Genomic DNA, 121,896 nt, shown 5'->3' with positions numbered 1-121,896 from the left:
CCATAGATGTCTTAGAGTTCCTTTGTTCATCTATGTTGTGTTTCATGATTCTGTGGAAATCCCCTTGTAAGTTGGGTTAGCACTTTACAAGTTGTAATCAGATTGATTATAGTGAAATTCCATTATGTTTGTGATGGAGACTGGATGTAGGCTGCATTGCACTTAGCAGCTGAACCAGGATATATCTGGGTGTAATCTTCAACTCTTCTCTCCTACATTTCTGTTTCTACTGTACAGGAGCAAAAACTAATATTATCTTGTGCCAAGTGACGAGACAAAAAAAAAGTCTCGTGGCAAGGGACGAGACAAAACAAAGTTGCTCGTGTCCAGTGACGAGCAAAAACAGAAAAGTCTTCTCTGAAGGTCAGCAAGTGTTAGCATCGAAAAAAGGGGGCTAAGATTCAACCCCCCCTTCTCTTAGCCACTGAAACCATCAATTGGTATCAGAGCTTGGTCTCAAAGAGATCAAGCTTTGCAGCTTGGAGTAAAGATCCTTATGGCAGAAAACAGTGGCGCAAATGTGGTGTCCTACAATCTGACTGAAGGACAATCAAGCAACAGACCTCCTCTTTTCAATGGGAAAAATTATACCTATTGGAAGGAGAGGATGAAGATATTTGTACAAGCAGTAGACTACAGACTTTGGAAGATCATCCTTCAAGGGCCTCAATATCCAACTACTACAAGTGCCGAAGGAGTGGTTTCTCTCAAACCAGAAGCAACATGGACCGAGGAAGATAGAAAAAAGGTGGAGTTAAATGCCAAGGCAATAAATCTGCTCAACTGTGCTATCAGCTTCGAGGAGTACCGACGGGTATCACGATGCACAACAGCAAAGAAAATCTGGGACAAATTGCAAATCACCCATGAAGGAACCACCATTGTGAAGAAGACTCGGACAGATATGTTGAACAGAGAATATGAAATGTTTGCAATGAAGGAAGGAGAGTCCATTGATGAACTGTTCGAACGGTTCAACTCAATCATTGTTGGCTTAGATGCTCTGGGAATTACACATTCTGAATCTGTGCTAGTGAGCAGAGTGTTGAGATGTCTCACAAAAGAGTGGGAAACAAAGTCTTTAATTATTTCTGAGAGCAGTAACTTAGATTCCATGACACTTGATGATTTGAGAGGAAATCTTCTAGCTTTTGAAAACACATATTTGAAAAAAGACTCAAAAAAGAAAGGAATTGCTTTTTCTTCTATGACTAACCCTCTAGATGATGAATCCAGTGATAACTCTTCTGAAAATGAGTTTGTGTTGTTTGCAAAAAAATTCAGGAAAATGGTGAAGTTCAAAGGCAAAGGCAGCAGCTCAAGAAAGATGAAGAAAGACCTTAGCAAAGTAACCTGTTACAATTGCAAGGAAACGGGGCATTTCAGATCTGACTGTCCTAAGTTGAAGAAGGAAGAAAAGCAAAAAAGGGAAAAGAAAAAAGGACTAATGGCCTCATGGGAAGACTTGGAGAATGAATCAGATGATGATGATGAAGAAACCGAGACCAAGTCACAACCATGTCTCATGGCAGATCACATAGATCAGGTAGTCTTTCACAACCCTAACACTGAGGATCTTCATCTTATGATAAACCACCTTTCTGAAAAAATAAGATGTTTTCGGTTGGAAAATCAAGAACTTGAACAACAAATCACCATTCTTAAAGCTGAAAACAGTTTTCTTAAAGAGAAAGTAAGAGAGGCCGAAACTGCTTGTGATCTTGTTGAAGAAAATAAGCAGTTAAGAGCCCAAATTAAGAGCTGTAAAAGTGACCATTCTGTTTTTGCACATGTAGACTGTTTTAAAAGAAATGAAGAGTTGCTTAAAGAGGTTAAAAGGCTTGAGGAAGACTTAGCCAAGTTTACACAAAGTTCTGAAAATCTTAATCAAATTTTGGCTAGTCAAAAACCTCTTTATGATAAGGCTGGGTTGGGATTTTATAAATCTAAAAAATCTCATTTTGAAAACATTGCTTCATCTTCAAATGATACAAGGTATCAAGACCCAACTTACTTTAACAAAACAGCAACTCCAAGATTTTGTAGACTATGCAACCGAAATGGATACTTTCCCATTCAATGTTTTTTTGGTGAAAGAATGATTGGTGATAAGGTTTATAAAATTGTTTTTGATTACAATGGCTTAGGACATAGAAGATGGTTTAACGTAAAAGGATCCAAAAAGATTTGGATACCTAAGGTCACTTAAGCTTGTTTTGTAGGTGTGCCTAGCATCCAAGAGGAAGGAGAATATGTGGTATATGGACAGCGGATGCTCTAGGTATATGACCGGAAAGACAACCTTCTTCATAAAGCTTGATGAATATGATGGAGGACTTGTCACTTTCGGTGATGATGCAAAAGGAAAAATAGTGGCTGTTGGGAAAGTGGGTAAAAATTTCTCATCTTGTATAAATGATGTCCTTCTTGTAAATGGCTTGAAACATAATCTGCTTAGTGTTAGTCAATTATGTGATTTAGGTTTTGATGTTATTTTTAAGAAGTTTGTGTGTTTGGTTGTTTGTGAGAAAACTGGGAATATTTTATTTGAAGCCAAGAGATGCAACAATGTGTATGGATTAACTCTTGAGGATTTAAAGGAACAAAATGTAACATGCTTTACATCTTTTGAATCTGAAAAATGGCTTTGGCATAGAAAGTTGGGACATGCTAGTATGTACCAAAATTCTAAGCTAGTTAAAAGGAATTTGGTTAGAGGTATTCCAAACATCAAGTTTGATAAGGATCTTACTTGTGATGCATGTCAATTAGGCAAGCAAGTAAAATCCTCTTTTAAAACAAAAGATGGAATCTCAACCAAAAGGCCATTAGAAATGTTGCATATTGATCTTTTTGGTCCTACTAGAACTCAATGTTTAGGAGGTAAACACTATGGTCTTGTGGTGGTAGATGATTACTCTAGATTTGGTTGGGTACTTTTTCTTGCTCATAAGAATGATGCCTTTCATGTTTTTTCCACTCTTTGCAAGAAAATTCAAAATGAAAAGGATTTGAAAATTGCCCATTTAAGAAGTGATCATGGAAGAGAATTTGAAAATCAAGTTTTTGAAAAATTCTGTGATGACTTAGGAATTTCTCATGTCCTAGAACCCCTCAACAAAATGGGGTGGTTGAAAGAAGGAATAGATGCCTTCAAGAGATGACTAGGGCTATGCTATGTGAGAATGAAATTCCTAAATTTTTGTGGGCTGAAGCTGTGAACACAACATGTTATACTTTAAATAGAACAATCATTAGAAAAGGGTTAAAGAAAACCCCTTATGAGCTATGGAAAGGGACCCCTCCAAATCTTAAGTACTTTCATGTTTTTGGATGCAAATGTTTTGTGCTAAATAATAAAGAAAATCTTGGAAAGTTTGATCCAAAATCATATGAAGGAATGTTTGTTGGATATTCCACCACAAGCAAGGCTTATAAAGTTTATCTCAAGGAGCATAGGACAATAGAGGAATCCATACACGTTACTTTTTGTGACTCTAACTTAATTCCCAGTATTGTGAAGGATAATGATTCAGATTGTGAAGAGGCTGGAACAAGTAAAGAAAATCCCAAATCTATGCTAAATGAAGAATCTGTCAGCCCAGTTTTGTCTCGTCAGATTGAAGGAGAAACTTCCATTTTATCTCCTGAGCAGACACGAGAAACTGAAACAGTGAGACCACCAGAAGTTCATTAAAGCTCAACACCTGGCCGAAAGCCTAGAGAATGGAAGTCTATGAGGGCTTATCCTCATGACTTCATCATTGGTGATCCCTCTCATGGTGTAACCATAAGATCCTCCACCAAAAGGCAAACCGAACCTAGCAATCTTGCTCTCTTGTCACAAATAGAGCCCAACAATGTCAAACAAGCTCTTGAAGACTCTTCATGGGTTAAAGCAATGCAAGAAGAGCTTGCTCAATTTGACAAGAATGAGGTTTGGACACTAGTACCTCATCCGGATGGTAAGAAGGTAACCGGTACTAAGTGGGTATTTAAAAATAAACTTGGTGAGGATGGACAAGTTGTTCGTAACAAGGCTAGATTAGTGGCCCAAGGTTACGATCAAGAAGGGGGTATTGATTTTGATGAGTCTTTTGCTCCGGTAACTAGAATGGAAGCAATTCGGTTGCTTCTTGCCTATGCCGCCCATAAAGGTTTCAAAATGTTTCAAATGGATGTTAAATGTGCTTTCCTTAATGGCTTTATTAATAGGGAAGTGTATGTAGCTCAACCCCCCGGTTTTGAACATAAAGAGTTTCCAAATCATGTTTTTAAATTAACTAAGGCTCTTTATGGTCTTAGACAAGCTCCAAGAGCTTGGTATGAAAGGCTTAGTGCCTTCTTGTTGAAAAATCATTTTCAAAGGGGTACCACCGACACTACTTTATTTATTAAAGCATCTAATGATGATATCCTTCTTGTTCAAGTTTATGTTGATGACATTGTATTTGGTTCGGCCAATGTCACCTTGTGTGAAGAGTTTGGAAAACTCATGACTAGTGAGTTTGAGATGAGTTTAATGGGAGAGCTTACTTTCTTTCTTGGCCTCCAAATTAAACAAACTCCTAGTGGTACTTTTATTCACCAAGGAAAGTATGCAAAAGAACCTATCAAAAAGTTTGGCCTAAAAAATTCCAAAATCAATGGGCACTCCTATGCATCCCAATACTAAACTTAAAAAGGATGATGATGGCCAAGATGTGGATGAAACAAGGTATAGAGGAATGATAGATTCACTTATGTACCTTACCTCCTCTAGACCGGATATAGTCCAAAGTGTGGGTGTATGTTCAAGGTTTCAATCCCATCCAAAAGAATCCCACCTTACGGCTGTTAAGCGCATCATTAGATACATTAAGGGAACTTGCAATTATGGATTATGGTATCCTAAATCTGATGACTTTTGTGCAGTAGGTTTTTGTGATGCAGATTATGCGGGAGATCGAGTGGATAGGAGGAGCACCTCCGGCATGTGTTGCTTCCTGGGAAGCTCACTCAACATGTGGTCAAGCAAGAAACAAGCCACAGTGGCTCTATCCACGGCTGAAGTCGAATATGTTTCCGCATCTGCATGTTGCTCACAATTAATTTGGTTAAAAACACAATTGGAAGATTACAAATTAAAAATCAATAGTATTCCTTTATTTTGTGACAATATGAGTGCCATAAACATTTCAAAAAATCCTGTTCTGCACTCAAGAACAAAGCACATTGAGATAAAATATCATTTTATTAGGGAACATGTGCAAAAGGGTACTATTGATATTCAATTTATAAAATCTGAAGACCAAATTGCTGATATTTTTACAAAACCTCTCTGTGAAGACAGATTCTGCACCTTAAGAAAAAGTTTGGGAATGTTTGATTTGTGTTTCATTGATAATTTGTGAATATTTGATTCTGTTCAGTTTTGTCTCGTAGGTTTGGACGAGATAAAAATGCATGCTTGATGGAGAAGCTATGATTAAGGGGGAGGCAACGCAGAATTTAATTCCTATGGGCCCCACTAAATCTCTTTGACCCCACTCTGACCGTTTTGTTAGTTCATCATTTTTTCTGAAAATCAAAATCTTTTTGTGGTCTTATCACATCATATCTTAATAGGGGAGGATAGTAGAAATAGGGGGTGACTGATCTAATGTTACTCTGAATTTCCTGATCTTTATTGCCTGCCAATTTTATTTGATCTGATATCTTGGTTACCTGTTGCTGCTGCTGAATGCTCTGTTATTTTGCTCTATGTATATTTGACTCAGGGAAATTTTTTTTTTTCATTTGTCTTGGATGACTGTACCAAACTTAATTTGATGCTGTTTTGTTTTATGCTTGAATTATTATGGATTGCATTGCTTTTTCCTCATTTTTTGCAGGGTCCCTCCTTGATGACAGAAGGGGGAGGAGAAGAGAAAAAAGGCTGAATTGAAACTGTTATGTTTCATTGATTTGTTGCACTATTTTGCAGACCTGCTTTGCTCTGTTTTATGCTCTGATCTGGCTCTGTTTTGAGCACTTTGTGTTAGTGGATTAATTTTGAGTTGAACTTTAATTGTCATTTGCTCAAATGCATGTGTGCTGACTGGACCATTGTGTTTTGGTGAAAAATAAATATTCTGCCTTTTGTATGTTGTTTTCATTTATTTTGCAAGTGCCCCTTGATGCCAAAAGGGGGAGAAATGGTGTGCTGAAAATTGAAATTGAGAAAGTGCTAAAAATTGAAATCATGAAAACAGGGAACAGGGAATGAAATCCGTGTGAATTTATGATTATCCTTGTTATAAATTGTGCCTTGCTGATTGCTGTTTTGTTGATATAATGCCTGTGATGCATTTGTTTTAATAATATGGCTGCCTGGTGGTTAATATGTTTTTTATCTTGATGAATAAGTTTTGGATTGGAAACATACTTCTGATTCATCTTGGTAAACATGCTTGCTGAATATTTTGTTCTTGGCAGTTTCTTTAAGCAGTGGGTATGAAAAAAAATGTTGAGAATTGATGTGATCATGCCGTAATTAAAAATATTTTCTTACCATAAGTATGTTACTCTGATTTGATTGAAAAATATTTTTAAAACAGCAATTTATTCTCAAAAATATTTTTGGTTGATTATGTTGTGAGGTTGAGCAGTAAATCAGTTTATGATATCAAATGAGTTTTGACTATCAATTAAAACTGCTCATAAATCAAGCATTTAGCATCATAAAATATGCTAAATAACATTGTTACTTGAAGCTTGATTTAAATGTTACAGGTTAGTGCTTCCCTTGGTAAAATAAGCATACATCAAGGGGGAGCTATGTGACATTTAGAAAGGGGGAAAAATTCAAATTCAAAGGGAGTACTCTTTACTCTATCTCTAAATTTCTTTCCATTTCAATCTTAATAATGTTTGTCATCAAGGGGGAGATTGATGAGTTTGGAAAACTCTAAATTAATATTTGTGATGACTAAACATTATTAAAATGATTAATTACAAAATTATTAATTTGATTTTCATTTAACATATGTTAATTAATAATTTTGTGTTGCAGATTTTATATTTGGGCCGAAATGAAAAGAAGAGATCCCAAGCCCAATAAAATCAATATTCAGCCTTGATGTTAAAATTATTATGAGGATGGTGGTTGAAACAAGTGTTTTATTAAATGGGCTAGCAATTGTGATAAGAAGCCCAATTAAAGGTCTTGGTATGAGACCAAAAATGCTTGGTCCGAAATTAAAAGGAATTGGGGCACAATATTATTTTATTCACTTAACAAAAGAAATCCATTCCTTTGATTATGCACTGCATGCTCCAACGGAACTCCTTTACTCATCATGATGGATTTCAAAATTTATTAGAGTAAAGTTAATAAGTGCATGGGAAATATGAGAGAGAGTGTCATTGACATGATTGATGGCATTAACATTACACGCCACCCAGGAAAGTAAAAGCAAGCTATTTTCAATTAATGTGTTTAATCACTTTGAATTGCTTTTCTTCAGATTCTCTCTTCTCTCTCATCTCTTTCTTGCTTCCTCTTCGGTCACTTCAACAGAAATTATGGAAGCCATGGAAACTACTTTGAGCTATCAAAATGAAGAAAGAGCAAGCTACAAGACCATCACAATGATGGCAAAAAAATACAAAAAATATAGTGGCTGAGATTCTTATCACATATGGTAAGATATGGTGATGATATCTTAGCCTCTCCATACCAAAAATGGAGGAAGAAGATTCGGCCAGCAAGGAGGAGATTCTTGGAGGCGTGACTTGTCTTTGGTTCTGCTCAACCACCACAGGAAGTAGCTAGAGTGGCGAAGTGATGGTAGAGGCAGAGATTGAAGTAGATGAAGTCATCATCATCATGAAGCATCAAGGGCCAGAAATCCATCTTGGAGAACAAGCCAAGGATGGAGAGCTCAGATTGATGAAGAGTGATGACCAAGGAAGGACTAGAGGTAATTGCATGTTGGTTATTGCATGGTTATCTCTTCTCTCTCTGTGTGGCCGAACCGGTTATGTGTGAAGGAAAAGAAGCTAAGCTTGGGTTTTGGCTTCAAGTGTGGGGGCTTCCCTCTTCTATAAAAAGAGTGAACAACCACTGTTTGAAGCAAGGAGTTAGAAGTAAGCAGTGAGAGTGCAAGGCACAGGATTCTCAGAGCTACCTAAGCTTACAGATTTTCTTCTCCTTCAATGTATTCTGTTTAGTATTTTTCTGTTTAATTTTGTCATGTCTTGAGTCTCATGGAAAAAGGCAAACAGTGAGGTTTGTAATGAAAAAGCCATAGAGCGGAAAAAGGCAGAGAGTGCAAAATTAAAAGAAAAAGCCATAGATGTCTTAGAGTTCCTTTGTTCATCTATGTTGTGTTTCATGATTCTGTGGGAATCCCCTTGTAAGTTGGGTTAGCACTTTACAAGTTGTAATCAGATTGATTATAGTGAAATTCCATCATGTTTGTGATGGAGACTGGATGTAGGCTGCACTGCACTTAGCAGCTGAACCAGGATATATCTGGGTGTAATCTTCAACTCTTCTCTCCTACATTTCTATTTCTACTGTACAGGAGCAAAAACTAATATTATCTCGTGCCAAGTGACGAGACAAAAAGAAAAGTCTCGTGGCAAGGGACGAGACAAAACAAAGTTGCTCGTGTCCAGTGACGAGCAAAAACAGAAAAGTCTTCTCTGAAGGTCAGCAAGTGTTAGCATCGAAAAAAGGGGGCTAAGATTCAACCCCCTTCTCTTAGCCACTGAAACCATCAGTTTCAAATTTGGAAATCCATCCAGATTCAGTTCATAAAACGCATTTTTAACTCCATGCAAATCTCCTAACAGCAAATTCTCTACGCCTTTGAATAGCAATTTAACTCCTTTGAGAGAGTGAATATTCATGCCAGGTTCTAGTTGCAGTGCCAAAGATCTTGAAGATTCATATTTGTTGGGCATCTTGAAATCCCCAATTGAAAGTGTCTCAAAGTCTCCAATCACAATCTTGTAATCATTCAACTCATGAAAGAATAAGTCTCCTGGAAAAAATTCAGAATTGCGGATGTAGACATCTATAGTATTCAATTGATACAAATGTTTCAGCTCAGAAAGAACTAAAATTTGACTATGATTTATTTGTCCTTCCACCTCCATTTTAGTCAAGCTCTTTGATACATACATTTTTCTGGTGATGAGTCATCACCGAAGCGTTGACGTGGCCTCGATTTGCCACGCTGAAGGACTTTTTCACTTAATACAGGCAGATTTTGAAAGGCTAATGTATTATTAAAAAAAAAAAAAACAAAATCGACACCACAAGAACACATTTTTTTTCAATTCTGCATATATCGTTTACCATATCCCTGTTTTATTCGGGTAAAATACATGATGAGTTTGGAAAACTCTATTTCTAATTAAGTGATGATCAAACATCATTAATAAAATTAGTTGCAAAAATTATTGATATTGAATTAAATGATTAAATTAATTTTTGCAATGCAGGTTCAGTTTGGGCCAAAAATGAAAATCTGGTGCAAGTCCAATATGCTTATAAAAATTTAAGTTAGATGTTAAATTATTGTGGCTGAAACAAATTGTTGTTACATGGGCCAGATCAAGTTATTATTACTACAAGCCCAAATGAATGCTTTCCTATTTATTCTATGCATGATCCGAAAAATATACATCAGGAAAGCAAATGTTATTAATTGGGTCAGATTAAATGATTGTTGCAACTAAGCCCAACTTTATATGTGATGAGAGTTCCTCATGCAAGATCCGAAACCAATAGAAAAAGAAAGCAAAACTGCTTCCAACGGATCCAAGCATTTCACCATGTGATGGATTCCAAAATTCATTACATTACCAACTATGAGAGAGAATTTGACAAGTTGACATGATGGGGATTAGCATTGCTACACGCTACTCCACCTAAGGGAAGTAAAAGCAATTCACTTTAATTAATTTACTCAGATACACTCAATTGCTTTTCTTCATACTTTCTTCTCTCTCATTTCTTTCTCTCTTTCGGTCTTTAACCAGAAAACAATGGATGCCATGGAAGCAAAAATGAGCTACCGAAAGGAAGGGAAAACAAGCCTAAAGACCATCACAATGATGGCAAGAAAACATAACAAAATAAAAGTGAGATGTGGCTGAGATCTTCACCAAATGTGGTTAGATTTGGTGAGGTAATCTTGAGCTCTTCATGCTCGAAAAGGAAGAAGAAAATTCGGCCAGCAAGGAGGAGATTCTTGGAGGAGATGGCTTGTCTTTGATTCTACTCAACCACCACAGGAAGTAGCTAGAGTGACGAAGTGATGGAAGAGGCAGAGATTGAAGTAGATGAAGTCATCATCATCATGAAGCATCAAGGGCCAGAAATCCATCTTGGAGAGCAAGCCAAGGATGGAGAGCTCGGATTGATGAAGAATGGTGACCAAGAAAGGACTAGAGGTAATTGCATGGTTATCTCTTCTCTCTCTATGTGGCCGAACCGAATCTGTTTCTTGAAGGAAGAAGAAGTTGGCTTGAGTTTTGGCTTCATATGTGGAGGCTTCTCTCTTCTATAAAAAGGGAGAACAACCACTGTTTGGAGCAAGGAGTTAGAAGTAAGCAGTGAGAGTGCAAGGCACAGGATTCTCAGAGCTACCTAAGCCTACAGATTTTCTTCTCCTTCAATGTATTCTGTTTAGTATTTTTCTGTTTAATTTTGTCATGTCTTGAGTCTCATGGAAAAAAGGCAAACAGTGAGGTTTGTAATGAAAAAGCCATAGAGCGAAAAAAGGCAGAGAGTGCAAAATTAAAAGAAAAAGCCATAGATGTCTTAGAGTTCCTTTGTTCATCTATGTTGTGTTTCATGATTCTGTGGGAATCCCCTTGTAAGTTGGGTTAGCACTTTACAATTTGTAATCTGGAAGATTATAGTGAAATTTCATTATGTTTGTGATGGAGACTGGATGTAGGCTGCACTGCACTTAGCAGCTGAACCAGGATATATCTGGGTGTAATTTTCTTTCTCTCCTACTCCATTTCTGTTTCACTGCACAGGAGCAAAAAATCAAAAATGTCTCGTGCCAAGTGACGAGACAAAATAAAAAAGTCTCGTGGCTAGGGACGAGATAAAAACAGAAAAGTCTCCTCTGAGTTCAGCAAGTGTTAGCAAGCAAAAAGGGGGCTAAGATTCAACCCCACCTCTCTTAGCCACTGAAACCATCAATACAGTAACCCCATAAAATCCCAGCCAACCTTCAAACCCTAGACACTACAATAGCAACAACACTCCCAAACTTCAACCACACTAACAACTTCCACAACATCAACCAACACTGTATTGAAAATGCAAAGTAAAAAAAAGAAAAGTTACCTTGAGTCTGATCACAATGTCGGAACCTCGTGTTTCTAGTGAAGGAGGGGAAGAACGAAAAGAACTTTCGGTCGGATTACTTTTTCTCTCAACTTTTTCAACCCAACGAATAGAATCCTACGATAACGCCATTGATGAAGAGACGAATATGAAGTCATAGGATGGAAGAAGAAGAGACGAGTGAAGTATTTGTATTGGAGAGAAAACTGTTATTCATGCTAAGTAACATCTAAACGGCGTCGTTTTTGGCACTCAACGGTGTCAAAGCAAAACGACGACGTTTTGGAACCCTCCAACGTGGCAAACCGAGGTCACGTCAGCGTTCTGGTGATGAGTATCATCACTAGAAAAATGCCCAGGGACCACTATAAGTGCTTGAAGCTCTATCTGAAGGACTACAATAGAAAAATTGAAATCTTGAAGATCACATTAGATATTTCCGCGAATCTCACGAACGACTATGGTTATTTACTCAACTAATTACCAAAGAGAATCCAAGAAGCTACCCAGATTTCACGTGATCAAATTTGTTTGAATTTACTCAGAAGTCAGATGCATTACATTACATAAAAGTAGATGTAATTATTATATGAAGAAAAAGATTTTAATCATTTTATATACAATGAGATTTAATTATTATCCACGTTGGCAAAGACCTGATTTGACTTACGAAATTGGACTTTTTTTTAATGGATGGTTTTAAAAAAGATCATTTTTAATTTAATGGAGAATGGTATTACTCTATTTTTTCTAAGATATGCCTATATCGTTAAGGAATTACAGATGGCTTGGGATCTGGGCATAAAGAAAATCATAAGAGATTGATTCTGTCAAAAACATGAGAGGCATGAGGATCACCCCAATCAGCTGGCGAAAAAGATTTTCCAAATGTTACAGAGGAATTGGAGAGTGGTGTTCAGCCGCACCTAGAAAAAGCTTAAGCATGAGTTTGAGTTTCCATTTTGTTGATAAACCTTGTGCAGTAGTTAGGAGCATTATTCTTGATGATGAGAGAGGGATCTCCTTATCCTGTATTACTTTTATGAGGTAGTTTTTGAGAGTTTGTCTCGTTTCAATAAAACAAATGCCTTTATTATCAATGTTGTTAATACATTTATAATTTATGTTATTGTTATGGATAAGTTTCATACACTGTTTAAAGGAAAAAAAAACAAAGAAATTAAGTTTCATAGTTCTCATACTCCATGACAAAAAAATATGTATAATCTTAATGTATAAAATACCGTAAATAAAATAATAATTAGTTTAAATCTATCTTTTATGCTCCATCTAATAGAATTTACAAGAATTGCATGCACAGAAACTGTTGTGAAGAACAAAATTGTTAGAAAAGCACTTAATTTCTTTATTTGTCCAAATGCAAATAAAATGGTGACTCCTCTTTTAATTTTACTAGTCATGTTGTGAGGAAGAATTAAAAATATTTTCACTTTAAAAAAAAAAATCAAATTCCTAAAAACACAAATGTACCATATCGAAGTAAGAAAATGTTAAAAGCAAAAAATACAAACCCATAACATTGAACTGACAATTGAATAATACCAACCATCATCGTTTTTAAAGAGATTTAAAAAAAAAAAACTGTTCAAAGCAATAAACAAAGTAACATAAGTAATACTACAGTTCAACACACTGTTATAATCCACCATCCATTACAATCACACACCTAACACCTCATTAATGTACTTTTTTTTTGTTTTTTCATTTTTTATTTTTTTTCTTTTTTAACTTATAACTACACACTAGACACGCACTCTATTTTTTTTTTTTTTATAACTTACAATCACACCACACATGTTTTTTTTTTTTTTTTGCATTTTTAATTTTTTTGGATTTTTTTAAAACAACTATAATATAAAACAAATCAAATTGCAACTAACAACAAATCTTTTCTCTTTTCTCTTCATCAACTCCTTTGATATGGTTAGATGTCGCCTTTTTGTCTTTAACTCCATCTTTGCAATTGAACTCCTCTAATAAAACTGTTAATATAATTGTGTCAGTTTGAAAAAAGATAAATGAAAATAAAAAATTTAAACTTTATTAGTAGCAGTAAAATTAAAATTTAATGTAATGTGATACTATTAGGTACCAGACAAATGACACAGCAAGATATAAAGATGAAAAATTAAAAATTTGTATAAAATATGGAAATAATTGAATAATTTTCTTTAAGAATTATAACTTCTCTCTATCATAAGGAGACTACAATAACATTCTCTCTTGACAAAAGGAGAACACACTTCTCTCTCTATATATAGAAGAAAACTATTCAAAGAAATATTATGTTATTCTATCTGGATGACTTGATTGAAATGAATTAAAGACTCTTCAATATGAACCATCCGTTAATTAGAGATATATAATTCTTCTCTTTTTCAACCATTAAAATTCTAAGGTTATAAACTAAGATTGTTTATTACCTTTCATTTTATTTAGTTATTATTTATTTATATATTTTCTAAAATTAGCTTTACTATTTTTTCACAATCTCCCACTTAAAGCTAATTTTGATAAATTTTTGAAATTCATGTTGCTCATGTATTCCATAGCCCGTATGAGGATCTACACCATTCAAACTTTTCTGTGTTGATTGGTTTTGTCATGGCATCTGCTAGGTTATCTTTTGTGTGAATCTTCTGCATATCAACACTTCCTTCTTCTACTACTTCCCGAATAAAGTGATATTGTACTCCAATGTGTTTTGTTTTTGAACGAAAGGCAGGATTCCTTGCAATGTGCAAGGCACTCTGACTGTCACAATACACAGAAATCTTCTGTTGTTTGTGCCCGAGTTCTTCTATCAACCTTTGGATCCAAATAGCTTCCTTGCATGCTTGTGTAGCTGCCATATATTCAGCTTCTGTAGTAGATAAAGCTACAACAGTTTGTAATTTAGATAGCCAGCTCACAGCTCCTCCTGCAAGCATGAACACATATCCTGTAGTAGATTTTCGTTTATCAAGATCACCTGCAAAATCTGAGTCGACATATCCATTGACAATGAATTCCGATCCTCCAAAATATAATGCAACATTCGAGGTCCCTTTGATGTATCTCAAGATCCTCTTAACAACATTCCAATGCTCTTTACCCGGATCTGCCATAAATTGACTTACCACCGCAACCACTTGAGCAATATCTGGCCTTGTACAGATCATGGCATACATAAGGCTTCCCACTGCTGATGCATATAGTACTCGAGACATTTCCATCCTCTCTGCTTCACTACTAGGGCACATACTTGAGGATAATTTGAAATTCATAGAAAGTAGGATTGAAATTGGCTTACATTCTTGCATATTGAAGCGTTGCAAGATTTTCTTCAAATAATTCTTTTGCGATAGCCAAATCTTCCTATCTTTTTTGTCTCGGTGAATTTGCATCCCTAAAATCTTGTTTGTTGGTCTCAAGTCTTTCATATCAAACTCCCTAGCCAACTATGCCTTCAATTCTTGGATTTGATCTTTGTTGGGACCTACCACCAACATGTCTTCCACATACAACAGTAGAATGATGAAATCATTATCACCAGACCTCTTGTAATAAGTACAATGATCTGAACTAAGTCTGTTGTATCCAAGGCTAATAATGAAAGAATCAAATCTCTTATACCAACACCTTGGCGTCTGCTTTAGACCGTACAGAGATTTAGTTAACCTGCAAACCAAGTTTTCTTTTCCTTGTTCTTCAAAACCTTCTAGTTGGAGCATATATATCTCTTCTTCAAGTTCTCCATGAAGAAAAGCAGTCTTTACATCTAATTACTCTAGATGTAAATCAAATGCAGCACACATAGCCAAAACTACTCTAATAGTAGTTAGTCTCACCACTGGAGAAAATATTTCATTGAAGTCAACACCTTCTTTCTGAGCATATCCCTTGACAACCAATCTTGCACCATATCGTTCCACCTGATCATTACTATCTCGTTTGATCTTGTAAACCCATTTGTTACCAATGGCTTTCCGACCTGCTAGAAGTTCAACAAGTTTCCAGGTATGGTTTCTATGTAATGCCTCAATTTCTTCTTGCATTGCTGTCATCCACATAGAAGCGTCTGGATTGCGCATAGCCTCCATAAAAGTTGTTGGTTCTCCATCTTCTGTCAAAAGACAATATACATCATGGTTTGTCAAAACATAATTTGAGTGCCATGATGGTATTCTTCTTTGTCGAGTGGATCGACGAATTTCTATGTCATTGGCCTCTGCTTCTTATTCTTCGTGCTGTGGTTCTGCTTTAGAAAGATCACCTTCTCTGCATTTTTCATCTATTTGAACAGTGGTTATCTCTTTAATAGTGCTGTCATTTTCTTGTTCTTTTTGTAATTCATCTTCTGCAAATATCACATCTCTACTGACAACTACCTTGCGGGCAGTGGGATCCCACAGGCGATACCCCTTAACTCCGTCAGCATAACCCAAGAATATACATTTTCTAGACTTTGGGTCTAGCTTTTTTCTTTCTTGGAAATTGTACATCATGTACACAGGACAACCAAATATATGTAAAGAAGAATAATTAGGTGGCTTAACTTGCCACATCTCCATTGGTGTCTTTAACCCAATTGCAGTTGATGGTGACCGATTTATCACATAACAAGCGGTTTTAACAGCTTCTGCCCAAAAAGACTTGGCTAAACCTGTAGTTTGCAACATAGCTCGTGCTCTTTCTAGGAGAGTCCTATTCATTCGCTCTGCTACATCATTTTGCTGAGGCGTGTATGCAACTGTGAATTGCCGTTGAATACCTGATTGCTTGCAAAATGTTAGAAAATCACCATCGACATATTCTCCTCCATTATCTGTCTTTAAACACTTGATCTTCTTTCCAGATTCAAGTTCTAACTTTGCTTTGAACTCTTTGAACATCGCAAACACGTCTGACTTCTTCTTGATCGGGTACACTCATAGCCTCCTAGAGTAATCATCAATAAATGATACAAGATATTTTGCTCCTCCTAGGGACATCTCCGGCGATTCCCACACATCAGAATGAATCAACTCCAATATGTGCTTGCTCCGAGCAGTTGATCTACCAAACATCAATCTATGTTGTTTGCTTGTAACGCAGTGCTTACAAAACGGTAAGTTTACCGATTTGAGCCCGGGAATGAGATTACGTTCTACAAGAATCTTCAAGCCTCGTTCTGACATGTGGCCTAGTTTGCAATGCCATATCATCGTCATTTCTTCTTGGCTTGTTGAAGCAACTGATGCCTCTGCCTCTTGTAAAGTATCTCCCACAAGCATGTATAGATTTGCTGCAATCTTTTCTGCTTTTATTACCACAAGAGCTCCTTTAACAACTTTCAAGATCCCACCTTCAATATGGGTCTTGCAGCCAAGTTCATCCAATTGCCCAATCGACAACAAATTCTTCTTCAAGCCTTTCACGTGTCTTACCCCTTGAAGTGAACGAATAGAACCATCAAACATTTTTATTTTGACAGTACCCATTCCAACAATTTCTAAGGCATGATCGTTTTCCATAAACACCGATCCTTCCGAGACAGGTTCATATGTACAAAACCAATCACGATGAGGAGTCATGAGCCATGTTGCTCCTGAATCAACAATCCAAACATCAGTGAGCTATTTGCTACCTTTAGAACCAATTGTTGCTTCGCCATACAGGATTTCTCCATCATCAAAAGTGCTCGCAACACATCCTTGAGAACTTGATCCTTCTGGAACCTTCTCTATACTCTTCTTATTCCAACAATCTTTCTTGAAGTGCCCTCTCTTACCACAATTGTAGCATTTGACTTGCTTCTTACTTTGTGACTTTGGTCTACTTTGACTCCGACTGGAACCACGCTCCATTGATCTTCCTCTTGTCATCAATAAAGCCTCTGCTTGTTTTGAGCTCTCTAATCTATCTTCCTTATTCTTGCGCCTAGATTCTTCTTCAAGAACCGCAGCAACCATGTCATCAAAAGAAAGATAATCAGTCAAAACATTATTAGTTAAGTTAATGATAAGTTGATCATATGAGTCTGGTAGACTTTGAAGTAAGAGCTCTGCGCGTTCATTTTCCGCTATGGTATATTCCAACGATGAAAGTTGGGAAAATAGCGTATTTAGATTGTTGATGTGATCCGTTGCCGATGTGGACTCACTCATTCGAAGAGTATAAAGTCTTCTCTTCAAGAATATCTTGTTGTGAAGTGACTTGACTTCATATAATTTGGTGAGAGCATCCCAAATTTCCTTTGCTGTCTTTTTCTCTGCTACACTTGATAAAACTGAATCAGCTAGTGCCAAGTGTAAGTTTGCAACAGCATTGTTGTCCATCTCCTTCCATTTTTCATCTGTAATTCCAGCGGGTCTACCTTCAATTGCTGTCACGCAATTGTCTTTTCTCATAATGGCTTTTATCTTCAATTTTCATATGGAAAAATTACTCCCACTGAATTTTGGAATTTCATACTTTGCTGCCAGTTTTTTTAGACGGTAACTCGCAGCGAAAAAAAAAATATTAATCAGCAACCTTTGGCTCTGATACCACTGTTAGGTACCAGACAAATGACACAGCAAGATATAGAGATGAAAAATTAAAAATTTGTATAAAATATGGAAACAATTGAATAACTTTCTTTGAGAATTACAACTTCTCTCTATCATAAGGAGACTACAATAACACTCTCTCTTGACAAAAGGAGAACACACTTCTCTCTATATATATAGAAGAAAACTACTCAAAGAAATATTATGTTATTCTATCTGGATGACTTGATTGAAATGAATTAAAGAAAAACTCAATTTATAGGTGAGTCTCTTCAATATGAACCACCCGTTAATTAAAGGTATATAATTCTTCTCTTTTTCAACCATTAAAATTCTAAGGTTATAAACTAAGATTGTTTATTACCTTTCATTTTATTTAGTTATTATTTATTTATATATTTTCTAAAATTAGCTTTACTATTTTTTTACAGATACTTCATTTTAATTTGAAGTCTACTAGAAAGACAAAATTATTGATAAATAAAATACAGTTTATTTTAGACTTAAATAAAAACAAGCTTTAAATTTATGAATTCTCCTTCTACACTTCTAATAAAAGAAGAAAGAGGGAGAGGGAGAGGAAGAGAAAGATTGAACAACATTGCAAAGTTTAGTTGAAATGTTCACAGTTTTAAAATTTTCATTAAGTGCATGATTCACAAATTATATTATAAAATTATTGAAAAAATGAACCCATATTATCGTGAGTGAGGTGTGTAGTGTGTATGACAAAATAAAATAAATTATCAACCTACAAACTATTTAGTCATAACGTATAAATAAATAATTTTATATTCAAATAAAAATACATTAGACTTTCGAACTAACTAAAAGTCCTTAAGAATCTTTATCCTGGTAATGTTTTAGGGTACATATATAAAGATTAACTAATGATTTTAGGTCAAGAATCTTACATTTAGATCTAGATAAGATTTATAAATTAAAATATATATCTATAATTAAGTTAAAAGATTTGTAAAGTGAAATTAAAATACTATTTTAATTAATTAAAAGAGTTTTAAAACTAGCTAGTAAGCAAGTAAAATGTATGATGATTGATGAACAAGTAGTATACAATAATGGAAGAGAGAAGGAATATGATGCATGTCCCTTACATATCTCTGAAGTGGGTATGAGAATTATGAATAAGAGCAAAATGCAAAACATTTAACTTGGTAATCTTTTCCTTTTCTGGTCTTTCTGGTTTGTAGGTGAGTAGGAATCTTTGGTGTTTTTGTATAACAACTGGTCCCACAGGAATACATATAGGATGCATGCAGAAGAGACCTAATTAACAGGGGTTGATATTTAGGGTATTTGCATATTGTGTATAGATGATTTTACAGAATGAGTATCCCTTTCTGTTTGCTTCCTAGCTTATCAAATGAAGTTAATTCTTTTAATAAATTTCAGGAAGTAAACTTTATTTATTCTCATCAAAACATGGACTAAAAAGATAAAGGAATTAAAAACATACCCCTTCAAATACGTTCCGTACAGCACAATTGAGATCACCCTCAACCAACAATGCATGCTTTTCTTCCATATCATCAAACGGGTAGACTTCAGTATCTTCTTCGTCCTTGAATTGAACTTCCATCCACCTGTTCACAGATACTGTACCTGCACAAAAACTTTCCATCTTGCTGCAATCGATTAGCAACAAATGAACCAAGGATGGAAATTTTAACCCAATGTTGCCATTGTAAAACCTTCCAAGGTTTGGTAGAGAGCGAAGGGACAGAGTTTTCAGTTTATGAAATACTATTATCTCTTCTTCTACATGCCCTGATGACTCTTCTACTTCTTCTTCAGACACAATCTCTTTCAATGATTCACAGTTTTCTATGGACATGTTCTTCAGATGATGCAGAGTTCTGCTTGTTGAAGGTGTGAACAAATTCACAAGCCCATTGCATTCTGATATGTTCAACTCTATTAGGCTCGAGAACGATACCTTGCTTGGTACTATGCTCCTCAAACTATGACAGTTATCTATTTGCAATTTTTCAATATTTTCAGAAATGTGTTGCACCCAAGAATGCTCTAACCCAATGGAATTCAACTGAGACAAGGTACTCAACTGCAAACACTTCACTTGTGGAATAATTTCTTTGACACAATCCATGGTAGGTCTTTTAGTGCAGATTATCTCTTTGAAAGAGCTACAACATACAACGAGCTTTTCTACATTGGGCAACCGTTGAAGAAATTCATATGGTAAAGTATCTGAATCATCATGAAAACATTGCAATTGAAGAGCTTCTAATTTTGGAAGGTTGTTCAATTGAAACTGTCCATGCAACATCATCATGATATCCTCCTTGCTGACTGCTAGAAACTTCAAGTACGGGATTACCTACAAGGGAAAAAAGTATTATCAATTCAGCATACTACATAAATGATAGTCAAAATAATCAATAAGACATGGATGTATTAATGTCATAAAGATTAACAAGACATGAAACCTTTTCTGGCAAGAAAATGGCTTGATTCTCTGCTTGTGGATATTGAAATTTCTGAGACTCAAATTGGAATGTCTTCAACTTTTCACAGTGGAATAAGTGCACTTCCTCTAGCTTGGGGCATTCTAGCTTGTGCGGAGCAGGGTAAAAACATTTCAATTCTGGCAAAGACCACAATTTTATGGAGGTCATGCTTTGCAATGCAAACTCTTTAGGAGCTCCTTCAACAACTACTTCATCCTTTGCAACAATTTCCACCAATCTATCACACTCTGTTACTTCCAGTTTCTCAAGTTTATTTAGATCTTCAGCTACAGATGTTGGAAATAACCTTTGAAGGTTGTTGCATCCATGAACGTAGACTTCTTGAAAGCTCTGAAAGTAACTAATTTGTTGAGTAGGATCTGAATCCCAAACATGTTCAAGATTTGGTAGCTGCTCAATAGTCAATTTCTTTAGGCCAGACCTTAAAGAATTGATCTTTGTGTCTTCTTCATGTGTCACTTCAAATATTGCTTTCACAGAATCACATTGTCGCACTACCAACTCTTCCAATTTACATAGCAAACTGAGTATGTGAGAGGGTATTACAATACACGTGAATTCACATCTTTCCACAACCAAGATCTTCAATCTGATGAAGCACAAGGATGGAACTCGAAATGGACCATTCCATATTCCATGTATCCTTGGGTGTTCGCGGAGCTTCAATTCCTTTACTTCCCTCACAAATTTTGCAACCTGGGCATGAAACATAATAAAAATGTTAAATTAATCAGTACACATGTTAATTGGCTACACAAAATCTAGTATTTTGATCCAACTTTCATTCTCACTACGTACACGTTTTTAGTTACATATTTTTTAGAAATTAAACATCTTATATCTTTATAATTTTTCTGTTTTGCACTTAAAAAAGTCTTTATATCTTGAGTATTCATACATGATTTAACTACTCAAATATATTCTTCTCATTCCGGTATAATCTTATTATTCTAACAAGAAACCTTCCACACATTTATACATAAACAGAAAGAGATCAGAGAGGAAGAGGAATAATCCATCCAAAATTTTATACACTGCAATTCTTCTCAATTGTTAAATTATGAATACATATATAAATATTTGCACAAATTGTGTAAAGATTATATCATCTAATGTGAAATTCATGGACATTTTGCAACAATAATGATGCATATCATATCTGCTTTTAATCCAACATCGGATATAGGTTGGCATATTAAAAATGTGCTATATAGCTAAAAACTGCGTCGATCAATGCTAATTCAAGTTATTGTGATATGAATTCTGTCGGTCAAAGAATATAGGTTGGTAAAGTAAGTAAATTTTTCTCTTTACAAAATAATATTTGTTGTTATAAACACTTAAAATGTATTAAGAAAAGTTTTTGTCTCTTAAAGAAAAAATAAGAAACGAGAAAAATAAAAAAATACATACCTCTGTCCTGTAAGTGTTTCGTAAGGTAGAATTGAGATCAACTTCCAATGTGGTTTTATCTCCATAATTAAAAAAACCTGCTGACAACTTGTTTGTATTGATGGTACCTTCACAGAACTTGTTTGTATTGATGGTACCTTCACAGAAAATTTCCATCCTGTTGCACTCAAATACTTGCAATTCCTCCAATGATGGAAAGGTTAAGGTAAAACCCCCATTGTAAAATCTTCTAAGGTTTTTTAAACACTCAAGTCGTAACTCTTGCAGCTGCTCAAATACTATCTCATCATGAATTGCTACTTCTCCTTCATTAGACACAATCCATTGCATAGATTTACAATTAGATATTTCTATTTTTTTGAGTTGAGTCAAACTTTTAGCTGTTGCAGATGTGAACAAATATATCATGCTATCGCATTCAGATACAATCAAATGCGTCAGATTGGAGAAATATACAGGAGAAGAAACTAAGCTTGTTAAACCAGAGCAGCTTCTTACTTCTAAGGTTACCAGAGTTTTGAGAATTGATGATTCTCGTATCCAAGAGTGTTCAAATCCTATGGAAATTAGTTCAGAAAGAGAAGTCAACTTCAATTCCTTAAGACGTGGTAAAACTTGGACACAATCCACATTAGAGTTTTCAGAGTAGAATATCTCTTTGATGGAACTATTTTTCACTTCGAGATTTTCTATACAGGACACCTTTTGGAGAAATGTATATGGAAGTTCATCAGACTCAAGCTCAACATTAAAGCTGTGCATAGCAGGAACATTTATGTCGCAAAAGTGGCTTCCCTCACATTCTTCATGTCCAATCATCTTCGCTTCTCTTTTACCAAACAACATGTTGGTCAATTTCGGAGTAACCTGGACAGAGGAAATGAGGCCATCAATTCAAAGTTGTTAGAGAAATAACTAAATCAAATGGACTTAATCTTATATTATTAAAATTATAAGAATGAATACCATACAAGAGAAAAATATACATATACCACAACAAATACTTTATATATTTGATAATTTTGTTTTTGGAGGTGGGAACAAATACATAGACTCGTGATGCTGATCGCAAGACATGTCCACCAATATATTTTGAAGAAAGAAAAAAGAAAATATAAAGTACATTATTTTTACATATAAATCATACAGTAAGAAGAATTTATAGGCACTGTTATACAACACAATTCACTATTCATATTACAAGATTTTTTAACCTATTTATCGTTAGTAGTCTCATGTAGGAAATATAAAGCAATCGCATGATTAATAAGTACCTCTTTAAAAGAGACTTGGTCCTCAATTTGTGGATCATGATCATTGAGTGTCTTCAACAGGACACAATGCAATGAACAGTAGAAACAATTGAAGCTTGGTAAATCCAATAGTATCAATGAAGTCAAACGTGGGAACTTAATAAGGTTTGAAATTGCTCTTTCTGGTGTAGTTTCATTCCCTGCAATGATTTCCACCAAGCTTTTACAATGTTTCAACTCTAGATTTTCAAGATTGACAAGATCCTTGCCTACTGATTTTGGGAACAAGCTGGTAAGACTTTTACATGTATCAACATGCACTTGTTGTATAAGTTGAAAGTCGAGTATCCCATCAGGATCTTCATTCCAAATGCTATCCAAATTCGGCAACTTTTCTAAGACCAACTTCTTCAGTGAAAATTTAATTGGTAGGAGTGTCCTGTCTTTTGTTATGCATTTCACATCAAATATAGTTTTCACGGAACTACATTTTTGAACTTTCAATTTTCGCATGTTATTTAAAAAAGGAAGTAAATTAGCAGGTATTACTTCCGATAAAAAATCACATTGATGCACAACCAAGGACTGCAAATTACTGAAGCATGCTTCAGAGAGCGGCAATGAGGCACGCCACATCTCTTGAAAATATAGACTTTCTCTGAGTAAAATCTGCACATGGAAAATAAGAAATTTAATTACTCCTTATTTGGTTCTCTACATTAGGAGAGTTGTGTGAAATCACAAGGGATTGGGATATACTTGTAAGTTCGACTTTTTATTTGTAATTATTTACAATGTTTAATAAAGTTGGGTAAAAATTTAAGAGTTATTTCTTCTCATTTAAAAAATTTTGATACATGTACACTAAAATCAGTCACTAATACATTTACTTGATAAGATTATTACTTTTAATATATAAATAATATTTTTAAAATAAAAAATATTTAAAAAATAATAAAAATCAGCCTAAATTAATTAAATTATTTTATTTTACATTCATTAATTTACCTCTGAAATAAATACATAATATTATATAATATTATATGTAACAAATATATAATTTTAAAGGCTGTATACTACTAGGCTTTGTCTTGTTTAATGTCATTCATTTTTTAACGGCATCTTATTGAAATCCTCTAATATTACTTGAATGTTATGCGAGCCTATTATTATAACTAGCTAGTGTATTTAATCTACCCTCTTATTCATTAATTCTGTGTAATAATAGATACAATATTAGTTTAGATGGTACTTTTTTCATTTTTAACCAAGAGATTTTATATTTAAAATTTACAAATAACTATATATAATGAAGAATATTTAAAAAAAGAAAAATTTGTATATCAAACCTTTTTCAATCCTTATATAGTAGATAAGTATATTGCTAATAATAAAAATTCTTAAAATAAATAATCTTCTAATATATCATGATATATCTTTTGTTTTGATTTTATGTGACAAATTCCATTATATAATATCATATAGATTTGATTAGATGATAAATTTTTTAATTTAAAATGTTTATAGTTGAATTTTTAATTTATTCTACGCACTAAATATTAATATAAGAATTTAAAGAAGTTCTTTAAAAGAACATTTATTTTTTTACAGTGTCATAATTATTTACATGTAATACGTATTTTTAATAAAATTGTGAAAGAGTAGGAAAAGCAAAGAAAAGAACTTTTATTGATTGTTGATTGAATTGTACTGAAGTGACTAAATATATATAGAGTATTGTCCTATAAAAGATAAAAACAAATAAAGATAAGATAAGAATAACTAAAGATAAGATAAAGATAATAAAGACTAAAATTATAATTGAATTTATGTATTCTGTTGGGCTGAATTTGTGGGCTGTGAGACTTCTTTGTTGTTGTCATGGGCTAAGGTAGAAGAATGGTTTAATATGCCCCCGCAAGCTGGAGGATGAAAGATATCGAGAACTCCAAGCTTATTGAGATTAAGATGGAAGGGTTGAGGAGACAAAGGCTTTGTGAAGATGTCAGCTAATTGCCCAGAAGAAGGAATGGGGAGAAGTTTCATCACTCCAACTTGAGCTTTTTGTCGAACCAAGTGACAATCGACCTCTAAATGTTTGGTCCGTTCATGAAAAACTGGATTAGCAGCAATATGAAGAGCACTTTGATTATCACAATATAAAACTGGTGGGCGGATAGGAGAGATACGTAAAAATTGTAACAGATTTATTATCCATTGAAGTTCACAAGTTGTGTTGGCAAGTGCACGATATTCTGCTTCAGTAGATGAGCGGGCAACGGTGGTTTGTTTCTTGGTCTTCCAAGAGACTAAAGAGTTGCCTAAGAAAAAACAATAGCCTGTTAAAGATCGCCGAGTGTCAGGACATCCGGCCCAATCAGAGTCACTGAAGCCGAGAAGCTGAATTTCTGATTCTCTTGAAAAAAAAATTTCTTTGCCGAGGCTAGTTTTTAGATATCGTAACACATGCTTGGCAGCTTGAAGATGAGATTCAGTAGGAGTTGCCATAAATTGACTTAATTGTTGAGTGGCATACATGATGTCTGGTCGAGTAGTGGTAAAGTAGATAAGATGCCCAACCAAACGGCGATACACAGAAGGGTTAGATAGCAAGGGACTTTTATCTTGATATAATCTTGTGGAACTATCCATTGGAACAGAGGCAGGTTTAGCACCTAATAAACCATAATCCTCCAAAAGATCAAGACAATATTTTCTCTGAGATAAGCAAAATTCCTTTGCTGATTGAGCTACTTCAATACCCAAAAAATATTTTAAAGGGCCCAAATCTTTAATTCGAAAGTGCTGGTGCAAAATAGACTTAATGAAAGCAAGTTCAGAGATAGAATCGCCGGTGAGAACGATGTCATCAACATAGACTAGAAGTATACAAATTTGAGCACCAGTAAATTTAACAAATAGACTATAATCAGATAAAGTCTGCTGATATCCATGGGATAGTAAAAGATGAGAAAGTTTGTCATACCACATACGACTAGATTGTCGTAGACCATATAATGACTTTAGTAACTTGCAGCATTGATTTGGGCGAGGAGATGTGAACCCGGGTGGCAAAGTCATGTAAACATCTTCAGAAAGATCCCCATGTAAGAAAACATTATTGACATCTAACTGATGTATGGGCCAATGCTTCATAGAGGCCAATGCCAAAACTAATCTAATGGTGGCAGGCTTGACAACAGGAGAGAAGGTTTCCAAGAAATCAACACCTTCAGTCTGGGTGAATCCTTTGGCCACAAGGCGAGCCTTATATCGATCAACTGAACCATCAGGCTTGCGTTTGATGCGATAGACCCATTTACAGCTAACCGGCTTAACACCTGCAGGACAATCAACAAGACGCCAAGTTTTGTTCAACTCAAGAGCATCCAGCTCATCTTTCATAGCACTACACCAATTGGGATGTTGATTGACATCTTTAAAGAACTTTGGCTCAACGTCAGAATGTAGAGATAATAGAAACCTTTTATGTGAAGATGAAAGAGAAGAAAAAGACATGACTGAAGATAAAGGATACCTGCACTTTGAGGGAGATTGATTGGTAGAGGTGAGAGACGAATTGCACAAGTAATCAGAGAGATATGCTGGAGGTCGGTGAGGTCGATCAGAATGACGAGGATGGGGTTGCTCAGGTGGTGAGGAAGGTGACGGGGGATGAGGAGGTGATGGTGGACTAGTGTCTAGTGCAGAAGAAGAGGAGGGTGTGGGCCTCAAAAGAGATTCGGTTGTTATGGATTCAAGTTGGTTAGGACACGATAGTGAGGAAGAAGGATAGGTTGTTGGAGAGAATAAAGGATTAGATGGAGTTGGATCAATGGGTATGGGTGAGGTTTCAACTGGAAGGGTTGGTATTTTTGGGTTATGTGTGTTGATAGAAAAATTGTTTGGTTCAGAATTTGTTGTTGGGTTGGAGAGAGAAATTGGGTCATTTGTGTGAACCAAAGGAAAGACTAATTCATCAAATACAACATTTCGAGAAATTTCAATTCTTTTGTCATCCAAAAGATAAATGATATATCCTTTAAAACCATTTTGAAAACCAATGAAAACACCCCTTTTGGCTCTTGGATCAAATTTTGATCTATTTGTCATTAGGGTAGACACAAAACATAAACAACCAAAAACTCTAAGGTCATGATAATTTGGTGGATGATTAAATAAAATCTCAAATGGTGTTTGAAAATTAATTGCAGAGGATGGAACTCTATTAAGCAAATAAACGGCATGTTTAACAGCATAAGACCAAAAAGATAATGGTAAATTAGATTGAAACATAAGAGCACGAGCTATATTTAAAATATGTTGATGCTTGCGTTCTACCCGTCCATTTTGTTGAGGGGTTTCAACACAACTACATTGATGAATAATTCCCTTGGAAGCATAAAAATCATGTAAAATAAATTCTGGTCCATTATCGGAACGGACAGTTTTGACTTTAGAATTGAATTGTGTTTCAACTAAAGTAATAAAATTCTTTACATGATTTTGCACTTCTCCTTTTGATTTTAACAAAATAGCCCATGTAAAGCGACTAAAATCATCAACAACAGTTAAGAAATATTTATGATTATGAATAAAATTTTGTCGAAACAGGCCCCAAATGTCAAAATGTAATAAATCAAAAATTGCATTAGTTTTATTAAAGTTTTGAGAAAATAAAAGTTTCTTCTGTTTAGAAAAATGACAAATATCACAAGTTTTATCATAATGCATAGAAATAAAAGGAAATTGCTTATGTAAATAATTAAGTCGTTGTTCAGAAAGATGACCCAAACGAAAATGCCATAACTCGGATGGTGTAATGGTTGATTTTGTTTTGATAGTATGAATGGAATGTGAAGTTGATGGGGTGTGAGTGAGAGTATTTTCAACAACATACAAGCCTTCTCTCATTCTACCAAAGCCAATCGTCCTCAAAGTGTTGATCTATAAAGTGCAAGAAGAAGATGAAAAAGTGAGTTGACATTGAAGATTGGAAGTAATTTTGGATATGGAAATAATGTTAAAATTAAAGTAAGGCAGATAAAGAATATCATGAAGGATTAAAGATGAAGAAAATTGCACAATACCCTTATAGGAAGCAGTGACTTTAGTGTTATTTGGTAAGTGAATGATAATGGGAGAGATTTTGTAATATGAAATAAACCAAGATAAGTTTGATGCAATATGGTCTGTGGCACCAGAATCAATAATCCAAGAATTTAAAAAGGTATTTTTGTTGGAAAAATTATTTAAAATAGAAAATGTGTTTGAAGAACAAAGATAATGAGTACTCGGATTAGGCAAAAACCCATTTTGATTTGATGAACCATTATCTCTATATTCTGAAGAGGGAGACTCGGTCTTTTTGAGAAGTGCTATGAGAGCTTGTTGTTGGGCTAGTGAGAGGTCCAAAATTGGGTTTGGATTCGGCTGATGGGTATGCCCTTCAATATGACCTAGGGCTGCCCTCTCATCATACACTGGAGGGGCGATTGAAGGAGTGGTGGCGGTGATAGCAACAGAGTGATGTGGACTACCAGAGTGACGTGGATGCCCTGGTGGGAACCCGTGTTTCGAATAACAGACTTCAATCGTGTGGCCACTACGACCGCAATGCGTACAGAACTTAGAGGAACCACCACGTCCCGCGCTGGAGGGAAAACCACCGCGACCCTTGCCGGAGGAAAAGCAACCGCGACCGCGACCTTGTGAGGGGTGCCGCGAATCGATGGCGGCAGTGATGGAACGTGGATCGTCTAGAATCCCAGCGGTAACTTGTAGCTGTCGTTCATGTTGGATGACCAATGCAAAAACTCTGGTTGCTGGAGGTAATTGGTCTAGGAGAAGTATTTGAGATCGCACCACCGAAAACCGTTCATCCAATCCTTAAGAAAGCGAATTATAAAATCTTGTGATCTGTGAAATGTTGCTGGACATGAACAGACCGGGAGAGGGCGAGAACTGTCGAGTTCCTCCCAAAGAGACTTCAGTGATGTGTAGAACTCGGTGACAGACAGAGTGCCCTGCTTAAGTGCATAGATTTCTTCTTGCAACTCAGCAATTCGGAGAAGATCACTCTGAGCAAATCGTTCTTTCAAATCGGTCCAGACAGAGGAGGCAGTGGCAAAATAGAGGACACTTTGAGTTATAGAAGGGGACAAAGAATGGAATAACCAAGATAAGACCAAGTTGTTGCAACGTTCCCAAGTCGAGAAAAGAGGATCCCCAGGTAGAGGAGAGGAGATAGAACCAGTAAGAAATCCATATTTATTTTTGGAAATAATAGCCATAGTGAAGAATCTATTCCATGAATGGTAATTGTTTACTGTAAGAACAGGGGTAACCAAGACTGAGGTAGGATTTTCGCTTGGATGAATATAATAGGGATTGGTTGTATCTTGAGTTAAATTGGAAGGTTGATTATTCATGGTAGGCGGGGGAGTTGAAAGAGTTTTAGGATCTGAATCGGTTGGTTTATCCATGGATATCAGCAGAGCTCAAGAAGAGCTCTGATACCATAATAAAATTGTGAAAGAGTAGGAAAAGCAAAGAAAAGAACTTTTATTGATTGTTGATTGAATTATATTGAAGTGACTAAATATATATAGAGCATTGTCCTATAAAAAATAAAAGCAAATAAAGATAAGATAAGAACAACTAAAGATAAGATAAAGATAATAAAGACTAAAATTATAATTGAATTTATGTATTCTTTTGGGCTGAATTTGTGGGCTGTGAGACTTGTTTATTGTTGTTATGGGTTAAGGTAGAAGAATGGTTTAATATTTTTTTAAGATTTTGCAAGTTACAAAAAATATAGTGATAAAAAAATTATAAAGGCAGGAAGTCAAATGGTGACTGAATAAAGTCACGGAATTTAAAAAATTTCACCTAAACAAAAGATGAATATCAAGATATATAAAAGATTTTTTGTTTAAGTTTAAATAATATTAATAACAATATGATTAAATGATATGAAAGTAAGGTTGTTATGTAACGTTTCAATATATAAAAGAGCATTAAATGATATGAAAGAGCACTAGACCTGGAATTTGTTTATTTCTTTTATCTATTATTCCAATTATGTAGTTTATAATATCAGGGACCTTTTTAACAAAATAATTTTAACTTTGAAAGAATGAAAGACGTACTTTTTTGTTTATTTATTATATGAAAAATATTTTTTTTTAAAAAAAATCTTTTAAAAAAATATAAATTATAGTTTCTCAAAAAATATATATTTTTTTTATTTTTCTAATGCTTTTATTTTTACTATTAGAAATTTGTCAAACACGCTAAAAAATAAAAAAGATTTTTTTATTGAAAAAATATATTTTTTTTATCAAAATAATGATGCCTAAACAAGCACAATATCAAGACCTTTTTAACAGAATAATTTTAACTTTGAAAGAATGAAAGACGTACTTTTTTGTTATTCATTTTGCGAATGGTGGTATCAACATCAACTTCCCATTGGACTTCATATTCATTAATCCACCTTTGTCCTGAGCGCAACTTGACTGAATTTAGATTTATTATGTGAATGTGGGGACAGAATGTTGTCATACTCCAGAATCTGCCAAAGATGGATAAGTGTTGCAATGATGGAAAACACAAAGTACGTTTGCCTGAGTATAACCATCTCAGCATTGGCAGCTCTTCAAGATGCAAAAACTGAAGCTGCTCAAATATTATGTTCTCATTAGATTCATCATCCTCTTTGCATATTATCTCTCGCATTGAACTACAATAGCTTATCTCCATATGCTTGAGTTGACTCAAACTTTCTGCTGTTGAAGATGTGAACACATACAACAAATCAATGCAATGATATATATTCAATTTCGTCAGACTAGAGAAAGACACCTTGCTTGCTACTAAGTTCTTTATATCAAGACACCACTTCACTTCCAATGTTTGGATATTATCAAGGATGGGGTGTATCCAAGAGTGATCGAAACCAATGGACTTGAGTCTCAAAAGAGAAGACATGCTTAACCCTTTGAGAGGGAGATGCGATAGGAGTTGAACATAATCAGCCTTAGGTTTTTCCTCAAATAGCACCTCTTCAACCCTTTCTTCTGACTTCCCGAATCCAAGTATCCGAGACTTTAGTTCCCAAGTCAACTTGGCGCCTCTCATATCAAATGATAATTTCTTCAAGCTCTGAAATAGAAGATTAACCTAACAAGCAACACAATCAAAATAGACTCATTTTAAGAACAACATAAATTAGTTTGGATATCTACTAGTGAATAAATAATGTAATTCATATACAACTATGGCTGGATTTGTTGATTTCTCTAATTCTTAATCACTCACTAAACAATTCTAATAAACTTAGGTAATATTGATTAGATCCAAAGAAAAATATATGCCAACATTTTTTTCACGCAAATACTTTTTTTGAAAATCTTTTGGGATAGAAAAAAATTTCTGCAACTTATTTTTTCTATTCTATTAATTGCAACCAAAAATTATATAAAGAAAATTGTAGGCAACTAGCAACGAAAAAAATGAATAAATTCGTTTTAAAAACAAAAATTAAATAAGTTGAAATATATATTACTCTACGCCTAATAATGAACAAATTATTTGATTCATATAGAACTTAAATAAATTGACATGCAATGACAAATTATATGAAATAGCGGGTACAAAATTGAGTTATTTAATCATATTTCATATTTTATAATGTCAAATATAGCAACTTATGATATTTTTTTGTGAGAAAAGGATAAACCATTAAAATATATTGTTTTGCCACTTTTTTTTAAATAAATCACTTTAAAAAAAATAAAAATATGACAAATATAGAATGATGAACACTCACTTCACTATCATCATATTAATTCAATTATTTTGTTTTGATGTTAAAATGTATATTGCAATTCAAATAAAAGCTAGAATACTTTTTTTTAATAAAATGCAAAAATTATTATTTTTATAATTAAAAAATAAAGATATCATATATAATATATATTTTTTTAAAAAATTTAGTTATAATCTTTATTTTTTATCTGATTTTAATATTCAATAAAAAAATTCTCTAAAATAAAAGATACTTTACGTTTTTATAAACTCAAGCATATTTTTGAGGGGCTATAAATCTTTAATATTAGCTTTTAAGTTTATACATTAATATTTTATCTTGTCATCTTAAACTCTTTAATTTTTTTTTTTAAAAAAAAAGTTACAGAACTTTTGTTGTTCATCAATATTCACATTGAAGTTTCTGTTATATTTATGATATTGCACAATTTTTTTCTTAATTACGGTGTTATTTAATTTACTTATTTCTTATCAATGATTTTTGTTACGTTATATAAATTTTTATAATTGTTTGGTTAATATAAACTGATTTCAATAAAACTATAGAATCGTCATAAGAAGTACCTGCTCGATTGGAAGTAGAATTTGTTGATCTATAAATGCCTCTGCCTCTTGACAACTGAGTATCATCCATTTACAGACATGTATATATAGTTGTTTAAGCTTCGGAAATTGAAGCTTTTGTAGTCCCGGATAAAAGTGTTTGAGCATTGGCAGCTCTCTAAGCACCAGTGAAGTCAAAGAAGGAAGCTCAAATGTTTTGGTGTCTCCTAATTCTGAGGTTCTTTTATCTTCTGCAAAGATTTTTACCATTTTCTCACAGTCTTCTACCGAAAGATTATTCAGCATGGCAAGGTCTTCAGCAATGGATGTTGGAAACACATATTTCAAACTATCACATTTTTCAATGCTCAAATCTTGCAGAGCAGAAAAGTGAATAATTTCTATTGAATCTTTGTTCCATACATGTTCCAAATTTGGTAGATTCTTTAAAGATAATATTTTCATCAAACGAGACAACCCCATTGCTTTTGTCACCTGTTTATTGTTACTGTCATCCATGTTAAAGATGACTTGCACTCCATCGCAATCGGATACTTGCAGATCTTCCAAATTCTTAAAGCAATGAAGCAAATGAGATGGAATTACATGCACAAGATCATGACATCTCTTCACAACCAAAGATTTTACATTCTGAAACCTGTTCACTTGCACCAAGGTTTTGTCACACCATACTTGTTTTAACTCTGGATGATTCGAAAGCTCCAAATAAACCTATAAAATGATTGCGAGAAGAAAAAGGGATCATTTCTTAGCTTTTAAAATTACTGTCATTGAATTTTTTTTTTTCTAAAAATAGTTACAAAGGTTTAGTTATAAAAGATAAGTATATATTTAATATATATATATATATATATATATATATATATATATTCAAGCTTTTGTTAAGTTATATTTTAGCAAAGTATAAGAATATATATGAAGTAGTTCTTCGACAAAAAATTTAAAATAACTTAACTAAAATCAAAATTTAAAAAGATAGATGTGTTAATATAAATTATAATATGTATATAAGTAAAAAATTATACAATTCAATAAATGAAATTAAAAACATTGAGAATATGAATAAAACTTTTCAATTTAACATAGTGCATGTCGAAATATGACTACTATAAAAAATAATACAAACTTGTAATTTAGTTCAATATTTAGGAACGTACGAAATCCAAGTAGAAAGGGATTAAGAACAAAGATATGGAAAATGAGCATTAATTGTATAAATGAGGGAGCACGGAGTACCTTATCCGTAAACAGCATTTGAATGGTGGCATTCAGGTCTCCTTTCCAATACCCTTTCTCTTCCTCACCAAGTACGCTTTGTAGCTTGGGCGCTGTTATGTGCTTTGTAGTAAACGTTTTCATCTTGGGACATTCTGTCACAATTAATTTTTCCAACAATGGCACCGAAAACTCACAATTCGAGTTGCTACAGAAACTTGTGAGGTTGCTTAGTCCTTCAAGTTGTATAGTTATCAACTTGGCAAACACAATTTTAATCCCCTCCTCATTTTCCTGCTCATCCTTGGTAACTATTTCATTTAATTGAAGACAATACCGTACCTTCAAGGTGGTGAGTTGAACCAAGCTCTTTGCTGTTGAGCATGTCATTAGACTTTTCAATTCTTTACAATAAGATACTTCCAAGTATGTCAAGTGAGTGAAGGACACCGAGGAAGGTGCCAACCTCCTCAATCTGTGACAATCCATTAAGACCAAGCGGTGCAGTGATCTCTGAAGAGCAGGATCTCTTTCAAATCCAATATCCTCCATCTGTGGTGCCCACAAAAGTTTTAATTCCTTAAGTAGCAATACGGTTCCCAATCTTTGCTTCGGTGCAGTGTTTCCACTTGGCACGAACTCTCTAATGTTATTATCATAACCCAATTCAAAGATTTGTAGATTAGGAATGGTGTGGAGGAAGCAGTATAGAGTCTCGTCATGATGATGGCTCTGCCAATCCTTCAAGCAAAGGTGTTTCAAAGAGGTAAAGAGGTACTTGCGTGTGTTGCTCATTAACCACTCTACTCCTTTAGAGTCAATACTCAGATGCTCCAAGTTGGACAATACCTATATACATCAATTTATACAACTCATTATCAAATAAACTCCAATTACACCTATCCAAAACCCTTTATTCTTTGAAACGGGAAATTTATGTGTATACATAAAATTTTGTTTTCTATTATGTGTATATTTTTTATGTTAAAGCAAACCAAACCACATATAATATAACACGGGTTTCCATTGGCCCTCATTATTACAAAAACAATATTTTTATTACAACAAATTATCGGATATAATATTTTTGTAAACATAACAATTTTTCGAATATACATTTTAACTTTAAAATAAAATTATATTTTATAAAAAGATATTTGTATAAAAATAATTGAAAACCAATTATCATACTTCTTAAATATATAATAAACAATAATTCAGACACTTAAATCTTCTTATTTCCTATATATATTTTTCCACTTCTTCAATCTAACAAGTGACTCTCAAACACCAATCGTAGCTATGGAAGATTATTAACAGTTTAAAACAATGATACATCCTTAATAAAAACACACATAATATATAATTGAATGATAGTTTATCTAAAACTAGAACAAGAAAAAAATATGATTAATAGATACTTTATCTAAAACTAGAATAAGAAAAAAAATGTACTGATTGATAAATAGTTTAGATTAATTGCATAGTTAAGATTACTAAAATTTAAAAGGTTGACTTTTTTGAAAATGTATCTGTATTCTAATTTGGTGAAAAAAAATTTATTTCTCTGCACTAAAAAATAAGTATGTATTTTATTTTGAAATGACGGATATATTTCTATTAGAAATAATAAATAAGAATGTAAGTATCTATCATGGTTTCGATTTTGATACACACAGTATCTTTAGGTGGATATATTTCTATTAAAAATAATAAATAAGAATGTAAGTATCTATCATGGTTTCGATTTTGATACACATAGTATCTTTAGGTTTTTTTTTTATATACTAAAAATAGGAGACTTAAATCTACATCTCTTAATAGAGTATGGGAAGATTATGCTATTTAAGTTATAACTCATTGTCATCTTTGAATGTTTGAATACACACATGAATTTGTATTTTATAAATTTAGACTTGTGCCCCCTTAAAATCTTATTCAATAGTGTAATTCTTTTCTTTGTTCATTAACAATTTTACAAAAAAAAAAAAAGGGTAAAACTAAGAAGGAGTATGGCAGTGATGTATAGTGAAACAATGGAACTAAAGAAATTAGGCAAGCACCAGAGCCACTGAAAAAATGTTAGAAATTTATCATTTTTTATGGATACTTGACCAATCTTCTAAATCTTAATTATTAAATTCTAAATTTTAAATTTTAATATTATAAAAATAAAATGTATTATTAACTAATATTGATAAAAAAATATTTTGTCTTTATATACACATTTTAACATTGAAATTAATTTTCATCTTTATTATTTATGATTCTCTGTATTTCTACCTTAAAGATAATTTCCAAAACCATTCAAAGTATTAAAATGATGTTATTGAAATTTACAAGAAAAGAAAATGATTTAAGGATATATTGACTAATTAGAAAGAAAATTTCACCATTTTCTTTAAATTATATGAGATTTGTTAATAAATGTCTCCAAAATATTTGTTAAGAATACAAAGTAAAATAAAAAATTTTATTAATAAGATAAGTTTTGAAGATTTAATGATATAAATGCATAAAAATTTACTATCTTCTTATATTTATCAATATTAACTCTTGTTTTGTTTACAGGAATATTAATTTTTCTTAAGCAGCGTACTTAATAGTAGTAATTTTTCTTTCAATTTATGCTTAATGTCTATGAGGTCATGACCATTATGTGGTGGATATAGACTGCAGAAGACAATCACATCCTAGGTTTTGGTAAGCACTCTTACCTTTTCAGCCGATAAGAATGCTCTTTCTTCTTCATTGCCACTTTCTGTTTTGAATATTTTCAGATTTGGACACTCAATCATTGTCAGTTGCTTCAAGTTTGGACACTCTACAATATGTCTCCCTTTGTACAAACATCGGATGCTTGGTAACTTCCTAAGTGACATGGAGACTACTTCAGGAAACTTCAATGTTGTTTCTGATCCTCCATCACACGCAATGATTTCTTCCAAATTATCACAAGATTGTATCGAAAATCTTTCTAGTTTTCCCAGATCCTTGGCTATAGATGCTTGCAACACATTACTCAATGTGTTACAATCAGAAATCTCTATGCTCTGCAGATTTGTGAAGTTAACCACTCCTTTTGGATCTTCACTCCACACTTGCTTCAGATATGGGAGATCCCACAAATCAATAACCTCCAGTAATGCAGATTTGGTGTCATTTTGTTGCGAAGAACCTCTTATTTTAAAAATGAATTCCACTGACACGCAACAATAAACCTTTAAGCTTTTCAAATGCAAATACCAGCATTTCATATGATTAGGAAAAATGATTTCAAGCTTATCGCAATCGCTAATATCAACAGAAATGAGACTTGGAAATGAATCTGCACCGACTTCGTCTTCATGTGGCCATATGTCTTTTAAAATCTCCATTTGACTCAACTGGATTTCCTCTAACTCAGGAAGGATACGAACCTGTTTTGATGTAATAAAAAGTCATTATTCAATAAAAGTCACCTAAACAATGATCAACATTAGCAAATAAAATGCATGATTGGTGAGTAAATAATAAAATTATAATAATGTAACATGAACAAAAACATAAAAAATCTATTACAAACTTTATCATTATCTCACGCACCTTTGCATACACATTCTTTTTTCCTTCTGTGACAAATAACTTTTCCATCAATGGACACCCACTTATAGAAATGCTTTTTAATTTATTGAGATTGCAAGCCACAGACAATGAACATAAATATGTCAAGTTACAACAGTCTTTCATAGTTAACTTTATTAAGTTCTGAAACCAACTATTTGAAGGTGGATTGCTCCATATCTTGTGAATCTTGATTGAAAACAACTTCAAAGTTTCTAAGTTTGGAATTTCCACCTGCAGGACAGAACCAAATACAAATTCTGTTACTCTATTTGAAATCATAGGTCTTAAAATGATAAATATATATTACTTTAAGTTGGAAGAAAGGCATACATTTTCATTAAAGAGAGAAATGGAAGTTGTGGCACTCTGCTCATTCGTTACTGCTGGGACAATTTCCCTGTCATTGATATTGTAAAAACTGACAAATGATGGTAAATCTTGTAGTGCCAAAGAGCATAACTTGTGAAACTCAACCTTATTGTTGGATCCTTCTCCTTCCTCACCAACAATTGCCTCTAAAGAATCACATTTAGAGACATCAATTGTTTCTAGACTAGTAAGAAATTTAACAATGTAAAGAAAGAATATACTCTTCAATTGGGGGCACATTTTCACTTTGATTGTCTTTAGTCTAGAGAATGATGAATCTGTAACAGGACTACAACATATCTTCTTTATCTTAATTAGGTTGAAGAGACTAAGCAACTCTAAATTGGGAAACACATCTTGAGGTTGTGACAACTCCATTGAATTCACAATATATTCAATGTCTTTGTTATTTACTATCGACAAGTGTTTCAAATATGGAAATCCATCCAAATTTAGCTCATAAAATGCATTTCGAACTCCATGCAGATCTCCCAATAGCAAATTCTCCACTCCTTTGAATAACAATTTAACTCCTTTGAGAGAGTGAATATCCATGTCAGCTTCTAGCTGCAGTGCCAATGATCTTGAAGTTTCATATTTGTTGGGCATCTTGAAATCCCCAGTCGAAAGTGTCTCAAAGTCTCCAATCACAATCTTGTAATCATTCAACTCGTGAAAGAACAAGTCTGTTGGCAAAAACTCAGCATTGGGGATGCAAACATCTATAGTATTCAATTCATGCAAATGTTTCACCTCAGATAGAATTGAAATTTGACTATGATTTGTCAAGCTGTTTCTTATATGCAGTTCCTCCAAACTGGTGAAGCTTGATAAAGAAAGAGATCGAGTAAATCTGTTTATGAAACAGTCGCTAATGTCTAGCAACTGTAACTTGCATAAGCACTCTAACTCTGGTAGCCAATCTTCAATTCTAGATCCTGAAAGGCTAAGAATTCTTAAATTTTTTAGTTTATTTATAATTGACAAGTTACCAAGAGTGCATTTCTCCAAGCAAAGCATTCTGAGGTTTGCTAAGCATTCAATTGAAGACGGAAGATTTGATAGATGGATTCCTGATAATACTAATACTCTGAGATCTTCCATTCTTTCAAAAAATCTGTCTGGTATTTGCAAACTTGGATCATCATTGTCGATATGGAAGAATTTGAGTTGAGGACAGTTCAAAACTTTTGGGAGTTCAACCATGATACGACTCTTGTGTAGATGAATTCCAGAAAGCTTCTGAAGTTGCTTCTTGTCAGGCCAAAAATCTAGTTTGTCATTTCTCAAGATAAATACCTTGCGCTCCTTGCATGCTATGGATAGAGCAGCATCTCGAACTATATCATGCATCTCGAAATGATCAATAGAATTACAATCCAACATCAACCCTGAATCTTTTAACTTGTTGATTGATGATTTGGATATTCTGTCGTGAGCTTCCCTCAGTGTGTGGACACCTTTAAGTATGCCCAAGCCATAACAATACTTCACCAAGTCTGCAATTAGTGATTGATGACTTATTTGAGCTGAAACTAGCAAAATAGACTTGAGCTCCTCACTTGCTAGATGATCATAATTCTTCTTCACGTAATTCTCCATGTCCTCTCTTGCTTCATTTGGTTCTTGGTTTCCGAGTTTTTGTAGTTCATCTTTTAACTCGGACTCGCTCTTATTTCTTAACGACTTTCCGAGTATAAGAACAAGCATGGGTAACCCTGCACAATACTTGTCAAGCATATCGGATAACTCCGGATTTTCATTTGGTATTCCAGCCACCCTCGTAAACAATGCTGAAGCTTCGCCAGGCTTTAATTTTGGCACAAGGAAAGTTGACTTAACATTCATCTTAACACGCAAAACTTCTTCAAATCTTGAAGTGACCAAAATCTTGCATCCCTTGGTGTTGCCAGGAGAATTTTCAATTTTTGCTCTTTGCTCTTTTGCCTCATTTCTTTGATTGTGCATGACATCACTTGAAACATTGTCATCATCAAATGGAATCCCTATCTTGTTCAAATCCAGTTCATCCCAAAGGTCATCAAGGATCACAAGGGTATTCTTCTGCGTCAACACATCTCTCAAACGAGCTGCTCTCCTATCGTCACCTTCATTTGCAAAAGTCAATCCTAAATGGTCGGCGATATCTTGCTGAACTTTTCGAAGGTCTGGATCTTTCTTTACGGTTGCCCAGGCCACCTTATCAAACAGTATTGTATTGCAAGTAGCTTGCTCTGCAATTTTGTAGAGCAAAGAAGTCTTGCCCACACCACTAGGCCCATGCAGCCCAACCATCCTCACCCTCGAATCTTTTAATTTCTCCATGATCTTGTCGATTATACCCTTTCTTGATTCAAACTCATGATAGCGATTGCTATCCGCAATCTTTAGAACTTTTGGACCACCAGAAATTGCTTTTGTAACTTGGGAAAATTCCTTATTTAGATTGTCAATACTGGGTGCCAATATCTTCTTTGCTTTCCTGCCAAGTTGACGCCTGTGCCACAAGAAAGGCAGAGCCCCGCTAGAGCAGCCCCCGCTAAAGCAACTTGTCTTGGATTCAAGCATTTTGTCATCGTGAAACTCCTTACTTTCTTCCCTCTTTTCCGCCACCTTCTTAAGCCAACCTTCAGCAGTTGGTGTGATTTCTTCTGCATTATTTTTTGCAGCGTCAACAAGGTGCTTCACTGTTAGCTCATTCTTCTCAAGCTTATCATCGAGTTCTTTTATATTCTTGACATGATCTTCATAATTGATAATATAATCAAGCTGGCGAATACTCGCTTCCAGGAGTAAGTCAATCGCTTTTTCTAGTGGTTTACACGCAAGGTTCCCCATTCTTCTAGATGTTCTACTGATATACCTCCATCCTGTAATGCAACGAATCCACGTGTTCTTAGTACCTTGGTTTATATATACTAGAATGAGTCACTGAGGATAAATTAATGATAGTATATAATAAATATTAAAAATAATTATGGTTTGTAGAATTAAATTAAATATACGTGAATTAAAGTTAAATTTAAAAAGTGTTATTGTTTAGAGTTGTTGTTTTTTTTGTGTCGTAGATTCTTGTTAAGGCATGTTTTTTATAAATTGTTGAGTTGTATTTACTATTTATTGTGTTGTTTGTTCCATCTTTGTATGTATATTCTTCTTTCGAAGATGTATCTTAAATTTGTATGTTTTTTTTCTTTATTCTCTTGATTGATGTGCATCCAGTTTTCTAATGACATCTACAATAAAAAGAATAAAAATGTGTAGAATTTTTTTTAAATAAGTTATTTTTAATAAGAATAATTGAAATACCCGTTAATATTTTTCTTTGATCCACTTTGTGACAATGTCTCAAGTGATACAAATTTAAAATGGAGTTGAAAAATGTTCAATTTAAAAATATAATTTAAAAATATAATAAATATGTTTGTTTTGTATCTTTTCATCTAATATAATCATTTTTAAGCAAAAAAATTTTTCTTTATTTGTGGGTGTTAATGTTTTGCATAGACGAACCACACAAACTTTGATAAACTAATTGCCTGTTTATTTGGTGATATGATATTGTCTAAAGAATGATATTTTATTGAGTAAGTTTGAGATGTTGTGTAGTGCGAAAATAAATTTCTTGTGATAAGAGAGTTATATAAGTAGGTCAAATAGTATGTAATTTAAATATTTATAACGTAAAATTTATTATGATTAATAGATTATTATGATATTTGTAATATGGATGTTTATTATATTTAATGAGTTATTTATAAAAATTAATAAATTAATTATTGGGGTTATAAATTTATTGTATTATTTATAACGGTAAAATATAATAAATATAGAGATATAAATTCTTGTAGGTTACAAATTTGGTTAGATATTATTAATTTTTAATTATTGTCATTGGTAATTATGCAGCCTAATTTGCAAATATTTTTATTACTTGTATTTTTTTATATATTTTATCTTTTTTGTTGATTTGAAAATAATAGTTGATTTGGCAAAAAATTAGTGGTTGATTCTAAAATTTTGCCAAGTAAACGATGTTGCTGACATGTCATTAATAGGAAGAAAAAAGTGTCTTAAAAGTAACATGGGTAAACTTATGTATCTACTTTATCGAAAATGTTTGGTAACCAAAAAATATTAGCCAAAAACAGCCAGAATTTGCCTTATTTAGCATTTATTAATTGTTACGACAATTAATGAATACTAAATAAGGCAAGTTCTAACTTTTTTTTTTGTCTACCTAGCATATTAAGAATAGATTGGTTCATTTTTATTTATAAAAAAACAACAACTAAGAATAATAAAATAAAAAAGTGGTAACAATAGATCCAAATATTCTTGAATTTTATTCTTTAATTATTTCACAGAATTTAGATTCTCTAAATTTTGAATTTTATTTTAGAAGATAAAGTATGATCTTTTATCATTTATTTTATAAGTAAAATAAAAAAATATAAGAAAAAAATATTTAATAATAAAAAATAATATTTTATTCTCTAAAATGAAAATTTAAAATTTAGAGAATCTAAATTTATTTGAGAGTAATGGTCTCAAAATAAAAGTGTTTTAAACAAGAATAAACACTCATAATTAAATGAGAATCCGACAGCTAATAAAGTTGCCATCTCATAAAACTGACAAATCATAAGCATTAAACAGCATATAATGAAGGTAATAAAAGCCTCAAAAGCGGTTACTCTCAAACAAAGGAATAAAAGGTGGGAGAATTCAACACGTTAGGATATCCACTGCAACAAAAATATTGAGTACCATCAGATTTAGTGTCATAGAGTAGCGACAGATTTATCGTCGGATTCATTGGCAGTAATGATATCAAAGTCGTAAGGTTAAGTAATTATTGATAGATTCTGTTTTTCGATGATAAATCCAATGATAATATTTAAAAGAAAAATAAATTAAATTGGTGTGTCTATTAACATTGGATTTACTGTCAGAAAAATTCGACAGTAACTCCAATTAGTGAAACGTTATATTTTGGTGACTCGCAAAGGTTTATTGTCAAAATTTTTTGAGAATAATTCTGACGGTAAAAGAAGCATAAATTCAAATCACGAACCCTCTTCCCCCTCATTCGGACCCTAACTACTATCACCATTCTTTGTTACCACCATCTGCCACCACTGTAACGTTGACGACCACTGCTGCAACATCCACCTCTTCCCTTATTTCTTGTTATGTTCTTTATTATAGGTTCTTGAACAACTCTTTTTCAATTCCTTTAATTTTAGTTTAATTTAGTTTATGTTTGAGTAGAATTTTAATTTTAATTTTGAATCAATTTTAAAATTAGTTTAGTTTAGTTTTCTAATCTTAGTGGATTTAAGTTGATTAAGTTAGGTTAGATTCAATACATTAGGTTTTGAATTGTTGAAGTGTTTAGAATTGTCTAATTGTGTTAATTGTTGTGTCGAGGACTATTTTACTGAGAAAATGTTGTTGAGATTGTTTGATAATTATTTCATTTTAGTTTAATTTAGTTTAGGTTTGGTTGGAATTTCAATTTTAATTTTGAATCAGTTTTAAAGTTAATTCAATTTAGCCTTCTAATCTTAGTGAATTTAGATTGATTAAGTTAGGTTAGATTCAATACATTAGGTTTTGAATTATTGAAGTGTTTAAAATTGTCTAATTGTGTTAATTGATGCGTTGATGACTATTTTGCTGAGATTGTTTGATAATTTGATATTTGCAGACATGATGATAGGTAGAGGTGCTGCGAATCAGGTAGGGGTGGCAACGGGGCGGGTAGGGGTGGGTTTTTGCTCTACCCGACCCCGCTCCGCCGTACAACTACCCGCATAGAACCCGCCCCGCTACTACCCGCGGGTAGTAAAACGTTGAACCCTAACCAGCCCCTGCGGGTACCCGCCCCTATAATTAATAAAATCTAATGAATAAAATTAAATTTCAAAATTTATATAACTATCATCATATACACAACATAAATTAAAATAAAAATTTAAATATGATACAACATTATTAATCATTTACTAATTATTTTACATATATTATACATATTATATATTAAAATTATATATATTGCGGGGCGGGTAGGGGCGGGTATTACCTAAACCCGACCCCGCCCCGCCCCTCCCAAGAACCCGCCCTGCTAAAAACCCGCCTCGGTGCGGGGCAGGTAATTACCCGCCCCGAGCGGGTAGGGGCGAGGTGGGTACCCGCGGGTTCTGATGGTATTGTCATCCCTAGAATCAGGCTGCTGGTCGTGATCGTAGCCGTGGTCGGGGTAGAGAGAGGGTTTCTTCTAGTACTCCCGGAACTTCTGGATCCTCTCCCTTTACACCGACCACCCCGGTGACGCTACCTTGGCACTCATTGAATCTTCCTATTATTGGTCTCAAAAGAGCGATGAAGTGGAGAGTTATGTGAAGACTTATCTTGTGTGCCAACAAGATAAGATTGAAAATAAGACACCAAGTGAGTTGTTGGAACCTTTGCCTCCGTCAGAGTGACCGTGAAAAAGTGTGTCTTTGGATTACATCTCTGTCTTATCAAAGTCTGAGGAATTTGGATCTATTCTCATAGTAGTAGATTGATTTTCTAAGTATGCTACATTTATACCTGCCCCCTATCGATTGCACTGCAGAGGAAGCAGCACAATTATTCTTTAAGAATGTGGTGAAGTATTAGGGATTACCCAAGAGCATCATTAGTGATCGAGACCCAAGTTTCACAGGACGATTATGGACAGAGCTGTTCAAAATACATGGATCGGAGCTTCATTTCTCAATAAGTTTTCATCCTCAATCTGATAGACAAACTGAGAAAGTGAATGCCTTACTCAAGTGTTACTTGAGACATTTTATAAGCGTCATTCAGAAGGATTCGACAAAATTCCTACACATCATTCAATTCTCATATAATCTGCAAAAGGGTAAGTCTACAGAAAAGAGCCCGTTCGAGATTGTAATTGAACAACAGCCGCTTATACCATACTCTCTTTCTTCCTCTTACTCAGAGAAGAGCCCTTAAACTTGTCATATGATTAAGTCATGGGAAGAACAAGCAAATGTCACTCGTTCTTACCTCGACAAAGCTGCAAAGAGGATGAAAAATGGGCAAATAAGAAGAGGAGGCATGCAAGCTATCAAGTGGAAAACAAGGTAATGATTAAACTTCTTCCACAACAATTCAAAGTCTTTCACAAGGTTCATAAGGGCTTAATCTACAAATACGAAGAGCTATTTGAGATCATTGGGCGTGTTGGGAAGGTTGCTTATAAAGTACAACTCCCTCCCCTATAAAGATTCATCCAGTCTTCCATGTGAGTATGCTTAAACTATATCATGAAGACCAAGATAAACCGAGCAAAGGTGACTCGAAGCGAGCTCCACCTGTGATAATTAGATCATTTGACAAAGAGATCAAGGAGATCCTAGCTAATTAGGTTGTGCGATAAAGAGGAGTACCACCAAGTGTCTAATACTTGATCAAGTGAAAATGACATCCAATAATAAAGGCTAATTGGGAAGCTCGTAAAGATCTGCGGCAATTCCAAGAATACCAAAAGCGCTATCATAAAGAAAACACGACGAGAACATCTGCGTAATATGTGGGGGAGAATGTCACGGTAAATTTTAGAAGGTTAGATTTAATGGTGTTTGTATAGTTTTTTAGAGTGTTTGAGAATGCTCTAGATAGTTCCAGAACGTTCTAGAATGTTCTAGAAAGTCCCGAAATACTCTAAAAGGCTCTAGAAGACTTTGGAAGGTCATAGAGTATTCTAAAAGAGTGTAGATGCATATAAAAGTATAAAGAGCAATATGAAATAATCTAAAAGTATTTAGAAAAATGTGGTAAGATAAATATTCGTAGTGAAAATTATGGATGATCAATCTGGACCGTTGATTAGATTTAATCATAACAATTCAAAGTGAATAACCATAAATAGGAGTGAAAATTAGAGTTTGGATGTAGAAAGCATTTGTAACAACTAACAAACACTTAAGTAATAAAGTGTTCTTTTCACTAAAGCTTCATTTCTCTTGTGTTATCTTCTGTTCTTAGCTTTTTTGTTAAATATTGAGGGTTAGACTGATTTTATCTTAATTTAAAAAGTTGAATAAATCCGAATATCGGTACGATAATGTTAAAGTGTGTCCAAAATCGTAACAAAAATACTCTACTAATTTAAATTCTTTCTAAAATAACATTTTTTTTTATTAATGTAAGAATGTCACTTGATACTCAAAGAACATCTAATTATCCATGTTCTTTTAGTATCCTTGTTTAAATAGAGGTTTACATGGACAAGTTTTATGATTTTTATGTCTTTGTAAAATGTAAATTATATTTTTTTTTTATTTTTTATATTTATAAGATTATTATATCTTTAAATTATTTATTAATTTGAGCGTTGAAATATTTTTTGCTTAAAGATAAAGTATCACAAAGTACCCTAATTCCAATAAGCTCTTCGGATTTGACGACGTTTTCAAGTCACTGGAGTTGTAGTTGGAGGGTCGACACCAAAAAATTCCTGAGCCGCATAGGCCGGCCGAAGAAGGATTCGACGAGCTCCCATTAGATTAGCAAAAGAGTTGAAGCAGAGGGTTAGATTTTTCAAAAAGTCCAAAAAACTGAAGAGAGAAATGAAAAGGCGTAAGGACGGCGAATAAGAAGCAAAAATTTATAAGGCTGCCTGCAATTGAAGATGGTAAGAAGTTATTGATTGTGTAGAATAATTACTGTGAAATAGAAGTTCAGGACATCAAGGGCAACAGAGTTCAAAGATGGAATTTTGGAGATCCTTGTTGTGTGTGTTCAGTCTCTTTTAGATTTGTGGCGTATTCTTTAACTTTATTAGCCTTTTAATTTAAAAGAAGTCTAAAAAGTCAATTATAACATACGCAAACTCAAGCCAATTCTTTGTAGTTATAGTTTTGAAATTTAAAAAATTAGAATAGTGGGAGTTATTTATTTTATACGATTCTACTAGAGAACCAATTAAAAGTATATAGTCGATTAGAACTAACTAATTTTAAAATAAGAGGTTTGCTACAAAAAAAAAATAATCCTCTACTATTTCTAATTTTTTGAATTTTAAAAAATAATCTTTTTCCTAGAATCTCACAAATAGTATATGGATTACCCAGTAGGTATATAATGTGTTCAATTTTCGTTACCGATAACGTAAAAAGAAAATCAAGTCCAATAAAGACAACAAAACTATATACAGACGTGATATAAATCATGACCAAAAAAAAGATGTGATATAAATATGCAATGGACCTTACCTTAGTCCTTAAATATCATCAGCAATCAACTGCAGTTCTACATTTTTCCTTCTCCAGATGCGTCACCTGTTCATATATGTTCTTGAATTTCTCCTCTTGGAATGTTGACCAATCACCACAATCCGAAGTTTCTGCACTGCAAAACCTCATTCGTATACGAAATGGGTTAAACAAACTTTTGTTAAAGAACTTGAATTTCCTTCGACACCTTTATCTATATGTGTGCGCGCGTGCGTGGTTAGTGATGTTTTATAATTTTGATTATTTATTTTTCGTATATTTGATTGATAAGAAAAAGAAGATAAGAAACATAAGCCATAAACGTTTAAAAACAGCTAACTTCAATCAAATTGAAGCTCGAACAAATCTTGATAAGGCTGAAAATTAAAGAAACAAACCTAATTTTGTCTAAAGTTCGATTGGGATGACCACGAATTAAGCAACTGGCGCGAGAAGAGATGAATGAAGAAGTTTGTTCCCTTAACAAGAGATTGCAAAAGAAGCTGAAAAATGTTTAGTATTCATAAGCTGCTACTATGTGATATTGTGATCAGTTATGGATGGAAAATGAGCGCGTGTAACAAATAAATGGCGAAACACCACTAGCCATCTGTCCCTTGGCATCTTTTCAAAGAAAAAGAAAAAGAAAAAGATTATATTCTATATACATTGAAAAAAGTTACCAGGAATCAACATATTTTATTAATATTAATTAACAATATTTTATTTTTATATTATTATAATTTAAAATTTAAAATTTAGTATTTAATAATATTGATTAAAAATAATAAAATTTTGTTAGTTATGTAGTATATTACACATAAAAAATGCTTTTAAATTTGATGAGAATAAATTTTATTGTATTGTCATTAAATTAGTTAATATTATATGAGTTAATATATTTAAAACGAGAATGTTTAAATGGTTGAGAATCTTATTGAGGACTGAGGAGTGATTAACGAATATGATTTAATTTAAGTTTGTTCCATTTTGTTCTATCTTAATTCGTTTCACATTTTAGTTATATTAGACTTATGAATTTAAAAAAAAATTAAAAACTTAAATGTTGTAGTTTATAAGTAAACTTTTTAATTAATAATATTAATATCTGTTCTTAATATCAATATTAGCTAAATATTCAATATTATATACTATTATACTACTGTTTATATTTTTTAAAACTGTTTTATAAATATTAAAAATTAATTACCATATATTTGTACATAATTTTATAATTAAATAATTAAATTTATTAAAATCAAAAAATTAAATATTGTTACAACAGTATAATTTTTTTTAAACACTAAATACGTACATATAATATGGTATGGTATCGCACTTTTTAGTTGCTTTATGGCAATACATAATTCTCGGAACACAAATGCTTGTTGGATACTTGGATGGACAACATTTCGTTAGACGACAAATGAAATTAAAAGTTTCAAGTGTATGTCCGTCAAGCATTATTATTGGACTGCATATCAAATTTTCTTCTTTTATATACTTAAAAAAGTAACTAATAAATAAATAGAGTTCATCAGTTCCAAAAATATATAATCTTGGACAGCAACGCTCCTGTTATTTTTTAGAATAAAATAAGATATTAAAAACAAAATATAAGTGTATTTTTTATAAGTGTTTTTGTATCTTTTTTATCATAATAGACACAAAATATACTAATTCAGTGTTTATAAATATAATATTTTTATTCATATATCTCATATATTAAATATAATTTTATATTTTTGTATTTCTATTTCAGTGTTTTGTCTCTATAAACAAATATAGTCCAACAGATAGCTGCAAACGTACGTACAATACAAACATATAAAACAGCAAGAACAACATTGTAAAATGTAATTTTATATTATAGAAGAATTTCTTTTCACATGTTTTTTTTTTTTTGTCTCATTCAATTTTATGTCATACGAAATCATATTTTACAAAATTAATTCCATATACCGTGGCAAACGCAGCTTCATAAATTAAAGTTTCTATTTTCTTATTTACCGAGTAACTAGACACTCACAAATTATAAAATTAACATCTTGCTTCTAGCTAGGGTTTCATTGAAACATAACTTTTTCTGATTGAATATTGATGTGTCATTCCTTGTATTCCACGGCTGAATAAAGAAAGCTATATTCCGTTTTCTTTTCTCAATAAATAGTTAAATACTACAAAAGTATGAAGGTGTTCAACAATAAAGCTAAGTACATTCAACTTTTTTAACTGTTCTTATAGATTTACCTTACCCTTGTTTCTTTAGGCTAATTTTTTTCCATATGAGACCAAATTTGGTGTAATGTTGGGTTATGGAACTTGGGGGAGTTTTACACTGTTGTGACGGCGTTCAGGTGAAGGGAAGAAATCGGACGGTCCGATTTATTGCAGTTGAAAGGGGATACAAATCGGACCGTTCAATTTGTGGTTTATAAAAGGCAGTGCATGAAAATTGGACCCACCGATTTCATGCTTTACATTCAAATTTTTTTAGATTAAAAAAAATCGGACCCACCAATTTTTTTGCTGAATGAAAAAAAATTTTACAAAGTTATGAAATCGGACCAGTGATTTTCAAACCATCACACTTGCGTAAAGCACCATATACTCTCATACTCATGTGATACTCCATCTTCTTTCCAATATGAAAAATAAAAAAGTGGTTTCTTTATCCTATACCTATAAATAAAATGTAAGATAGCTTATTCCACACAACTTGACCACTAGATAATGATTAATGAGTTTAAACTTTAAATAAAGTTGAATTACATGGGGAAATGAAAAAAGATGTCGGGTACCACTATAGTAATTAGCAAGCGAAGATGGAGAAAGAAATAGTATATATAGTACCATCTAATAATTTTCTTCTTTTAATAATTAACTATATTCACATACAAAAGATATTGGAGGATAATGAGGGCAGAAACTAATTAAAGTGTATTCTATATGGCTTTAGGAACGTATTCGGGAATTGAATAAAGAAAAATAAAAGGCATAAGAGGGAAAGAATACGAAATATAATTACAGTTTAACGTCTTTAATTAACTAATTTGTTTGTTTATTTGTTTATCTATCTATCTCCTATTATTATTAATAGTACAAAAATTTTACATGCATAGAATAAAATTAATCACTAAATCAATTATCAAGTATTTATGCACATTTATGTATATGAATTTATATATTTTTTTAATTAAATAACTAATTATCAGACATGTTATAGTAGAATAATTAAACTTTTTTATAGAAGAATAAATTCTTTATTTTACAAAAAACACATACGTATTTTTATATGATAACTAATTGATAATAGATTTTGTTTATACATGTAAAACAGTTGTAGTCAGTGATGGATCCAGAAAATTTATATTGAGGGAATAAAAATAATATATATTATTATCAAAAGATATATTAATTTAAATTTAATAAAATAAAAGTGCACATTAATTAATCGGATACAAAAAAAATAAAAAATTATATTAGCCGCTAACTTTTTTTTTTCTTTCAAATCTCGAAGGTACTTCTCTTTTTGTTTTCATATTTTAAAAGTGTTAAATAATTATTTCATTATCAACTTATGTAACCAAACAATCATTACTATTTTAAAATATTTTTTATTACTATTTTTAAAAACAAAAAATATATATATTCTAAAATAATAAATTGATCAATTGACTTTAGAAATTTATATGCAATATAATTACATATAATAAAATAGAACGAAAGATAAACAAATAAATAATAAGGATCACTAAATTGAGAATAAAATAAAATATATAAATTCATAAAGAGAATAAAAAATTAGATTAATACTTAAAATATAATTGCTTGAATTAAAATTTGCAATTGAAAATATCAAAAAGAAAAACAATAAAATTGAAAGATATATAGAGTCATAAAAAGGTATATAAAAATTAAAGGATTTAAAATTTACATTTTGATGAAGAAAATATAACCACTAAACAAAGAATAAAAAAAAAGGTTGAAAATATAAAACAGAAAAAATGGTTTAAGAGAATAAAGAAGTGGTGACGGCTGAAATTTGAGAATGAGAGAAGATTAAATTTAATTAGATTAATTAATAATCAAAATGATAAAAAGATAAAGTGAGTTTGGGACTTTAAATAATTGGACTTAATTTATTTGTAGTGGGATCATTTAAAATTTAAAATAAAAAAAAAAATATATATATATATATATATTTAAATTAAAATGAGAGTGGGGCAAGTGCCCCCCACCTGACCTATGTAGGTCCGTCCCTGGTTGTAATTGTTGTTATTGTTATATAAATAGCCACCACTCACATAAACATCACCAAAATGACTTTATGGTAAAGATGCTTACGTGGCAAAATCTAAACCATATATTCTAAAGCCACACTTTCACTTAAAACCGTAACTCTTCACAAAGAAAAGTGTCACCTAATGGAAAAAAGTAAATTAGAAGATTTAAGAGAAGAAATAATTAAATTATCAAAATTAATAGATCAAAAATTAACTAATGTTAATTGTAATGACACCGAATTCTTAAAATCAATACAAAATGATTTTTCTCAAAATCTTTATTTTACTATAAGTTTTATTGAAGGACTTCAAAAACCTGAAAAAACTTATTTTTCACACGGAATTTCAAAAAAATGTTACCATGGAAATGATTCCCCACATCTTTATCATACTTTTAACCCACAATTAAATTCTATAGTAGATATGCTTGAAGAAATATTAGTATCTATAAAATTTCAAAGAAATAAGGAAAAAGAGAATCCCAAAGAAAAAAAGTTTCAAAATATAATCAACATAACAGATTTAAAAGTAAAACCACCATTGAAATTATGAATATTGAAGAAAAATTAGAAGAAGTTACAATACTTTTTAAACAATTAAAAATGGCTCAAGAAAATAATATTATGGAACAGGGATTTCAAATAGAATAAGAATTAATAAATTCTGAAAATAGAGAAAATGAAGAACATATCCTAGATTATTCAAGTGACGAAGAACCAGCAATTCCAATACAAGTAAAAAATGAAGTTGGAACATCTAAGGATAATCAATCTCAATTTAAATGGGAAACATGTTTTGATAATTATGCTTTTAAAAAAGGATTTATAAATAAAGATTCAAAATATACAAAAATACCATCAAAATACGTTCCTAAAATCCAGGAAATGGAAGGAGAAAGAATGCTTGACTTAGACTGTAAAAAGAATGAAAAAGAAATTTTCGAAAATTGGTTAAATTCCTTCTTATTAGAAGCCTTTACTAATCCAAAACTTAGTGAATTATCTGGAAGAGATATTTGGAATTACATAGGATTTCATACTAAAGGAACTATAAGAGACTATATGACATCAATAGAAAACCAAATAATAGAAGAATTAGCAACAAAAACAACAGCTTATGATAAGATATTATATATCATGATGATTCTATATAAAGAATTTTTTGGAAAAAATATTATAGATCATAGACAAGAAGTCTATAATAAAGAATATCAAGAAGTAAAAAATCATTTAGCCAATATTCAGATATATGATCTATGTAATGTGGAGTCTTATATATGTGAATATAGAATACATTATTACAAATTAAAAGAAGAAGATAAAAATCATTATCTTAGTATGTATATAACAAAACTTCCATATCCTGCTAATGAATTTATAATGGGAAGATTTATAAGAGAAATAAATAGAGGGACAATTGAAAATAATTTTGGTGGAGCAACCTCTGCAATAAGAGAGGAAATAAAAGAACGTTGTATGCAAGAAGCGACTCAAAAAAGATTTGCAAATATAATTAAAATTTGCTGTCAGGATAATGAAGAGATACCTCAAAAATATGGTCTTAATAAAAGTTTTCAAAGAAAAAGAAAATATCAATTTAGAAAAAGAAAATACTATCCAAACTGGAAAAAAAGAGGTATTTTAGAAAAAGAAATAACAATAAAAACAAAAGACAAAAAAGTGACTATTGCCCAAATAAAAAAGAAAATTTTAAGTGTTGGTATTGCCAAGAAGAAGGACACTACGCAAATGAATGTCCAAAAATGAAAGATAAAAAGGATCTTACCAAACAAATAGAAATTGCTAAGTCTTGTTTCATGGAACCATTAGAAGAATCTGATGATAACCTAGACTATATTTTTGAATATGTCTTAGAAACAGACTCAGAGACTGAGTAATAATGCCACATTTATTACTATAAAAATAACAGAAAAGTTTATAAATGCTTTTATAGATACTGGAGCAACACAATGCTTTGCTAGTACAAATATAAAACTTCATTGGAAAAAATTAAAGAAACCATTAAGAGTTAGAATAGCTGACAAATCAATACATAAAATTGACCAAAAAGCAGAGATGGCTGAAATTTTTATTCAAAATTATAGGTTCATTTTTCCATCTATATATATGTTAGATTCTGGAATGGATTTTATCATAGGAAATAACTTTTTAAAACTATATCATCCATTCATTCAAGAATTAACATATATAGTTTTAAAAGCTCCACACGATTCTTCAATAAATCAAAAATCAAAACGTATAAAAATACCAACTACTACTATAGATAAGATCTTAAAATTTAAAATATTTTCTATATTAGAGACATGTTATTTAAATTTATACTTTCAGATAAATATTCCAAAAAATAATCTTGAAATAAGGATAGAAGAACTTTTGGATGAAATTTGTGCTGAAAATCCTTTAGATATTAAAAATACAAATAACGAATTAGTAAGCATTAAATTAAAAGATTCTACAAAAGAAATAAATGTTCCAAATAAAATTCCTTATTCCGCAAGAGATAGGGAAGAGTTCTCATTAGAATGTAAAGATCTTTTGGAAAAAGGAATTATAAGATTAAGTAAAAGTCCTCATGCGGCTCCGGCCTTTTATGTCGAAAATAATAATGAAATTAAAAGGGGAAAACGAAGAATGGTAATTAATTATAAGAAGATGAATGAAGCAACTGTTGGTGATGCTCATAAACTTCCAAGAAAAGATTCTATTTTAGAAAAAATCAAAGGAGCAACTTGGTTTTCATCTCTTGATGCAAAATCAGGATATTGGCAACTTCGTTTAGACGAAGAAACAAAGAAATTAACTGCTTTTACTTGCCCAACAAAAGAATCAACAAGTGTGTTGCTTTATGAATGGAATGTATTACCATTCGGATTAAAACAAGCCCCAGGTATTTACCAAAGATTTATGGAAAAAAAATCTAAAAGAGTTAAATGAATTTGTTTTAGTTTACATTGATGATATATTAATCTTTACAAAACAGGATAAAGAAGATCATCTTCAAAAATTATTAATAGTTTTAGAAAGATGTAAAGAAAAAGGATTAGTTCTTAGCAAAAAGAAAGTAAGAATAGCAATACAAGAAATAGAGTTTCTTGGATTAATTCTATCCACCCAAGGAAAGCTAAAACTTCAACCAAATATTTTAGAAAAGGTAAATTTATTTCCTAATAAAATAGAAGATAGAAAACAATTACAAAGATTTTTAGGATGTATAAATTATATTTCTGATAAAGGATTTTTAAAGAATATAACAGAATATACTAAAAACTTATTTCCAAAAATAAGTACTAAAAAAGAATGGAAATGGGAAGAAAAAGATAGTATGCAAATTCAAAGAGTCAAGGAATTATGTAAAAAACTTCCAAAACTTTATATTCCAGAAGAAAACGACTACTTAATAGTAAAAATAGATGCTTCAGACATAACCTGGTCGGGATGTCTAAAAGCTAAGAAAGCTATAAAAAGTTTGGAACAAGAAAAAGAATCACTAGATTCTAAATATTCCCCATAGGAATTACTTTGCAGGTATATTTCAGGGACTTTTACCCCAACAGAACAGAGATATACTACTCATGAAAAGGAAACTCTAGCAGCAATTAAATCTCTTAAAAAATGGAAAATTGATCTACTACCCAGAGAATTTACATTAAGGACAGATTCAAGTTAATAATTTAAAGGTTGATTATAATCATGGACGATTGGTAAGATGACAATTATTTTTGTTACAATATCCAATAAAAATTGAGTATATTAAGGGTGACAAAAATATTATTGCAGATACATTAACAAGAGAATGGAGTTCGTTTACAACGCATTAGATCAAGAAATTCAAAAATATGAACAAGAGCTCGAAAAATGCAAGCATTGTCAGCAAATTAGAACACAAATCCAATCTCTCAAGAAGGTCATTGAAGCAATGAAATCAACACAACAAGCGAAATCATCAGAGTTCAGCCAGCTAAGCGTGGTGGACAAATCAGGTGAAGAAAAAATTTCAGAAAATAAAACAATTCCTGAAATTATTAAAAAATCCACCCAAGATAAAAAATATTATGTGATTTATAATGGCCCCATGAAAGGAGTATATGATGCCTGGAAAAAAGCAGCACCATTCACACATTAATTCATAAAGGAGGATTTTTAACACTAGAAGAGGCAAAGGAATCCTTCAGGGAATATGAAGCCCTTCATCCAGAGCAAATCCTAAAAAGAGCAGATAAAGCTCCAATTCAAGCCCAGAGAACAGGAATAATAAGAAACATTCCTACAAGGGCAGAAATCAAGGAAAAGAAAAGAGTCTGTAGATCAAATCTCAGAGAAACCCTTAATATAGTCCTGAATTGGACTGAAGAGAAAAGGGCAATCTTGGGATATTATCATGTTGCCAAAGAACAGCTAACAAAGCTGGTTATCTTTCCAGATGCTTCCCCATCTGACACTTATCAGTTTTTTCAGTATGGATTAATTGATACAATTTTAATTTTTAATGATCTAAAAATTATTAGTGAGTTTCCTGCAGGATTCGTTGATGCAGTAAAGAGATTTAAAAATATGATTGACAATGTAAATCCAAGGGATATATCCCTAAAATTTACAAACAGTCAACCTATTTTTAATGAAGAAGAAGAATGCTTGGTTCCAGCACACCAAGTAATATTCATGTCCGTCTTCCCAGGAAATTTTCAGCCAATTGATCAGATTCAAGATTTAACAATCTACAGTCATGAAGGAAGGCTAGCCAGCACATTAGCAAGGGTCTTTGAAAGAACTCAAAAAATAACGAAGGAATCTCACACAAGGATTAATTATAAAAGTAGAAATACTCTGCTTGTGTCCAGTAAAAGAAATGAAATTGAAGAAAGAGAGATAAGACTCTTGGTGGAATTTGAATCAGCATTCTACAACTTATCTGGACTTTTAGAAAAGCTCCTTGAAGTGATAAAGATGAATCTCTGCTATTTGATAAAAGACAGAGAAGACCACAAGTACCAGTTATGTGCCTCAGAAATATCTAAAGAAAACAATAATGAAACGGAATCAACCCACATGATAAAGGAAGAAGACAATGCATCTGAAGGTCACATGATAAAAGAGGAGGATAGTGCATCTGAAGCATCTCTCAACATTATTGCATAGTGACGTAAGCACTTAGGTCATAAAGCACCAACAATGTAGCTGGTGCAAGATAACAAACAATGACGTAAGCAATGACGTCATAAGAAGGGTAAGGATGGGAATTGTCCATCAAACCCAACTATTATAAATAGGTTGCTTAGGCAATTGTAGAAGCATCAGACAATAGAAAGCAGGAGGCTTAAAGTACTCATATGCTAGGAGAGCAAGAAGGAAGCTGCCGAGGCGATTCTATAGTCTGAGGAAGAATTCCCTTAGGGAAAAATAGTTCTAAACTCTCCTCTGGAGTTAGTATCTACAATCTCCCATCTGGAGATAAAAACACCTTATGTAAAATATACTAAATAAAGGAAGTTTTTCTCCAGAAAGGTACATCTTCATCCTAGTCTTTTAATTATGAATTATTTAGAAAGTTTAGAATTAACAGAAGAATCTGATTATTATAGATTAACTGCTTTATTAGATAATGAAAAATAGGCTGTTCTAAAAACAGAATTAAATCTCAAATCAAATGAAAATTTTAATAAACAAAATCCTTTAAAAGAAGTTTTTAATAGAAAAAACATAATATACTATGAAAAAATTCAACTTGAAGCCCCTATAAAGATAAAATCCGCTAATGGAGAACTTGAAATAGCTTTGATAAATGATGAAGAATTGAGTAAACAGATTGAGAAAATTAAAGATCAACAAAAAAGATCTAAAATTGGATGGATTCATATTAGTACTATACAAGTCTTAATCAAATCTACATATATGAAAGGAATTAATTCTCCAATAAGCCTAACAATCTGTGACAAAAGAATTACTGATGACCCAATAGATCAAATAATTGGAATTGTTCATGGAAATTTGGCAAACGTAAATGTTAAATTCAATGCCCATCTTGGATACGCTATACCTTTATCAACTGAAAATCTTGGAAGATCTATAAGTTTGGCTTATAAATTTCACAGAAAGAATCTAATAGAACAAGATGATGAACCATTTTCAATTACATATGCTATAAATTATGCTTTAACAAATAGCCATCATAGTATAATATTTAAAAACAGAGAAAGAATTTATGTCGATGAATTATTTCAAAAAATTGTAAAAACAGAAATACCAAAATATAAAGCTATTGAAAACCCAGTTCTATTATTAAAAGAACCATCAGAAAAATTAGTTTCATCGAATTTTCAAGTAAGAGAATCTAAAATTAATAGCCCTTTAAGTTTATCTAAGTTAAAAATTAAAGAAGAAAATTCTGAAATAAAAGAATTAACAAAAAAGGTCGAAAAACTAAATGAAACCCTAAACACTAAATTATGACAATAAATAAAGAAGAAATATATGTAACTTATCAAGACAAGAAACAAGAGCTCTTTGAAAGAGAAAATTGTTTAAATTATTTACAATTTTCTGGAATAAATCAAAGGGCATTTGAAGCTCTAAAAATAATTTATGACAAGTTGAAAAGAGAAGTTGAAGAGCTAGAAAAATTAATAGAATCTCTAGAAAATAGTGATGAATCGATGATAGAGTTTGCAGAAATTCTAAAATAAATAATGAAGCATAAAAAGATTGAAAAACCAGAAAATAAAATAAAAAGAAAAAAGGGCGGAAAAATTAAAAAGTAAAATAAAGGAGTATAAAAGGGAATTAAATAATCTTCAGATCGAAATTGATGACCTTATAATAAAAAGGATAGAAATAAGAATACATATAAACAAGTTGGAATTAAACTTAAAAAATTTATAAATGCCTGGAAAACCATATTATGACTTAAAAGAATTAAAACTGTTGAAAGAAAAAATGGAGAATGAAGTTGAAAAATTAAAAAGATATTTAGAAACAACAGAAAGTGTAGAAATAAAAGAAGTTTTTGAGGATTTGAGAAATTATATTAAAGAAAAAGACAAACAGATAAAAGATTTTATATACAATAATTCATGCAAAAAAGAATATTATAAACTAAAATAAGATTGAAAAACTATAAAAATCAGAATTATAAATCAAGGACTAGTAATAAATAATCATACAAGAAAAATAATGGTCAATACTTTAGATTATAAATTTGCAAATTATTTAAATAAAGCACCACCAATTGAATCTATACAAATTATAAACTTATTTGAAGTAAAATATGAAGAGTTAATAGAAATTTTGAAAAAGAAATTAAAAGAAAAGTGGACTTTAAAAAATTGGTATCAGAGTCAAGTTAACGATTAAGGGTAACACTTTCTCTTTAAAGCAACACTTTTAGTGACACACTTTTAAATTAATATCAACCACAAAATGAAAAACATCTTTACAAAAAGTTGAAATTGCCAACTTTATCAGAATGGCCACCTATATAAATTGCGTTTTCTATATGGCAATGTTAGAAGAATTTTGTAAAGTGGTCATCAAAAGATATATTAGCTAGGTATAAAATCAATTTTAAAAAGGATAAAAGACAAATAAAAAAAAATTCAGATAAACCAAACTAAAAATTACAATTTTTGGGTAGGATTAGAGTTGCGTCTAAAGTCTATCCTATCTTACCTATTACCATTCCTAATAATCATAATGTTCAGTAATGTTGTGATAGAGTTAAAGAAGTTCAAAAAGTTCAAGATTTTGTTAGTAAAACAGAATCAGTTGGGTAGCAGTTTCACCTAACTATCTTAAGTATATTAGTTAAGTAGAGGAATAACCAATCAGTTATATATAGGTCTATGCTTGTGATGTAAACACACTGCACAACACATTCTGTTTTGATTACTCAACAAGTCAATAATCAATTCTCTTCAATTCTTCACTCAATCTTCTTCTTCTCAAAATTGATATATATCATGGTATCTAGAGCTCAGCAAGATCCATAGCAGAAATTGTTGTTGTTCCCACCACCATTAGCAATAACAAAAATTTTCTTTCTTTTCCTATTCTTGAAAGATAGGAGAACTAAGTTGCCGAAGGAGACAGTTTCTTTTCATTAATATATATGCTGATCAATCTTACAAAACTCTAGAAGATTATTTTATTGGTGTTTTTGGGGAAGATTCGGGAAATTTGGATAAAATAGAATATAATACAAAGTTTTTTTTTTTTAAATAGACTCTTATCTGAAAATAATATACCTGCCAAGTATTTTCTCTTTCTTTTAGAAAAAATAATCACTATTCTTTTTTATTAGAGAAATTGTGATTGTTTTAAACGTACTTTTCATAATTATAAGTTGTTGTGTCACCTAAAGCAATGATATATAAAAGATATTAATTAAGTAAAAAGTTTCATTTAGTTTTTTATGAAGCTTGGTTCAAATTATCGGCCTTGAGTCATTAAAATTTAAAATTCAACCATTAGAGGACATAATAAGCACCAAGTGTAATTAATTGATGTAATTTTGCTTCAATATTCACCAAGGTATAGCAAGAAATTATTGGCTAAAGTAAAATAAAATGGTCCTAACCAAGCATCTTTGTAATATAAAATATTTGTCTCATATTCATTTGGTAGGACTTTGTCTCAAAATTAATGCGAAGTGATGAGCAAGATCATGGAGCTTTATTTTGGGAGTGAATTTAGGAGTTGACAGCAAATATTTCAGATGTAGAAAATTAAAAAAATAATTCTATTATGCTAGTCTTGGATCTTTTTGAACTGTGTGACTAACAGAATTTGAAGTACTACTCTCTATATCTCCCCTTAAGCTGGATTTCTATAGCAGATATTGGGATAGGTGTAGGGGGTTGTTGTGTTGAAGTACTTGAAGAAGCAGGTAAAAAGCAAAGGGGTTGATGTGTTGGTAGAGGTACATTGTTGAGAATGGTCTTGTGTAGGAGCAGAATTAGATATAGTTGTTTCTGAGATAGGAGGTGAAGGAATGGGTGGTATAGTCATACGTGATAATGCTGCATCACATGAGTTGTTTGTTTCATGTAAATAGAGTTAAGAAGGGAAAGTCTGTTGAAATAAATTAATTTAAATAACTCAGATCATCTATATTGAATCACAAAAAATATAACATAATGCAGAAGCGTACCTTTACTCATAAGAGTTAGAAATTGATGGAAGAATTTGGATACTGTGGTTCTTTCGATCTTCCTCAACCAAAGCCTTCTGTATTCCTAGGAGGCTGAACTGCAACTCTTTTGAGTTTTGATGGGGAAAAAGTAACAAAGGCGGCTTTGGTATATTGGGGACCGAAACCCTGAAGGTCTATTTATATTTGAGTATGGCACCCATTAAACCCTTAAGCCCAAATAAAATAGTATCTAAAGCTCAAAAGATAATATATCTAAAATCAAAAAAAATAATTATCTAAGGAACAAAAGATAATATCCGGTTTTATTCTCATTTAATTCCAAATCAAAAGTAATAATGACTTATTCAATTAGCATTTAAAATAATAAATGAGATCATCATTATATAAGTCATTTAATTTGAAATAGTATAATTTGTGATTATAATTAATATATGTATTGTCCACAAATAAGTTAGGAAATCAAATAATTTCCTAACAATCTCCCACTTGGGTTATACATATATTATTTCTTGACATAATCACATCTTTATAAACTTTATGCGCGCATCTGAATACTATTTCTCTCATTACTTTAACAATCTGGTCCGTCTCATACATTATATATGGAACTACCGCAGCTTTTATCACATTAAATACCGTGACTAAACCACGCCAATCACCATCCTAATATACTCAACGACATAGATCAAATTTGGATGAGTAATATGAAAATTACATGCCAAGTGATCTCATGCATGTCTATTTCCAGCTGGTCCAACTTTATTGAGATCAAACACAATACAAATATTGCAAAATGAACAATTCACATAACATGAAATAAACCATCAACTTAATTTTGCAAAAAAATAACTCAATATTTGTCATAGGACATATAGCATAAACTCCCACTAAACCAAGGCATCACAAATATTGACACCCATCCGAGCAGTGTGCTCATGAAAAACTTTAGGGGTCAATCCCTTGGTAATGGATCTGCTAGCATATACTCTGTTCGTATATGTCCTATGGAAATCTGTTTTTCTTTCTCCTTGACAACTAATAACTTGATGTCTGTATGCTTCGATTTTGTCAAGCTCTTGTTGTTATTGGAGTATAGTACTGCTGACTTATTGTCACAAAATATCTTTAATGACCTTTCAATATCATCTACTATATGAAGCTTAGTGACAAAGTTTCGCAACTATATGCCATGAAATCGGAATCAGAGTACCTAATGATCTCCAAATTTTCTGATCTCCGATAAATAAGCATGTAATCCTTTGTTCTCTTTAAACAACGCATTACGCGTTTAACAGCTATCCAATGATCCATATCCGGATTGCTCAAGTATCTACCCAACACTCCCACTATAAATGATATATCGGGATGTATGTAGACTTGAGCATACATTAAATTCCCTAGTGCTGATGCATAAGGTTTATCATGCATTGTTGTTTTCTTAAGATCATTTTGGGACATTGCTTGAGACTAAACTTGTCTCCTTTAACTACGGGTGTGTCAATTGGTCTATAACTTTCTATGACATATCTACTTAAAATCTTTTCGATATAGTTCTTTTGTGACAATCCAAGAATACCTTGAGAGTAATCTCTTAGTATCTCGATTCCTAATACAAAAAAGGCATCACCAAGATCTTTCATTTCGAATTTGTTCGATAGAAATTTCTTAGTTTCATGCAACAAGTCTATATCGCTACTGGCAAGTAGAATGTCATCAACATGTAAGACCAAAAGGATGTGTTTACTCCCACTGAACTTGCGGTATACACACTCATCTATGATATTTACCTCAAAACCATGAGGTAATGACTTGATGAACTTGTGATACCATTGACGGAAAGCTTGTTTGAGACCACAGATGGATTTTCTCCTTTCTCTATTGGATCTCCTTAATGACACTTCTTGAGGTTGTTGAGCTTGCTGTATGGGTTGGGGTTGAGGAGGATTCTCATAATTTTCCTGTACTATAGTAGTATCTTGAGCAACAATAACATTCTCATTGTTCTCTTGTACTGTAACTGGATCTACAGTAGGATTCTCATTGTGCTCTTGTACTGTAACTGTATCTTGAACAGTAATAGGCGCAAGGTCTTGATCATTGTCAGTTATAGAATCCTCATCAAAAGCAACATTCCTAATATTTCCTTCCCTCCAAACTCAACATCCTCAAGAAATCTCGCATTTCCCGTCTCAAAAATAGACCTTAATGCAGGATTGTAAAACTTGTACACCCGTGAACGCTCAGCGTAACCAACAAAGTAGCAACTAATTGTCCTTGAGTCCAATTTTCTTTCATGCGGCCTATAAGGTCGCGCCTTAGCTGGACATCCCCAAATATGCAAATGCTTTATACTGGCCTTTTTCCAGTCCAAATTTCATATGGGATTTTGTTAACTGCTTTGCTTGGCACCCTATTAAGGATGTACACTGCGGTCTTTAAGACTTCTCCCTAGAGTGATTCAGGTAAGAAAGAATGACTAATCATACTTCTCACCATGTCTTTAAGAGTTCGGTTCCTTCGCTCTGCAACACCATTCATGCTAGGTTTGTCTGGCATGGTGTATTGCGGAACAATACCACACTCCTCTAGGAAAAGAGCAAAAGGCTCAGAACGTTGCTCACCTGAACCATCATATCTTCCGTAGTATTCACCACCACGATCAGATTTGACAGCTTTAATTTTCTTTCCAAGTTGAAGTTCAACTTCAGCTTTGAAAGACTTGAAAACATCCAAAGTTTGGGACTTTTCATGAATTAAATATAGATACCCGTAACGAGAGTAATCATCTATGAACATAATAAAGTACCGTTGTCCATTCCAAGAGACAGTAGGGAATGGGCCATATATATCGGTATGTATCAGTTCTAAGACATCTTTAGCTCTCTCGACACCTAATTTCCTTTCGTTTGTCCTTTTCCCCTTTATGCACTCAATGCAGACTTCAAAGTCTGCCAAATTTAGGGGTCCAAGAATTCCATCCGACACGAGCCTCTGAATTCTCTGTTTAGAGATGTGACCTAGGCGTTTGTGCCATAATGATGCCGAATTCTCATTTAGTTTTCGTTTTGTACCCGTTTGCAGTATTTCATTATTATAGGAATTTAAGTCAAGCCTATATAGATTATCCACCAAATGACCACAGCAAATATTATTCGAATTATAAAAGAGACTGACTTTATTGTCTCCGAACGAACAAAATAACCTGATTTGTCCAAACGAGAGACAGAAACCAAATTCCGTCTAAATGACGGTACATAAAATGTCTCTAATAAATCCAAGTAAAATCCACTCGTGGAACATAATCTAAAGGTTCCTATAGTTTCAACTGCAACTATATTATCGTCTGCCACATAGATGTATTTTTCAGCATCACTTGGCGGTCGGCTCCACAGGCAACCCCTTCTTTACACGCCATGTGGCATATTTGGTACAATCATTCTTCATGTGTCCCACCTTCTTACAGAAGAAACAGGTTGAAACTTGATCCTGTTTCTTAGCCTTTTTCTGTTGAGAAGGCACATCCGCAGTAGTATCACGCTTTCTTTTATACTGAGAAGATGAAGCCATGTGAGTACTTTTAGTCTTATCTTGCTTTAACCTTTCTTCTTCTTGCACATAGTGAGATATAAGCTTATTTAAGGACTAAGTGTCCTTCAGAGTGTTATAACTCACTTTGAATTGCCCAAAGTGTGCAGGAAGAAAAATCAAAATGAAATGCACGAGTAAGTTTTCAGACAACTCTAACTTTAGTGCTTTCAATTTTGAAGCAAGATGAGACATTTCCACAATGTACTCTCTTATGTTCCCTTTACCTTTATACCTCATGGAGACAAGTTTGCTCAAAAGACTACTTGCCTCCGCCTTTTCATTCTTAGTAAAGAATTTTTTTCAGCATCCTTTAGGAACTGTTTGGCATCTTTATCCTCAGTAATTGAGCCCCGAAACGCCTTAGGAATTGAGCGTTTCATGATCATAATGCTCATTCGATTGGAACTCTCCCACTTCTCTATTTTAACCTCATTGAGGTTTTCCGGAGTGGAAGTAGGTTTCTCCTCTCGAAGAGCTATATCTAGATCCATACAACCGAGGACAATCTCCATGGTATCCTTTCAAACTTTAAAGTTTGAACCATTCAACATAGGAATACTGCTAATTTGCGCAGAAACATTGGTAGCTAAAGCCATAGTTTATGGATTAGAACAAAAGAACATGCAGTAAATATTAGTTAATTAATGGGTAAAAATCCATATTGAGATATCCAGCACAACATTAATTTTCAATCTTTGGATAGAAAAATTAACTGTAAGTGATACTCTCATTGCAGTAATCAAATATTGTCAAAATTCCTATCACACATTAAGCCTTTCTTTGGACCAACTTAATGCGTACATGGAAACTTAAACTTTGCAACCTATTTATTACCGCATATATTTTCTATTAATTGGCCAAACAATAACCTTCCTTTGGGCCGATTATTGACCGCATAATTAATAGAAAATAAACAAAAGTGTGCAATGCTTATTATTTGGCCAAACAATAAACTTCCTTTGGGCCGATTATTGTTCGCATAAATAATAAGCATTACTTTATTTTTAATTTGTTACCCAAACATGTATTTATTTTCAATTTGTGTATGTAATTCGGCCAAATATAGACCTTCATTTGGACCGACCAATATTCGCATGAATTACATAACACCATATTCCTAATGTTTTAAATAAATCAATTTTCACAAAAGAGGCTACTTTGGCAGCATAATGTTCAATCAATTTATTTTAAAACCAAATCTTTATAAAATTAGTGGGTACAATAATCCAAATTATTACTAGTTTCTTTATGTAATAGTTAATTTTTTTTATTGTTATTATTAATATATACACATAATATGGCCAAATATAAATCTCTTTTTGGATTAATTAATATTCGCATAAATGACATATACATATTAATCTTTATATTCTAAAAGGATAATCAATTAACTTTATACCAAATTAATGGTACACATAATTAAAAAAGGAGACAATTATAATAACACTTTGTGTTAATGTTTCAGAATAAATCAATTACTATATCAAAAAAAAAAAAAAAAAAATCGATACGGTGAAATATATATAAATAAAGCAATCCAAATGGCAGTAATAACATGTAATCTGAAACAATACTAAAATCGTGTATATATATAGGCACAATCGTATATACATAATACGCGCATATATTGATTAAGGAACACAAAAATATATATTCTTTTATATTCATTTATATGCATCGTCATAACGTAAAGAACACAGGAGGGCATATCGATGGTATATATATATATATATATATATACATACGTATCAATTTATATATACATTGACGCACACATACAAACTCAAACAAGTTCATATATATGCGTGCAACAATTTATATCGTAAACAACATATATATATATATATATATATATATATATATATATATTAATTCGATAATAGAAAAATAAAAACTGAATATTTTCGATGACTAAATAATGGATGGCTCTGATACCACTTGTTGAAATAAATTAATTTAAATAACTCAGATCATCCATATTGAATCACCAAAAATATAACATAATGTGGAAGCGTACCTTTACTCATAAGAGTTAGAAATTGATGAAAGAATTTGGATCTTGTGGTTCTTTCGATCTTCCTCAACCAAAGCCTTCTGTATTTCTATGAGGCTGAACTGCAACTCTTTTGATGGGGAAAGAGTAACAAAGGCGGTTTTGGTATATTAGGGACCGAAACCCTGAAGGTCTATTTATATTTGAGCATGACACCCATTAAACCCTTAAGCCCAAATAAAATAGTATCTAAAGCCCAAAAGATAATATATCTAAAATCCAAAAAGATAATTATCTAAGGAACAAAAGATAATATCCGGTTTTATTCTCATTTAATTCCAAATCAAAAGTAATAATGACTTATTCAATTAGCATTTAAAATAATAAATGAGATCATCATTATATAAGTCATTTAATTTGAAATAGCATAATTTGTGATTATAATTAATATATGTATTGTCCAGAAGTAAGTTAGGAAATCAAATAATTTCCTAACAAAGTCTTGATCATAAAAAATGATGTTTCTAACGATGTATATTTTTCATTTGAACTAAGGCATTTAAAACCCTTTGACTGAGGAGCATAACCAAGGTAAAAAGATTTTTGTGACTTGTAATCAAGAATTATATGGCCTAAGATGAGGGTAGCATGCACAACCAAATACTCTAAATGTGGTGTAATCTAGTTTCTTGTTGTGTAGCATTTCAAAAGGGGATTTAATATTTAAAACGTTGGATGGTAATCTATTGATGATGAAGGCAGATTGTAAAAATGCATCCTCCAAAAAAATAAAAGGCATATGAGCCGTGGCTAGAAGAGAAAGTTCCATTTCGGTTAAATGTCTATGTTTTCTCTCAACAACACTTTGTTGTTGACGAGTATAAGAACAAGACAATCTATGAACAATGTCATTATTAGTAAGAAAATTCTTGAAAGATGAAGAAAGACATTCCTTTGCATTATCTATTTATATAGCCTTTAAGATAGTACCAGTCTGTTTTTCCTTTCCATAGTTGTTTTATATTGCTGAAAAATTTGATAAACTTGAGATTTGGCTTAAAGCAAGTATAGACATGTATATCTTGTATATAGAGAGTAGTACAAAGATAGAATCAAATGCTGTTAGTCACAATTCAAAAAACTCCAAGACTAGCATAACAGAAATAAGACTCAGCATTACTTGAGTCACAAGGCAACTAACACGTCAGTGTACAAAATCATTCTCTATATAAAAGAATGCCTTCAATCGGTAGCATGAATGATCAATAACAATTGTATTCAATATATTGATGCTTTCTCAAGTCATTCTCTAATGCAAGAACTCTTGATGCTTTCTCAAGGTGGCTAACAAAGAACAAAAGTATATATATAACATTCAGTACTTTAGGATGTGTGTTAGGGGATAAAGTGATATTCATAGGTTTGATACTTTGGCTTGCTCAGTCGAATAGATGAGGGCCTAGGGCTTCTTTTCTAAAAGAATAAGTAATGTTTTCACTTTAGAAGATTATATTCAATTTAAAAGAATAAAATATACCATAACAAAATAAGAAAATATTGAAAACTTAATCACTCGTGTGTGTTCACACATAAAATGTCCTGACATAATATTAAATTGACAACGGAATACAAAATAAGTAATACAGTTTAAGTCACTGTTATGCCTAAGGATTCGATGGTCCCAGAACGTTTGGATCATTAAATGGTTCCATAACAAAACATGTTTTTAAAATTTTTTTAACAACTGCTACATAGTCCTTTAACTAATTTTAATTACAAATTGACCCCATATATTTTATTTAATTATAAAAATAGTTTTTTATTTTATAAATTATTATTTTATCAATCATCTATTATGTTTGTTAATAATCAAAAACAAAAATAATAACGAATTAGATCTTCCATTGATCATAATAAAGCTTTTGGGCATTCGAATGGATTAAAAGTTTATATTCGATCCGTGACGTTGCTGATGAATCATAAAATCGTGTTTCCTTGAAAACCAATCGATTGGATTATCAAAACAATCGATTGAATTATAACTCAATCGATTGGATTACAGTTTATCACAAAATAATCGATTGAAAATTGCCAAAAGCATGATTTTCGAATAAATCAATCGATTGGTCATATGACCCAATCGATTGAACGATGAATAAAAAGTGAATTTTTGTAATTCAATCGATTGTTTACACTCTCCAATCGATTGAATGCTTGAAAACAACTTGGGGTCTCACCAAAACAATATGGATTTGCCAATTTCAATCTATTGGCATGAGAATTCAATCGATTGGAACGCGATGTTAATGATTTTTTTTCTGAATTCAATCGATTGATAATATAATCCAAAATGCGCTATCTATTAAACCAGAAAACCATGCGTATTCACACTCAGTCTCTCCCCATTTTGAAACGTAAGAACACCGTTTCGGTTCCTCTCTCCTCTCTCTAAAATCCAGAAAGCTTCTCACTTCTTCTTCTCCAATCTCACCAACATCCACTCCATACATAATATAAACCCTCATCCAAATCCTTACCAAACCCACCAAGCCAATATTCTCATAATGGCCAGAACTAAGAATGCCAAAAGAGCTAGAGTTGAGGGAGAAAGCTCTGCCTCCGCCAGACTAATTGCTTCATCCCATTACATGGCAAGGTGGCTGCCGTCCCCGAGGGCATTGAACAACTATGTGGAGAAGTTCGAATCAAGGGCAATTGTTCCTCCCAGGTATATAACAGTCGAGTTCATTCATAATAGACATTATAATTTGGTGTGGAATGCTTTGCAAACACAGCACTTAACTGATTTTGTACAAACTAAGGATGATTATTACCCGCATTTGGTTAGGGCTGTTTATAGTACTTTAAATTATATTGTTCCTGAACCTAATGAAGAGGGTGAGGTAATGCCGCTGATTGAGTTTGATTTAGGGTCACAGCATTATAGAGTTACTTTGGAAGAATTAGCTGAACAATGGAATTTAGTTTATCACGGGAAAAAATTTACTGGAGGTATTGCGGCAGATGAGGAATGGGGTGAATATAATAGATCGGTTGATTTGGAGAGTCTACAGTATGAGAATCCACATATGGATGCTAGAGGTAATATAAGTTGCAGTGGGTTGGGTAATGAGCAGCGTATATTGATGTATTTGTTTTCATACATGTTGATTCCAAGAAAACATAACCATGGAATCTTGTTTAACGAAGATATTCTAGTGCTTTGGGCTATGGTGACTGGAAAGGAGATAAACTGGCCTTATTTTATGGTTCATCATATGCTTGAAATGAAGAAAAGAAAATCAAGTGTTGGTTTAGGATATGCTTGCCATTGGACCAAGATTTTCACCTGGCTTGGAATTGACTTGGGTGAAGAGAAAAGTGTCTCCTTGACTAATGTAGCCAAGATTGATGACAGCACTCTAAGACAGATGGGAAGAGATCTGGATGCCCAAGAACCTCAGATCCAAGGACAACCACAAGACCATGAGGTGCAAGCACAAGCACTGGAACCCCCATCACCACCCCTCCTTCTCCATCAATGCGAGATTTGATGGATGAATTGCGAAGCATGAGAGTATATATATGGAGGAGCAATTTGCTGATATGAGGCAGCATCAAGATAGGCAAACTGAAGCTATCGATCATCAAGGAGAAGCAATTGATCTTCTATACACTAATCTAGACATTACAAACCCAAGGGGCATCATCCCAAGGCCTGGAACATGAAGAAATTTTGTTGAAGAATGAAGAAATTCTTTTATCAGTTATGAATGTGTCATTGTGTGTATGATATTGGGGTTTCTTGTGTTTGAGACTTATGTTTGAAAATTTGATGAATTTGGCTTATTAGAATCATTGAATGAAGGATCTAAATTTACTGTATTTTTTTTGTTGACATTCCAAATTGGGCAATAGAAGAGTTGTTTGGTATATCATTTATTTACTATCAGTTGGCAGGTTTTGTGTTTTGAAATTGACGTTTTGATTGTTTAATTATTTTCTGTCTCAAAATCGTAAAATCTCATCTCAGCATGATTTTTAGTTTGCAGGGGTGTTTACTACTACTTGACTTTTTCTCTCTTGGCTCTGTTGTTTTCTAGAATTTTTTTAACCCTTTATCATGAATTTTTTTAGTAACTAGTATTTATTCTGTTAATAATAGTAATTAATAAATAATAAAAAATGGAGTGTGATTGGTTACTTTAGAACATTTGGAAGTTCTGCTTTCATCTGTTCCATATTTTCATGACTATACATATGGATTCATTGGAGACTTAAAGATCTATGCAGACTTTTTTTTTACATATGAGAGTTAACTTGAATGCTTGTATGATGTAAACAATTTATTTATATATATCTATTTCTGTTTGTATAATCCACTTTGAGGTTTTTACTATGTACATGATGAGATGAAACATGTAAGGGAGCTACTTAAATGATAGAGGAGTTGGTTTGTTAAGTGAATGGATTATGCATAAAAGTGCATTTCAGATCTGTGTATTCTATTTTGAGGCACTTAATCATTGTCTTAAATGATTCAACCTTCCTTTTTTTTTCTATATTTTCAACTCACTTTATATTCTATTATGTTGGATTCGCTTCAAGGGCCATCGCCTTTGCCCTGTTATATGAAGATATTTTGGTTGAATAATAGTCTGTTATCATTAATGGAACTACAGGAGTGGATTTTCAAGCTCTTTGCAAGGGATTAAATATATTTGTCTACACCTTATGCCTTTAATTTTTCACAAAACCAAAATGGGATATTATCCTTAGAGTAACTTGCACATTGTTATCAAATGCTTCAGTAAGTTTACAATGTTTGCACCTGTCTTTAGTAATAAGACTCAGGAAGTGGAATTCGGCTGTGTTTTTGCAGGGGAGGCTCACTCGTTGAAGGTGGAAAAGATTTTGTTTCAAGAGAAGTCTGACTACCAGAATGTCATGGTCTTCCAGGTACATATACATCAAGTATATTTAAAGTTTTATTTTTTCCCCTATTCATGGTCCTAGTTTTATTTAACTTGTATGTGGGTGATATCTTTTTGCAGTCTTCGACATATGGCAAGGTACTTGTTCTAGATGGAGTCATTCAGCTGACAGAAAGGGATGAATGTGCTTATCAAGAGATGATCACTTATCTTCCTCTTTGCTCGATTCCAGATCAAAAAAAGCTCTTTTGATAATTTGAATCTCACCACGAATTTTGTACATGTCTATTATGCCTTATTTGTTGCCAAATATGTGTGATAACAAAATCATATATATATATATATATATATATATATATATATATATATATATATATATATATATATATATATATATATATATATATATATATATATATATATATATAAGGTGACTTCTGGTGGACGTTAGGTTTATAATTGCAAGAAAATTTATTTGTGGTTTATTCTCCTTTTTCTGACCCGAGACCTAAGAGATTAAACATTGTTCCAATCGATTGGTTTGTTATTGTAATCGATTGGAGTACACTTAATTATTGTATCAATCGATTGGTTTTTAATTCAATCGATTGAATTATCCTCAATTTCATTTTCAATCGATTGTATTGTTATTGTAATCGATTGAAGTACACTTAATTACTGATTCAATCGATTGTTTTTTAAATTCAATCGATTGAATTATCCTCAATTTCATTTTCAATTGATTGTATTGTTATTTTAATCAATTGAAGTACACTTATTACTGGTTCAATAGATTGTTTTTGAAGTGCAATCGATTGAAGTATCCACAATTATTATTTCAATCGATTGGTGGGGGCTTGATTACGTATAGTGCCTATCAAACGAGTTTTGAAACTGTTTTTATTTAATTATTAATCTGATGCGTCTAATCTTATTATTATTATTATTTGAGTTTTTATCAACTTAAAAATAATTATAGATAAGATATAATCATATGAATGAATTAAAATTACTTTGTTAAATTGTAAATAAAAATCAAGACAAAATTTGATTTGTATTTGATTTTAACCAAAAGATAAGATATCTTAATCAGTTTTAAGATTATTCACTTAATTTAAAAATTTTATAAAAGATAGAATTAAAATTTGGTTATCTTTCTTGGGTGTATATATATGTGCTCAATCCGACTAATTTTTTTATACGTTGACAAATTCTTTTAAGTATTACTCATACAATATTCTTCAGTTGTCTATAATCATGGATATTCCTCCTAAAGAAGATTTAGTCCTCAATGATGCATGTAATACACAGAATATGTCACTGGCTACAGACTGTGATCTTATCACAGTTGATCTTGGTGATCAAATTAGAACTACAATTCCTAGTGCTAAGGTAAGACGTAATCGATTTTTAAATTTTAGTAGAATGTATTATGAGTAATTTAATCTTTTATGTTTTCTTTCTACAGAATGACCTAGTTATCAATGAAGGTGTTATTCAAAGCAAGGATCTAAATAAAAGTGAAGAATTGTCTAGTAAAGTGGAAGAGGTCCTCCGTAGCATGGAGGTAATTTAATTTAACAACCAGTAATGCAATTGATATTATGCCATACAATCTATATAATATAAATATTTTTTCTCACTCTTTTTGTATTTTCACATTTATATGACATTATTTTACCTAAAATCTTTACGGTTAATGAGAGTTGTAAACATGGTTCGGGACGAACAAATTGATAAAATTCTTGAATCTGTAAGCCGCATTGAGAGAATGATTTCACAACTCAGTTTGAACAATGATTTCGAGACTCCGACCAAGCTTTCTGTACAAAAGACACGTCCATTCTTAAATAGATTGAAGGCTAAGAGTTCGCCTATTGATATTCATACTGCTATATCAGACGATGAGGATGATCTTATCGAACTGGACAAGAGGTCTTTTATTCACGATGATGCGTTCAAAATTGATATCAATATTGACAACCCAATATCCCCAACTATAAGAGCCGCAACAAAAAAGAAAAATATATCAAAGGTAATGCATGTGTATTAATGGACAACTCCTCATATTTTTTACTATTATATTCTTAAAATGATAATAAGAATTTACTGAATCTATTTTTTTCTTAGGGTAAGACCACTATGGGGACACAGAAAAAATTACCGTTTAATCTCCCAGGCGGAATTAGAAAGCCAAAGATTAAGTCCAAATCATCCAATAAATCCAAGGCGTCTTATGCACTGAGCCAATCCACAAGTGGCTATAGAAGACCTGTTTATTTCTTTTCCATTACGGACGTAATTACGACTTAGACACCAATCTTTAATTATCTAGTCTCTTATGAGTACTGCTAATTAACCATATAGTTGTGTATGCTAATACTTTTGTGTCAAACATTCGTAGTCAATGCATTGTAAATTTATGCCAACTCCAACCATGCGTCTTTTGGAAGATCAGATAAAGGCCTATGCATACGCATTTTCAGCCTCGCTAGATCCATTGTAAGTTAATATGATATTATATTTGTTGTCGATGAATGAGGACCAATCTAATGTGTTTTTGGTTTTTAACTGATACAGGGAAGAACTTGTATAAGGTACACAAATAATCTATTCATTAATTTACATTTGATTTTTCGCACAAACGAGTACTATATTTGGATTATGGTTCAGATTCTTGAATTAGCGGCATTGAGATGCACTGATGACCAATCTGATGTAAGTTTCAAGACAACGTGGCAACTTTCACCGAGATTTGTGGTATGTTATATAACCCCTAACAAGATAATTTTACTGATTATAAGTTATAAATGTAATGCTGATATAGAACCATGCTTTATCATGTACTAACAGTTATATTGGTTTGCATTAATGAATTAGGTGGATGTCTTCAGCAAGAAAAATTTAAAGAACAAGATGGAACACTATATTTATAAATTTATGCAACCTACTCCTGATTTAAAATTTGTAAGATTTTTTTTGGATATTCATGGTTGGATGTAGTTTTTCATCATTAACAAACATAATTCATGGGCAAATTTTATGGTCTAGATATATGTTCATATTCAAGAGGATGACCACTGGTATCTAATGGTAATCTCGGTTTACTATTGCACAATCTATCACTTGGACACCCATTTTAATGATGACAGAATTCACTTTCGTGAACGTGTTATCAACGCACTAGTAAGGATTTGAAAATTTTTTACTAAGTTTATTTGCTGATATTTTGTTTTTATTATCTAACTAGTTAAATGAAATTAGGCAAACGTACTTAGGGATGGCAAAATTCCCCGAGACGCGGGGAACCCTGCGGGGACTCCCCCGAATGGGGATCCGATTGTGGGAAATTTTCCCCGTGGGGATGGGGATGGGGGACAAAATTCCCCCGAAGTAGGCACGGGGACCCGAGCGGGGATCCCCGCCCCGTCCCCGCTATTCTCCGAAATTTAAGAATTCCTTGAATTATCCTTAATAGTTTATTTCTCATATATGTTTTTTAGTCATTTCTCACGCACACATATATATAGAAACCCAAAATTCCTAATGTTTATTTGCATAACCCTTCTTCAATTCAGAGATCCCTAAGGCTGTCCATACTCCATCCAACCTCTCTGCAGCCACCCCCTCATCACCCTTCTCACCGCATCGTCACACCTCACCGTGCCATCACCCTTATCGCGTCGTAATTTCTATTTGTGGCGTTCCTTTTTGTAACTCTGTCGTCGTGTCCATTCTCCTCTCTGTTGCCGCGTCTCCCACCTCGTCCACCGCTTTTTCCTTTGGCTCGTCATTGTGTCCCCCCATTGCGTTATTTCGAAAGAAGTCACCATCGTGTCATTTAGACTTTTTGTAGAAAATCTTGCAGTTTTGTATAAGATAGATACTTGCAGCTCTATTCATATAGAAATTGATAATTAGTTAGAACTATTATGTAGATGGGGAATGGGGTCCCCGCGGGGAATGGGGCCCCGTGGAGAATGGGGATGGGGAGCAATATTCCCCCACGGTGGGAAATAGGAGCGGGGACGGGGAGCAAATCTGAGGGCGGGGATGGGGAGCAGGGAGGCATCCCCCGCCCCCGCCCTGCTCCATTGACATCCCTAAACGTACTGGAGCAAATCATCAAGTCGAACTTTTACAAAGATGATGGCATTCAAGAGTATACTAAACAATTTAATGACTACAAAATTACAAGGCCAGAAGATATACCTCAATGTAGTTCAAGCTCGAACTCTGCAACTTGGGTGATAAAGTGGATGGATATGACTTTTGAGTTTAAACGAAATGGTAACAATAAGGTGCGCATTTATAAAACAACTCTCTAATATTTACTCACCATTTTTTGTACTAATTTATAGTGAATAAATTGCAGCTTGAGGATCACGATATTCGCATGATATCCGCTGTGCATTTACTCCGGAGTCGGGTCAACCATAAGAAGTCACAAATTATAGCGTCGGCCAATGAGTTTTGGAATTTGCACACAAACCATGAGATGTAAAGATTATAGTAGTAATCTAGATGAAACTTAATACTTTGGTTATTGCCTATTTATTTGTTATGTTTGGTGGATGTACTTCTTTAGTTATTGTTCAATGACTTCTTAAATAGATATTTATCGTTTTGTGACTTTTACAATTTTTCTCTATTTCTATGCAATATATAGATATTTTAGTTTAAAAAACTCATATATTTTGATGAAGTAATGTTATTTTTATTTATTATTTCAACAACAATGGCATACAAATATTATGTCTTGTGAATTATATTTTATTTTATGTAATTAATTTAGGTAAAAAAAATTCCAGATCTTTTTATTTGTTTGCATTCTATTTTGTAGTTTTCATTTGATCAAGATTTGACCTCTCTATTTTAATTAAATTTATATATATTGCTAATAGAAAAAAAAATCTAGATAACAGTAACCATAAAAATAATAAATCATGATTACTATATATTGCATTTGGAAAGAGATATTTTTTTAAAAGTCAGAGTATCCATTTTTAGGTAATTTATTTTGAATCATCAAAGTCTTCGTTTTTATACCATTTCCCACTCAACAATGCTACCAATTGACCAGGAGTGGGAATAGATTGCAATTGTAATATATTTATATTTTGTATGTGAACACTTCGTGGCTCATGAATTATCTTCAATCAAAAGATACAAACATGATTAATAAAATATATTTTAAATAAGCATGTTTATAGAAGGTCAAAATTCAAAACCCAATTAATAAGCTTTTAATTTGCAATAATGATAATGAATACGTACACGCCACAGAAAATCAGTTTAGTTCGGTTCGGTTCGGTTTTTTTAATCATTTGGAAAATGTAAAATTCTATCCATTCTTACCTAATAAAATTAAGCCATAATACGAACATATGAATCATAGTATGAAAAATTAAGCTGTAAAGAAATTGACTAAATCATGGCAATAAGAATAATGGTGGTGGAAAGCAACAACAATTATCAATCAATCACTATTTCTATACGATGTATATATATCAGGTGATTTAAAACTCTGTCTTCCAAAAATTAAAACAACATAAATTAGAACACCAAACCAGACATTCAAATTACATAATGAACCTGACTCAGAAAAATCAAGAAGCAATAAGAAAAGCAAAAAAGGACTGAATCAGAAATAGAACCAAAATGAATAAAAAATACAAACAAACTAATTTAAAAAATTTTCATGTGGTGCACCAATTCCACAAATTCTTCCTCTTTCACCTTCTCCTTCCTTGTATTATCATTGAGTAAACAAAAAGTACAGAATCAACTCTAAGTCAAAATTACCCTAAATCAAAACAGAACAAAAAGTCCTGAATTAAAAAATAAAATCAGAATCAACAACTCAACCATAGAATCAAGAACAAGCTAACCAAGTGTTACTACAAATTAGAATCAATAAGACTGAACCAAAACTAAATAAAATAGAATCAGAACAAAAAAAAAAACAAAACAAAACAAAACCTGAGGCTTAAGGAAGAACTTTCTATGTTAGGGACTTCCTTTGAGCTTGAACACTGAACATTGAATAATGAATAGTTAACAACAGAACAACAATCAGAGCAAGTTCAATAAATCAACAACAAATATCTAAACCATAATCAGAAGCAATTTCAGTACATCAACAAGAATTAAATTAAACAATAAAGAACAATCAGCAACAAATACACATTGTTAAACTAGAGGCAGAGGGTTGCATATTCAGCTTGACAAAAATGTCAGAGCTTCCATTTCCACTAACCTCAGAAAAAGCACTGAATGAGCTAATGAGCACAAAATCAAGAAACTTAACAACAGACAAAAAAGCCAAGAACAAGCCAGTAACAGTTTATCAGTACCAATTTAGCATCAATCAATAAGCCAGTAACAGAGTTAATTAATCAAGAATAGGCTAGAACAAGCCAGAGTAGTGAGCAAACCCAATCAACCAAGAACAAGCACTAAGCACTGACAGAGCATCCAATTAACTCAAGCACAAAGTAAAAAAACAAAACAGCAACACATCACTTAATCAATAATCATCAATCAATGAAAAAAAAAACACCAATAGTGAGTATTAAAAAATGACGATCACTGACCATGGAAGAACAAGCATGAAGAACAAGCACAAGCATTGAGCATTGACCTTCGATGGATGACGGAGAGCGATTGAGCACAATGGACAATGGCGAACAGGCGACTGATGAGAGCGAAAAGGGGATGGAGAGCGAACAAGTGACTGATGAGAGTGAACAGGGGATGGTGAGAGCGAAGTAACGAACGCCGATAGCACGAAGATGGAAGTTCTTGAGTCCGACGGAGGCAGCAGCAGTAGTCTCTCACTCCGACAGACTGCGACAAGATTGGTGGAGGCTAGGGTTTGATTTCTTTGGTGGAGGCTAGGGCATTTTGTTGATGAGTAAGGAGTAAGGAAGGAGTTGGAGAAGGGATCCAAACGCATGCAATCCCTTTTTTTTCCTTTCAACAAAGGAAATGGCGTCGTTTCTAGTAAACCGGCCGGGTTCTGGTCCGGTTTGACCGGGCGATTTTTAGCCGGTTCAACGGTTTGTATCCAGTTTTTAGAACAACGGTTTCTGCTAGTAAACCGAACCGCCTAAGCTTCCGGTTTACGATCAGACCGGTTCGACCGACCGGTCCGGTCCAATTTTCCGACCAAGCTTTCTAATAGTTTTTTTGGGTTTTCTATTTGACCGGTTCGGTTCGGTTCAGGTTTTTAGTGGCAAAACCAAAAACCGAACCGAATCGTAAAAAAACAGTAAAACATAATTTTTCCGGTTTTTTTGGTTTTCGGTTTATTCGATTTTCGGTTTTTCGGTTCGATTAGTCGGTTTTGTTCGGTCTGGATCGGTTTTGAGCACCCCTAGTCAATGAGAGACATGGTGAAAAAAAAGTCTAAGTGATAACACTTTTTTTCGTATTTTAATTACTTTTAGTCAGAAAGAAGGAAGAGGTCGCGGAGGCACCAACAACAACGGACGTTACCGGTAGAACCCTAATATACAGACTTTGAAGATTTGCTTTTCTGATTCTGATTCTGAATGAAGAATGAAGGGGGGAGGGAGTTAGGGGAAGGGGGGTTGACGCGTTACGCGTTTGGTGTTGTTTTTAATCAAACCGGCGTCCTTTTTAAGAACCGGTCGGATAGCACGGTCCGGTCAAACTGGCCGGTTCAACGGTTTTCAATTTGACGGTTTTAAATGTTAGACCAGATCATTTACATTGCCGGTTTGACCGATTTTTTTACCCTTTTTCGCAAACCGATATTTAGTTGACAATTATTTCATCTAAAAAGCATACGCACAACTATTGGAAGAATATATATATAATTTCATTAATATAGTGCAAAAAATAAATAAATACAAATATGGAACTGATTCATTCCGCAAAAATATTAAGTATATGGAGGTGGCTAATTATCACTATCTAACTCAGCCGTCAGTTCTGGATATACGTCGCCATCATCCGAACCATTAGCTTCATCTTCAATAACGTTGTTGTCAATGTCCTTTTGCCAAGGACATGTTGTCTTCTTATGTCCTTCCATTTGACAAACACTACAACGTTGCCGCTTCTTCCTAGATGGTTGTCCTGAGCCTACACCGCTTTGATGCACATACGGATTGCTACTTTTAGCTACACCTGACTGTGGTTGATTAGTGCCTTCGTCTGCAGCCTTGTAAGATGAGTACAATCCCATAATTAGGTCATGTGTCTCTTCATATATCTCTGGTACTTTAGCAGCAACAGCAGCCAATTGTTTAGAAAATTCCATCAAGGCACTTTGACGACTAATAACAACAGCATCCCTGGTGAACCGACTTGGATCATTGAGTGCTGATTTAATCTTTTTTGTCCATCTATCCAATACCAATGACCGGGGAATCTCACAAATGTCTTTGTCAACCAGAACTTTCACAATATGTTCGCAGGAAATTCCAAATGACTCCATTCTTAAACAGGTACACATGAAGATCATTTCTTCTTGACGAAAATCAACGGTCTACATAAAATCGGGCCTCCCATGCTTACACATAATGTACTTTATGCAATCATCATTATTCTCTATGTTTAGCACCCGCATTGATCCAGCTATAGAGAGAAATGCCCGAAAGAAAAGAAATATCTCATGAGTGTATAACTCAGCAGCATATCTCTCTAGCAGCTCTATACAAGTCTGCATGACGGGCACCCCACGTGTAGATTCATAATCAGCATTAAATTTTTTAAAAGCGCAAGTGTGCAACACACCTTTGAAAATGCTCTACAAAACTTGTCAAATCATACCGCGACCCCACATACCTTGCCACAACTGAGTGTAAACCTTCACATCTTGAGGTAGTTCTAAAGCCAGCAAAGAATTTTTCTCTTATATATGCAGTAGCCCACATATGCTTCTCTTCGTACATGTTGATCACCCACGGCTTATCCTCAAGGCCAAATTCTTCAATAAGCTGAACCCACTTACGCTTAAACACGGGAATCTCATAGTCTCCCAACATGATTTTTCTGAATTTAGATGTAAACGATGGATTTCCAACATTGCTAGTTGCATTTCGAATAAGGTGCCAAGCGCATAATCTATGTCTGACTTCGGGAAATACATCTCTCACTGCATTCCTAATCGCCATGGCCCCATTAGTTATTATTGAGGTCGGGGTCTTGCCATTCATTGCAAACATGAGCTGACGCAGGAGCCAAATATATGTATCAGTAGTTTCGTCCACAACTAACGCAGTAGCAAAAATAATTGTTTGGTTGTGGTGGTTAACCCCGCTGAATATGACTAATGGACAATTATACTCGTTCTTCTTGTACGTAGCATCAAAAGCAATAACATCCCCAAAGAGTCGGTAGTCTAGTTGGCTAATCCCATCAGACCAGAACAAGTTACGTAACAAACCTCTTGAATCATGATATGCCTTGAAATATAATTGTGGATCCTTCAATCACATTGTACATATCTCTGGGACCATAGCCAACAAATTCATACCCGCCTGCTTGACTAGCTAGAAGACCAAATATCTGTGAAGTGCTAATCCCTGACTTTAGCATGTTCACCATTTGCATAATATCTTCCTCTGACATTTTTCTGTGGGCATGCAACATAGCACTGAATTGTGTATCCAATAGATCATGGTTGTGTTTGTCAGAGAAATAAAAGATATGCCACCTTCCAGTTTCTGGTACAAATTTAACATCCATTCGAGCTTCACATCCAGTTCTTGTTTCCAATCTAGGCTCCTTCTTCCTTTTTTCCATCGTGTAATATTTCTCCTCCCTAAATCCTTGCCTATGACATACAAACTTTTGTTTGTAAATCTTGCCAATACTATTCTTGAAGGTCTTGCTCTTCCTTGCACTAAAGCCCTTCGACTTTGAGTACTTCAGATAAAAATCAAATGCAAGTTGCAAAGTAGAAAAGTGATATTTGCCAATTTCCTCCGCAAAATTTTCACTAAATTTCAAAGTTGTAATGTTTTGCATGGAGTCAACCGCATAAGCAGCTTCAAGGATATCTTCTGACTGATTAGATTCAGAAAAATACGCTCCCTCAGTAAATTCATCTCCGAAATCTTGTTCGAATTCATTCTGTTCATCCATCATATCTTGGTCACTTACTAGCTCTTCTTGTTGGTTAAAGTCATCGTCCTCCTGGTATTGCTCATTCATCTCAGTGTCCGTAAATATACCTGATATCTTAAAAATGTCGAATGAAAAAAAAAACAGTACACTCCATCTTATAACATTACATAAAATAGATAGATTCTAATATTGCTAGCAGGGACGGATCCAGAGATTTTAATATGGAGGTGCCAATTTTTATATAATTTTTTTTAATCTATAAAAATAATTAACATATAGTTATTGGAGTTAGTTTTTTAACAGATTTATTAAGATACATATAATTATAATTTTTTCCAATAATTTTATTTTTAATATGATAATTACATAAATAAAATATAACAATATCAATTGTACATTATAAATTTATAAAATACCATATAATTTATAACGAGATTTGCTAAAAATTATCCCATATCTTATTAATTAAAATTCATTATTTCAAAAGTTTTAAAATATTTGAAAATAAATTATAAATTATTAATTATTTAAAAGACACGGTATATCCTTATAGAATACAAGATATACGATATCTTTATAAAATTTTTCTTTTACCAATGTGAATTTAGAAGAAGAGTTAATATTTTTTACAAGAAAATAATATCTACAGTACATAATGTGATTACCAAAACATAACTACTTAAGTTATTATTAATATAAAAATATGAATGTTAAATATATTAATATAAAAAAACAAATGATTTTTTAAAAAAATAAATATAGAAATTATTATATAAAAACTAATTTGAAAGGTACAAAGACTTGAGGGTATGATATTAAATTAGTTAGGTAAAAATATTAGTGAATTAAATAATTAAGACATAGATCTATTACATAGTAAAAATAACACATATAAAACTATTAAATTACATAATATTTTTTTATTTTTTAAACACAAATCTTATATATAAGTATAGTTTCTTAAAATTTTGGGGGGTCCAGGCCCCTACTCGCCCCCTCTAGGTCTGTAACACCCTAACTATCAAAATGTCACGCTTCCGGCTGCGCCACTCTGATAGCTCGAGTATTACCACGACTTTTATAATATTTAAGACTAAAATATGAGTCTGTTTAAAACTTAAAACTGCATAACCTTTCAATAACTCTTTTTCGTGAAAATATAAACATACATGTACATACAAATCAGATACATACATACATATATATATATATATATATATATATATATATATATATATATATATATATATATATATATATATATATATACATAACACTAGTTTACAAATATACATATCATAATTTCCTATCCCTCTTACAAACTTAATAAAGATAAAGGCGAGGGAAAGCAATAGCTACGGTAATACAAAAAGACCGAACAGAAAATAACATAACCCTCCTGAAGCTTCGTCTTCCATATCCTGAAAAGGAATAACCTGTAGGGGAGTGAGAACGTCGTCCTCGCTTGTTCTCACTATAGGATTACAGAAATTGCTATAACAAGATACGTAAAGATAAAATCATTCTTAGAGTTCAGTGATCATTGCTCGTCTTATGAGTCTTTCCCAAAAACCATAGGTTCACATTCGAAATCCAGAAAATTCCTCTTTCAAGACTTGCTAAATTTCTCAAATATTCTAAAACAAAACATTTTTCCTTTCTTAAAGAAAATGTCTGAAAAGTTTTTCCTAGACCGTAACCATGAAAGCAGTTACCTACACGGTATAAATGATCATCCCGTTCCAAGCATAGGTTCATTAAGTCTATGCTGAACCGGTTAGATACTTTATACAGAACTAAGACTCAATATACCAATCGCGGCCTCAAGCCCATCCAATCCAACACGGCCCCCGGCCCAAACAGCTCAATCAGCAACCAACTCATCACAAACCAATCAATTCAAACACAATCAATATTAATGTGGTTCAAGCACAATCAAGAACAATTACAACAAGTATAACAGTTAGCAGTTAACATAAGTATTCACATAGGCAAACCAAATACAATATGCACACCCAAACAATATCACATAAATGCAAATGATGAATGCCTGTCCTACTGGCTGTGATATCACATTGTCGGTTCAATTGCCAACCCGTCACTTTCCCATGGGAATGTTGCCCTTCGGTCACGTATAAATGGGAACCCTCTGGGATAACGTGCCCGCCACACGGTCCAGGATGTCAGTGCCTGCACACTCCTGTGATCCGAAAGGATGTGAGCGGGATACTTTGCCTCCAACCTCACATCTACACGTAAGCGGGATTAACCACCGTCCTTACGCAGGCGCTGCAACCTCGACAAGCGGGATTAACCACCGTCCTTGCCAGGCGCAAGTGACTTATCAACAATCTCGTCAATTATCAAATCTCTCAGCATAAGCGGGACGAACCCGGCCCTTACGCCTACCAAACAATAACTCATCAATCTTGATTATATCCACAATCAATTATGCTCAATATCTTATTTCAAAATCATTCTTGGCCCATTTACTTTTAAATAACAAACATAGTCAAATCACAGCTAGCCAAGAATCACCTTTCAAAACGGAGCCACTTTCCACATCTTTCCAACACTTCCAAAAATCTCAAAACCATGCCAAGTTAAAAATCTCTTTGAAAGACTCAAAATCATTCATTTCTAAATCAAGATTTGGTCGTAAGATTCCTCAGCAGAGTCTCAAGACTTCAGGGGAGAATAACCTAACTCATTTCTTAAATTCCTTGAAAACCTCTGAAACTTTAACTTCTTGAGTTGAATAAATAGAATAGGGTTTAAACCCAAAACCAAATCGTGTTTTCAATTATTCCGAACCAATTTCAAAACCAACCAAACTTAAGCCAAAACCAAATCATTTTTAAACCGAAAACCAATTTCAGTTTTATTCTTAAATCTGTTCCCAAGGGCTCGGGAAGTGTTTCAATTTTAATAAATCAAAGTTCCAAAAAATACTTCAAGCTCTTCCTAAATGTCGTAAAGTGAAATAGATTAATTGAAAACCAGGTTTATTTTAAATCCATTAAAACCCCTCCAAAATCTGTTTACGTAAATCAAATTCCAAAACAAAAAAAATCCATATTTAAATTGATTTTTAAGGCATAATTCCTTTCATAATAATTACATTAAAAATATAGAGATTTTCCTAATAAGGCAAGTTCAAACATAATTTATTTCTCAACCGTTTAAGTCAAAGCATAATTCATTCTTTTCCAAAATAATAATTCCAATCAAAATCTCAGATTTTCTAGAAATTTCGGCAGCATCTCCCCTAAAACTTGGACTTTGCCACCCTTTCCGAGTCCCAACAAAACCAATCATCAACTCTTTCTGCCAGGTTCAAGACCAAATCAGTTTCTAATAAAACAAAACTCAACTTTCAAATTATCAAAAATCATTCAAATCAACCAATCCAGAAATCTCCAATTTATCATAATCAGACATTGTTACTATCAAACAGGCAACCATATTCATTCAAGATAAAACCAGACAATTCATAAGACTCACATAACTACCAGAAATACATTTTGTACAGCATATCTATTTATAACAATTTCCACTTTAAAATAAATCAGTTTGTATAAAAAGCCCCTACCTTGGCTCGTCGAATACATGAACCACACGCGTCACAGGAAAGCCTTTCGTCTCGGCCCGAAACCAACAACCAACATCCCAGCTTCGCTTATTTTTCTCAACAGCAGAAACAGCCTCAACGCCACGTATATAAGCTCGGATACTAATTCCTAACACATCAATATCGCGAAAAATCTCAAAACTCATAACTAAAAGCTAAAGGCGAAGGTTCCGAGATAGAGACACTTACAGAAAGAAAAGGAACGGCACAACAGTCACAGCAACACTTATGCGACACGCAATCATCAGGACCCAACCTACGTTACCAAACCTCAAGGTCTTTAACCAAACATAACCAAACACTAAAGCGGGGATTTTCGAAACACAATTACTTACCAAACTAAGAAAATGAAATAGCGATGATAGCTGAACCGTTTTGCCGGCAGCCCCGGCAACCACCTCGAGTGGCGGCGGCGACCAGATCTCCGGCGACGGTAACTGAAACCAATCATACAACGGCAATAAAGCTTCTGGAATTCCAAAGGAAACGAAGACCAACTTAAATCCTTACCGGCAGAATTTTCTGGCGGCCAGGCACGGCGGCGAGATTGGTTTCTCCTCCGGCAGCGGCCTCTTCCCAGGTTCTCTCTCTCTCTTCGTGGATCTGCTCAACGGTGACAGACCAGAGGTGGCGGCAGTGGCACACGCAGTAGTGACGGCACACGACGGCGACTGGCGCAACGACGGCGGCTGAAGGCAGCTCCTTCAGCTTGCGTCTTCGGCAGCAACAACTCCCCCTCCTTACACTGTCCTCTCCCTCAGCTCCGATCCCTGTTAGCGACTCGCGGCGGCGACAGGGGCAAGGGTCGATGGCAATGACTCCAAGGGAAACAACGAGCAAGGACGGCGGTGAAGAAGACCCTGACGGCAACGTTGGCGCGGCCACACGGAATGGCGACGCCTTCCTCTCCTCGCGACTCTCGATGGTGCGGCGGCAATGGCATTTCGCGAGGATGGCGCGGGCTCCTCTCTTCACCGGCGCTCTCCTTCCCTCTCGGATCTCCTCCATCCCTTGCCAACAGCGGCGGCGGCGGTGGCAGTGACACCCACCGCGCCGCCTTCCTCTTCTTCTCCCTTCCCCTTTCCTGCGGCTCCCTTCCCCTATGTCCCCTTTCTTTCTTCCTTCCTTTCTTTCACAGGAAACTATGTTGTTTAATGAGAGTGAGGGTGTGGGGCAGCAGCTGCTGCTCCTTGGGTTTTAGGGTGGCTGGGGTTTGGTGAGTGTGTGGGGGTGTTAGGTTAGATTTAGGGTTAGGGGTAGTTCTGTAATTTCAAATAATAATAGGGATAATATGGTAATTGGAAATAAATTCTAATCCAATAATAATAATATATAGAAATACTATTCGATCATCAATTTTACAAATTATTTTCAATAAAATGTTCAAATCCAAAAATTAGAAATAATATAGTTAATTTCTTTATTTTCCAAAATAGTAGTATCAATATTTTAAAATATTAATTATTTAGTCCAAATCATATAAAAATCCTTATTATTTCACAACTACCAACTCTATAATTTAAATATAGAAAATAATTCAATAATCATAAATTAGATGAAATTCTGATTTAAATAGCCAAACCTCATTATTTTCGAATTTCTAAAACTTTAAATTGTAAATAGTAAAATAATCCATAATTATAGAGTTGGGATAAAAATCTTAATTTATCTCAAATCCAATTAATCAAAACTACCTTTAATTATTTTCAATAAAACAATTTCTTGAAAATAAAACTGTAAATAATGTATGGTTTAAGATTAGTTTAAAATAGGACTTTTCAAAAGTCTTGGGTCTTACAAGGTCCGTCCCTGATTGCTAGCTAATTAGTAATAAAAAATAATAACATCTATTTACTTTTTAGTATTTCTCGTTGTCTGTGAATTAATAAAAGATAAAAAAATATTTTTTTATTACACAATCAATTTTCCGAATAAAGTATCGAAACGAATAATTGGAAAATTAGAGATTCTATTCACTACCTCGATTTTGTAATCAAAACGATGGATTATTTTCTGAACACTACAATGAAAAAATTGATTGGACCTTTGCTGATTGTTGCAACGGTGATTGTCAATTAACGATGAACAAAAAGTGGATATTAAATAGATGGATAAAAAATGAAAAAAAAAATTGGATATTGAGTAGATGAATGTTTGAAAGAAAACAATGAAATTTTTTATAATCAAAGAGAATGATACACGATTTCAATAGTGGGACTGAATAATTGGTGATGGATTATTCACTAATTTATAATGTTAATATTAAAGAAAATATAAGATTAGAGCATCTAAATCAAAATAAAACCTTAAAAAAGGAAGATAAAATTTTAAAGATAAGATAGATGAATAACAAGATAATTTCTAAAAACGATAACAAGATTGAAATAGGCGTAATACATCGTGTTCCAATCGATTGAATTCTCATGCCAATCGATTGAAATTGGCAAATCCATATTGTTTAGGTGAATTCAATCGATTGAGTCACAAAAGCAATCGATTGTTTTGGTGAGACCCCAGGTTGTTTTCAAGCATTCAATCAATTGGAGAGTGTAAACAATCGATTGAATTACAAAAATCTACTTTTTATTCATCGTTCAATCGATTGGGTCATATGACCAATCGATTGATTTATGCGAAAACCATGCTTTTGGCAATTTTCAATCGATTGTTTTGTGATAAACTGTAATCCAATCGATTGGTTTTCAAGAAAACACGATTTTATGATTTATCAGCAACGTCACGGATCGAATATAAACTTTTAATCCATTCAAATGGCCAAAAGCTTTATTACGATCAATGGAAGATCTAATTCGTTATTATTTTTGTTTTTGATTATTAACAAACATAATAGATAATTGATAAAATAATAATTTATAAAATAAAAAACTGTTTTTATAATTAAATAAAATATATGGGGTCAATTTATAATTAAAAAAATATATTTTATTATGAGACTATTTAATAATCCAAACGTTCTGGGACCATTGAATCCGGTGCCAACTGTTATCATCCATTATCTATGAGTTACAATGCAATCGCGCTTCCCACACATGTAACGCCACACTAACATAGATCATCCTCGACCCTTTTTATTTTTACTCTTTTGATTATTTTTTTAAAATTATAAGTTTATAACCACACCACATACACATGCACACTCTTTTTTTTTTTTTCTCTTTTTAAAATTTAGAGAAAAGGATAAATAGGTCCTTGACCTTTTGTCTCGCGGACATTTTTGTTCCTAATCATTGAAAAATACTTTTAAGTCCCTGACCTTCACAAAATTTGGACGGATCAGTCCCTCCGTCCAAATGCCTCTGTCAGGGACTGATGCGTCCAAATGTCTTCGTTAAGGATTGATCCGTCCAAATTTTGTGAAGGTCAGGGACTTAAAAGTATTTTTCAATGGTCAGGGACGAAAATATCCGCGGAACAAAAGGTCAGGAACCTATTTGTCATTTTCTCTAAAATTTATGACCACGCCACACACATGCCCTCTTTTTTTTTTTTTAACTTAAAACCGCACCACACTTGCACTCTTTTTTTTCTCACTTTTCTTTTTTGGATAATTTATAACCACATTGCACATGCTTTTTTCAATTTTAAATTTTTTTAGTGGTTTTTTTTTTGGAAAAAAAAACATAAAAGGAAGTCAACTTGACAGTATTCCTTCCTCTTTATCAATGTCTTGGCCATGTGGGTATTCTCATTTTGTCTCTAACTTCATTACTGGAATTAAATTTCGCCTAATAAAGCTGTTAATATGACAGTGTTAGTTTTAAAAAAAATCAAATAAAAATGAAAATTGAAACTTAAGTAATATATGCAGTTAAAAAAAATTGATGGTAATATAACTCTCAACCTTAATTTTAGATCTACTAGAAAGGCAAGTAGACAAACATACAGGATTTTGTTTTGGACAATAACAATAAAATAACAATAACAACAACAATAATAATAGTAGAAATCAAATTTTTGCTTTTGAACCTTTCCCAATCATTGCCTCCAATCAGAACATAGTTAAAAAATAAAATTAATAAAAGAAGAATAAAGAACAAATTAAATAGCACTTCAAGGCTTAGTTACTCTCATTTAAGTGCATCCAGGTTCCAAGATTCAATAATGCAGTGGATTATTTCGGTATATACTATTTAGTCATAGACAGTAAATTAATGAAGTATCTTTTGTAAAATTTAAATAATAGAATATAAACTATGTAAATAATTTTATATTCGAACAAAGATATTTAAGACTTAACCTAAAGTGAATATTCATCCTGGTAATGTTTTAAACTTAATTAAGAATAAATAAAGATTAACTGATGATTGAGTCAAGATCAGGCAAATATATACGTTTAGGCTTTTTTGAAGCGATTTTAATATTGGTATACAATAAGTAAAATGTAGGATCAACAAAATAAATAAATAAGAGGAAGTATAGGGAGCTAATGGAAATTTTGTACAATGTGTACAATGGAGGTTTAGGGATATCCGATTCAGTATTAGAGATATAACCATCAGTGTTATATTTTTCTATTAGGTTAAGTTTTTGGGATGAGTGGTTTCATGACATGATATCAGAGCTCTAGATCCGAAAGGTCAAGAGTTCGATCTTTGGTAAACTCCAAAATCAGCTTAAGCTTTTGGGATGAGTGATTTCATGACATGAGATGTTTATTATCCTAGTACCCGGATGGTTATTCTGATAGTATGGGTGATGTTCATTTCCGGATGGTTATTCTGGATAGTATGGGTGATGTTCATTTTATTCATATTGGGCCAAAGATTTAGCCCATTGTACACATTGTACATTTACACCATTGACTCCTTAGCAGTACTCAATAAATAACTCAGTATTGAGGTTGGAAGTGATTACTGAATCCAAAAGCATTTGTGTAATAATGGAAAGTATAAGATAGAATGATGCATGCCATTCCAACCAAATCTCTAACTAATTAATTAATCATTTCTCTTTCACAGAATCTAGTGGCTAAGACTTCAATTGAATAGAAGTCATAAAACTTTGGGCAGAAACATAATTCTATTGATCCTATGCAACATCCTACGTACCATCTTTCCTCTTGGTAGCTGAGCTCTGACAATCACTAACATAACTAGGGAATTTGTTGAATTTTTGAAACACTCATAATGGGGTGTGGTGTTAAATTAGCAACTTAATTTGATTTACACAAAAAATAATTATAGTATTTTACTAATCAAACTATGTATGTGCCACCTTAACTAATTTTTCTTGTTGACCAAACAGACACAAAACATTCTTGACTTAGTGGCAACTCTCTTTTCTGTATGCTTACATATCTGAATTGGCTATGACCAATATGAATAAGGAAAAATGCATGACATATCAACTTAGTCTCTTAGCATGAATGTGCAAACAAAAACTGTACTCTAAATTGTTTTAACAAATTTAATGATTATGCACAATGCACAAAAGAGAAAGGATACTTTAGGTGGATCAAAACTTCAACTAAAGAGAAAGAAATATAATACATACCATTCCTTCAAATGCTTTCCGTACAGCAAAGTTGAGATCAACTTCCAATAAAACTGGATCTTTATCCTCCTCAAATTCAACTTCTGTCCACCTGTTAACACTGAGAGCACCTGCACAAAAGCTCTCCATCTTTTGGCAATCGATTAGTGAGAATTTGTCCGATAATGGGAATTTTAAGGCAATGTTTCCATTGTAAAAGCTTCCAAGGTTTGGTAGGGAGCAAAGGGACAGAGTTTTCAATTTAGGAAACACTATTATCTCTTCTTCAACAACCTCCGATGACTCCTCTGTCTCTTTTGACACTATCTCTTCTAATGATTCACAATCTTTTACTGACATGTTCTTCAGTTGATGCAAAGTTCTGCTTGTTGAAGGTGTGAACAAACTCAAAAGACCATTGCATTCTGATATGTTCAATTCTATTAGGCTGGAGAACGATACCTTGCTTGGTACTATGCTCCTCAAACAATTACACTGGTCTATTAGCAACTTTTCAAGATTTTTTAGAAATGAGATCCATCCATGCATGTTCTAATCCAATGGACTTCAGTTTAGACAGCTTAATCAACTGCAAACATTTTAAATGAGGAAGAATTCCTTTGCCGTCGTCCATGTTGGGACTCTCAGAGCAGAATATCTCTTTGAAAGAGCTACAACTCACAGCAAGATTTTCTATGTTTGGAAGCTGGGAGTCCTTCATATGGAAAAGTATCTGAATCGTCATGAAAACATTGCAACTGAAGAGCTTCTAATTTTGAAAGGCCATTCACATGAAACTGCTCATGCCACATCATCATGATCTCCTCCTTGCTCAGTGCTAGAAACTTTAAGTTTGGAATTACCTACAAGGGAAAGAAAATATGGCCAATTTAGCATACTACATACATGATGGTCAAAATAATTAATATGACATGGATGGATATATGTCATAAAATTTAACAAGACATGAAACCTTTTCTGACAAGAAAATGGCTTGATTCTTTGCTTGTGGATGTTGATATCTCTGAGACTCACATTCGAATGTCTTCATCTTGTCACAGTGGAATAAGTGCACTTCCTCTAGCTTGGGGCATTCTAACTTGTGGGGTGCAGAGTAGAAACATTTTAATTCTGGTAAAGACCACAGTTTTATGGAGGTCATGCAATGCAAACTCTTTAGGAGCATTCAACATCTGCTTCATCCTTTGCAACAATTTCCACCAATCTATCACACTCTGTTATTTCCACTTTCTCAAGTTTATTCAAAATTTCGGCTACAGATATTGGAAACAACCTTTGAAGGTTGTTGCATCCATGCACATACACTTTTTCAAAGCTCTGAAAGTAACTAATTTATTGAGTAGGATCTGAATCCCAAACATGTTCAGGATTTGGTAGCTCCTCAATAGTCATTTTCTTTAAGTCAGACCTTAAAGGATTGATCTTTGTGTCTTTTGCTTCATGTGTCACTTCAAATATTGTTTTTGATTAAATATATTTAACTAACCATTTAAGAATTCACAATGTATGTCACCATGTCTATATATATGTTTTTTAGGGTGCTTCTATGGTGGCCAACAAGTTAAGGTGGCTAAAGTGACCATGTGATGTGTACTGTATTTCTTGATGACACATGCAGTAGAAATTTGTGATTGACTGTACTATGACCAAATGAATTTTTTAATTACAGTAAAAATAATAATAGTTGATAACATTAATGAAAGGCAAAATCATAAAATTGAAATTTATTTTTGGGAAAAAAATTATTAGAAAAAATAAAAGAAATTTAAAAGCTACCGTTAGGGTTCCAAATTGAAACAGGGGACTTAGTGAATGGATGGTGTAGTGAGTCAGTGATTATTGTTGAAGGTTGTTGGCCTCTCTTTGTGGCCAGTGGTGGTCTGCGGAGGTGAAATTCGTTGTGGGTCGTTGTCGCGGCACCTGTTAAACATTGATCGGAGAAGGTGATTTGCGTGGATGATTCTATGAAGGTGTCCGAGGCGGGGGTATGTAATGGGCGGCGTTGAATGGCACTAGTCGGAGGTGAAAGTTGTAAACTCTGTTAAATTAGTAGATAATTAGTCAATAAATTAGTTTTTAATAAAGAAGATTAGAAACGCGAATATTATATCAAATTAGGATAGAACTCATCAAAACGAGAATTTTGACACTAATTTTGAAGAAAACGGCCCAAGATTGGATCGAACCGGGCCCAAACCGGGCCAACCCTTGAATAAACCCAATCTCCTTCATTACCCCATTATAGCTGAAGTAGCGTTGCAGCAACAAGGGAGAGGAGCGAAGGAAAATTCCCCGTAACCTTACGTTGATTTTAAATCACCGTAACTCCTCCGTTCGAGCTCCAATCGCCGCACCATTTGTAGCCACGCGATCACTGCGTCGAGCTCTACATTTCTACCGGAACAATTTCATAGGATCCAATTAGCTTGAGAAAAACGTTCACTCTTACTTATGTGAAGCTTGGGTAAGGTTGTGAATAAATAATTGGAGTTTGAAATTGTGGATATTGGAACTTGGAGGAAGCTAAACACTAGAGTTTTGTTGAGGTTTTGGGGCTGTGTTAGTTTTAATAAATTGCCTTGATCATTACGAGGAATCGGCCAAGGTATGGTTTTGGTTTCTCATAGATAATATATAATGTTTTGATGAAAACATAGGCTAGATGACCATAGGATAGGTTGGAAATGTGGGAATGTGTTAATGCTAGTAACCTTGATGGAAATGTTGAATTATAGCGAATGAGTTGATGAATAATATGATTTTGTTGAGTTGGTTGTAGGAATTGTATTAATTAATGTTGTTGATGGGAATTGATGAATGATTATTGATGATGAAAGATTGAGGATTGGTTGAGTTATCTATATATGTGTGTTTGTTGAGTAATAAATGAATTGAGAATTGGAAATGATTTTGATATTGGAATTGGTTTGTTTTATTGGAAATAATTTGAAAAAGGTTTGAAAGGTGGTTTGGTTTATTTTGTGGGGATCATGATTATTTACCACCCACCAGATTTTAAAGAAAATTATTTTGTGGGGATCGTGGTTATTTACCACCCACGTGTGTGTTGTTTTCCAATTGAAAATGTCTGTGGGGATCGAGGTGGTTTACCGCCCGCAGATGGTGGGGATGGAGGTGGTTTACCGCCCACCAGGTGGGATCGTGGTACTGTACCGCTCACCAGTTGATGTCCGGGTTAGCTACTGGACATGTCGGGTTGGCTATATAACCGACGGATGAGACTCATCAACCATAGGATAGACATACATCATTTGCATATGTGTGTTTTGTTTGATTGTGCATTAATTGAGCTTGCCTACGTGATTATTATGCTTACCTGTTATATTTGCTATTTGCTGTATCTGTATCCTACTTGTGTTTACTTTGTCTGTATTGCTTATCTGTGCACCGGAGTTTTGGAAGATTGGAGGAAGGTAGAAATTAGGGCTTAAGTTAGAAAGGAATTAGAAATAAGAACCTCAGATAACCTACCCTGTTTATGGTTTCCATTTATAAACTTTAAGATTTAAATCTGAGTGGCGGAGTTCTAGGATCGCCTCTGGCTTTCCCGGGACCTTATATATTATGTATGTGGGAACCATTACCATGCTGAGAACCTCCAGTTCTCATTCCATACTATGTTGTTGTTTTTCAAATGCAGGTCGAGAGGCATCTTGTTAGGCGTCTGGACTCTTGAAGCGGAGGGGTTACTGGGTTATTTTGTTATATATATATATATATATATACTTGGCTTTCTCTCCGTATAACTTGTTCCTTTTGATCCCCTTAGAGGTTTATGGAGATGCAGGATTGTGTATATGAACTTTTGGATTTTGGATATGTATTAAATATTCACCGGCCAGTCTTGACTTCGCGGCCTGAGTTAAGAGCTTGTTATTTTGTATCTTTGGCACTCCATTCATACTTCTGTTATCTTATGTTTAACAATTATGGTTTTCTTAGCACGCAAGTTAACTCGTTTCTTGAGCGTTGCGCTTTTATTTCGCGATTTTTATTTCCTCTATTCTTCAAAGCTCCTAGCATATTATAATTCTTCTGCTATTATATGTACTCATTTTGTTTTAGAGGTCGTAATACCACACCACCTCTGTTTTACGACTTAAGCGTAAAGCTTAGAGTGGTAGGGTGTTACAAAAGTGGGGAATAAGCGTCGTGGGTCATTGGCATCGTATCTGGTAGGCACAGATTGGAGAAGGCTATGTGGGTGAAATTGAACATCAAGGTGGTGGAAGCAGCTTGGTGCAACGGGTATATCGTCTGTGTGGGTGTAATTATAAGATTTATTCTTTATATTTCGATAAAACCAATTTAACAACTATACATTATTTCTAAATTGCTTTTATGTAATGAAAAAAGTTCTAAAATAGAAGTTAAAAGATTTGTCTACAATTCGATTCTTCCGTATTCAAAATTTTAGCTCCGTCCCTGATAATATAAATACAAAACTATTTTATAAACTATTATAATTAAAATATCGTTTATCGTAATTTTATATGAATATCTTAAAAAAATACGACTGACTCTTTTTATTTTATATTTACGTTTTGTATTTGTCAATTCCCATTTTTTCTTTAGTTTTAAAACTTATATCATGGAATCAACAAATAATATGTATAATTATGGATATACAAATTAGAAAACAAAGAATTTTTTGTTAAATAAAAAATAACAAATTAATATCTTAAAAAAGTTTAAACGTTGATAAAACTAACAAATTTACTTCACAAGTCGTGGTGGTTTTGCAATTTTTATATTTGTTTTTTTTTTTTAATTTTATACAACAACCACGCTTTATATAAATATTGAGAGGACAAAAAAAAATTAACATTGAATTCAATTTTAAGATAATCTGATATGAGTGATTTTCAACTAGTTTATTTAAGTAAATTATTAATAGATATGACATTAAAAAAGTAAATCTTATTAATAAAACTATGAAGATTTTTAATAAGAACAATGTTACATGACTAATAAGTATTATCATTTTTTGTCGGTACTTAGTCGGTAATAATTTGTGCACATATTTATAAAGATTTTGTACACAATGAACATATATATAGTTTACACCTATATTTATCAAAATTTTACATATATGGATCATTACCATTTACACTCAAAATTTTCAAAGTTTGAACACATAAATTAATAAAATTTATCTGTTAAAAATAATTTAGTATTTATATTCAATAAAAGATGAGCAAAACTACTAAAAATTACTAATATCCAAAAAATTATCTTTTAATAATAATAATAATAATAACAAGAACAAAATTAATAATAACTATGATAATATCAACAATACTGTTTAATAGCTATTTTTATTCAAAATAATAATATTTTCTTATAAAATTTTAACATTTTATAAATTTATACTCTCATATAATTCATGCTACAAATACATTAATATTAGGAGCTCACATAAATATCACATGATTTAATTTTTGTTTTTTTTTTTTTTTGGGATTATACTCATCATTAATAATTCGTTATCTCTTATTGATTAAACATTATAATGGATTTTCACACTAAGGCCCAACTATTGAAGTTTTAAAATTATCCACTCAAACAACACTAACAGATTTTTTTTCTTCAAATGAAAGGGCCACATGATATACATATTATTTTGGTCAGTTTATTTATTTTTTAGTCCTGTAATAATTATTAACAACAAGCCCCTATCACTCTAAGTAATAACTTGTACCCAATTCTTTACTTATTATGTATTCATTGGTCAGTCAAAACTTAGTCACTCTTAACCACTATAACCTTGGTCATCAAAGACTTTTTTTTTTTTTTATTCATATCATGGAGCTTTTGGGAGTAAGTTTAGGGGATTGGCAGCAAATATATGAAGAAAAATAATTCTATAATAAAAAATGATTTATCATTATTTATATTATATTAAATATTTTATTTGACTTTAAGAATTGAGTCATATTATAAACTAAACTTTTTTTTTAACCGTGTAATTCATGAAGATCAAGTTACAACAGGCTTTATTTTCTGGGTTTAACCCAAACAGTGAAATATAGGAATTCATAACGTGATTGTGACTAAGTCTTTGTTAATATTAGTGTAAGACCAAAACATGGTTATACATTTGTATTGTTATGAATGTTGGTGAGACGTTAATGGTATCGATAAAGATAATATCAAATTGTTGTTAAAATATGAATCTTTTAGATATGTTATTTATATTTATTTTTGTTTCGTATTATTTGATGGACATGGGAGTTTTGGAAAAAAAATTAAATTTTATATCCAATTAATTATAAATCGAAAAGTTAACTTAATGCATGAAATATAAATGAATAAACAGAATATTTCGTATATGTTCTCATATGTATAAGAATAGCTTATTTATTTTATAAGGCTATAGTATGGCAATGTTAAAAGGAGAAGAGATTCTTTAACTGGATAAGCATTTTGACCTTGACTATGTGTTTAATTTGGAGAATGAGAGATCTGTAATAAGGATGCAACATATTTTCTGAGGAGATTCTGATTTGTCCATTGAATCAACAATGTATTCAATCTCTTTATCGATTATTATGATATATTAGTGCTTTATTAGCTCGCTCTGAGAATATACTCCGGCATCAAAATTCATCTCCATTTAATAACTCACATTGCTTGTTGCATAGGCAGAGATCTTGATGAAGCTTCATACTTCAAATCTCAGCTTGAAAGCATCTGTAAATATTGAGGAGGACTCAACAACATCTGGAAGCTTCGGTTAGGGGAATCAAAGAGTTGGTGAACAGGAATTGGAATATCAGAATCGTTTAATATTATTTATTACAAAAATAATTTTTTGTTATGTTTTCAATACATAAAAACAATAAATAGTATTAAAATGTTTCATTTTATAGTATACTTAACCTATATCCTTAAAACACACGATAACAAAATTCAAAAAAAAAAAAAAAAACAAAAATTAAAAAAAGCATCTCTAAATAACATATTTATTAAGACAATGAGGAGTCTTTTTTCTTGAGATCATGGAGCTTCCTGCTTCTAGGAATGAGATTAGGAGCTATAAATGTTTTTGGAGATTTCTACGAAAAAAACGACTTTATAATAAGAGTGAATAACCACATGATCATACTGATCAAAATAAAAATGTGACTTTTTTTTATCTATTTGTCACTGCTTCTAGAATTAATTACCAAATTACTTGAGGAATGAGGAGCAATTTAGTTATTATTACTAGGCCAAATTATTTCTTGTTATATATTATATTTTTTTCAAATATATTACGTAATTATATATTATTGATGAGTTTGGAAAACTCTAATTTAAATTGACGATGATCAAACATTATTAACAGCAAAATTATTAATTTATTTTTGATTAAAGTATGTTAATTATAATAATTTTTGCTGTGCAGATTCCTTTATGGGCCGAACAAAAAAAATATTAAAGCAAGCTCATTGGAATAATTTTCTCTCAGCCTTGTTGAATGTTTCCCATACTATGTAGCTGAATTATTTGTTGTGTTTATTTGGGCCGAAAATAAAATATAATTGCTACAAGCCCAAGTGTGATTTTATTTCTAATTCAGCTTTGATTCAAAAATGTTCAAAGAAGTATGGCTGAATTGTTGTGATATTATTTGGGCCAAATTGAAGCTATTATTGCTACAAGCCCAAATTAATATTGATGCTACAAGACCCAATGCATGATCCGAATCCACTAAGCATAGAAAGCAAAGTTCCATTGCTTCCAACGGAACTCCTTTGCTCATCATGATGGATTTCAAAATTTATTAGAGTGAAGTTAATAAATGCATGGGAAATATGAGAGAGAGTGTCATTGACATGATTGATGACATTAACATTACACGCCACCCAGGGAAGTAAAAGCAAGCTATTTTCAATTAATTTGTTTAATCACTTTGAATTGTTTTTTTTTCAGATTCTCTCTTCTCTCTCATCTCTTTCTTTCTTCTTCTTCGGTCATTATCCAGGAAGCCATGGAAGCTACTTTGAGCTATCAAAAAGAAGAAAGAGCAAGCTACAAGACCATCACAATGATGGCAAGAAAACACAAAAAATATAGTGGCTGAGATTCTTATCACATATGATAAGATATGGTGATGATATCTTAGCCTCTCCATACCAAAAATGGAGGATGAAGATTCGGCCAGCAAGGAGGAGATTCTTGAAGCATGGCTTGTCTTTAATTCTGCTCAACCACCACAGGGAGTAGCTAGAGTGGCGAAGTGATGGTTGAGGCAGAGATTGAAGCAGATGAAGTCATCATCATCATGAAGCATCAAGGGCCAGAAATCCATCTTGGAGAGCAAGCCAAGGATGGAGAGCTCGGATTGATGAAGAGTGATGATCAAGAAAGGACTAGAGGTAATTGCATGTTGGGTTTTGCATGGTTATCTCTTCTCTCTCTATGTGGCCGAACCGGTTCTGTTTCTTGAAGGAGGAAGAAGTTGGCTTGGTTTTTGGCTTCAATAGTGGAGGCTTCCCTCTTCTTTAAAAAGAGAGAATAGCCACTGTTTGGAGCAAGGAGAAAATTTGAGAGTGCAAGGCACAGAGTTCTCAGAGTTACCTGAGCTAACAGATTTCTCTTCTCCTTCAATGTATTCTGTTTAGTATTTTTCTATTTAATTTTGTCATGTCTTGAGATTCATGGAAAAAGGCAAACAGTGAAGTTTGTATGAAAAAGCCATAGAGCGGAAAATGGCAGAGAGTGCAAAATTAAAAGAAAAAGCCATAGATGTCTTAGAGGTCCTTTGTTCATCTATGTTGTATTTCATGATTTTGTGGGAATCCCCTTGTAAGTTAGGTTAGCACTTTACAAGTTGTAATCAGATTAATTATAGTGAAATTTCATCATGTTTGTGATGGAGACTGGATGTAGGCTGCACTGCACTTAGCAGCTGAACCAGGATATATCTGGGTGTAATCTTCCTTTCCTTTCTACTCCATTTCTGTTTCCACTACACAGGAGCAAAAACCAAAATTATCTCGTGCCAAGTGACGAGACAAAATGAAAAGTCTCGTGGCTAGGGACGAGACAAAATGAAAAGTCTCGTGTACAGTGAAGAGATAAAAAGAGTAAAAGTTTCCAGAATTGATCCTACAAGTCAGCAAGTGTTATCAAGCAAAAAGGGGCTAAGATTCAACCCCCCTTCTCTTAGCCACTGAAACCATCAATTGGTATCAGAGTTTGGTCTCAAAGAGATCAAGCTTTGCAGCTTGGAGTAAAGATCCTCATGGCAGAAAACAGTGGCGCAAATGTGGTGTCCTACAATCTGACTGAAGGTCAATCAAGCAACAGACCTCCTCTTTTCAATGGGAAAATTATACCTATTGGAAGGAGAGGATGAAGATATTTGTACAAGCAGTGGATTACAGACTTTGGAAGATCATCCTAGAAGGCCCTCAATTCCCATCTACCACAAGTGCTGAAGGAGTAGTCACTCTTAAACCAGAAGCAAGCTGGACCGAGGAAGATAGGAAGAAGGTAGAATTAAATGCCAAGGCGGTAAATCTGCTCAACTGTGCTATCAGCTTTGAGGAGTACCGACGGGTATCACGATGCACAACGGCAAAGGAAATCTGGGACAAGTTACAAATCACTCATGAAGGAACCACCATTGTAAAGAAGACTCAGACAGACATGTTGAACAGAGAATATGAAATGTTTGCAATGAAGGAAGGAGAGTCCATTGATGAACTGTTGGAACGGTTCAATGCTATCATTGTTGGCTTAGATGCTCTTGGAATTGCACATTTAGAATCTGTGCTAGTGAGAAGAGTGTTGAGATGTCTTACAAAAGAGTGGGAAACAAAAGCTTTAATTATTTCTGAGAGCAGTAGCTTAGATTCCATGACAGTTGATGATTTGAGAGGAAATCTTCTTGCTTTTGAAAATGCCTATTTGAAAAAAGATTCAAAAAAGAAATGAATTGCTTTTTCTTCTGTGACTAACTCTCTGGATGATGAATCCAGTGATAACTCTTCTGAAAATGAGTTTGTGTTGTTTGCAAAAAAATTCAGAAAAATGGTGAAGCTCAAAGGCAAAGGCAGCAGCTCAAGGAAGATGAAGAAAGACCTTAGCAAAGTAACCTGTTACAATTGCAAGGAAATGGGGCATTTCAGATCTGACTGTCCCAAGTTAAAGAAAGAAGAGAAGCCGAAATGGGGAAAGAAGAAGGGACTGATGGCCTCATGGGAAGACTTGGAAAATTATTTAGATGATGATGATGAAGAATCAGAGACCAAGTCACAACCGTGTCTCATGGCAGATCATGTAAATCAGGTAGTCTTTCATAACCCTAACACTAAAGATCTTCTTCTTATGATAGACCACCTTTCTGAAAAAATAAGATGCTTTCTGCTGGAAAATCAAGAACTTGAACAACAAATCACCATTCTTAAAATTGAAAACAGCTTTCTAAAAGAAAAAGTGAGAGAGGCCGAAACTGCTTGTGATCTTGTCGAAGAAAATAAGCAGTTAAGAGCCCAAATTAAGAGCTGTGAAAGTAACCATTCCATTCTTGCATATGTAGATTGTTTTAAACAAAATGAAGAGTTACTTAAAGAGGTTAAAAGACTTAAGGATGACTTGGCCAAGTTCACCCAAAGTTCTGAAAATCTTAATCAAATCTTGGCTAGTCAAAAACCTCTTTATGATAAAGCTGGGTTGGGGTTTTATAAATCTGAAAAATCTCATTTTGAAAACATTGCTTCATCTTCAAATGATACAAAGTATCAAGACCCAACTTACTTTAACAAAACAGCAACTCCAAGATTTTGTAGGCTATGCAATCGAAATGGACACTTTCCTATTCAATGTTTCTTTGGTGAAAGAATGATTGGTGATAAAGTTTGTAAAGTTGTTTTTGATTACAATGGCTTAGGACATAGAAGATGGTTTAACGTAAAAGGATCCAAAAGGATTTAGATACCTAAGGTTTCTTAAGCATTGTTTTGTAGGTATGTCTAGCATCCAAAAGGAAGGAGAATATGTGGTATATGGACAGCGGATGCTCTAGGCATATGACCGGAAAGACAACCTTCTTCATAAAGCTTGATGAGTATGATGGAGGACTTGTCACTTTTGGTGATGATGCAAAAGGAAAAATAGTGGCTGTTGGAAAAGTTGGTAAAAATTTTTCATCTTGTATAAATGATGTTCTTCTTGTAAATGGTTTGAAACATAACTTACTTAGTGTTAGTCAATTGTGTGATTTAGGTTTTGATGTTATTTTTAAGAAGTTTGTTTGTTTGGTTGTTTGTGAGAAAACTGGGGATATTTTATTTGAAGCCAAAAGATGTAACAATGGGTATGGATTAACTCTTGAGGATTTAAAGGAACAAAATGTAACATGCTTTACATCTTTTGAATCTGAAAAATGGCTTTGGCATAGAAAGTTGGGTCATGCTAGCATGTACCAAATTTCTAAGCTAGTCAAAAAGAATTTGGTTAGAGGAATTCCAAACATCAAGTTTGATAAGGATCTTACTTGTGATGCTTGTCAATTAGGCAAACAAGTAAAATCCTCTTTTAAATCAAAAGATGGAATCTCAACCAAAAGGCCATTGGAGATGTTACATATTGATCTTTTTGGTCCTACTAGAACTCAAAGTTTAGGAGGTAAACACTATGGCCTTGTGGTGGTAGATGATTACTCTAGATTTGGTTGGATACTTTTCCTTGCTCATAAGAATGATGCCTTTCATGCCTTCTCCACTCTTTGCAAGAAAATTCAAAATGAAAAGGATTTAAAAATTGCCCATTTGAGAAGTGATCATGGAAAAGAATTTGAAAATCAAGATTTTGAAAAATTCTGTGATAACTTAGGAATTTCTCATAACTTCTCATGCCCTAGAACCCCCCAACAAAATGGGGTGGTTGAAAGAAGGAATAGAAGTCTTCAAGAGATGACTAGGGCTATGCTATGTGAGAATGAGATTCCTAAATTTTTGTGGGCTGAAGCTGTGAACACAGCATGTTATATTTTGAATAGAACAATCATTAGAAAAGGGTTAAAGAAAACCCCTTATGAGCTATGGAAAGGAACCCCTCCAAATCTTAAGTACTTTCATGTTTTTAGATGCAAATGTTTTGTACTTAATAATAAAGAAAATCTTGGAAAGTTTCATCCAAAATCCTATGAAGGAGTGTTTGTTGGATATTCCACCACAAGCAAGGCTTATAGAATTTATCTCAAGGAGCATAGGACTATAGAGGAATCCATACATGTTACTTTTTGTGATTCTAACTTAATTCCCAGTACTGTGATAGATAATGATTCAGATTGTGAAGAAGCTGGAACAAGTAAAGAAAATCCCAAATCTGTTCAGAATGAAGAATCTGCCAGTCCAGTTTTGTCTCGTCAAACTGGAGGAGACATTTCCATTTTGTCTCCTGAGCAGGCACGAGCAACTGAAACAGTGAGACCACCAGTAGATCATCAAAGTTTAACACTTGTCCGAAAGCCTAGAGAATGGAAGTCTATGAGGGGTTATCCTCATGACTTCATCATTGGTGATCCCTCTCAAGGTGTAACAACAAGATCCTCCACCAAAAGGCAAACCGAACCTATCAATCTTGCTCTCTTATCACAAATAGAGCCCAACAATGTCAAACAAGCTCTTGAAGATCCATCATGGGTCAAGGCCATGTAAGAGGAGCTTGCTCAATTTGACAAAAATGAGGTTTTGGACATTAGTACCTCATTCAGATGGTAAGAAGGTAACGGGTACTAAGTGGGTATTCAAAAATAAACTTGATGAGGATGGACAAGTTGTTCGTAACAAGGCTAGATTAGTGGCCCAAGGTTATGATCAAGAAGAGGGTATAGATTTTGATGAGTCTTTTGCTCCGGTAGCTAGAATGGAGGCAATTAGATTGCTTCTTGCCTATGCCGCCCATAAAGGTTTCAAATGGATGTTAAGTGTGCTTTCCTTAATGGATTTATTGATAGAGAAGTGTATGTGACACAACCCCCCAGTTTTGAACATAAAGAATTTTCAAATCATGTTTTCAAACTAACTAAGGCTCTTTATGGTCTTAGACAAGCTCCAAGAGCTTGGTATGAAAGGCTTAGTGCCTTCTTGTTGGAAAATCAATTTCAAAGGGGTACCACCGACACTACTTTATTCATTAAAGTATCTAATGATGATATGCTCCTTGTTCAGGTTTATGTTGATGACATTGTATTTGGATCGGCCAATATTTCCTTGTGTGAAGAGTTTGGAAAACTCATGACTAGTGAGTTTGAGATGAGTTTAATGGGAGAGCTTACTTTCTTTCTTGGCCTCCAAATTAAACAAACTCCTAGTGGCATTTTTATTTACCAAGGAAAGTATGCAAAAGAGCTTATCAAAAAGTTTGGCCTAGAAAATTCCAAATCAATGGGAACTCCAATGCATCCTAATACAAAACTTGAAAAGGATGATGATGGCCAAGATGTGGATGAAACAAGGTATAGAGGAATGATAGGTTCACTTATGTATCTTACCTCCTCTAGACCGAACATTGTCCAAAGTGTGGGTGTATGTTCAAGGTTTCAATCTCACCCAAAGGAATCCCATCTTACGGCCGTTAAACGCATCATTAGATACATTAAGGGAACTTGTAATTATGGGTTATGGTATCCTAAATCTGATGACTTTTGTGCAGTAGGGTTTTGTGATGCAGATTATGCGGGAGATAGAGTGGATAGATGAAGCACATCCGGCATGTGTTGCTTTCTTGGAAGCTCACTCAACATGTGGTCAAGCAAAAAGCAAGCCATAGTGGCTTTATCCACAGCTGAAGCAGAATACATTTCCGCATCTGCATGTTGCACTCAATTAATTTAGTTAAAAACACAATTAGAAGATTACAAATTAAAAAATCAATAGTATACCCTTATTTTGTGATAATATGAGTGCTATAAATATTTCAAAAAATCCTGTTTTGCACTCAAGAACAAAGCACATTGAAATAAAATATCATTTTATTAGAGAACATGTGCAAAAGGGAACTATTGATATTCAATTTGTAAAATCTGAAGACCAAATTGCTGATATTTTTACAAAACTCCTCTGTGAAGACAGATTCTGTACATTGAGAAAAAGTTTGGGAATGTTTGATTTAAACTTCATTGAAAATTTGTGAAAAGTTGATTCTGTTCAGTTTTTGTCTCGTGAGTTTGGACGAGATAAAAATGCAGGGATGATGAAGGAGCTATGATCAAGAGGGAGGCAACGCAGAATTTAATTTTTATGGACCCCACTAAATCTCTTTGACCCCACTCTGACCGTTTTGTTAGTTCATCATTTTTTCTGAAAATCAAAATCTTTTTGTGGTCTTATCACATCATATCTTAATAGGGGAGGATAGTAGAAATAGGGGGTGACTGATCTAATGTTACTATGAATTTTCTGATGTTTATTGCCTGCCAATTTTATTTGATCTGATATGTTGGTTACCTGTTGCTGCTGCTGAATGCTCTGTTATTTTGCTCTATGTGTATTTGACTCAGGGGAACTATTTTCATTTGTCTTGGATGACTGTACCAAACTTAACTTGATGCTGTTTTGTTTTATGTTTGAATTATTATGGATTGCATTACTTTTTCCTCATTTTTTGCAGGGTCCCTCCTTGCTGTCAAAAGGGGGAGGAGAAAAAAAAAGGCTGAATTGAAACTGTTATGTTTCATTGATTTGTTGCACTGTTTTGCAGACCTGCTTTGCTCTGTTTTATGCTTTGATCTGACTCTGTTTTGAGTACTTTGTGTTAGTAGATTGATTTCGAGTTAAATTTTGATTGTCATTTGTTCAAATGAATGTGTTCTGACTGGACCATTGTGTTTTGGTGAAAAACAAATATTCTGCCTTTTGTATGTTGTTTTCATTTATTTTGCAAGTGCCCCTTGATGCCAAAAGGGGAGAAATGGTGCTGAAAATTGAAATGGAGAAAGTGCTGAAATTTGAAAGTGAAAAACAAGGGATGAAACTCTCTTGTGAGAATTCATGATCACCTTTGTTAGAATAATTTACTTGATATGCTTGATTGATGCATCTGTTTTGATTGTGATGATGATTATAATTGTGATACATCAGTTTTGAATATATGCTGCCTGATTAGTTTACTTGTGATTTATCTTGATGAATATTCTATCTTTGGCAGTTTCTTTAAAACATTAAGCATGAAAATAATTGTTGAAAGTTGCTGTGGTCTTGCTATGATTGAAAATATTTTCCTTACCATAATTACTTTGCTCTGATTTGTTGATTGAAAAATGTTTTTAAAACAGATTGAACAGTAATTTATTTTTCAAAAATATTTTGGTTGATTATTTTTTTTTTTGTGAGTTTGAGCAGAAAATCAAATTTGTGATAACAAATGAGTTTTGATTATCATTCAACTCTGCTCATAAATCAAGTATTTAGCATCATGTAATGAATATGCTAAATAACATTGTTACTTGAAGCTTGATTTAAATGTTACAGGTTAGTGCTTCCCTTGATAAAAAATGGCATATATTGAGGGGGAGCCATGTGACAATTTGAAAGGGGGAAAAATTCAAATCCAAAGGGAGTATTCTTTACTCAATCTTTAAATTTCTTTCCATTTCAATTTTAATAATGTTTGTCATCAAGGGGGAGATTGATGAGTTTGGAAAACTCTTATTTAATTTTGATGATGAACAAACATTATTAAAATATTTAATTACAAAATTATTAATTTGATCTTAACTCATACTTACTAAATTAATAATTTTGTTGTGCAGATTTTATGATGGGCCGAAAAATGAGTTTCTGGTTTAAGCCCAATGATCAGCCTTGCTACATGCTTCTCATACCATGAGGCTGAAATATTAAATGGGCCAAAATAAATATTATTGTTGCAAGCCCAAACTGATGCTTTCTTATGTGTTCTATGTTTGATCCCAAATTTATCAAGAAAGCAAATGTTAACCAAATGGGCCAGAATTTAAATAGTATCATAAGCCCAATTTGTTTTGCATGCATGGTCCGAAAGAGAAAAATGGAATTGGGGCACAATGATGAAAACCCAACTCATTGAATTTTGGTTACATGCTTCCAACGGACTTCACACATTAACTTATTATGGAATTCAAATTTTATAGAGAAAAGTTAATGCAGTCCTTGGGAATATGAAAGAGAAAAAGTCAAGTGATATGATGGCAATTAATGGTAGCTTACACGCTACTACACAAGCATGGAGAAATGCACCTAAATTAATTTATCTATCATAACACTCATAGCTTTTCTTTTCTCTTTCTTCTCTCTCTATTTGCTTCTCTTCTTTCTTTGGTCCTTGTCCAGAAAACAATTGAAGCAATGTTCATCAACTATCAAAAAGAAGAAGTTGCATGCATCAAGACCATCAAGCTAATGATGGCAAGAAAACATACTAAAATAAAAATGAGCTGTGGCTGAGATATTCACTATATTTGGTTAGATTTGGTGATGTATCTTGAGCCTCTCATACTCAAAAATGGACGTTGAAGATTCGGCCAGCATGGAGGAGATTTTTGAAGCATGGCTTGTCTTTGATTCTGTTTAACCACCACAGGGAGTAGCTAGAGTGGCGAAGTGATGGTTGAGGCAGAGATTGAAGCAGATGAAGTCATTATCATCATGAAGCATCAAGGGCCAGAAATCCATCTTGGAGAGCAAGCCAAGGATGGAGAGCTCGGATTGATGAAGGGTGATGATCAAGAAAGGTCCAGAGGTAATTGCATGTTGGGTTTTACATGGTTATCTCTTCTCTCTCTATGTGGCCAAATCAGTTCTGTTTGTTGAAGGAGGAAGAAGTTGGTTCGGTTTTGGCTTCAATAAGTGGAGGCTCCCTTCTTCTATAATAAGGGTGGACAGCCACTGTTTGAAGCAAGGAGAAAATTTGAGAGTGCAAGGCACAGAGTTCTCAGAGCTACCTGAGCTAACAGTTTTCTCTTCTCCTTCAATGTATTCTGTTTTGTATTTTTCTGTTTAATTTTGTCATGTCTTGAGTCTCATGGAAAAAGACAAACAAGTGAGGTTTGTATGAAAAAGCCATAGAGCGGAAAAAGGCAGAGAGTGCAAAATTAAAAGAAAAAGCCATAGATGTCTTAGAGTTCCTTTGTTCATCTATGTTGTGTTTCATGATTCTGTGGGAATCCCCTTGTAAGTTGGGTTAGCAGTTTACAAGTTGTAATCAGATTGATTATAGTGAAATTCCATCATGTTTGTGATGGAGACTGGATGTAGGCTGCACTGCACTTAGCAGCTGAACCAGAATATATCTGGGTGTAATCTTTCTTCTCTCCAACTCCATTTCTGTTTTCTACTGCACAGGAGCAAAAAACTAAAATGTCTCGTGCCAAGTGACGAGACAAAACAAAAAGTCTCGTGGCAAGTGACGAGCAAAAACAAAAAGTCTCGTGTCCAGAGACGAGCTAAACCAGAAAAGTCTCCTCTGAGTTCAGCAAGTGTTAGCAACATAAAAAGGGGGCTAAGATTCAACCCCCCCTTCTCTTAGCCACTGAAACCATCAATTGGTATCAGAGCTTGGTCTCAAAGAGATCAAGCTTTGCAGCTTGGAGTAAAGATCCTCATGGCAGAAAACAGTGGCACAAATGTGGTGTCCTACAATCTGACTGAAGGTCAATCAAGCATTAGACCTCCTCTTTTCAATGGGAAAAACTATACCTATTGGAAGGAGAGGATGAAGATATTTGTACATGTTGAGTTAAGAAATTAGCTAAATTAATTAGTGATGACAAACATTATTTTTGGCAAAATAAATAATTAGAAGTTGTTTAATTAATAAGTATACATTGCTAATTATTTATGTTGTGTTGCAGGCCATAATTCAATTTAGGCAGCCCAAGTTGAATGAATAACAAAAAAAGGCTAATGGGCTGATTGATAAGAGTGAATAAAGATAAGCCCAAGTCACTCATCTCAAACAAATTCATCAAAGAAGCATAGCAAGTCACCACGGGCTAAAGAGAGAAGAACCCGATCCAAGCTCAATTGTTCTTCAATTTCCCACCATCTTGCTCCAACCAAAGCAACGTTCTTCTCTTCTCTAATCAAGTCACATCAAGACTTCAGAAAAGTAAGAAAGAGAAAGAGAAAAAGCTTCCTCCATAAGCCAGTAACCAAAGAAGCAAGAAAGAGAAAATCTAAGCTTGAAGCACAGAAGCTAAATCAGAAAATCTAATCCAAATCAAGCTTAAGAAAGGTAATCCATCTCATCTTGCATGCATCAGATCTTCATCCCTTCTTCCCAACTCTCTGCACTATCCGAAAATGGCATTCAAGAGAAAGTTGATCTCTGTTCTTCACTGCTACAAATCCACGGTCACAAGCGATACTTGGGGACCAAGTAGTTTTTCAATGGCTAAGATCAAGTTGACCATAAGAAGATTTCTATTGTTACTGTTTTGTGGCTTTCGGTCAAGTTGGAGAAGTCAGAAGCAAATGTTCTACTTTGATGCTTGAGAAGAAAAAGTAAGCTTGTGGGTTGGTGAAGCTCAAGGCTCAAGGTGTTGACCTTGGAAGAAGAACTCAGCCACATGCAAGGAGATATAAGAAGTTTGCTGTTCATTCAGAAAGCAAGGAGAGAAAACCAGAGAATAGAGGTTATTGTTCTGAGAGAGCTCTTTGAAGAAGTTCAACTAACTGGACAGTGTAACCTAATCAAAGGTGCATTCCGCCAGTATGAAGAACTGAATCAGAGGCTTGCCAATCTGGTTTTTCGCATAGCACAGAGGCTGTTGATGAAGTCAATCTCCTTCATGTTTTACTGATTGTAATGTTCTTTTCAATGTTTATCAATCTGTAATTTCTAGTGAGAAAAGGCATTGTGAGAAAACTCAAGTAAAATCTATGAGTGGAAAAAGGCTGAGTGAAACACTTGAGAGAAAAGCCTAGAGTTATTTTCAGATTTCTTTAGGTGTGTTTATGTCTTGTATCTTGTACCTGTGAGGTATCCCTTTCTTAGTTGGGTTAGCACTAAGAGTGAATAGTTAGGTATTAGCATAGCCAATGTCAAGTTAGGTTAGAACTTGAGTGTGAAAGGATTGGGTCAATCCTGAGTTATTGGTGTATGTAATACTGTTAACTATAGTGAAATTCTTCCATAGTTGTGGAGGAGACTGGATGTAGGTTGCATAGCACAAGGCAACCGAACCAGGATATATGCTGGTGTTAGCTTTTCTCTTCTCTGCTGTGTTCTGTTTTCTGATATTCATGAGACAAAAATAAATTGTCTCATAATTTTTCGCTGCTAAGTTAAAACAGAATCAAAATTGCAAATCTGTTTTAAAAGGGTAACAACAGCAATTAAAAGGAAGGCATAGATTCAACCCCCCCTTCTCTAAGCCTACCACAACCTTCAGTACAAGCAGTGGATTACAGACTTTGGAAGATTATTCTCGAAGGGCCTCAATTTCCAACTATCACAAGTGCAGAAGGAGTTGTTTCTCTCAAACCAGAAGCAAGATGGACCGAGGAAGATAGGAAGAAGGTGGAGTTAAATGCCAAGGCAATAAATCTGCTCAATTGTGCTATCAGCTTCGAGGAGTACCGACGGGTATCAAGATGCACAACGGCAAAGGAAATCTGGGACAAATTACAAATCACCCATGAAGGAACCACCATTGTCAAGAAGACTCGGACAGATATACTAAATAGAGAATATGAAATGTTTGCAATGAAGGAAGGAGAGTCCATTGATGAACTGTTCGAACGGTTCAATGCTATCATTGTTGGCTTAGATGCTCTGGGAATTACACATTCTGATTCTGTGCTAGTGAGAAGAGTGTTGAGATGTCTCACAAAAGAGTGGGAAACTAAAGCTTTAATTATTTCTGAGAGCAGTAGCTTAGACTCCATGACACTTGATGATTTGAGAGGAAATCTTCTTGCTTTTGAAAATACCTATTTGAAAAAAGATACAAAAAAGAAAGGAATTGCATTTTCTTCTGTGACTAACCCTCTGGATGATGAATCCAGTGATAACTCTTCTGAAAATGAGTTTGTTTTATTTGCAAAAAAATTCAGGAAAATGGCTAAGCTCAAAGGCAAAGGTAGCAGCACAAGGAGAGTAAAGAAAGACCTTAGCAAGGTAACTTGCTATAATTGCAAGGAAATGGGGCATTTCAAATCTGATTGTCCCAAGCTGAAGAAAGAGGAAAAGCCGAAAAGAGGAAAGAAGAAAGGACTGATGGCCACATGGGAAGACTTGGAGAATGACTCTGATGATGATGATGAAGAAACCGAGACCAAGTCACAAACATGTCTCATGGCAGACCACATAGATCAGGTAGTCTTTCATAACCCTAACACTGAAGATCTTCATCTTATGATAGACCACCTTTCTGAAAAAATAAGATGTTTTCTGCTGGAAAATCAAGAACTTGAACAGCAAATTACCATTCTTAAGGCCGAAAACAGTTTTCTAAAAGAAAAAGTGAGAGAGGCCGAAACTGCTTGTGATCTTGTTGAAGAAAATAAGCAGTTAAGAGCCCAAGTTAGGAGCTGTGAAAGTAACCATTGTCTTCTTGCATATGTGGACTGTTTTAAGCAAAATGAAGAGTTGCTTAAAGAGGTTAAAAGACTTAAGGAAGACTTGGCCAAGTTTACACAAAGTTCCGAAAGTTTAAATCACATCTTAGCTAGTCAAAAACCTCTTTATGATAAGGCTGGGTTGGGGTTCTATAAATCTGAAAATTCACATTTTGAAAATATTGCTTCATCTTCTAATGACACAAGATTTCAAGATCCCACCTACTTTAACAAAAAGGCAACTCCAAGGTTTTGTAGACTATGCAATCGGAATGGACACTTTCTCATTCAATGCTTTTTCGGTGAAAGAATGGTTGGTGACAAGGTTTATAAAATTGTTTTTTATTACAATGGCTTAGGACATAGAAGATGGTTTAACGTAAAAGGATCCAAAAAGATTTGGATACCTAAGGTTACTTAAGCTTGTTTTGTAGGTGTGCCTAGCATCCAAAAGGAAGGAAAATATGTGGTATATGGACAGCGGATGCTCTAGGCATATGACCGGAAAGGCAACCTTCTTCATAAAGCTTGATGACTATGATGGAGGACTTGTCACTTTCGGTGATGATGCAAAAGGAAAAATTGTGGCTGTTGGGAAAGTTGGTAAAAACTTTTCTTCTTGTATAAATGATGTTCTCCTTGTACATGGCTTGAAACATAATTTGCTTAGTGTTAGTCAACTTTGTGATTTGGGTTTTGAAGTTATCTTTAAGAAATTTGTTTGTTTAGTTGTGTGTGAAAAAACTGAGAATGTTCTTCTTGAAGCTAAAAGATGTAACAATGTGTATGGATTAACTCTTGAGGATTTAAAGGAACAAAATGTAACATGCTTTACATCTTTTGAATCTGAAAAATGGCTTTGGCATAGAAAGTTGGGACATGCTAGCATGTATCAAATTTCTAAGCTAGTCAAAAGAAATTTGGTTAGAGAAATCCCAAACATCAAGTTTGATAAGGATCTTACTTGTGACGCTTGTCAATTAGGCAAACAAGTAAAATCCTCTTTTAAATCAAAAGATGGAATCTCAACCAAAAGGCCATTGGAAATGTTACATATTGATCTTTTTGGTCCTACTAGAACTCAAAGTTTAGGAGGTAAACATTATGGTCTTGTGGTGGTAGATGATTACTCTAGATTTGGTTGGGTACTTTTCCTTGCTCATAAGAATGATGCCTTTCATGCTTTTTCAACCCTTTGTAAGAAAATTCAAAATGAAAAAGATTTGAAAATTGCCCATTTGAGAAGTGATCATGGAAGAGAATTTAAAAATCAAGATTTTGAAAAATTCTGTGATGACTTAGGGATTTCTCATAATTTTTCATGTCCTAGAACCCTCCAACAAAATGGGGTGGTTGAAAGAAGGAATAGAAGCCTTCAAGAAATGACTAGGGCTATGTTATGTGAGAGTGAAATTCCTAAATTCTTATGGGCTGAGGCTGTGAACACAGCATGTTATATTTTGAATAGAACAATCATTAGAAGAGGGTTAAAGAAAACGCCTTATGAGCTATGGAAAGGAACCCCTCCAAATCTTAAGTACTTTCATGTTTTTGGATGCAAATATTTTGTGCTTAACAATAAGGAAAATCTTGGAAAATTTGATCCAAAATCATATGAAGGAATGTTTGTTGGATATTCCACCACAAGCAAGGCCTATAGAGTTTATCTCAAGGAACATAGGACAATAGAGGAATCCATACATGTTACTTTTTGTGATTCTAACTTAATTCCCAGTATTGTGAAGGATATTGATTCAGATTGTGAAGAGGATGGAACAAGCAAAGAAAATCCCAAATCTGTCCAGAATGAAGAATCTGTCATCCCGATTCTGTCTCGTCAGATTGGAGGAGACACTTCCATTTTGTCTCCTGAACAGGCACGAACAACTGAAACAGTGAGACCACCAGAAGTTCATCAAAGTTCTACACCTGTCCGAAAGCCTAGAGAATGGAAGTCTATGAGGGGTTATCCTCATGATTTCATCATTGGTGATCCTTCTCATGGCGTAACAACAAGATCCTCCACCAAAAGGCAAACCGAACCTAGCAACTTTGCTTTCTTGTCACAAATGGAGCCTAACAATGTCAAACAAGCTCTTGAAGATCCATCATGGGTCAAGGCCATGCAAGAGGAGCTAGCTCAATTTGACAAGAATGGGGTTTGGACATTAGTACCTTATTCGGATGGTATGAAGGTAACGGGTACTAAGTGGGTTTTTAAAATAAACTTGGTGAGGATGGACAAGTTGTTCGTAACAAGGCTAGATTAGTGGCCCAAGGTTACGATCAAGAAGAGGGTATAGATTTTGATGAGTCTTTTGCTCCGGTAGCTAGAATGGAAGCAATTCGGTTGCTTCTTGCCTATGCCGCCCATAAAGGTTTCAAAATGTTTCAAATGGATGTTAAATGTGCTTTCCTTAATGGATTTATTGATAGAGAAGTGTATGTGGCACAACCCCCCGGTTTTGAACATAAAGAGTTTCCAAATCATGTTTTCAAATTAACTAAGGCTCTTTATGGTCTTAGACAAGCTCCAAGAGCTTGGTATGAAAGGCTTAGTGCCTTCTTGTTGGAAAATAAATTTCAAAGGGGTACCACCGACACTACTTTGTTCATTAAAGCATCTAATGATGATATACTTCTTGTTCAAGTTTATGTTGATGATATTGTATTTGGATCGGCCAACATTTCCTTGTGTGAAGAGTTTGGAAAACTCATGACTAGTGAGTTTGAAATGAGTTTAATGGGAGAGCTCACTTTCTTCTTGGCCTCCAAATTAAACAAACTCCTAGTGGTACTTTTATTTACCAAGGAAAGTATGCAAAAGAACTTATTAAAAAGTTTGGCCTAGAAAATTCCAAAGCAATGGGTACACCAATGCATCCCAACACAAAACTTGAAAAGGATGATGATGGTCGAGATGTGGATGAAACAAAGTATAGAGGAATGATAGGTTCACTCATGTACCTTACCTCCTCTAGACCGGATATTGTTCAAAGTGTGGGTGTATGTTCAAGATTTCAATCTCACCCAAAAGAATCCCATCTTACGGCTGTTAAACGCATCATTAGATACATTAAGGGAACTTGTGATTATGGCTTGTGGTATCCTAAATCTGATGAATTTTGTGCAGTAGGGTTTTGTGATGCAGATTATGCGGGAGATAGAGTGGATAGAAGAAGCACGTCCGGCATGTGTTGCTTCCTTGGAAGCTCACTCAACATGTGGTCAAGCAAGAAACAAGCCACAGTGGCTTTATCCACAGCTGAAGCAGAATACATTTCCGCATCTGCATGTTGCACTCAATTAATTTGGTTAAAAACACAATTGGAAGATTACAAATTAAAAATCAATAGTATACCCCTATTTTGTGATAATATGAGTGCAATAAATATTTCAAAAAATCCTGTTTTGCACTCAAGAACAAAGCACATTGAAATTAAATATCATTTCATTAGAGAACATGTGCAAAAGGGAACTATTGATATTCAATTTGTAAAATCTGAAGACCAAATTGCTGATATTTTTACAAAACCCCTCTGTGAAGACAGATTCTGTAGCTTGAGAAAAAGTTTGGGAATGTTTGATTTAAATTTTATTGAAAATCTGTGAATTTGTGACTCTGTTCAGTTTTTGCTCGTAGGTTTGGACGAGATAAAAATAATGGCATGATGGAAGAGCTGTAGTCAAGGGGGAGGCAGCGCAGAATTCAAAATTTTATGGGCCCCACCAAAAATTCCTTGACCCCACCTTAACAGTTATAGTAGTTATCTTTCTACAAATAAGAATCTTCCTCTTGTGTCATCAAATCTCCTTGGAAGTGGTTATTGTCAAATCAAATCCCTATATCCATCTAATCCCTTGATTTAAGGCAACAACTTTTCAGTTTTGGATTTCAAAAGTTAAAAGGGAAATCATTTTTGGATAATAACCACCCATTATGGTCATTAACCGTCCACTAATGGTCATTACTCTCCATATTCTCTTTCCAAACCCCATTAAATGTGTTCACCCACCTTGTCTCTCTCTCCCTCTCAATTCGGTTATCACCCCCAACCTTTCATATTTCATTCCCCCATTACCATGAAAAAGAAAACCGCGCCAAGAAAGAGTGAAAGAATTCTTCTTTCTCAAAAACCATCAACACCCCAAACTCACACTCACATCCACATACATTCTACTTCCTCATCCTATCCCTCACCTCCAACCAAACAAACAGAAGCCATGAGAAGAAAGGTAGTGGCCCAAAAGAGTTCCGGAAGAGGACGAAACAGGAAGAACAAGGACCCCCAAGAGGAAGAAGAGCAAGAATCTCATACTTCTCCCATTCCTTCACCTCCACCCTCATCACCGAAACGGACTACTCCTGGAAAAAGCTCCCAAAAGAATCAGGGGTTTGCACTCAATGACACTACTGAACCTCCAAACTTGGAATCCATGGAATTCAGAGACAAGTATGGCAAGACTCACTCCCACTTTGATCCAAGCAGATTTAACTCTTGCACCTCTTTTGAGTTTCATAAAGAGGTTATGGAAAAGCGTCATTTGTGCACAACCTATCTTGTTAGCCTTGAAAATCTCACCAACAAGGGTATCAATATCTTCTCTCTGTTTGAACTCCTCAACTGGAAGCCTCTGCTTCTCATCCAGAAACCAGTCTACCCTGGTCTTGTTCGAGAATTTTATGCCAATATGCGGCTCATTGACGGCATCCTTCATTCCTATGTCAAAAGGGTTCAAATAGCCCTTGATGCTGAGACAATTGGAGCGGCCCTTGGGTTCAAAGATGAAGGACCGCGAGCGTACATGGTGGAAAAATGGGACACACAAGTTGGCGTTCCATACAAAACTGTTCTCAAGCACATTTGCGAGAACCTTTCTGGATTACATGGCACCATTCCAACACATAAAGCTCTAGGACCGGTCAATTCCCTGCTTCACCGAATCATCACTCATATTCTGACTCCCTAAAGTGGCTCACACAACCGAGTAACATTTTCTGACTGTCTCATCTTATTTGCTTTGGTTACTTCTACTCCTATATCCTTTGGTTATATTATGATTAGGCACATGTGGGATTCTGTTAGAAGCACCAGAAAGGCTAACCTGCCTTATGGTATGTTTTTAACTAGAATATTTGAGTACTTTAAAGTTGATTTGTTAAATGAGGCTGTAGAAAACAAGGTGTCTTCAATCAGAGGAGGAGGAGCAACTAAGGAAACCAAAGGGAGAAAATCTGCTGCATCGGATAGTGACTATGAAGGCAGACCAGAATCTTCCAAAACAATCAAGTCTATCAAACAGATTTTGGGAGAATTTTTGAACATGGCTGACTTGATGTTTCGGTCCCACAAAGAAGCCCGCAAGCAAGCTTATGAGAGTGAGAAAGCTTGGAAAAATTGCAAAGACAGGGTTAATCTGATGATGGAACGTTTTAAAGAAGATTTGGGAGATGATAGTGACGGAGATGCTGAAGAACAAATTAATTTTTCTGATGATTAGTGACTGTTTCTTTACTCTGTTTGATATTGGCTCCATTAGGCTCAATCTATTTTTTGTATGAGCATGACTTGATACTTCCTGCTCTAGGATAATCTCTAGGATATTGTCATATACTCTTGCTACTTTATCTTGAATATTTTGCTGTATTGATCATGTTTTGTGCAGGTGCCCCCATGATGACAAAAGGGAGAGGAAATTTATGTGTTTCCAAAATTGAAATTGGAACGAAACAGGGGCTGGAGAAACAGGGGAACAGGAGATGAAATTTTCAAAATGGAAAATTCATGATCACCCTTGTTCAAAGAATGAATGTTGTTATAGCATCTGTTTTACTATGGTCACTGCTGTTTGAACTGCATGAAGCATTTGGTTTATCATGATTAGTTAATACTCATTTGGCATTTGGTTTATAATGATGTTTGAGTTATCTTTGATGCCTGGCTGTTGTTTCAGCATTGATAAACTGGTTGGTTTGGAAAACTTATTTTTGGCAGTTCCTTTAAACTGTGTAAAAAAAATTAAAACTGCCCTGTTTGTTTGCTCAAATACTTTTCCCATCATTTTGTTTTGCTCTGATTTTCTAACAAGAAATGTTTGGAAAATATTTGGATAGTTTTTTGTTTAAGGTTGAGCAGTAAATCAGTTTATGATATCAAATGAGTTTTGATTATCAATTAAAACTGCTCATAAATCAAGCATTTAGCATCATAAAAAATGCTAAATAACATTGTTACTTGAAGCTTGATTTAAAAATGTTACAGGTTGAGTGCTTCCCTTGGTAACATAAGCATACATCAAGGGGGAGCAATGTGACATTTTGAAAGGGGGAGAAAATTCAATCTACAAAGGGAGTATTCTTTACTCAATTTTTTTCCCATTTCAATTTTAATAATGTTTGTCATCAAGGGGGAGATTGATGAGTTTGGAAAACTCTTATTTAATTTTGATGATGAACAAACATTATTAAAATATTTAATTACAAAATTATTAATTTGATCTTAACTCATACTTACTAAATTAATAATTTTGTTGTGCAGATTTTATGATGGGCCGAAAAATGAGTTTCTGGTTTAAACTCAATGATCAGCCTTGCTACATGCTTCTCATACCATGAGGCTGAAATATTAAATGGGCCAAAATAAATATTATTGTTGCAAGCCCAAACTGATGCTTTCTTATGTGTTCTATGTTTGATCCCAAATTTATCAAGAAAGCAAATGTTAACCAAATGGGCCAGAATTTAAATAGTATCATAAGCCCAATTTGTTTTACATGCATGGTCCGAAAGAGAAAAATGGAATTGGGGCACAATGATGAAAACCCAACTCATTGAATTTTGGTTACATGCTTCCAACGGACTTCACACATTAACTTATTATGGAATTCAAATTTTATAGAGAAAAGTTAATGCAGTCCTTGGGAATATGAAAGAGAAAAAGTCAAGTGATATGATGGCAATTAATGGTAGCTTACACGCTACTACACAAGCATGGAGAAATGCACCTAAATTAATTTATCTATCATAACACTCATAGCTTTTCTTTTCTCTTTCTTCTCTCTCTATTTGCTTCTCTTCTTTCTTTGGTCCGTGTCCAGAAAACAATGGAAGCAATGTTCATCAACTATCAAAAAGAAGAAGTTGCATGCATCAAGACCATCAAGCTAATGATGGCAAGAAAACATACTAAAATAAAAATGAGCTGTGGCTGAGATATTCACTATATTTGGTTAGATTTGGTGATGTATCTTGAGCCTCTCATACTCAAAAATGGACGTTGAAGATTCGGCCAGCATGGAGGAGATTCTTGAAGCATGGCTTGTCTTTGATTCTGTTTAACCACCACAGGGAGTAGCTAGAGTGGCGAAGTGATGGTTGAGGCAGAGATTGAAGCAGATGAAGTCATTATCATCATGAAGCATCAAGGGCCAGAAATCCATCTTGGAGAGCAAGCCAAGGATGGAGAGCTCGGATTGATGAAGGGTGATGATCAAGAAAGGTCCAGAGGTAATTGCATGTTGGGTTTTACATGGTTATCTCTTCTCTCTCTATGTGGCCGAACCAGTTTTGTTTGTTGAAGGAGGAAGAAGTTGGTTCGGTTTTGGCTTCAATAAGTGGAGGCTCCCCTCTTCTATAATAAGGGTTGACAGCCACTGTTTTAAGCAAGGAGAAAATTTGAGAGTGCAAGGCACAGAGTTCTCAGAGCTACCTGAGCTAACAGTTTTTTCTTCTCCTTCAATGTATTTTGTTTTGTATTTTTCTGTTTAATTTTGTCATGTCTTGAGTCTCATGGAAAAAGGCAAACAAGTGAGGTTTGTATGAAAAATCCATAGAGCAGAAAAAGGCAGAGAGTGCAAAATTAAAAGAAAAAGCCATAGATGTCTTAGAGTTCCTTTGTTCATCTATGTTGTGTTTCATGATTCTGTGAGAATTCCCTTGTAAGTTGGGTTAGCACTTTACAAGTTGTAATCAGATTGATTATAGTGAAATCCCATCATGTTTGTGATGGAGACTAGATGTAGGCTGCACTGCACTTAGCAGCTGAACCAGGATATATCTGGGTGTAATCTTTCTTCTCTCCAACTCCATTTCTGTTTTCTACTGCACAGGAGCAAAAAACTAAAATGTCTCGTGCCAAGTGACGAGACAAAACAAAAAGTCTCGTGGCAAGTGACGAGCAAAAACAAAAAGTCTCGTGTCCAGAGACGAGCTAAAACAGAAAAGTCTCCTCTGAGTTCAGCAAGTGTTAGCAACATAAAAAGGGGTCTAAGATTCAACCCCCCTTCTCTTAGCCACTGAAACCATCAGAGATTGATGAGTTTGGAAAACTCTAATTTAAATTGATGATGATCAAACATTATTAACAGCAAAATTATTAATTTATTTTTTATTAAAGTATGTTAATTATAATAATTTTTGCTGTGCAGATTCCTTTATGGGCCGAACAAAAAAAATATTAAAGCAAGCCCATTGGAATAATTTTCTCTCAGCCTTGTTGAATGTTTCCCATACTATGTGGCTGAATTATTTGTTGTGTTTATTTGGGCCGAAAATAAATTATAATTGCTACAAGCCCAAGTGTGATTTTATTTCTAATTCAGCTTTGATTCAAAAATGTTCAAAGAAGTATGGCTGAATTGTTGTGATATTATTTGGCCAAATTGAAGCTATTATTGCTACAAGCCCAAATTAATATTGATGCTACAAGACCCAATGCATGATCCGAATCCACTAAGCATAGAAAGCAAAGTTCCATTGCTTCCAACGGAACTCCTTTGCTCATCATGATGGATTTCAAAATTTATTAGAGTGAAGTTAATAAATGCATGGGAAATATGAGAGAGAGTGTCATTGACATGATTGATGGCATTAACATTACACGCCACCCAGGGAAGTAAAAGCAAGCTATTTTCAATTAATTTGTTTAATCACTTTGAATTGCTTTTCTTCAGATTCTCTCTTCTCTCTCATCTCTTTCTTTCTTCTTCTTCGGTCATTGTCCAGGAAGCCATGGAAGCTACTTTGAGCTATCAAAAAGAAGAAAGAGCAAGCTACAAGACCATCACAATGATGGCAAGAAAACACAAAAAATATAGTGGCTGAGATTCTTATCACATATGGTAAGATATGGTGATGATATCTTAGCCTCTCCATACCAAAAATGGAGGATGAAGATTCGGCCAGCAAGGAGGAGATTCTTGAAGCATGGCTTGTCTTTGATTCTGCTCAACCACCACAAGGAGTAGATAGAGTGGCGAAGTGATGGTTGAGGCAGAGATTGAAGCAGATGAAGTCATCATCATCATGAAGCATCAATGGCCAGAAATCCATCTTGGAGAGCAAGCCAAGGATGGAGAGCTCGGATTGATGAAGAGTGATGATCAAGAAAGGACTAGAGGTAATTGCATGTTGGGTTTTGCATGGTTATCTCTTCTCTCTCTATGTGGCCGAACCGGTTCTGTTTCTTGAAGGAGGAAGAAGTTGGCTTGGTTTTTGGCTTCAATAGTGGAGGCTTCCCTCTTCTTTAAAAAGAGAGAATAGCCATTGTTTGGAGCAAGGAGAAAATTTGAGAGTGCAAGGCACAGAGTTCTCAGAGTTACCTGAGCTAACAGATTTCTCTTCTCCTTCAATGTATTCTGTTTAGTATTTTTCTATTTAATTTTGTCATGTCTTGAGACTCATGGAAAAAGGCAAACAGTGAGGTTTGTATGAAAAAGCCATAGAGCGGAAAAAGGCAGAGAGTGCAAAATTAAAAGAAAAAACCATAGATGTCTTAGAGGTCCTTTGTTCATCTATGTTGTGTTTCATGATTCTGTGGGAATCCCCTTGTAAGTTGGGTTAGCACTTTACAAGTTGTAATCAGATTGATTATAGTGAAATTCCATCATGTTTGTGATGGAGACTGGATGTAGGCTGCACTGCACTTAGCAGCTGAACCAGGATATATCTGGGTGTAATCTTCCTTTCCTTTCTACTTCATTTCTGTTTCCACTACACAGGAGCAAAAACCAAAATTATCTCGTGCCAAGTGACGAGACAAAATGAAAAGTCTCGTGGCTAGGGACGAGACAAAATGAAAAGTCTCGTGTACAGTGAAGAGATAAAAAGAGTAAAAGTTTCCAGAATTGATCCTACAAGTCAGCAAGTGTTATCAAGCAAAAAGGGGGCGAAGATTCAACCTCCCTTCTCTTAGCCACTGAAACCATCAATTATATTTCCTAATTAATATATATATAATGTAAAATATTTAATTAAATATTATTTTTATATTTATTTAATTTTTATTTTTATTTTAATTCACTCTTTTTTAAAGTAATTGTTTTTCTAATCGGATAAAATTATTAAAATAAGCATTACGATTTTTTTAAACTGTAATTGGTTCTAATTTTATTTTTATTTTATTATTATTTTTTTAAAGCTCAATAAAATGGAATTTATAAGAGTTGCTTGCACAAAGCTATTGTGAACAAAATTGTCAATCCACCAAAGGAACTAATTAGGAAAGAGAATATAATCCAAGAAAGTACCCAGATTAAGTGGCTTCCGGACAATAATAATGCAACCAATTAAGTGCCTTCTATATATATATGCCATGCATGCATGCCTAACTGAAACTTAAAAATTGAACTTTAATTTCTATCTGTAAATAGGTGTTGATGAAGATTATTATCAGAACATAGGTCTAAGAAATAAAAGGATTTGAGCTTTAATTTGGTGCATGTCTTGAACTATCTACTAGTTTATTTTGTACAGTGCATCTAAGTATGTTTTAATGAAACGCAATTGAGATTCTGCACCATTATATTTAATTAATTATGAGAAAATTATTTTTTTTTTTTATACCTACGGTATCTCCCAACCTGACAGGCTAAAGATTATATTAATCCGTCGCGGATCTGAACTTCATTTAAGAATCTACCGCTGGTCAATAGGTTGCTGCATGCATAAGGTGGGATTCGAAACCCCACACTTGCATTATGAGAAAACTATTTATTTGAATTCCATTGACGATTTATATATTTAACTTGGGCCGAAAATCTTAAATCACCAATTGATAGGAATAAAAATAGATGCAATTATTATATGAATAAGAAAATGATTTTATATACAATGAGAAATACTTGATTTGACTTAAGAAATTTGGGTTCTTTTATGGATAGTTTAAAAAAAAAATTTGTTGGAGAATGGTACTACTCTATTGCTCCTAAAAATTTG

The 121,896-nt window shown here is 33.5% G+C and overlaps 3 protein-coding genes across 4 annotated transcripts; all 3 read right to left on the bottom strand.

Annotated features, from left to right (window-relative positions):
* Positions 1-12,943: 12,943 nt before the first annotated feature.
* LOC112730589 (uncharacterized) lies at positions 12,944-47,530 on the bottom strand. 2 transcript variants are annotated; one of them, XM_029290861.2, is made up of 13 exons: positions 47,310-47,530; positions 46,912-47,047; positions 37,598-40,506; positions 37,247-37,498; positions 36,379-37,080; positions 33,683-34,510; positions 32,447-33,157; positions 30,476-31,234; positions 23,069-23,716; positions 21,795-22,661; positions 20,340-21,077; positions 19,349-20,230; positions 12,944-13,341 (listed from the first exon to the last, which is right to left on the bottom strand). In XM_029290861.2, the coding sequence occupies exons 3-13, from the start codon at positions 40,472-40,474 to the stop codon at positions 13,333-13,335; spliced, it is 9,273 nt and encodes a 3,090-aa protein (XP_029146694.1). In that variant the 5' UTR covers positions 40,475-40,506; positions 46,912-47,047; positions 47,310-47,530; the 3' UTR covers positions 12,944-13,332. The 2 variants fall into 2 exon arrangements, with proteins under 2 accessions (XP_029146694.1, XP_072065873.1); XM_072209772.1 differs by lacking the exons at positions 46,912-47,047; positions 47,310-47,530 and adding an exon at positions 46,073-46,449.
* A 31,920-nt stretch (positions 47,531-79,450) lies between these two features.
* Positions 79,451-81,065, bottom strand: LOC112728364 (protein FAR1-RELATED SEQUENCE 5-like). Its single transcript, XM_072208436.1, has 3 exons — positions 80,353-81,065; positions 79,695-80,258; positions 79,451-79,484 (listed from the first exon to the last, which is right to left on the bottom strand). The coding sequence occupies exons 1-3, from the start codon at positions 81,063-81,065 to the stop codon at positions 79,451-79,453; spliced, it is 1,311 nt and encodes a 436-aa protein (XP_072064537.1).
* Positions 81,066-82,227: 1,162 nt separating this feature from the next.
* Positions 82,228-86,014, bottom strand: LOC112728366 (uncharacterized). The gene is made up of 5 exons (XM_025778457.3): positions 85,120-86,014; positions 84,945-85,046; positions 84,799-84,865; positions 84,571-84,718; positions 82,228-82,414 (listed from the first exon to the last, which is right to left on the bottom strand). Exons 1-3 carry the CDS (start codon positions 85,615-85,617, stop codon positions 84,854-84,856), a joined length of 612 nt encoding a protein of 203 aa, XP_025634242.1. The 5' UTR covers positions 85,618-86,014; the 3' UTR covers positions 82,228-82,414; positions 84,571-84,718; positions 84,799-84,853.
* Between the last annotated feature and the right edge of the window lie 35,882 nt (positions 86,015-121,896).

The sequence above is a fragment of the Arachis hypogaea genome, chromosome 12 (genome assembly GCF_003086295.3).
Source record: "Arachis hypogaea cultivar Tifrunner chromosome 12, arahy.Tifrunner.gnm2.J5K5, whole genome shotgun sequence".
NCBI lineage: Eukaryota > Viridiplantae > Streptophyta > Magnoliopsida > Fabales > Fabaceae > Arachis > Arachis hypogaea.
The sequence above is the reverse complement of the archived record's forward strand: the minus strand, read 5'-3'. Positions and strand labels throughout refer to the sequence as shown.

What these genes read in the sequence shown, in the direction of transcription:
- LOC112730589 (XM_029290861.2), bottom strand. Translation starts at nt 40,474, where the DNA reads ATGGGGAACCTTGCGTGTAAACCACTAGAAAAAGCGATTGACTTACTC. An exon ending in TTTCTCTCTTTAATGAAAAT is followed by an intron (nt 37,499 to 37,597) that starts GTATGCCTTTCT and finishes TCTGTCCTGCAG; the next exon opens with GTGGAAATTCCAAACTTAGA. An exon ending in TTCTACTTCCAATCGAGCAG is followed by an intron (nt 31,235 to 32,446) that starts GTACTTCTTATG and finishes GTTGCTTGTTAG; the next exon opens with GTTAATCTTCTATTTCAGAG.
- LOC112728364 (XM_072208436.1), bottom strand. Translation starts at nt 81,065, where the DNA reads ATGAATGAGCAATACCAGGAGGACGATGACTTTAACCAACAAGAAGAG. An exon ending in GGCTATGGTCCCAGAGATAT is followed by an intron (nt 80,259 to 80,352) that starts GTACAATGTGAT and finishes TGATGGGATTAG; the next exon opens with CCAACTAGACTACCGACTCT. An exon ending in TTACACTCAGTTGTGGCAAG is followed by an intron (nt 79,485 to 79,694) that starts GTATGTGGGGTC and finishes TTCTCTCTATAG; the next exon opens with CTGGATCAATGCGGGTGCTA.
- LOC112728366 (XM_025778457.3), bottom strand. Translation starts at nt 85,617, where the DNA reads ATGGAGGAGATCCGAGAGGGAAGGAGAGCGCCGGTGAAGAGAGGAGCC. An exon ending in GCCGCCAGAAAATTCTGCCG is followed by an intron (nt 85,047 to 85,119) that starts GTAAGGATTTAA and finishes GATTGGTTTCAG; the next exon opens with TTACCGTCGCCGGAGATCTG.